The sequence below is a fragment of a genome, unplaced genomic scaffold (assembly GCF_019419815.1).
Source record: "Pyrus x bretschneideri cultivar Hongxiangsu unplaced genomic scaffold, Pyrus_bretschneideri_v1 Contig53, whole genome shotgun sequence".
In the NCBI taxonomy this organism is placed as follows: Eukaryota; Viridiplantae; Streptophyta; class Magnoliopsida; order Rosales; family Rosaceae; genus Pyrus; species Pyrus x bretschneideri.
Window position 1 is genome coordinate 1,661,911 of NW_025999791.1, and position 121,896 is coordinate 1,783,806.

Below are 121,896 nucleotides of genomic sequence, written 5' to 3' on the forward strand. Positions count from 1 at the left end.
GACAAGTAAATGCAAAATCTAAGGGGGCATGTGATGAAGAAGATGATTAAAGGCGTTACAAAGACATTCAGAGACTGAAAGATTACAAACATTGCAATTAGGACCACCACTTCTTTCTTCTTCTGCTTCTCTCTTCACTCTTCAGTCCTTTCCTTTGTATAAGAGAAGACTAAGTCAGCAGTGGAATTTAAGAAACATCGGCCCACGTCTCTATAAAGTTTGCAAACGAGGTAAACAGTTAATACAGTAGTACTACCTTCATATACATGCATACATGTATGGACACTGTTTGCTCATTAGATACAAGGGACATCATTTCATCTTACAAAATGGCATTATAATCAGAATTGTCCGTTCTCTTTACCATCGGTTAAGGTTATCTTTGTAAAAAGTGTAATGTTACACTTACCATCTATTTGTATCATCTCTCTAATAGAGGTAGGCCCACCAACACATGTAGGTCTCATCTCTATCAGAGAGATGATACAAATGGATGATAACAATAGCATTTTTGTTATAAAATAAATCAATCGATTCAGAAGTCGTTTAGTCATCCATATAAAAAAAAAATTGACGATTCACTATAAGGGTATTCCTATATAGTTACCATAACCATTTATTTGTTGACACATATGACTAAGCGAAGCAATATTCGAATTGAATGAATTTTTCTAAAACCAATCTTTTGATAATGGTAAAGAAAATGAAGATTTTTTATTGTGATGTTTGTCTGGTGAAGTAATCACACGTCACCATCGACTAAGGAATGACATGAGCCAAAAATGTCCATTCTTTCTCACGGCCATATGTTTCAAAAAATTCTCAATTACGAGAAATTTTATTCAACTTTTATCACAATTCCTTTCGGACTAGCGACCATATTTGCATATATTTAATACAAAAATTGTTTGAGGGTCAAATATAATTCATGTGAATATATATATTTAATACAATTATCATTTGATGGTTGAAATGGTAAAATGGTAATTATATTAAATACATATAAGTATTGTAGTCAAATCTTACTTATTGATAGGTTTATAATTTATAGTATAAATCATGATGCAGCCCAAAAATTAGGTTATTTGAGATGTAATAAAATTAAAATGAGGAAGTGACGTTCAATGAAGAAAAGTGATTGGAAAATCGAAAATTCCAAAGTTAGAAGATTATTAGCTACTGCCACATCTCAAAAGTTAATTTGGACTTTTCAAGTATCTCTACAATCAAAAAACAAAGAAGATTTAGTTTTGACAAATCTTTGTGTTTTCTTGGTTCATGTTTTTTTTAGGAGGGGAAGGGAGAGGAGGGGAGTGGGAATGGGTGGGCTTTCTATCAGGGGCTGATTCTTTCCAATTGCTCTGAAGAGAAGGAAGGGGTACGTTGCTTTAGCAACCACAGTCAAAGTCCTCATGTGCAGCTTGACTCGTCTAATTCCTTATGGTATAAAGTAAATTTTCTCCCTCTCAATTGTAATCTTTTCCCTTTCATCAATACAAAAATTGGTATAAAAAATGCATCAAGAAAGTGGAGTAATATTTTGAAATATTAATCGTTTTGATCGATCTCTAATTTTGGCAAGAAAAAAAACTAAATTCTTTCTTTCAGCAAAACAAATTAGTACCATCTCACAAAATTTGCTTGCCAAATGTTAGTCCAAATAATATATTAAATTTTGCTCATTCCTAGGAGTAATTTTCTCTTCATATATCATCACTCAATCCTTACCCTAATTTTAAATCATTTTCTCATTAAACTTCCCAAATACTCATACATATATACAATGACACGTGCTTAAGCTAGTTAAGAGCATTGTCAATGAGCTTTCTAAATAAGCTCTTAACCAAATTGTACGGAGAAGTTAGAAAATTTCATCTCCAATCACATGCCCTATTATGCTTTTAGAATAGCAAAACTTTGAGGAGCTCCTAAGCATAGAGGGTAAGAAAAGAGCTCCTAGCATTGATTAATACTTTTTTAATTTATATTTTAAATAAAAATTTATTTCTATTGTTTCACAATTATTATGACTCTTTAAATTATAGGGTATGATTGGAGTTAAAGTTTTATAGGAAGCTCTTAAAATAACTTTCTAGTCTTTTTAGCTAAAATTTAACTTGAAAATAGAGAGCATGATTGGAGAGGCTCTAACATTATTAGGGTTGATCACGGTTAAGATGTAAATCCAAATACTAATTAAAACTACATTCTCTCTATTCTAGAAATTTTAGCAACCACCAAACCTTATCCTATTAGGTGAGATCGGCAAATATGCTTGTCGTGGCTATAAATACCCTTGCCGTGGCTCCCAAATTTGTGGCTATAGATCAAATTTCTAGTAGTGTCTTAATACGTATAGCCAACTTTATACAAAAATCTTCATCGATCGATCACTAGCAAGTAGGTACACTACAAACCCATCCTCAAGGGGAAATAATAGACACGCTAATAGATGAGGTTCTTTAATTATCAATACAAGTAAAAACAATTAACTGTTTGCATCCATGAATGAGCTTAAAGCCATGGATATATAAATTCCCATGCATGCATGTGACTCTTTAAATTTAACCCAAGATGAGAATTCTACAGTCTCATGAGTCATGGCCGTGATGCGTCGTGGTGGTAGGGGCAAGACTAGCATTCGTGGTAAATGCCAAACAGGCTTGTAGAGCATGTGGTCGGATCGTAGCTTTCTGGTGCATGACCCCTCTCCATCTCTCTCTCCATCTCTCTCTTTTTCTTTTTTCTTTTTTAACTTTCCCACTAGGGATTATATATACCATGCATGCGACGCTAACTGAGTACCCTGCTATCTCAGCTATCGCCCTTAGCTGTAATTGAATATCATATACAGCTCCACACACTCTCATATAACCAATTCAAATAATAAACAAGTGGATTCTGACCGTTCATACATTGTACGTGAGGCCTACATTAATCGTGTGCAGGGTGAATTCTAGTTGTTTTGGAAATCCAACGTGCATTGACTGATAAATTACCCCTGTGTATGGGCAATTGACCGTAACACTATAGTGATGTCTAACACATTGCATCTATATATTTTGTCTTAATAAAAAGATATTTTAGAAATTTCCCATATTGAATCTGTTTAATCACTTTGTACATGTAAGATTGTTCTATGCACACGATAACTTTACATAAATAAATTCTTTAAATAGCTTCCAAATATGTGGTAAAACTTTTACTTTTATTTATTTATTTATAAGTAAAGAAGAATATCACTAGATTGTAATAGTAAAATATCAAATATTGCATTACTAAAACATGCCTACTGACAGCTTAAATTTGGTTAAAACCAGACTATCAGCTGACCAAACCTCAAGCAAGTCAACGATAATTTATCCAAACAAAAGTAATGTTAATCAACTGCTTAGGCAGTCAGTAATCTTTGGATCTTAAACTTTTTGAGGTCCCCACGTCGAAGGAGTAAAATTATATATACCTCTAGGTTTTAACTCTACGGACGTCTGCTCAAACGTGAAATTGTCTGTAAGGACACAACATATTATGTCAACTCGTGAGTAGCATGCTTCTGTACTTTTAATTATGCCTCAACTACTTCAAAGGTGCTCGTATCTCGCTACAACTAGGTACCTGTAAGGCCTTCCTCACAACTAAATTTGAACAAATTTTTCAGAGTTCAACACAATAAAAACAACAATAATGCAACTCAAGCTGGACCTGCGAACAGTAGATTTTCTTACATATTGTGATGAGATTATGTGATATACGTGTTGGCAGGGTCAACCATTGTAATTATTATTGTAAATAATTTTTTCTTATTAGTTGGGATTTCCTTGTAACATTAGCCACCTATATGGTTTGTAGTTTGTGTAAATATATATATTGGTTCACTGAGAGAAGAATGCACACAACAATTCAAACCCTAGAATTTTCCTACAATTTTATCTTGGTATCAGGGCAGATTTTGGCCTGTCTCTTCCCGAAAAAACCTTAACCCCCATACAGCTTCCTTGGCTGCTAGCCCTTACTCAACATTGCCGTGCAATTTGTTCTCTTTTTGCCAGCTCTACTTTGTTAGTTGCCTTCTGTTCTTGACAACGAATCCTACCCAAACCCTAAACCGAATTCTACCGTCTTAATCCGTTGCAATTAGGGGAGAGGTGCAAAAGCCCTGTGCCCTGGTTCATGTCAATGTAGTTTCAAGTGATATTCCAGTGCATGTGCCTTGTCGTTTGGATTCAAACTCTCTGACACTAATTTTTCAGTTTGGTCTTCGATGATAGAGCTCCATGCAGAGGTAGGAAAAACTCGGTTATTTGACTGGAAAGAGGCCTCAGCCAGATGGAACCAATCCCGGTTACCGAAGATGCGAATTGCGAATGCAAAGGGGTGGTTGCTGAAGACCATGGAGCCCCACCTACTCAGGCTATGTATAGGCCTACCAACTGCAAAAGATATTTGGGTTGCTGTGTCTCAGATGTTCTAAGATGGATCCGATGAGTCTGTTATTTATGAACTGCGATGCAAGGCTACTCGTACTTGACAGAATGGTCGTTCGGGTAATTTGTATTTTGCGGAGTTGAAAAGTATTTGGTAAGCACCTGAGCAGAATGATTTATGTTGCAGATGTGAAAAGCGGAGAGAAAGACCTCATGAAATATCAGATCTATGCCTTTTTTGCTGGCCTTGATAAGGCGTTCGATAGGTTATATGGTGATATCTTTTGTATGAAACCACTACCGAGTCTGAATGAATGCTCTAATATCATTCGACGCGAAGCAGACTGTCAGACTACAATGCTTGGTGCAAAAGGAATTAATTATTAGCTTTACAGAATTTGTGTTGAGAAAGTATGTTTGTATATTGCAAGATACCATCAATGGCTATTACACTCTGGTTTTATGAAGCCAAACTACATGCTCAATTACAATAATACCCTCTAACTTCGTTGATAATTACAACAACTTCTAACAAACTTATCCTTATACCAACCTTAACCAACTACATCTTTCAACTAACCACACCTTTCAACTAATCACATTTTACAACCTTAAGCTAACCACATCCTCACTAATGAATATGGTTAATACTTCCTCCTCAAGCTAAGCTGGGAGACAACAAGCTTAGATTGACATTCAAACCTTGACAAGTACTCGAAGCACCTCATGAATTTGTAGACTTTTGAGGAAGAACTCAAATGTTGAGATTGTTGTAGTGTTTAAGAAACACTGGATTGTGAAGGCCTTTGGTGAATGCATCAACCGCCTGATCTTCTATAGGAATATATTGCACAATGATGTCTCATTTTTGTACTCTCTCTCGAACAAAGTGGTAGTCTGTATCTAGGTGTTTAATCCTAAAGTGAAACACCGGATTCGAGCACAATGCTAATGCTGACAGATTATCACATTGTAAGTGAGGTGGTATTAAGATGAACTGTTTCACATCTTTAAGTAATGATTGAATCCAAAACACATCAGTTGCACTGTGAGCTAAAGCTTTATATTCAGCCTCTGTTGAACTTCTTGAGATTGTGAACTGCTTCCTTGATTGCCGGAGATTGATTAAGAACCAATATAGATCACATAACCAGTGATAGACCTCCTAGTGTTAATGTCAGCTGCCCAATCAGAGTTAGAATATGCAGTAAGAGAATTGTTATTAGCACTCCAAAATTCTCATTCTACACTCCAAACTTTCTATATTTAGAAAGAAAAATACATTTGTGAGGAGTGTAGAATGAGATTTTTGGAATGCTAATAACACTTCCCATGTAGTAATATTGAAATCAGCTGATTTTGTATATCTCAAACCACATTGAACTGTACCTTGCAAATATCACAACATACTTTTCACCAGATGCATATGTAACACAAATGGTGTTGTCATATATTGACAAACAACTACAGCATGAGATATATCTGGTCTTGCAAATGTAAGGTATTGAAGAGCCCCTACTATACTTCTGTAATGAGTTAGATCTCCAAGAGGAATGCCTTCAGATACAAGTAATTGAGAGTGAGGCTTTGATGGTGTAGAAGTAGGTTTACATGATTCCATTCCAACTTTCTTCAGTAATTCTTTTGTGTACTTGGACTGATTTACAAATATATAACCATTTCATTGATATTGAATTTGAAGCCCCAAGAAGTATGTCAACTGTCCCATATCTTTCAAATCAAAGACAGCTACAAGTTGTGAAATGACAGATTGTATTTTTGCAAGATTTGAACCAGCCAGTATTATGTCATCAACATATAACAACAAGATAATCACATCTCCATCATCAACTTTCACAAATAAATTGGTATCAGACATTGAAGTTTTGAATCCTAATGAAGGCAAAAAAAACATGTAATTTTGAATTCTAGGCCCTTGGTGCCTATTTGAGACCATATAAGGATTTGATCAACCTGCAAACATATGTTGGATGTTCTGGATCAACAAATCCTTAAGGTTGCTTCATGTATACCTTCTCTTCAAGTTCCTTATGCAAAAATGCATTTTGATGTCTAGTTGTCTTATACTTCAATTGTACTGAACAACTAACGCAAGGATTAATCTCACTATAATGTGTCTAACTACTGAATTGGATGTCTCAGAGTAGTCTAGACCTTGTTCTTGACTATAACCTTGTGCCACCAACCTTGTTTTATACATTGAAATAGTCTCATCAAGATTTCATTTGACTTTGTACACCTATTTACTCCTAATAATGGCTCTATTTTCAAGAGGTGGAATTAGCCTTCATGTTCCCTGAGCTTTCAGTGCATCAAATTCTTCATGATGGCATTTTACCATTATATTATAGTAGAAGCTACTTTAAAATGTTTAGGTTCTTCAACCTCAGTTTTATCAGCAAGGTATGAGAAACAGCCACTTATATAATCAAATTTTGATGACATAGATGAATCTTGTAACTGCAAAGATTGCAATTCTAGTAGAGCAGCTAAAAAGGATAAGTAGTTCTTTCTTTAAATAGCTTCTGTCTTTAGCCTAGTTTGAATATCATGATCAAAGCACTGAATAGTATTTTGAATGTCAGGTGAAGGAGATATTGGAAGTATTACTTGGAGCTGTGCAGGATTAAGGACAATAAGCAAAAAAGGTGTATCAGTTGATGAGGAAAGAGTATTGCATGTTGCAGACAGTGAACTATGTTCTTGACTACTAATATCTATTCACTGCACATCCAGAAGCATTAGAACTGAGAGAAACATTGAGAGACAACTCATCATGCAAATAAATTATCCCAGATTGATTTAAAGAAGAAGCTGAATCTAATTGATCATTTTGACCAGTTGCATTTCCGTGATTTGGCAACTGTGATGGAATTGGAATTGGAACCATAAATGATCTAACCTGAGATGTTGTAGATGGAGCTATAGGCTACTGAGAAATTTTTTGTCTTCAATCTTGTGCATAAGGAAATACCATCTCATCAAAAAGCACATATCTTGATATAATGCATCTCTTAGTGTTTGGATTATAGCAAATAACTTCTTTATAACCCATTGAGTATCCCAAAAATATACATCTCTCAGATCTTGGTTGTAACTTATTACTGTTATATGGTCTTGACCATGGATAAACTGCAGATCCAAATATCCTCATACACTTCAAATCTGGTTGATTGTTATACAATCATTTGTAAAGAGATTCCAATGCCAAAGATTTACATGCCATTCGATTTATCAAAAACATTGAATGCGTACATGCATGCCATTCTATTTATCAAAAACACTAAATGTGTACATGCATAATGCCAAATTCAGTAGGTAAGCCAACAACAATGAGCAAAGTTATAGCAATCTCTACAACATCTTTGTGCTTTCTCTCAACCACTCCATTTTGTTGCGGAGTGTAGGGACAAGATGTCATATGTTCAATCATTTTTGCATCAAGAAAAGTTTTAAAAGCAAGACTAATGTATTCTCATCCTCCATCAGTTTGTAAACACTTAGTAGCAGTTCCAAATTAAGTAAGAATAAAATTGTAGAATCTCACAAGCACAGCAATTGTATCAGATTTGCTGCACAATGGGAAAATTCACACATACTTTGTATATTCATCAACAAAAGTTACCTAGTATCTATGCCCTTCAATGGATTTTACATGAGATGGTCCCTATATGTCTAAATGAACCTTCTGAAATGGTAAAGAACATTTATCACTTCCAGTAGGATAAGTAATCTTGGACATCTTTCCTTTTACACAGTGAGTACAAAGACTATGATAACTATCTATCTCCAGACGTATGTTAGACTGTTTTAACATAACAGACAAAATTTCATGTGTAGGGTGACCCAATCTTTTATGGCAAAGTTTTGACTTTACTAACTGTCCTAGAAAAGCTGAATTCTGCACTATAGACTACACTCATTTTGATCATTTAACAGCTGGTATTTGAAACAGCTCCCTAGGCTTACTTTTTCCTTGATACAAAATCTCATTTGTCTTCTTGTCCTGCACAAAAAAAAAACTCACTTTCATCACATATAAACCAACTATGGTTATTAGTACATAATTGTTGTATAGACAAAAGACTCCTTGTAATGCCAGTACACAATTGTGACACATTATTAAGAATAAGTTCATGAGAATTTGTTTGAGTGTAGTGGAACCAATATTGTGGACACATATATGACGATGGTCTTAAAGTAACACCCTCTAAGGCTGCTCCAACCACTTGACTTTCAAAAGTGGTTAACAAAGATAGCCTTCATTACACTTTTTTTTTTTTGTTTTTTTTTGCAATGGAAACCGACACACGGATGAAACGTGTTTCAAAAAGCATAGCTATCCTGAGTGGTACCTTGAACGGAGGAAGTAGCTCAAGGCATAAAAGAATGCTAGAGGGGCTAGATAAGCGAAAGTAACGAAGGTTGGCACCAGTGTTGTGGTTGTAGCTTTTAGCCGAGAGTGGGAGAAAACCACGGATGCTGGTGAAGCCGAGCCGATCCTGTCCCTCATTGACCCAATGGTTCTCTCAGTTCAAAATAATCTAGATAATCCCCGAATAACCATAATTGTGTTTATAATTGTGACTCAGGTTGAATTATTGATTTTGGCGTTATTGATCACATGATGTACGACAATCTCTTTTTCGATCTATGACCCTTCATCGTAAAGGGAGCGTTGTCACTACAAATGAAGATATTATATTAGTAACAAGGGCTGATTCAATTACACATAACTCATCTTTGTCCTTGTACAATACTTTACTTATTATGGGGTTATTGAATCATCTTTTATCGGTTAGTGAAGTTACCGAAGAACTGCATTCTATTGTATTAATGTTTTAATTTTTTTGCTTGCTCTAGAATATCCAAACTCGGACGATAGTTGTGCGTGGTACTAAGAGAAATGAGTTATATTATGTGGACAATGTTGCACCTCGCAAAGTAAATCAAGTTTAAAGTGGCAATAGTGCCAAACTCAAGAAAATTTTGTACTGGCATCAGCGACTAGAGTATGCCTATTTCGGTATTTGGGAAAATCAATTCCATCATTTTTTTACTAGTGTTTCAGATTCTAATCTAGAGTGTCATGTTTGAACTTTAGCTAAGAGTCATTGAACTTATTATTTGTTTAGTTTCAATAAAAGTACTGTTTTTTTTTTTTGTGAGACCATGATTTTCCAAGGCCAGAGTAAGACTGATCTGAATACTGTTACCTCAGAAGTCTGGTCATGGACTCATCAGCTCCAGGCGAAGCTGTATCAGACGGAGCAGGGTGCCACCATCACTCTACTTCGGGGTGATAGGCGGAGTCCAAGCAACTCACTGGATGACCAAGCTTGTTCCGCCATACATACGATTTGATCCGAATATGGACACAATCAAATCCTATAAGTTTTAAAGTCCCTACAATCTAGGGATAGGCATGCACCACAAGTAATCACAACTCCAAAGGGGATGCAATATTTACTTACTAGATATCTTCTAGGATTCTCCCAGCTTAGAACAAGGATTTTATCTTGAAAATGCATCTCTCCCATGATATAAATACACCTATCTAAGGTTCATCTACGGTAACACAATCTATAAACTTGAAGTATCTTGCCTACTACTTAAGTCTAAAACCATTCACTAACTTGATTGTTGGAGAACCTTTAGCCAGCACATCCCCCCCCAACCTAAGGTTTGCTTACGGTTGTTTACTGTTTTGCAGGTTGCTCATGATTACACGGATTTGTGCTCTACTGCTGATCACAAAGGTGCGCAGATATGGTTCCCACACTTTTGAGTTAGTCCATTGAAATGTTTAGGGTTCTTCTCCTATTTCCAGTAGACAAGGAACTCGATGGTTTATTTTATTTGTGAGTGATTGCACTAGAATGACCTGGCTATATGTAATGAAACACAAGAGTGATGTTACCTTTATTGTTGAAAATTTTCATCAAATGATTTCCACCCAATTTTCTGTTCCTATCAAAGTAATTTCCTTAGACATTGGGGGTGAATATGTGAAGGCCGAACTATCTAAATTTTTTTGGAGTACATAATCTTACATGAGAATAATTGTCCTCAAACACCTCAACAAAATGGGGGTGGCATAATGGAAAAATAAGCACATCTAAACAACATTATCTCTCCTAATTAAAGCTTCCACTCCGTGGGAGTATTAGGCAGAGGTCGATACTTATGCAGTTTATTTGATGAACGGAATGCCTTCTAAGGTTCTTGAATTCTGTACTCCTTTGGCAATATTAGTAAATCATGTATCCTTGCCCTCTGGACTCAGCCTTACTCCTCACATTTTTTGGGTGTTGCGTACGTTAACCTTCACAAGAATCAACACTTCAAACTTGATCCATGTTCAATGAAATGCGTTTTTTATATGTTTACTCCAAAATGGAAAGGCTATCGGTGCTACCAACCGTCATCCCGAGACTCTATGTAACTATAGATGTTACATTTTCTGAATCAGAAATTTTCTTTTCTTCTGATGAACCCAATCATGCCTTTTAGGAGGAGATAACTTATATATGAAGACCAATTTGGTATAAGAAGAAGCAGATGTCGAAGAGCCGACTACCTAACAACCGATCAAACACTTACTTGTGTCCACTAAATAGTTGGTCGTCACTCACCTATATTTGCCGAACAGTCAGTCGAGCCTAAAGAGGAAACAATGTTGGGTTTTCAAGCATAGTATTGGTTAATTTGAATAATTAAATATGTAGCAGAAAAATAATAAATAACATATAATATGTTATCTCAATTATATATCCAGTTGGTTGTAATTGATAAGTTAACACATAAAGATGGCAAAGTAATTTACTTATATGAATCTTTGACCATGCAAGTGCCGCTTTGTAAGATCATCCTTATGCGTGCCATCATTCTCTTCATGATTGATCACGTGAAACTCTTCAAGCGTTGAGCCTCTAAGAGTATCCACACTTATAAACTAGCAATGGATGATGAAATGATTGATTTAAATGTGCTAGCAATATGTCTCATTTGGATCAATGGAATGGGTGACACACTAGGTGGTTTTGGCAGTGTATTTTATCTCATTTCTTTAAGGGACAAATCTTAGCATTAGAGACTTCTGAGAAAATAAATGGGCTTTAGTCCATGCGTCAAGTTCTATTCACTTGTCCACTTTGGGCTTGTGACTTAGATCCCTTTTAATTAAATAAAGTCCAAAACCTTTTTAATTAAAACATGTTCAGGAGGCCGAAATGATTAATCCAATAAAATTTAAAAATGATTACATCTTAAGGAAAACTAATAAAAAAGGATTTGAAAACTTTAAATGTTAACCAAAAGCCATGCAATAACTTTATTTAATGGTTAGGACAAAGCTGAATATTAAACCAATCTAATTAAAATGGCTCAAGCAATGAGTTTCCAAATATGCCCCTGACGACAAGCTTTTATCTGTTTAATATCTCTTTTCTTCTGGATCTCTCTGCTATTCTCTCTCCCCCATTTCTTCCTTGACATTTAATCATGTTTTAGTTTCTACTGGTTAATTTTCTTTATTTCTCTTTGTGATCCACCCGTGGAAACCGAAAGTGAACGGCAAGTAGTGGGAATCGAAGCACACATATGTTTTTGAACCTAAAACATATTGAACCTTTGCCACATTCATCCATCCCAAAATCAACTTCTCCAAATCCTCCAAAGAAGAGCAAGCCCGCCCAATTGTGCACACAAGCTTGGTCTTTTCCAATTGTGCACACAAGCTTGGTCTTCCTTAACCCCAAAAGACCCTTCTCCCTGAACTCTCTCTCCGACACTGCATCAAGCAAACTCTTCAAAATTTTCAAACTCTCCTCCACCTGCACCACGTGCACTCCACCACCACCAACTTTCCCTTTCAATTTCTTCCCATTACAAGACAACCCATGATGCAAATCTGTCAAACCAAAAACTTTTTTCTCTAAATTGGCACCTGGGCTCTTAGCTTTGATACCAAAAAACGTATGGATCGAATGGCCAGCTATCGCCATGGATTCGATGAACAGATTGAATGTGAAATGAATTTTCTTGATCAAATACTAGAAAGAAAGATCAAGATAAGAAGAAAGACTGAATCTTTGTGTGGAATTGAGGAATTAAGTTTTTGTCGATGAATATTGAGGATTATCGGATCAAAAACTTTGTAGATTACTTTTAAGCAAAGCATGAATATCTGGGTTTTTCATTTTTATTGTTGGGCCTCTCTGTGCTCTTGTTTTGAATTTTTATTTAAATAATTGGTATTAGTTGTGTTACTTACATGCATTGAATTTTCCCACTATTTTGAAACAAAATAACCTACACTATTTCTGAAACAAACAAAATAATTCACATTACTTCTGGAAATATAGCAAAATAACCCACAATATTTCTGAAACTGAAACAAAATAATCCACACTATTTCTGAAACTACAACAAAATTATACTATTTATGAAACTAACCAAAATAACCCACACTATTTCTGAAACTACAGCAAAATTACACTATTTATGAAATTAAATTAAAGTAGCTCACACTATTTCTAAAACCGAACCAAAATAACCTACAATATTTCTGGAAGGGAACAACATACACACTATTTTGAAACTACAACAAAATAATCAATACTATTTCTGAAACTAAACCAAAATAACCCACATTTATTTGTGGAAGAGAACAAAATAAATACTATTTCTGGAACTACAGCAAAATAACCTGCACTATTTCTCAAGCTGAACCAAAGCACCCCCACTATTTATGGAACTACATCAAAATTACACACTATCTTTGAAAACTAAACCAAAATAACACCTATTTTTAGAATTACAATAAAATAACACATAGTATTTTTGAAACAATAGCAAACGTCTATCCCACTATTTATGGAACTACATCAAAATTACACACTATCTCTAAAAACTAAACCAAAATAACACACACTATTTCTGGAATTGCAACAAAATAACACAAACTATTTTTGAAACAATAGCAAATTGTACGTCTATCTCGTGGATCGTATAAGACAATTAACTCATGCTTTAACATCGTCAACTAATTAATTGTTTTAAAAGATTGAGAAGCAGCTTGTTACACAATTAATTACATTTATATATTATGGCCGTTATATATTGGAAGTCAAATGGCATGCTTCAATGTCCTTAAATCAGGGGAAACAAAATTATCAGTAGCAGGCAATATGTGTGATTGCATGTTTTTGCATATATATCTACTAGCATTTACTAACACACTTTGTATGTATGAACACATTTTTTTAGAAAATGAGAAGGAAGGAGGGAGAAAGAGAATATGGGGGAGTGGGAGGTTTTATTTTTTTTTGGTTTTTTTTTTTTTTTTTTTTTTAATATTAGATGTATTTTAACATCACCTGTAGATGAGGGTTCAATAACAAACATTAAAATTTGGACATGTGAAATTACATTATTGCCCATCATTTTTTTTTATGTGATAGAAGACTAAGTAGTCTTTTCACCCTCTTTTGATTGATAAAGAAGGTTTCATTAATTAATAGAGACATATATGTTCATATATAAAATAAATAAATAAATATGTTTCGAAATTAATTAAATTAATCTTTATGCCTTTCGTGAGTAAGTATGTCTTTGCTTTTCATTATTATAGTGAGTTTAGTCTTTCATTGTTTACACGAAAGCAAAAAGAAATTGCAGTTTGCAATTGTTTGTTTATAAATCATTCGCTTTGTAAAGTTGCTTTAATTTTACCTTGTATCGGTAAGGTTTAATTTTACTTTATATTGGGAGCCGAAGCCCAGCAGTCCAAAAAATAATGAAAGAATCTTAATAATGGAAGTCAACTTTTGCTCATGGGTATTCAACATGATTGATGCTCTGCTATGTTAAATTTTTAGGCTGCAGACGAGTTTATTCAAAAGGAGGGAAGAAACCGAATGGTGAGTTTTCTAATAGAACACGTTCCGTTAGGGGCAAGGGCTGGAAAAAGAACTTATTTTGTTTTGGGCTTTTAGTTCAGCTCATGTGTGTTCAATGTTTGAAGGCCTGATATGAATTAGTTTTATAAGCTTTTTTCGTTAAATAATAGTATATGGTTGTTTTTGGTTAAATTAAACTTAATCCAAGTCATTTTCATTAAAGATCCCTATATCTTATCCTCATCTTAGTTAACATTGCTAGAACTACTATATGTATGCGACCTCTTAGATTCTAACCAAAGCCTGCAATGAAATAATTAATTAATTAACTCCACAAACCATGATTGACATCTAACAACAGTTTATGACAACTCGAATTAGTAGAAGCATACGTGAACTAATCATGATACTTTTTCGAATCTTAATTGTAGTTAGAATGTCATTCATTCTTCTATCATCCATATCCCATTAAAATTTATGTAATATATGAAATTATGTCAAATCACATATAGATATCTATGATCACCATGATTCATCTCAATGGAAGCATTTCTTATAAACAAAGATTGATCAATAGTTACTCTAGGCAAAGATTTTCGAGATTGATCTTCATGTGGCTTCCAAGAATATGCCCTTTTATTGAATAATTACCATAAGGCAAAGGATTTTCTATTGTGTATTCATATATCTCCATACTTATAATATGAACCCGAGTACTAGTAACAAATGACAATAATCAATGTTATTACAAATTATAGCAATGTGATAGCTAGATTATGAATCTTCTTTACATAGGACTCAAATGTGAATGATTTATGGGATGAAAAGAAAAAGTATATATTCTGTTTATTTTAAGAAGTAACGATATTTATTGTAAAACAATAACAAAGGGTTACAATCTTCAAAAAGAATCAGCAGGGGATTGGAAAATTAATTGAGCCACAAGACTGATTCAAAATTCATATGTAAAAGCCACAAAAAAGCTAGGAAAACAAACAACACTTATACCACTTAATGATGGAAGACATAAACATTATACTCCACAACAGCATCTCCACTTTTTATGTCGAACTGATGAGTGCTAGCAAGCACATAGCCACGAGCAAATCGGAAAAGCCCGCTTCCTCCTACTATCGGCATCTCCCTCACAGCTGAGAACACGGCATTGCGCCCCAACACACTGAGAGTGCTACCATTAAACTTCCCTTCAACAAAAACAAAGTTCAAAGCCATCAAAAAGCCCACCTCACTTTGTGAAGCTGAAGCATAAATACCTTGGGCTTTTCCGACTAGCTTAGAGCTCGATTCAGGGCTGATAGTCAATGGATCGTCAATCATGACCACGGTGCCAAAGCCAGTCATGGAAGTGTTTGTCGTGAGTGCCTCAGCCACTTTAATTGCCGTGGGGGTTCTGCCACCTACTATGTCATGGAAGTAGAAGTGCAGATGGCTCAGTTTCTCTCTCTTTAGACCATGTTTTGATGGAGATAAGGGTCTTGAGAAATGGTGAGTCTCTGAAGTGACAAGGGTTGAGAAGAAGAAGAAGGAAATGGTTATGAGAATGGTGTAGGTAGAACTGAGGTTTTGGAGGGTCTTGGCCATTGTAGAGAGTTGAGGATGGTATAGAGCTTTTTAAAGGAGAGAGAAGTATGAAAAGGTTTTTAGGATAAGTAGTTTTGTTTTGGGCAACCTTAATATATAGAAAACGAAATGGATTTGAATAATTGTAAAAGTTGGCATAACAAGTTGTGACAGATGAGAAAAGTACTAGGGAGCGTGTTTAATTGGGATTTGATTTTACAGAACTTTAAAAGCAATAGATTTTGATGGATTTTATAGTGTATTTTAAGTTTTTAAAAAGTTATTTTTTATCTAAGATTATAAAATCTTAATCCAAATGTAGGAGATATTGGACTATTTTGGATGTAGTTATTTTGACAAGACATATTTTATGTCGTATTGACCTAGCACGTAGGTTGAGAATAAGAATATTTTGCTCTGATCGTCAAACTATACGTGATATTATTAATTTATGGTGTTATAATATATGTTTATATTTATTAATACTATAATATAGGTTAATAAAATATCAACAATATTGTATAACACATGAAGAATAACAATGTGTCAGCATACTCGTCAAACTCAAAATTCTTCTACCAAAAGCAACCATAAGTCTTCGACGAAGGAGCCCAGTATTTGTTGTTCTTTTCAAGGCTTGGTAGGAGGAGGCTCCACTGCATTAACTTCGAATATAAAGAAACAAGCAAAAGGTGTTGAAAGAAAAACCCTATCATCCACACACTTACAAAGAATGCAGAAATTAGTGGTTGCCGTATTGTTGAGTCCATGGAGGTCAAACGGTTGCCGTATTGTTGAGTGCAAAGTTAAAGGAAGACTTGGCTGCTATCTAAAGACAACTAAAACCCACAGTCTTCTGGAAAAGAAAAGGTATAACGTAGAGTGTGGTGCAAAGACGGCCAAAAAGTGCCAAAGTCTATTGGAGTAATGCAACTTTGTGACTGAAAGAAAAAAATATAGGGGCATGGGATGGTCCCTAATGGTCCTTATTGTCTGCATTTGTAATCATCCACAAGAATCTTGACCAAAGAGAAAAGAAGAGTCTTTAACACGGTCTGCAAAAGGAGCAGTATGCTATATTGTTTCATGTAGGGGTGGTCACGGATCGATTTGATTCGTTTTGACACCTAAAAATAAACTAATTAGTACCCAATGGTTCGGTTTTGATAGATACCGCCATTAAAACCAAACCAAAATATTGTTAATCGGTTTGATTCTGTTTGGTTCGGTCATTTTAAATCCATTCAACACATAAATAAAAAAGTTCAACATTTCAAGAGTTTTAATGTTCTAAACATCCACACATCTCACGCATCCAATTCGATTGAAAGATTATAATTTTCGAAACATAAAAAGTTCATCAAGTCAAATAGAACTAAGTTTCAATTAAATAAAGGGTAGTGATACCTACACAAGCATTTTACTTCTCATACCCTCTCTCAATTTTTAACCGTCAGATCGAAATAATTGAAGAAGATCAATGACCAAAAATTAATAAAGATGTGTGAGAGGTAAAATTGGGTATGTGAATAACACTTTTCTAAATAAACATCTCATGCTAGCTTATGATTTATTAATGGCTTTTTAGCCAAAATAGTCCTTGAGATTGGCATAACTCCTCACTTTTGTCCATGAGATTTGAAATCGATAAAAGTGGGCCGTGAAAAAATAAGGATCAAAATGACAAAAGTTCTGTTAAATAAGGATCAAAATGACAAAAATACCATCAATTTAATATAAAAAAAAAAGAAAACTAATGAAAATGGTTTGAAAACTTTGAGTTTTAATGATAAGGACAAAATAAAGGGTAAAGTGAATAGTACCAGAATTGATTTTTTAGTGTTAAAATGTGGTTTTTCGTTAAAGTGAACAGTATCGGGAGCTTTTCATTAAAGTTCCCAATAAAAAATAGGCCAAAATGATTTGACAAAAAGTTGAGCATATTTTTGTAATTTTATCCTTATTTAATGGACATTTTTCATAGAAAAACCAAAATGATTGATGGTGGACAAACTCAGAGACTACTTCTATCGATTTCAAATCTTAAGGACCAAAATGAAGAGTTATGCCAATTTGGCTTTAGCTGAAAGTCTTTATTAATTAGAACCTCACATAAGCATAAAACACGTATAAATCTCTTAATTGTTAATAGTCATCACAACTTCTTATTCTTTAAAAAATAAAAATAAAAATAAATAAAAAAAAGCTATTAGAACTTATAATATGTTGAAGATTTTGATATGTGTATGCTAAGGTCTCTAGTAACCTATAATACGTTGACATGTGTAAAATAAATTAATTAATAATTAAAAGATACATGGTCAATTCGGTTTTGTTTTAGTCAGTTTCAAAAGTATCAAAACCAAAAAATAATCGGTTCGGTTCAATTTTTAAATTGTTTGACATTTGTTTTTTGTTAAAATCAAACCAAACCGACCATTATAGTTAGGATCTGTTGGTTTGGTTGGTGTACAGCGCTATCATATCTTTTGTGGTATTATTATGGTCAATTATTTACACGAGTGTTTTTTTTTTTTACTATTATTGCATGTGAGATTTGTTGAGAGTTGGCCTACGTTGAAAGTAAAATTCTATTCGTAATAATTTAAGGTTAGTGCTATCCACACATTTAATTTTACTTCTCACACATCCTTCTCAATTTTCGGTCATCGGATCCAATAAATTGAAGAAGATCAATGGCAAAAATTTAACAAAATGTATGAAAAGGAAAAACAAGTGTGTGAATAGCAATATTCTAGTTTAAATAGTAACATTCACATGTTATGTAATGGAGAGAGTTGAGAATCATCCTACAACCAGCAAACACTCGCCCATTAAGGCTAAAACATTTCTCATGTCACAAGGCGATTCACGAACTCATCATTCCTTGATTACCAAGAATAGTAGTAAGGTCTCGTGGTATTCATCTTTACTTGTAAGTGAAATGTTAGTTCAATTCTCACCAAATGCGAAATTGAATCATATTATTATGGCAAGTCCAACTCTAAATAAAATAAAGAAACAAGAATTTGATTCGTACCCTCTCGTGTAAGCCCAAGACGATCTTGTTGGGTTTGTCCTCTTACCCAATATTTATGTAAATGACTATTTTGTGTTTACACGTAAAGCTTGTTTAGGATTGCTTATAGAAAGCTGTAAGCACTTATGAACATAAATAGTTTTAGAGAAACAAATTCCAAACGATCTTTTACACTCCAATAGTTGTGTTTAAACAAGAAGATTCCCGAGAAAAATAAACTATGCATATTCATCTATATATATTGACCTCCACAAGTGTAGGGTAACGAGTCACTTAAGTATTATAAAATGAGTTAACAATCCATAGTAAGTTTAATTTTTCAAGGTTTTGTTAAGGTTAAACTCTTATATCACACGACAACCAAAAAAAACTCCTTGTACTACACACTTATGTTTTTTGGTAGATAGAATTGAACTCAAAAGGATAACCAAGTTGAACAAAAATTATGTCCAACTAAAGGGTAGAAATTGAATTCTCATTAAGAAAACTATTTGCCAATTCTCCCTCCCGACTGTCCTCATTCCAGTATGACAGGTTTAGAAGGGATAAGTTCCTTCCTATCTAATTCCCTCAACATGAAACATGATTCGCCTCTATCTTCGATATACCTTGAACGTAGTCAGTTATTCATTACGAGCTAAATGAATGAAAGAAAAAAAAAATCTAATGAAAAGTAAATAGTACCAGGAAAGGTAAAAATGTTGTTTTTCGTTAAAAGTGAACGGTTCCGGGAATGTTTCGTTAAAACTCCTCTTTTTTTTTTGTCGGCAACCAAGGATTATTTAATTCATACATAAAAGTTGTCATTTTGATTCAAGATTTCTCGATTCCAAATAAATAAACGTTCCAATGCATTAATAGGAACACATTCTTATCATTTGAATAAATCTTGGGCCAGGGTTTAGAATTAAAACCTTGTAAAATTAAAACAGGCCAAATTGTAGCCCATTAAACATGGGCCATCTTAACAATAATAAAATCCAATGTTTGTTGACACAATAAGCCCAGCCCACATCTCAACAACAAACCCTGAAAACCCTACCCGCCTCACCAGACCTACTATAAAAGCAAGATAACAGAGTCGCAGGGCTTTAGGCAACCACTCTCAGAGAAGAAACCCCAAACCCTAGAGTCACAGAACCCTCAGAAAAATGCCTGCTGGACACGGTCTCCGTTCCCGGACTCGTGATCTGTTCTCGAGGGCCTTCAGGAAGAAGGGGTACATCCCGCTCTCCACCTACCTCAAGACCTACAGGATCGGCGACCATGTCGATGTCAAGGTTAACGGCGCCGTCCACAAGGGTATGCCCCACAAGTTCTACCATGGCCGTACCGGACGCGTCTGGAACGTCACCAAGCGCGCCATCGGTGTCGAGATCAACAAGCAGGTTAATTTCCATTTTTGTTTTCGTGTGTATTCATTTGGAGTTTGGATTGTCTGCAAGGTGTTAGATGATATGCTTGTGTGGAAATGTTGGTCTGGATTTGTTGGTTTTTGTTGAAATTTCCTCACTTTAGGTCTGATTTGGACTTGATGGTATCTAAATGGAATCAGGGTATAATAGAACTGCGTTGTTGCCGGGGTTTTTGTTGTTATATGGAAATTGTAGCTTAGATTTATATGTTTCCAGGGATGTTTTAGGGCTTCGTTTAATGCTACTAAATCTACTGTTGATTTGTATTTTATGCTGTATGTAAAGTTGGGTATCACACATCAACAACAACGACAACAAAGCTTTATCCCACTAAACCTTAGTTTGGTACTGAGGTGATTCTGAAAAAAGTGGCTATCATAAAAACTGGTAGTTTTTTAATGTTTGGTAAACATTTAGTTTTAGCTTTTTTCCACATCTGTTTTACACAGAAGTTTATCAGACACTAAAATACTGTTTTTTTTTTTTTTCAAAAGCACTTTTTCAAAAATGTTTACCAAACACTCTGCCGCTTTAAATAAGATCTATTTATGTAAGTCATTGTGTGTGTTCTATAATGTTTGAAATATTTGCTCAATTAGTGATTGGTTTTAGTTACCACCTTTCATGTGTGAACTACGATATAAGCTCGTGGATTTAGGATGAATTTTTATTGAGAGTAGGTTAATAGTTCGTGTAGGTCCATACGGAGTTCTGGTTTGAGTATTGCAATGTTGATCATTGTCTTAAATTTATGGTCGTGTTCTGTATGTATTGGAGTCCTGTACTGCCATTGTCATGCTTTTTAGTGATTGTTGCATACTTTACTTTGGATTTGGTCACCAGAGATTTTAAACAGTATGCTTCTATATGATATCAGGTCGGAAACAGAATCATCAGGAAGAGGATCCATGTGCGTGTGGAGCATGTGCAGCCGTCAAGGTGCACCGAAGAATTCCGTTTGAGGAAGATAAAGAATGATCAGCTGAAGGCCGAGGCTAAGGCAAGGGGTGAGGTCATTAGCACCAAGAGGCAGCCAAAGGGACCCAAGCCTGGTTTCAGGGTGGAAGGTGCCGTCATGGAAACCGTTACTCCCATTCCTTATGATGTCGTCAATGATCTTAAAGGAGGGTACTAGGTTTAATTTCCGTTTGCTTTGGTCAACTCAAATGTTTCCGTAGTTTCGTTTTACAAATTTTTGAGCGACTTTGATGTGCCGCATTTGAGACTGCTTATGATATATGTTATGTTTCCAAGTACAATTTTGTGCGAATGTGGAAATTATCTTCAGTGTTTACCTGTATGGCTCTTAGTTGACCTCTCTAAGCTACTCAACTCGCCCAGTTAAACTCACTTTCATCCCTCAACTTTTCCAACCAAACGCATGTATATATCAGGTCAGTACCATCCCGAACGAGTACGAATGAATACGCCTTTGGTCCATACAATAGTTCGAGCGTTAACAGAGCCTTTTCTAAAGGATACCTGATAGCCTATCAAAACAATCTCCTGGGCTCTTAAAACGGATGAAACTCGTGGACGAAATAATGTGAACTTCCACAACTTTGTACTACAATCTCTTGGTAATCCTCTTTACTTGTAAAATAAAAAATCTTACATCCGATTTTCGCTAAAGGCGAATTTAAACCACCGCCTTCTTCCATAATATAGATAATATCGTTTATTCAGGAAAAAAAATAGAAAATTGTTATTGACACTCCAACAATTCGAACTTTATATAATTAGAAAGGAAAATACATTTGTGCAAAATGTAAAGTGAGATTTTTGAAGTAATAACAACAGTTCCAACAAAAAAAAAACATACGGATATTCACTTGATTTGAGTCTGTCTGACCCAAACACATTTTTTTTTCAACAGAAGTACGCGCAGACGTTGCAAAGAAGGTGAATTCGGTAAAATATGGGACAAGAAAACGGAGGGAGGGACCGGAGGGTACATGGAAGGTTCAAATGAGCGGTGAACGAGAAAATCAGAACTCGAAATTGAAAACGTCTAGTCAAGCACAAGAATACATGTCTGGTCCATCACTAAAACAATGATTTAGCGATGCAGCATTCCCCTACATTCTAAAGTTCTCACTCATCAATACTAGAACACAACACAAGAATACAGCATGAAAATATAAGAGTCTACAACGTAAGCAAAAACAAGGGCCTTACATGTTCTCACTGTCAAAAGCACAACAGGATATCTGATACCAGTCTTACGAAAGATTCGCAGCAACCTACAATATACGTGGAACAATAGGCGCATAAGATTGGCAAAAGAACATTATATGTAAGAAGACCAAGTGATCTTCCCCAGATCAACCCCATAATCGTTAAATGCAATTATTATGTCGTAAATGTTAAAAGACTGATTAAGAAACGAGCTTCTGGAACTAGGACCAGCAACTATGCACAGCCATTTATCAATCAGGCATAACAGAAAACAAAGTAAATCTTTCGGCAATCAGGACATGCCAGATAGATAGCCAAGCGGCCATTCTCAGGGCCCCAACTGGTCATAGCCTACCGGACCCCATCATAAAATGGCAGCAACAGCGCAGCAGGTGGTTATTCGCTACAACTTCAGTTGTTCACGAACCCACACAAGATTCTGATACAACATAATACAGCTACCATTTCACAGCTAGAGCCACCAACATGTGATACAAGATCTATATAAATCCAGCAGCATAGGTTATACAATTGAAAACAGGTTGGGACTAGATATAGTAGTCTAAAGTACCCTACGGGATTGAGAAATTTCCCAAGCCCAAAGGGATTGAGGTCAAGTTAATAAGGAAAGGATTACAAAATGCTCGATAAAAGGGATTAGAAATGCACCACATGAACATTAAAAAGGCATGTGAGAGGGGTTTGCAAATCCCTACTAGGAAGGAATCATTTATAAAACTCTTTTACATGCCTTCGTAATGCTCATGTGTGCCATTCTAATCCCTTTTATTACCTAATAATTTGTAATCCATCCCTTACTAACTTGGCATCAATCCCTTAGGACTTGAAAATCCCTCATCCAAACATAGCCTAAAGAAATTAACCACAAACTTGTTTACCGTGTCTCATTACTGTGACTGCAAAGTGGGGCCCAACATACAAGGTTTCAGAGTTAGTATCCACAGTTCATAATGGGTATCCGCAGCCTGGTTACTAAATCACAGGTCCAACTCATGTGCATTATCAGGCAGCAGGGAAACACCAGTTCAATTTCTACCATCACAGCAACTACAAACCCATTCAGGTTCATAAGGAACAACATGTCCGTCCAAATCACATGCAGCATCAGCTACAGGTAAAGACCCAGTTACGACCGCCACAGCAGCTAAAACCCCTTTAACCGACTATTAGGTCAAACATAGAAATCCTAATTACATAACACTTCAGAAACAAATAGCCAAGCCATATTTCTTACCAACATATATCACGTATGGAGAAAATCAGCTTAAGCTACTGGCCCTGCAACCAGCTCACTGCGAAAAACAATCATACTTTAAGACCACCATCACAACCACGACCATCCATCTACAAACTAGAAACAGCATCAACGGCTGCGAATCAACATCCTCTTATCTTGGCCTCAATCACTCTTTTCACGAACAGAACTATAAAATCCAAGAAATAGTTCATGATGAATCAGTCTTCCTATAAACAGAACTAGACAACTTAAGACCACAGACCATAGTTCACACCGAAACAAAAATGAAAGAAAATACAATACGAAAATTACAAAAGAATATCCTCTGTAAATTAAATATTACCAATCTACAAACTATAATGTCCACAAGTTGCCAGATGATCCCAGCTAAATAAAGAAATGCACAAGGTGCAGCATTTATATGTTAGAGTACTAAAGAAAACCCGTCCTACCAGAACTAGCACGTAAAAGATCCAAAAGAAACAAGCATGATGATCAAGGATCCCCGATATCAGCAGAGCTGCAAAAAGTACACAACTCAGGGTGCTTCCATGATAGTTTCCATACAACAATATCAATCCTGTAAAATACAGTCAAAAGTTACCAAACCAATACTCTTCTGCCCATGCAAGAGAAAGTAATCATTCCAGAAGCAATCAAAACTGTAGACATCAACTCACATCAAAATCTAAATTTCGGGGGGATGGGCTTCAAGAATCAGCAGGACGATGGCGTGGTGAAACACTTCGAGAGGTTGGGGATTGTCCATCAAGACTACGTCTATCAGAGCTGGCACTGCGGCTCCTGCTTAGTGGGGAAGGGCTCTTACGTGGACTAGGGCTACGCCGAGCAGGGGAGGCACTGCAGTGCAGATTAGTATACATTAAAGATAACCAAAAGGAGGAACTAGCATACAACTATAAACATAACAAAAAAGGATAATTAGCTTGAATTAAAACCTATCAATAGACCGATATGGACTCCGAGTACGACTCCGACTCCGACTCCTATATGGACTCGGACTCCGCCTTTCATCATAGCACCCCCTTCCCCTGATCCTGTAGTAATCAGGACTGGCACTACGGCTCCTGCTTCGTCGACGGTAGTCTCTGTCCCTCCCATGGTATCTGTCACGGTCATACCTATCCCAACTCCTATTGCGACTTCTCCTCCTGTAATCACGGTCTCTGTAGTCATCTCGGTACCTGGGAGATTTTAAGTAGTAAGTATCAGGCATTCACTTGAATACTATCAAAAGCTTAAGAAAGAAACTGGAGTATCTGTCAAAATCTAGGCACAATCTAGCAAATTGAGATCAGGATTCTTGAAATCATATGACAGAAAAATATCCATCAAAAAGAAAGACCAAAAGGAGGGCTAACCTTCTCCGAGGACTGCGACTTCTTGACCTGTACCTTGATTTTGGTAGAGCTTCAGAAATCCTTCCTTTATGACTGAAATAAAGGTGAAAGCAAAAAGAAAGTAAATGGAAGCCGCACAACAAACAAAAATTAGATTTTCAATGTTCAATTTCATTATCAATGCAGCTAAAATAACAAGTGTTATTAATAACACACTAAGAAAATTTGCAGACCAGAACCCTTAAGTTTTGGCTCAAAGGAATTTGAGGCGTAAAACCAAAGCCATATTTGCGGGATCCTTGCATTATTCCACAACAGAAACCCTTTGAGCCTAACAAACAAGATTTGGTTCAACAACCAGAACCCCTTCTAACCAAAACAAGGGTTTTCAGTTTAGTCTGCACTGTTGCACAATAAAAAGAGATCGATCCAGTGCATATGTAATTTATAACATAAACAAGAGTATAGGATTGAAAACAGATACTGCAATCTATGTGACAAGTATTGGTACCAAAGAAAACAATAGGGTAGCATTAGTAACAATACATTACGAATACACCAATTTAACAAAACAGTCGATGAATAAACCTGAATAAGGATTTACTGCAATTTAAGAGCCACATATGCAGTAGTTAAGAATTTTTTTTAAGAGATAGTATTACAAGCATATGGGAAGACCTACTACAAGTTCATAATTCCCTCGAGGAACAAAAAGTACCAAAAATAAACTTCAGCCTAAAGAATTCACTATAAGAAACATTAAAAACTGAAAAACTTACATCCTCTCTGCATTTGGCCCATACTTAGCAAACTGAACAGTTATCTCCCGGCCATCAACAACTCTCCCTGCATAAGTATTTAGAATTGTCAAGACACTTAATAAGCAGTGACAATTAAAAAAAGGTAGCAGAAACACAATTATTAACAGTAATAGTAATTATAAAATCAGAAAATTTAAATACCATCAAGCCTTTCAACTGCTTTCTGAGCCTCATCTGCGTATTTGTATCGAACAAAAGCAAACCCCCTTGACTCCCCAGTCCTAAACCAGAGGAGGGAAATAAACGTCCAAAATTCAGTCATCGAAAACAAAACAATATTTGTTAACCATAAACAAACAAAAAAAAAAAAAAAAATTAAGGAGGGAAGGACATAAATTCAAATGTGCAGTTCCTACAGTTAACTAGTACTCCGCTTCAAGAGAATCTATTGCTCCCCCAAACACCGTAAACAGGTGATCATAAGCGTCGAATTCCCATATCTTCTCAGCATTCATAAAAATAAGAAAAATAATGATTAAATAAGAGATTGCACAAATAACAATAATTTGAATGTTTAGGTACAACCACAAACAAAACATTCATAACTTGTCGTAATACCGATTTTCTCACATGATTTTTCTAAGTACATAGACATTGTTTTCAAACAAATCAAAGATATTCAATTTCTCAGGAACGAAACAGACCAATAAGCATTAAAAAAGATAAAAAAAAAAAGAGCATCTTTATCGAGACAAACCTCCGGTCTCTGGGGATGAAGATGTCAACAACCTTGCCATACTTATCGAAAAGCGGAAACAGATCATCAGCGCTCGTACCTGTTCATAACAATTGCAATCAATCTACAAACTACCACCTTCAAACCAGCCAAAAACAAATTAAAAACAGAGAAAGAGAGAGAGAGCGCTTACGGAAGGTGATGTTGAGGACGTGGAGAGAGTAGGTGTCGGTGATGTCCGGAGGGCCAGACCTACCGAAGTGAGACATGGTTCTTGCACTGTTAGTGAGAGAGAGATTGGGAAATTGGAAATTAGGAATTTGGAATTAGGGTTTGTGGTTGGTATAATTTGGAGGGTACCATGATCGAACCTTAGTGAAGTGTCCTTCCGAATCTGCACTAGAGTGCACAGATAAATGTAAATGAGATGAGGAGGTTTCTGGAGGCTGGACTCTGTTTTCGGGGGACGTTGGCGATTGGATGATCGAATTTGGGTATCTGGCCCTCTGGAAAGAGTACTTTGGGAAGTTTCAAATATTGCCCCCTTTTAAAGGGATCATTTTTCCCCTGAGTTAGTAAGTTGGGTAAATTATATTTTACCCCTCAGGTTTGAAGTCAATTTCAATTTCAATTTCTTACAACATCTTTAAAACATTTCAATTTTATACATTTACTTTCATTTTATTTCAATTTCATACATCCGTTAGAAAATTTGTTAAGTAAACCGTTAAGTGATAACATGGCAAATATGAGATCCACATTTGTGCGGACGAGGTTGGAGTCGAAGTGGTAGAGCTAGGTGGAAGGTGAGGTAAGGGAAGGTGGAGGTGATGACATGGTGGAGGTCGGAGGAACTGCGATTGCGGTGGGAGCTTGGATTCTTTATTTGGACTTCAAAACAAGTAACAACTTTATTTGAGCTCAAAAACATGCCACTAAACTTCTCTCCAACTAGGATTCCTCTTTCTTGTGTAATTTCTTGCCTTTCAAGCCTCAACTTTAATTTCTCCAGATTTTAGCACATGTTTAACACCTTTAAAACACCAAAAACATCTAGCCCATATGCTATCCACACATGCTATCCAATCCAAGTCCAAAACTAATCCAAGTTACTCCATTTGACTATTTATTATCATTTTTACCAACTGGACCTACAATAATACTAAAATAACTTAAATTACTATAATAAATGGAAATTAACTAAGTAAATGCAAAGAAATAAGATAACAAAGTCGCATAAATACGCTCCTATCAACTATCAGTCCATTATGACTCTGACTCAATGCTGATAGTTAACCAAGTCAAGGGAGACTATGCAGCTCATCATCATATGGTGGGACTCTACCTATCTAAGGCTAAGGCACTCCTTGAATGATTTGACAAGTAAGAGATCCATCAAATCCCTAGGAATAAGAACTGTCACGTTAACACAATAGCAAACATTTCATCTACAGTCGACTATGTGCTTCAACGAACAATCTTGTTCAAGTACCTCGTTGCCCCAAACATTCACGAGCCCGAACCAGACATAGTCGCCACAAACAACACAAGGGAAAAACTGGATGAACAAGTTCATCAACTACATCTAAGACAGAAAGCTGCTCGAAGACCGTCATTTGCCGATTATCGGCTCGTAAAACTTTCAATTCTTCTTTGTGTGCATTGGATATGGTGGTGGCCGGATCATGGTAGTCCACACTATTTCAACAACCTCCATGACCTTATTCTCGGTGTTGGCGGCTTGAGATGTAGGTGGAGTTAGTGTTGTGAGTTGGGTTTGGAGGTGATAGCTTGATTAGGGTGGTAGTGGTGACCATTAGTTGGTGAAAGCCATGCTTCCATGACCTTTTAACTAACAGGAATTTAATTTGAGCTTAACGGATATGACATTTTCAATAGGTTAGGCACTTGTTTTAAATGTTTAAAATGTTTGAGACCAATTTGAGACAACGTAAAAAAGTTGGGAGATTTTAACTTTAATATATCAAGAATCATTAGTGAAACAGAACAAAATATGCGTGACCAATTTTGAATGGTTGATTAGTAAGGTTCGCACCAGTCAATAAGGTTTTTTGTGCTTATGCTTGTCTCTTTTTTAACTAAACACTTCCATTCAAAATATTCATTACTAATGAGATAAATTAAGAATTCTCGAATAAAAAAAATTAATATGTCAATTCACAACATGATTGAATATTCAACAAAATCAGATAAACAAATAAACGATAAACTAATATCAGCCACATAAATCCATTTAATTTAAAGTGGTGAGGAAATATGTGTTCTGCTTCAATTTCTATTTCAATTTCAAGTTGGAAACTTGTAGAAACCAAATCCAAAAACCGAAGACCAAAGGGGCAAATACACCAAACAAACATAAACATGTTGTCAACTTTCCTAGTTTAAGTGTTGATTGTGTAAATTCTAGATTAGATTTGATTCTAGTTATTCTTTCCTATGTGGACTTGTATTCCTTGGGGATGAAGGATTTATTCTCTCATTTTACTATTATAAATAAAGGCACTACGTAAGGGGGATAACACATCCTCAATACACAATTGCCATACGATTCTACAAACACATCTCTCCTCTCTCTCTCTCTCTCTCTCTCTCTCTCTCTCTCTACCCTTGCCACCGGCCCTCTCTTCCTTGTTAGATAAAATAGGCTACAACACTCTCCTACCGCTGCACTTAGGAATCTGACGTTGAAGATTTTTCTGCATCAAACCAGCTCATCCATATCATCACACAATTAGGTTCTTTCAAAACAACGGTTTTTATCTCGATATTTTTGTAGCCCTGATAGCATGACCATTCACCATAATGCATGATCCAACTTTACGTTTTTCGAATTTTAGATTCTACAAACAATTGTGTATGCATTATATTCATAATTGTTGAATTATGTGAATTTGATATTTGCCATGAATTGCATCAAATATATGTACATATATTAAAAACTATTGAATTGAATATGCTTTGAATTGAATTGTACATGAATTGAAATGAAAGAAAAAAAATATAACAAAAAGGGAAACAAATCGTTGCGGCTAAGGTTCTTCGGAACCCTAACCTTGCCCAGGCATGCAACCTGCGGGCTGAGTCGCGTCGAGCCGCAGCCAAAGACATCAGCTCCTGGCCTGACCCTAAGCCGTTGGGCTTGACCCACTGACGGCACTCTGCTCTAGCCCGTTGGGATTTAGAGCTCCCTCGGCCCAATTGTTTCCTTTGGCCCGCAAACAAAGAAAAAAAAAAGAAGAAAAAGATTTTTTTTTTTTTTTTTTGGGCTCGCCTGAGGCGGCCCATGTGAAAATAAAAAAAATTAGGCCCGCCTGCTACGGCCCATTTTGTTCCCCTCTCCCCATGAGCCTACAACCCACTCGAAACACCCTAGCCTAATTTTTGGGCCTGGGCCACACGGACCAAAATTACTCATCCCACCCGTGGGCTTTAGTCCAAGTTTTTGGACCCGAGTTTAATTGCCTAATTATTTTTAGGACCAATGAGTTTTATATTTTTTCACCCACACTTTAAATTTGGCCCGAAGTCCAAATAATTAATTTAATTATAATTATAGACATGAAGTTCTATTTGCATATTTTCTTACATATTTCTATGTATATATTTACGTTTGTCTGCAGGAACGTATGAACTTGAAGTCCATAATTATTTTGAAACCTGAAGTTTCTATAAACATGCCTTGGTTGAAAACCTGAAGTTTTCATTAAATACATCACCCAAGAAAACCCAAAGTTTTTTTCATGAGAATATTAACCAATACATGTCTATTAGAACATGAATGTTCTACTCCTATGTGAATGGATTGATTATTTTTCTCCATTGCACTAATCACATCTTGTCCTTTATTTTGCGATAGGAACATGTTGAATTTGTACAAACTTGACTTCACCACTTTGGAGGTCTCTAGAAGGAAGTACCTCAAGTGGGTCCAAGATGTGAAGCTTCACCTCATTGCAAAGAATTTGCGTCCCGCCATTGAAGATGAGACGGACAACCCTGTTAGCGAAGCTAAGAAAGCCACCGCTATGATCTTCATCCGAAGACATATCCACGACGCCTTGCAAACTGAATATCTTGTTGAGGAGGATCGACGAGCACTATGGGTTGCTTTGGCTTAGACATAGACTTATTTTTTAGTTGAAATAAAACCATGGGGCTGAATTCCACAATAGTGGTCGAACCCCCCTTGTTTTTTGGTTAAATTTTGAACAATTTTCCTTTATGTTTAGATTATTTGTTGGTGATTTGTTTTTTGGATATTAAGTTTTTAATTAATTTCCATCCTTGAATACTTGAAATTATTTTGAATGGATATTTGTTTTTAGAACTTTTATGCTTGTGACCGATTCAAATTAATTTTTTATTCTAGGTATGACTAGTGGGGAAGTTAGTTGTCTAGCAGATAGTGTAACCACGCACACCGTTTTGCTTGAACGTATCTATTTCACTAACTTCGTACCCAAAAATGCACATCTGACAACCCTCTCAGGCCCATCCAACCTGATCGAAGGATACAGTAAGACACGTATAATGCTGTCCAATGGTACAATCTTGACTATTGATGAGGTTCTTTGTTCTCCACGTTCCTGAATAACGTTGTTGAGCTTTAAGGACATTAGAGATAACAATTACCACACTAAAACCCATGTAGAAAATGGAGTTGAATTTATGTGCATAACTTCCTACGAATATGGCAAAAAACGTATTCTAGAGAAGATGAAGCGTATCCCGAGTGGTCTATATACTACGACCATACGCCCATAGAATGCCACTATGTGGTCAGCCCTACCTCTAGGATTGTGCACAAAATTACACTTTGGCATGATCATTTGGGACATCCTGGATGAATAACGATGCGCCGTATCCTCAACTCATCACACGAGCATCCACTAACGCGAAGTTTAGGTTTGATTCAAGGAATCGCATGTCAAACATGTTATATAGGAAAGCTTATTACTAAGCATTCTTATGACAAGATTCGTTCGAATCCTCCCATTTTTCTACAATGGATTCAATGGGACATTTGTGGATTAATTCACCCCCCATGCGAACCATTTAGATATTTTATGACTTTGGTTGACGCTTCCACATGTTGGTCACACGTGTGCTTGTTGTCCATAAGGAACGCTGCATTCTCCAAAATGTTGGCTCAGATTATCAAGCTCAGGGCTCACCACCCTGATTGTCTGATCAAATCTATTCGATTGGATAGTGCTGGAGAATTCACATCTAAAACTTTTGATGACTATTGCATGTCAGTTGGGGTTAAAGTTGAACATCTAGTACCCCCATGTTCACACCTAGAAGGCCTGGCAGAGGCATTCATTAAGTGCTTACAAATGATTGCTCGATCGTTGGTCATACGTACCAAGCTCCTGATCATTACTTAGGGTCATGCAATATTACACACAGCTATGTTGATCTGCCTGAGGCCAGTTGCGACCCAACCATATAACGTCATTCAATTAGTTACCGGATACGAACACAACATATCGCATCTGCACGTTTTTTGTTGTGTGGTCTATGTGCCGATTTCGCCGCCTTTACATACAAAAATAGGGCTTCAACTAAGAATGGGAATCTATGTCGGATGTGATTCTCCTTCGATTATTCGTTACTTAGAACCTTTGATAAACGATATGTTTATCGCTCGTTTGCGAATTATCTTTCTATGAGATAGTCTTCCCATCGTTAGGGGGAGATAAAGACATCAACATTCCTGAATAACGATGAAAATTATCGTGGACGACTCCCACTTTGTCTCATTTAGATCCCCGCACCGATCAGTCTGAAACTGAAGTGCAACACATATTAGATCTTTAGAGCATAGCTCAAAGCATGTCAGATGCTTTCACTGATTTAGCGTGCGTGACAAGATCACATATTCCAACTGCGAATGTGCCTACAAAGATGGATGTACCAAATGTACGAATGACTTCTCTCCTGGAGGCTCGGGACCCCAATCTTGGTGATCCACGTACATTAGTAGCTAGCCAGTCATCTGCCCCTACACAAAAGCATGGCAGACTTTTTGGTTCAAAGGATTCATACCCCCGAAAGAAGAAACCCACGACACAGGCTTCTAAAAAGCCTACCGTGAATCCAACTGTCGCTTGCTTAAAATGATCCAACTCATGAAGAAACTCTATATTGCAAAAACGTCCTTAAAGAGACAAATCCTCCTCCCAAGAATCGTGAGATTTCAGTCTATCATGCTAGCTTAGTTAATGTGTGGTTTAGAAATGAGATGATCATTAACGATGCCTTAGCATGTGCAGTAGCTACTGAGATCATGTTGAGCGATGACATTGAATCTCGTTTCATTGATGAATGTCGACGTATAACTGATTGGTCAAACTGGAAATAAGAAATCCAAGTCGAACTCGATTTGCTTGCGAAACGGAAGGTGTGTAGACCTGTAGCTCTTACTCCTTCACATATGAAACCCGTTGGCTACAAATGGGTTTTCATTTGGAAACGTAATGAGAAGAATGAAATTGTGCGTTACAAAGCTCGTCTTGTTGCATAAGGCTTCTCATAACGCCTCTACTATGATGAAACTTGTTCACTCGTTATGGATGTGATTACTTTTCGCTACCTTATCAGTTTGGTAGTTTCCGAAAAACTAAGTATGCAGCTGATGGACGTAGTAACTGCGTATCTCTATGGGGATCTTGATACGAAAATCTATATGAAAGTTCCTGAAGGACTTACATTGATTGGATCAAATATTTCCAAACCTTGGAACACGTTCTTAATTTGACTAAGGCATTCACTTTACGGTTTGAAGTAATTCGGAAGAATGTGGTATAACCGTCTTATTGAGTATTTGACTAGTCAGGGATATGTGAACAACGAACTATGCCCTTGTGTGTTCATTAAGAAGTCACATTCCAGTTTTGCGATAGTTGCAGTATATATTGATGATATGAACCTTATTGGAACTCCTGAAGAGCTTGTGAGAACTGCAGCACACCTGAAGTCGGAATTTGAGATGAAAGATCTAGGTAAAACTCAATATTGTCTTGGTCTCGAGATGGAGCACCGTTCGGATGAAATCTTAGTACATCAAACAAATTACACCCAGAAGGTGTTGTGCCGCTTTAATGAGGGTAAAGTGAAGCCTTCGAGTACTCATATGGTCGTTCAATTGCTAGATGCAAAACGAGATCCTTTCCGTTCGAATGAGGATGATGAAGAGATTTTGGAGCTTAAAGTTCCTTATCTAAGTGCAATAGATGCTTTATTGTACTTAGCTCAATGCACTAAACCCGACATCTTATTCGATGTTAATCTTTTGGCAAGATACAGTAATGCACAAACACAAAGACACTAGACTAGTGTGAAAGACATCTTCCATTACCTTAAGAGTACTACGAATTTGGGCTTGTTCTATCCCTAACGGATCCTTAAGTGATGCTGCACCCTTTACTTCTCGAGTCGATTCTCGTTTTGTTGGTTATGTTGACGCATGATACTTATCTGATCCGCAGAGGGCGCATTCTCAAACGGGTTATGTCTTTACCATTAAAGGCACCACAATCTCTTGGAGGTCAACTAAATAGACCTTAGTTGCCATTTCATATAACCATGCTGAAATTCTCGCCTTACATGAAGCAACTCAGGAATGCTTTTGGTTAAGAGCCGTTGTGGGCCATATTCGAAGCTCCTGCAATCTCTACCCTCTTGTAAATGTCCTTACGATGATATTTGAAGACAATGCAGCATGCATCGAACTGCTCAAGAAGGGTTACATCAAAGGAGACAACATTAAGCACATTGCGTCGAAGTTCTTCTTTTCACATCAACAACAAAAGCATCAGAAGATTAAGTCATGCAATTTTGTTCATAAGACAATCTAGCCGACCTCTTCACAAAATCACTACCGAAGACGACGTTTCAGAAGCTTGTTCAAGGAATTGGTATGCATAAACTTTCTGAGTTGTAACATTGGTATTTCTCTTTGGAATTGTATCAAACTCAGGGGGAGTATCTTGAATAATACTCGCTTGATCTTAATGTACTCTTTTTCCCTACAATTATGAGCATTTTTCCCACTGGGTTTTTGCTACCTAACTAGGTTTTAACGAGGCACCCATCTTGGGTTGGTCATATGCCTGATGGCGTCTCGTAGACGTTTCTTTTGACTTTTGCATTTCTCACGCATTTTTCCTTAGACTATGGATTTCGTCCCTACTCGGGTTTTTGCCATAGCCTTAGGGTTTTTTAGTGAGACTTACTTCTTTATGCAAGTCCCTACCTTATTGAGAATAAGCGTTGTTCCTTAGAATCAGTGCCGACGAGTCAACTTCCTCAACTTCTGCATGATGCTGAATCTACCTTGAGTATTTACACACTCAAGGGGAAGTGCTGTGAGCTTTCCTAGTTTAAGTGTGATTGTGTAAATCCTATATTTGATTTGATTCTAGTTATTTTTTCCTATATGGACTTGTATTTCTTAGGATGAAGAATTTCTTCTCTACTTTTACTACTATAAATAAAGACACCACGTAGGAGGATAACACATCCTCAATACACAATTCCCCTACGATTCTACAAACATATCTCTCCTCTCTTTACCCTTGCCACCGGCCCTCTGTTCCTTATCAGATAAAATAGGCTACAACAAAACACACACACTCAAAAAATGAATAATTAAAAAAATTAAAAATAAATAAATAAACAAAAACAAAAACTAGAGAGAGAGAAACCAAAGCCAAAGCCGAAGTCGTAGAGAGAGACGCGTATGGTATTAAAGAACAGAGCCAGAGCCACCTCTCCTCTCTCTCTCTCTCTCAATTCAGGAAATGGAGTTGGAGCCAAACAAGATTACTTTCACTTCCTCTTTAAAACCCTAATTATCGATCCCCTCCCTTTCTCTCTTTCTTTCTCAAGAAGCCCAACGATCTCTGTCCACAATCTTCGATCCCTCTCCGCCAATCGATCCACTTCAATCACTTCTCAAACGCAGAGGAAGAAGAAGAACCGTTCTTTCCCTCTTCGCCCTCACCGGAACCCCACAATTTCCCAATCCAAACCTCTCGATCTGCGGCGCTCGATTTCGGCGACTGATTTTTTCTTTTAGGGTTTTTGGGTTCTCGGGTCCGTCAAGGCTGGCGGGGATTCGGGTCAAGTAAATGGCGGATCCGCCTGGTATCCGCCGCCGTCGTTCGTGTGTATTCTCTCGATTGGGTAGGATAGAATTACGTTGCTGTCAAGATTTTTCTGCTGCCTAGAGTGAGAAGCGAAAACAAAGCATGCTGAGCGTGCTACGCGTGCACCTCCCTTCGGACATTCCCATTGTAGGCTGCGAGCTCACGCCATACGTGCTCCTGCGCCGGCCGGACAACGCTGTCACGACAGACGATGTGCCAGAGTCGGCCCCTCTTGATGGCCACTTCTTGAGGTACAAGTGGTAAGTGACAATTTCCCCAATCAATTTCAGTTTGTTTTTGTCATTTCTTATTTGCTTAATTTGGTTTTCGGGTTCTTTTCAGTTTCTGGTATTGTGGGGGCTTTGAGCTTTGTTTGGGCTTCTGGGTTGGTTTGTTGGTATTGTTGTTACATGGGTTTTCTCAAAGATTGTAGCTTTATTTTCGTTTATAAGGAAAAGGTTATAGGTGTGTTGAATTTTAGTGTAATGTGTTCGTGTAATGTATCTTTTGGTGTGTTTGTTTTAATTTCATAACATCTTTGGTCAGTTTGTGTATTTGTAGTTCTACATTCACCACTGTTTAATTCTGTTCTTAAATTTGAATTCTGTGTAGTTTTTTGTCAACTGGTGCAGTGTTACTATACTAATTTCCTTGAATTACGTAATAGAATTAGAAAAATTTAATGTTCTCAATAACATCATTTTCTTAAAATGAAAGGTGAATTATTTGTCCCTGACTCAAAGCTCAATTGAAACATTGCAACCAGGCCAAATTGGGTTACGAGCTAGACTTTACAAGTCTAGAATAGTTTGTTATAGCAATAATTAATAGGAGAGTGATGAATGCTGCAACAAATGTAGCATTGCTAAATGTCAAATTATTGAGACCGGTTTGGAAATCCAGGTTGCATTACTACCTTTTTTGTTGCTAATACTCGTGTTCGGAGCACATATCCGCCCAATGGTATGTAATATAAAAGTATTTAAACCTTTTATTCTGCTTCTGAGCTTGGGGTGAAAACTAGTTGCTAGGTTGGGGCTTATAGCTCCACTTATAGATATCCTGCACCGGTATAACGCTTGCCTTGCACCTAAGACCAGAATTTGAATTTTCCCGTTCTTTTATTGTCAAAAAAAGAAAGAGAGAAAACCTGGCTACGGAATTTTGTCTGACTTTTAGTTATCTATCCGTATTTCCTTCTGGGTTTTTTTTTTCAATAATAGCCAGTTTTTGTAGGTCCCATTTGAGAACTAACCTTTTAAACAAATTAAAAACTAACCTGTTTTGGGCTGAGTCACAATCAAGATCAAGTTAAGATGTGGGCTGAGATTGGGGTTTATATGTTCAAGATCTCAATCCACATCTTGACTCATATATTGATCACCATTTTGGTGTTCAAGTCCAAAGCACATTAATCTTCTGAGTTTGTTGAAAAAGGGATAGTTTTCCAGTGGGCCAATGTGATAGGTTATTTTACGAAGGAATCCTTGTTTTGTTTTCCATTTGACCTAAATTCTTATTCAAGGGTTGTGCTGTTTTGTGTTATAGTTGTGTCACGTGTCAAGGGACAAACTAACTTTTTTTTTTTTCAGTCATTGTGTGGATAAATAATGTTACCTACTTCTTTAAGCTTTGTGTTATGCACTTAATGATGAGATTCTATCATTCAATGACAAAATATTGATTGCTTAATTAATTTACATGATGGTGGTTGATTGGATCAGCATCTTATTTTTGGTACGGTTTTCAATTGACATGCAATTAATGAATTGAGGTCCGTCATTAAGTGACAATATTAGGTATTATTTACACCTGATAAGCTGATAGTGCATGTATTTACAAGATCTTTCTGTGACGCCCTTTCTTTCTTATACTAAAATTGATGATAATTAGTATTTGTTCTCGGATTTCACATACCTATGTCACTTGAGTGCATGTTTGTGTGTTTTATTTTTTTGGTTGGTGGTGGTTGGGTTGGGGTGGGTTTTTTTTTTTGGGGGGGGGGGTTGGGGGGGGGGGGGGTGGGGGGAAGAGTGCTTTTTAGTGCAGCGAATTAGAGGATGCTTAATCAATTGACAAATTTTTTTTCCTTCTTAAGTACTTAATTGACCTCTTCCATCTGTGGAGTGAGGGAAGTTAGGGGACTAGTGAATTCAGCACGCTGATTGATGTTGAAGCTTCAAGATGGACTGAATATTTTATTGTATATAATGCCGGCTTCTGTGATTTATGTTCGCCCATTCTTGATCTTGATTGCAGGTATCGTATACAAAGTGATAAAAAAGTTGCTATCTGTAGTGTACATCCATCCGAGCAAGCCACATTGCAGTGTCTAGGTTGTGTTAAGGCCAAAATACCTGTTTCAAAAAGTTACCATTGTTCACCTAAGTGCTTCTCGGATGCATGGCAGCATCACCGTGTTTTGCATGACCGTGCTGCTAGTGCTGTAAATGAAAATGGAAATGAGGAAGAAGAGGTGTTTGGACGCTTCAATAGCTCTGGATCTGGAGTACTTAACACTAGCTTATCTGGTTCCGTGTCAAGCACGAGTTTGACGAATGGTTCAGCACCTTTATATCCTGCAGCTGTTACACAAAGGAGTGGTGGTGAAACATGGTTTGAAGTGGGCCGCTCTAAAACATATACACCAACAGCTGATGATATTGGGCATGTTCTAAAGTTTGAGTGTGTTGTGGTTGATGCTGAATCAAAAGCACCTGTGGGACATGTCAATACCATATTAACTTCCCGTGTCATTCCAGCACCCTCTCCAAGTCCACGCCGTCTGGTTCCTGTCAATGGAGTTGACGTGATGGGGCATTTAGATTCAGATGGCCGTATTTCATCTTCTGGAACTTTTACTGTGCTTTCATACAACATTTTGTCTGATGTGTATGCCACCAGTGAATCATACAGTTACTGCCCTTCATGGGCACTTTCTTGGCCATACCGCAGACAAAATTTGCTGCGGGAAATTGTTGGTTATCGCGCAGATATTGTTTGTCTCCAGGAGGTACACATTCACACTTTATTAGTTCTCTCACGATGATATTGATAATTAGAGCATTACGAGAATGTCTTGGTATGCTCAAGCCAAATTTTTTATTGAATTCATGAAGATCAGGTTATAATTAAGGTTTGAAATACTGGCAAATGACACTTAAGAAAGTGGCGACAATTTTAAAGAACAATGACAAATGTTGCTTTAATTTCTAGCCATATTTGAAGGTATACCTGTCAACTAAATATTTGGAAGCATTGAATGCTACATGTCATAAAGAACTTATTCATTTCAGTGTAAGTTATGAAATAACTATGCATTTTGTGTTAATTGAACTGATCATTGTCCCTTTCAGGTTCAAAGTGATCATTTCGAGGAATTTTTTGCCCCTGAGCTGGACAAACATGGTTATCAAGCACTATACAAGAGAAAAACAAATGAGGTCTCTTAGCTCATCCTTTATACATATTATGGCTTGAATGAACTTCATTTGCATTATGCTCATGGTTTTTTAAATTCTTCTGGCCTTTATTTTACTTTCTCTGGCTTCAGGTTTACAATGGAAACACACAAACAATTGATGGTTGCGCAACATTTTTCCGTAGAGACAGATTTTCACATGTCAAAAAATATGAGGTTAGGAAAGTGCGATATATAACAGTGGATATGTATTTATGTTTTATTTGGTTCTTAGTGTGAAGCAATTTGTGTTTATGCAGGTTGAGTTTAATAAGGCTGCTCAGTCTTTGACTGATGCCATGATTCCAAGTAATCAGAAGAAAAGTGCTTTAAATCGATTAGTTAAGGTGGGCTTGTTATTTATGGATTATTTTGGGTTGAACCTGATCTTTTTGAATTGGTCTTAATCTAAGAAGCTCATACCTGGATCTCAATATGTCTGTAGGATAATGTTGCGCTCATAGTGGTTCTGGAAGCAAAATTCAGCAATCAGGGAGCTGATAATCCTGGGAAACGGCAACTTCTTTGTGTGGTATGACATATTTTTTATACTTTTAATATTTGAATGGTCTTGTATGTTGAATTTGTTTGTACTCTTTGGGATTTGTTATCTTTTCAACTGCCCCAATATCAATGCACGGGCATCTTTCGAGGCATGTTGTAACACGTTTTCTGATGGAATGGAGTACAGGCAAATACACATGTAAATGTCCACCAAGACCTGAAGGATGTCAAACTCTGGCAGGTAACTTGTATTTTTTGTTCTTCCATATACATTAGTGTATTGGTTCAATCATTTTTAAGATGGCATTCAATTGTTTGTTTTCTTGTGTTTCTGACCAGGTTCATACTCTCTTAAAAGGACTAGAAAAAATAGCTGCCAGTGCAGATATCCCGATGCTGGTGTGTGGGGATTTTAATTCAGTTCCTGGAAGGTCTGTTGATTGTTACTGATGATCTTTAGTTGGATTCTAGAATTTATTACTGGTACATTGTTTGCTTAAGCCACTGCTGAACTTTGTTGCAGCGCTCCTCATACACTTCTGGCTATGGGAAAGGTAGATCCATCGCATCCAGATTTACAAGTAGATCCTCTTAATATACTGCGCCCTCTCAGCAAGCTGATACATCAGCTGCCACTGGTAATACGTGCTTTCTGTTGTATTGGCTTCTTGATCATCTTTTTGTTATTATTGTTGGGAGTGTGGAATATGCATATTTTTGGGTTATACGGCTTGTGTTGATCTGAATTACTAATCCAACTCACAGGTTAGTGCATATTCATCATTCGCAAGATTGGGGGTTGGTCTTGGGATGGAGCAGCAGAGAAGGAGAATGGATCCCACCACAAATGAGCCATTATTTACAAATTGCACTAGAGATTTCATTGGTACCCTAGATTACATATTCTACACTGGTAAGTTTATGGATTATAAGTTTGTTTGATATGTTCATTTTGATGCCTCACTTTGTTAGAACATTATTCATAAAAGGTAACGTGTGGTTGCAGCGGACTCCTTAACGGTGGAGTCCTTGTTGGAGCTCTTGGATGAGGAAAGCTTAAGGAAAGACACAGCTCTTCCTTCTCCAGAGTGGTCATCAGATCACATTGCACTTTTAGCCGAGTTTCGCTGCAAGCCTAGAATTAGACGTTGACACATTCAGGTAGTTATTCGAGTCTTTGTTGTTTTATATGCCTGTATGTATATGGTCTTGTTTGAAATTCTTGTTTGTTGGGCTTCATTTGTTTTTGTTTCTATCTTTTCTGTTTTCATGTATGAGTCGTTTTCTCAGAGATCAATTTAGGAAGATTTTTGGCATTTAAAAAGGAGGAGGGGGAGAGATCAGATACATTAATGAAGTACAGCCAATGTAATTATGTATAGCGGTATTACTAATTAAATTTGATGGGGTGACATCTGCTTAGTTGATTCAGGGCTAAAAGTAACACTTTCTACTTCAAAGAAACCTCTCAATTTGAATTATCAAACATTGTCATTTTTTGTGTTGGTATGAAAGAATGATTGCATAAATGTGCGCCCACTTATGTGGTTTTTGTGCTGATTGTAACCTTGATGCGTGTAGGAGAGAGCTCCAGAGACATCCATGAAAAAGGCTGAGAGAAGCTGTTGGATGAAGTTAAGTTATTGTAAGAATGGTAGATCATGCCCCACAGTTCTTTCCAGGTATCTCCTTGCGGGATCCTTGCTATGATCTGCTTTGTATTATGCCACCGTTGTCTTTATAGAAAAGCTATTATGATCCCTGCTCAATTGCCGATCTTGTTTTTGCCTATAGAATTTTCTAGATGCTCACTGGTTCGGTATATCTGGTCTTAATCCTGTAACTCTAATCCCTCAGAAGGCAAGTGGTTAGTAGGCCGGCAATTGTTTGCTCCTTTTCTCTTTTATACCTTGGGGTTCTCCTGTGCTCCTTAGGATCCGGTCACAGGCGCCCTCTCCCCTTTTTCTTCCATTTTAATTTTTGGTAAGGAAACACAAAGGATAAGGAATAAGATTTTGAATTTTTTTTGTTTTTCTTTCGGGTTCTCTAAAGTAGCTCGTCTTGTTTGCAACTGGACTGCATTTGGTTTTCCATTTCAGCACTAGTTTGAGATGAGTTATGCAAAACAGAGGCAGTTATTATAGTCTGAAATTCGATTATCCACCTGAATGCTGGATGCGAACTGTTAAGATCAATCCTTACTGGATAAGAATATGTGCATACTTTACACAAATTGATTGAACCGAGATGCCTGTGCCTGTGTGGTTTATTCGTGTATTTTTTATTTTGTTTTTTTATCGCTTTTGGAATCGGAGGGGAATATGAACCTTAATCTGGACTCGTGTTTTGTTTCTGAAAGAATGGGCACGTTTGCTGGCGCCCGGTTATGGGCTCAAAAGTTGATAGGTCAGGCATATGATGATATTTAGACACGCAAAATTGACACATTCTCTAGTGTAGGTGGGTTTTTCGTGTAAAGGACTTGAATTTTGTTTCTAAAAGAATGGGCACGTTTGCTGACCTGGTTATGGGCTTGAAAGTTGATTGATCAGGCATATGATATTTAGACACGTAAAATTGACATTCTCTAGCGTAGGCAGAATGGGCACGTTGGCTGGCCCAGTTATGGGCTCAAAAGGTGATCGAGGCATACGATATTTATACACGTAAAATTGACACATTCTTTAGTGTAGGCGGGTTTTTCGTGTAAAGGACTTGAATTTTGTTTCTAAAAGAATGGGCACGTTTGCTAGCCCGGTTATGGGCTCAAAAGTTGATAGATCAAGCATGTGATATTTAGACACGCAAAATTGACACATTCTCTAGTGTAGACGGGTTTTTCGTGTAGTTGTCGGGACCACCTTCATCAGAGAGCCAATGTGTTACTATTGTCTAGATGGTATCCCATTGCCAATTCGGTTGCTTGCATTGTGTTATTTCATTGCAAATGGTATCCCATGGGGCCAAAAGAACCTTTTCGAGTAGACTTTCTTTGCAACCAATGCACCGTCGTAATTGTTGCTCACAATTGAGGAAAGACAACACAGACGAGAGAAAGAGGATATGATCTAGGCATGGAACTGTAATCAATGCCGTGCCGGCGATAAGCAGAAGCTCCGGCCAATAACGTATACAGCCGCCGGCCTCTTTTAATTTACCGGATCAAACACTCGTCCAACTTTGATTCATCAAATTCGAATGTCCAATCAGAACGATGCTGCTCGGAAAATCCTAGGTATAAACATAACACAATCACAGTTCATTTGGTTTGTGTTACCCAGACAAACAATATGAACATGAATTATAATGTGATACACATTGCACCATTCCAACTAAAGCTCAATTAGCGCGACGCAGACCCGTAACATTCTAAGGTCAAGATTCACCGAAGATCAGAGTATAGTCAAGCTGCATGAAATACCGAAAGTCTGCACTAACTCTTCCACGGTTCCACCCTCGCATGTCTGTCGATTGACTATCAATGCAATTTTGAAGAGTAATCCTGAAAAACATACAAACTGGCAATCATAAGTCCAAAGGGTTTAAAGATATTCAATTGAAAAGAAACTAATGCAATAGATATTGCAGTGAACACAAATATTTTCCACTAAAACTTGAACTGGCAGGGACTTTCGCGAAACATTGGTGAAGCTCGTTCCTAATTTGCCTCAAACTTACAATCTAGGAGAGAATCATTAGCATATACAGACTGGAAGATGAAAGGGTGAAAGGATGAAAGAAGAAGGGCAGTTATTAGAGCCGCGCCTCCCCCCCCCCCCCCCCCTCCCCTCCCCTTTCCCAAACTGTGAAAGCTTCATGTTAAGCATTTTCACCAGAATGACTACGTCAGGAAGATATATCTGCCTCAGTAACAAATTATAAAACAGACTCAACGGATAACAAAATGTTGGTACATGTAACCATCTAATCGTCTGTCCTTATGTGTGTGTGGCCTTGACAATAAACCCCTGCCAAACAGTGGGAAATACTCGAGCTTTAATAGCTCGATTATCATTCCTTCCTTTTTAAAGTTCATATAAGTATACAAATGCATGAAGTAAACCATAGCAACACTTCAGTAAGTTGTTTGCTCATATGGAGTTCAAGAATCAGACTTCCTTTTCAATGGACAGATTGTGATTTCTTATCTGTTAAAAGTTGAGGTTTGTCCGCTCATAAGGGGTACAGCTCAGAGATAGTATACGTTAATGGAAGAATACAGAACCTGTTCATCTGCAAGTTTCCAGAGCATTAGCTGTGCACTTTGAAGCACCGCAACTTTGGAAACAATTGAAGCAATTCATCACGGCTCCGTTTCTACAAGAGAGTATTGATACAGTAGAAAAATTGGTCAAATATTTAGTAACTAAAAATTGTACCAAATATTAACTAGATCATTACCTTAATTCCAATACATCCATTAACATCAAGAGTCGTAAGTGTGTTTGAGCAGGTCAGTGAAAGGGACTCCAAGCATTTATCAGTCACCCCAACTATCCCAAATAAGCTGCATTGTTTCATTCATAAGTCAGTAAGATCACTGAAATGCATGCAGGTTTCATTCAACAGCATGGGAACTCCATAGGTTTACTTAAACAAAAAAGTATCAAACAATGTTTCTTTTTCTGTTTCTGTGCATGTACTCTTTTGCCATGGTATCAAAATAAACCGTGACATTTCCTAACTTCAGCTCAATCCAATGTCTTCTTTCTCTCTAAATGGGTTTTAAATAAAGAAATAAAGAAGAAAAACAACAATAGTGACTGCTCTTGCAGACCGGCCGAAAGATTTCAACCCTTGTGATTCCATCCCAGCTGTCAAAGACGTTCCATATATTGTAACAGGATAAGTGACCAGAGTTTGAAATTTCTCAAGCCAAGAATGCACAGGCCAGCATCAAGAAAGTTCTTCAAAAAAATTCTTATCAAGACTTACCTGAGAAATTCAAGCGACGTACAACCCTGCGCAACAGCTATGACCCCCAAATCAGTGACCCGTACACACCTATTAGAAAGTGAAGATTGGTTTTGTAAGTGTAGTTAACGTGTCTCCTTTGCTTCATATGCATGTTTAAGAATTCAAATGCTTCAGTTACCAAATTACCATGTCAAATTGAGAGACAAAAGGCTCTTGCATCTAGCTATACAAGACACCCCTTCATCCGATAGATTCTGAGATGTGATTTCCATAATTATTTACCACGAGTTTAGTATAGTGTTTAGTAAAGTGTTCCAAAAGAGTTACGTCAGCAAAACTAAGTCTAGTTAATGTTACCTGAGCACCGCATAAATCCAAGAATTGAAGATGGGAAAGAAGTGATATTTTCTTGTAAGCTTCATCAGTGAAGCTGAGCAAACAAAATACAGCCAATAAAAATACAGGAAGAAGAACATAGCTCAACTTCATATATAAAGATGTTATCAAATACCTTGACAGGGCATACAAATTTAGACTATGGAGACAACGACAACCGTGCAATATCTGCTGCAAGCCAGAATCTGTTAACTTGACACACCTGTGCATAAAAAGTTATAATATGTAAGTGTGGAAGGGAGCTAATGGCTTTTTCATAGGAGAATCAGTTTCACCCCAGCTTTGTGTAGAAGGTAAAGTGTATTTTAAAGGAAGGATTCAGGATGTCGGGTTATAACTATACATTTCCACTTTAACCAACTCCACTAGCATCACCATGTCATGTCAACTACCAATTTTCAGATAGGTCATAACCTGGAAACCACACAATTGAAAAATCATTGGTGTGATTCCCTGTTGTGAGTGTGACACATAAGCAGATAAAATATTTTAGTTTCTCACAAATGAACTTTTCTCCAGATGATATAATGATTCTCAGTGTTTCCTACCTGGTCAGGTTCAACAACTGTAATTCTGGATAATTCTCAGCAACTAATTGCAAGCTTTTGTCTGAAAGATTCTGCAGTTTCCACATCAAAGTAAACAATTGAAATAAATCCTTCACCAAAAAAAAAAAAAATATATATATATATATAAACTTAAAGGTTGACTAGCCAATATAACATATAATAGTAACCTACGCTATCTACGTAAATAAGGGATGCATATGAAGCATACCATAACGGACCTACTTCAGGACACTAAAACCCAATCTTTTGCAGAAGATTGAATAGAAACTATACGGACTCTGCATATATGTTTCAAAGTGTATAGTTTGCAATTCACAAAGAAGTAAGCACTGAAATAGGATGGGACCCAATGACAAGTACCTTACAGCCACTTAAATTCAGATCAACTATATGCTTGCAGTTTTTCACCAGGTGCGTTATACCTATATCTGTTGCCCTGAAATTCAATTCAAGTTCCGAAATTCATTGAAGGAAAAAAACATTTCAACTGGAAAAGAGATTTGAAAGACAAATAAACTTAAACTTTAAATACCTCACATTCCAATAGATTGAAAACTCCTTCAGATTGGGGCAAGAACTGGTTATAGCTTCAATTCCCTTATCAGAGATCTTCTGGCAGCCATTAAGATTCAAAACCTCCAGGTTTTGAAGAGAATCACGACACTGTGGAAATGCGTAATTTTCTTTTACATAATCAAAGGTATGCAAAAGCATCTATCTTGAACAATATTGAATACTTCATCAAGTACTCATAGTTCTTTGATACCAGAATTATAATAATTATGTTTAGCTAGCTCGTCCAGATTCCATATTTTGAGGGGAAAAGTGAGAATAATAACAGGTGATCTACTGTGTAAGGGATAGAGGTTGTCAAAAGCTAGGTCTGATAAAGTAATTGGTTTTGTCTCCATTCACAATATCATGTAACACCAACATGTCCTGTGCTGTAAGATCCCACAACTCATGAAGCCACAAATAACTTAAAATATAAGGACATAAGCTTAGTTGATTCTGCAAGTGGAAAATTTAAAATCATGAGGGTTAGCCCAAACTTAATCACAAGCATGATTAGTCCTAACCCTGTCATGCTTCTCAATGTTCTCATACTTTACAAATACTAACAGTACATATGTAAATTGTTTTATAGTATGCTTTCTATGTAGCAAGAATGTTCAAAAGAGTGCAAGTGCCCTACATTACTCATTAAACCTATTATAATGCCGTGATGCTGGAAAATAACACCTTCTCTGGTGTTTGTATTAGTTAATATTTTAATGCAAAATGGAGCAATGAAAAAATTGTTACAATTATTAACCTTCTAATATTCACTAGCCTTATTATTATAATTACAATGTCCTTTCCTCTTACACCAGAAAATCGATATCTTCCTAGTTCTTTGAAATATGAATTTTGCCGCAAGCTCTTACTAGAATGAATGTTACCTTGCTCTTTACAAGTTCAAGATGCTTGTCTTCAATGTCTTGTGAAAATTCAAGGTTTATCTGCTTCACATGCCGATACCTCGCCTTGACACATTGCATCAGGAAACCATATCAATATAACAATGAATACAATCATCCACTTGAAGCATTTTGTAATACTACAACAAGCAAACTCTACATACCAATCATTTCAAAAATACCATTTATTGCATCATTGAAGAACAATTTTTTATTGAACTTCCAAATTTAACGGGCAAACCAATCATCATTTTCCCCTTCTTAAAACTTGAATTAGGCACAAAATAGCCGCTATTTTGCGCCACATTCGAAGTTATGATCACCTAAACAACATTATTTCGGTATTTTTCACTAACAATTACCACTACATCATCGAATGCCGGTATCAAACAAATTAGTTTCAATCAAATTTGCTATATCCAAGTTCTAACCAATGAAAGAGCATCCACCAGGCGATTCCCAGCATTATTCATCTCTCGAAGTTCCAGAAGCTGAAACAAGAACCAAAACCCGGTTACCCATGTCACAGAAACACATACAACACACATCGCTCAAAAACCCATCTGAAATTTTGAACTTTTAAGCAGAAAAACAAAGTATTAAAGCGAGAAAAAGGGACAAAACAATACCAGCCAAAGGGAAGGGTAGGAGATGAGAGTTGCGTTGAGCCATGGGTTGACTAGCAAGAGAGAGATGAGGTCCCTCTGAGGCAGCCTTGTGCTAACTATTTTCAGAACCTTGGGAATGGTTTCTCTGCTCCAAGCCACCTCCTCACCACCTGCTTCTTCTGCTTGCTTCTCTTCCATTTTTTTTTTAATTTTTTTTTTTATCAGCAGTGTGATTCGGGTTTTGCGTTCGGTGCTTTTTCTGCCTGCCAAAAATGTGTTAACAGAGAGGAAATTTTTGCAGCCATGCCTGCTTCCCATCGGTGTTGGGCTATTGGAAGGGCCCCACTTGGAGAATTTTGTCCACATGGCAATTTAGTATTGGACCGGAACGCCACCTGAATATGATGTTTGCAAATTGGAAGGGCCCCACTTTGACAGATTAGTATTGGATCCGGACGCCACGTACGTTCAACTTATTCATCCGAACATGCCTCAATTTCATAGTTTTACGGCCTAGCCCAAGTAGTAATAAGTAACAACGAATAGGCGAGGTATAACAATATTCTAAAAGATTTGAGACCTACAAACTATAAGTGGAGAAGAATATTGTGTTAATTTTTTTTTCTTAATATACTTCAAAAGTAAGCTTCAACATAGTACATAAATTTTAGGGTAAATTGTACAAAACTACCTCAATTATTGGATCAATCACAGTTTCATACATTATCTTTAAAACATTTCAATATCATACATCATCTTACGAATTTGTTACAATATTATAAATCCGTTAGGTTTTCTGTCAATCTCTCTGTTAAATGCTGACGTGACTTGAGACGGGGTTCACTTCCAATTCCAACTAGATTAATTAACTAAATATTAAAAAAAAATTAAAAATCAAATCATTTAAATATTTTATAAAACAAATATGGGACCTTCCCCTTATCCCCCTCACACTTCTTCCCTGCTCTTGTCTTCCCCCAACCCAAAACCAGAACCACCCCACCACAGCCCTCACTTGCCAATCATCCAGCTTGAACTCGTATCTTGCCTCCAATCCCAAATGATTCTCGCCATGATCCCTGCCTCCTAGACCCCAACCCCAATCATCCCTGCCTCCTCTCCCAAACCCCAAACCCAAACCCAGAAAAACCTGATCGAACCTGCTCTCATTCAACCCCAGAACCCAAGCACAGTTGCCTCCCGTCCCTTGAGCCAAAACCCACAAACCCTTGAGCAAAGCCCAAAGCTTTCTCCAAAATGGGTGAATTCAAAATTTAGGACTGGGACCATGGGGGACAACAGTGGTGGTGGAGACTGAGGTCGTGGGAGACGATGGTGGTGGTGTTGTGGACATTGTTATGGGGATGATTAGTGCTAAGAATTTGAAATTTAGGGTTAGGGTTTGGATGGAATTGGGGTATTTTGTTTGAAATTGGTTACATGGATTAATTTGGTGAGGGTGATGGGTGTGTAGGAGGAGAGGGAGGGGGAGCACCGCCACGGGAGGGAGGTGGAGATGGAGGAAGAGAGGCTGGCTGTGGGGTTCTGGTTTTGGTGGTGAAGGAAGGTTGGGGGGTACACAGGTGGATGGGGAAGAAGGGGTGTTGGGTTTGTAGGGGTGGGTTCCCCATTTTAAAAAAAATTATTAAATGATTTTATTTTTTTAGTTTTTAATATTTAATTAATTTTTTAATAGGAAGTGAGCCCCGCCTCAAGCTACGTTAGCATTTAACGGAGGAATTGACAGACAAACTGACGGAATGTATGACATTGAAATGTTTTAAAGATGGGTTATGAAACTGTGATTGGCCCAATAATCAAAGTAATTTTGTAGAATTTATCCTAAGTTTTAATATAACAGACGGGAAAATTGAGGACTCTTAAAAGCATTAAGCATCATTTCAAAGGACATTGGTCAATACGACAATAATGTATTTTTCCTTGGTTGGTAAACGAGAACGTTTCAACCACCTGATTATGGATTTGAGGGTCATCCATTACGAAAAGAGTTCTCTGAGTGAATATATGGAAGTAAGCTATCATCCAAAGAAATGTGGGTTTCCCAACCTATTGAGATTGCTCAAGAATTTCGTTATTTCGATTTTGCTATTCCTTGGGAACAATGTAGCGATGTTACAAGGAAGCCTTGACCAAGTAGGCAAGATGAAGTCTCTTCGTCTCCTACTCTCTATTGCTGAGGAATCAGAAGGTCTCTGTTACCGTTAGATGTTCTAAACGCCTTCTTGAATAGGGACTTACAGCAAGAAGTTTACTTTAGCTTCTGCTACCTCCATCTATACTCTAGCTGGCTCTATATCAATAGAATAATATTATTCTTCATTTATAAATAAGAGATCTTAAATTCGACTATCATATGTCATAGATTTGCATGATACTCAAGGATGAAATTTTGAACTGAAGGGCATTAGTGGAGACAACAAGAATGCTAAACGATAATAATAAAATGAAACTACAAAAATTAGGATGATCAAGTTAGTTTTGTTCCTAACAGACACATCTCAGATAATATTATGATTGTTCAAGAGATTGTCCATAAATTTAAACGACCTAAAGGAAAAAGGGTTTTTTTAGCTTGGAAAGTGGATTTTGTCTAAAGCATATGACAGGTTGAATTGGTATTTTCATTGAGCAGACTTTGACTAAACTCCTACTCTCATTTTCTCTGTTCAAGCTTATAAGGCATTGTGTTGTAAACTTTATGTGGTTATATAATTAAAACACAAACGAAGGAGTTAGTTGACTTGATCATGAAGCGATAGCCATTGGAGATCAAACGGAGAAGATGAGGGTTGCAGGAACACCAAAATCTTCTACAAAGCACCTAGCCGAATACAACTACTTTATGGGAAGCATTTGTTGTGTTTCTAGGGTTTGCAGGGACCTTAGTATTTATACTGGCTAAGGTATTAAGGTTCCGTCCATAAAGGAATCTCATATCCCACCTTTTTAGCCTATCAGTTAGGTAATCACTTAAAATCAAGGATTCCATCAATCTTACTTGTATTACAAGACACCTAATATAAGATTGATATCTTTAGGAAATCAAATCTCAATATCTACATTAATCTTCAATATTACATTCCTATTATATGTTGTAGACCATTTAAAGTTGATTTACATCGAAATAAATCCAACATGTGTAGCCTCTACAAGCATTCAAGTGTGTCTTAATGGTGAATTGTCAGACAGTTTTAAACATGGCTGGGAGAATCATCCTTATTCAAGCTGTGTTTATCTTCTGTCTATTTATGCTATGTAGACTGCATTGCTTCCTAGTCAGTTCTGTCATAAACTTGAAATATTAAATCGTGATTTTCTGTGGGGAAACTCTAGCTCCGTTAAAAAGGTCCATTGGCTTCCTCTTTGGAAGCTGCACATACCACCAAAGTTAAAGGTCTTTGCTTGGTTGGTCACTCAAGATAAAATTCTAATCAATCAACAAAGATTAAAGAGGAAGATGGCATTAGATACTAGTTGTCCCATATGTGATGGTTTTGTTGAAAATTTGTTTCACCTTTTGAGGGAGTGCTCTAGCTAGAACTGTTTGAAATGCATTGAAGGTTCCTAGTAATATTCTTTCTACTTTTAATTTAGACTTGGAGGGATGGGTTGTTGCTAATATACACTATAAAACACTCAGTCATGAGGGTCGGTCTTTTTTGGTTTGCATCTTGGCATATTTGGAAGTGGAGAAATTATATATATTGTCCTCCCTATCAACTTCTCTTTCATCTTGTGAAGGCTATTTTGAAGTATGCTTGGGAGTGGACTGATGCTAATAAGGTCAGTCAATCTAAGCCCTGCAGAATTATTGAAAAGTTGACTTGGATTTCTCCAAATGAGGGATGGATGAAATTGAATATTGATGGGGCTTGCTAAGGGCAAAACGGTGTTATGAGTTCTAAAGGAGTACTTAGAGATCATCATGGCTCTTGGATTGCGAGTGTTTAAGCTAATATGGGAGTAGGAGAAGTCATTGAAGCTGAGCTACGGGGTCTCCTTTTGGATTTGAAATGGCTTTGGACAAGGGTGCTAGGAGGGTACTTTTAGAATCTGACTATGCTATTACAGTTTTATTCTTTAAATGTATCGTGCACGATCTGCATTCCTTGGCTGCTTTGTTATATGGGTGTCATCACTTGATTTCTCAATTTGATCAATGTGATTTAAACCATATTTATAGAGAGAGGAACATTGTGGCTGATGGTTTGGCAAATTGGATTTGTTTTTTTAACTTGAGCTGTATTATGTTGGATGATCATTCTCGTTAAATTGTTGGTTTAAAGCTAGATGATATTTTCGAGATTGCCAAAACTTGAATTATTTGTGCATTCCCCTTGGGCTGATGTCTTTCTTTGTTCAGCAGTTCTGCTTGAATTTTGAGCCCCTTTGTATCTGAGAAGAAAATGAAAACGTAGCAAGAAAAATGTACAAACGAATGTGAAAATCCAAATAAACTACGGGGACCGTTGCCTACTGTTGCAATTCATGATGTACTCGGCACTGCAATGCTTCATCGCTCAGAGTCACCATTGGCCCCCAAAACCCCCAAATAGAACCCAGAGGAAATGAAAGCCTTCCTCTTTTCTCTCCTAAAACCCCAAACCCCGTCCTCCTCACCCACCAACCTCCTCCTCCTCCACTGCCACCGCCACCATCAACGGCGGAGCATAACCAAAGTCCGCCTCAAATGGGTCAAAAACCGAAGCATCGACCACATAATCGAGACTGAGACCGACCTCAAAGCCGCCTGCCTCCTCAAGGACGCAATCAAGCGCTCCCCCACCGGATTCCTCACCGCCAAGTCGTTCGCCGATTGGCAGAAGCTCCTCGGCCTCACCGTCCCCGTCCTGCGCTTCCTCCGCAGGTACCCAACTCTTTTCCAAGAATTCCCACACGCCCGTTACGCCAATTTGCCTTGTTTGAAGTTAACAGACACTGCAGTTTTTGTTGGATTCATAAGAACAAAGTATTCAAAAAACCCATCAGAGTGACAATGTGGAGAGGTTCTGTAGAGTGCTTATGATGACAAAGTCTAAGACTTTACCTCTCCAGTCATTGTATACTTTGAAATGGGATCATGGGATCTGGGTTTTGCCTGATGGTTTTGAGAAAGTGTTGGTTCCGAAATACCCTGATTGTTTTCGGATTGTTAAGGCCTCAAATAGGGTCGGATTTTTGAAGGCCATAAAATGGCCTAAAGAGTATGCTGTTTCGGAATTGCAGAGGAGTAGAGAGGGTGGTGATTTAGGGGATGAGTATAGGCAGATCAAGAGGGGGCAGACGGTGTTGGCATTTCCGATGAATTTTCTGAGGGGTTATGGTGGGCAGAAGAAGGTGAGGGCATGGATGGAGGAGTTTCAGAAGTTACCATATATTTCACCATATGAGGATTCTAGGCTTATTGATCCTAAGAGTGATCTTATGGAGAAAAGGGTGGTTGGGGTTTTGCACGAGTTCTTAAGCTTGACTCTTCATAAGAAGACTCAGAGGAACTATTTGAGAAGCTTGAGGGAGGAATTGAATCTTCCTCATAAGTTTACGAGAATCATCACAACGTATCCCGGGATTTTCTACCTCTTGTTGAAGTGTAAAACCACCACTGTTTCTCTCAGGGAAGGGTACCATAGAGGGAAGTTAGTGAACCCGCATCTGCTCACACGTTTGAGAGAGAAGTTTGATCACGTCATGAGAACAGGGCTTCTTTAACAGGGTAAAGGTGTGAACTTGCTATCCCAGGATGAGATTTTGCTTAACAGTGTGGAGAGTAAAAGTGGGCAGGAAGCACCTGAAGAGGAAGAGGTTGGAACAGGTGATGAAGATGAGGATGAAGTTTTAGATTCAGGTTCGGAAGGGTCTTGAGGAAGATTGATGTTTGTATCAAAAGTTAACAGTTTGCTTACATTCCATATCAATTGCACTCACTTCCAAGTAAGAAACTTGACCAGAAAGATTGATTTCATAGATTTTTCTTCGTCAACAGATTTTTTCTGTCTTATCGCTGTACTAAAAGCGTTTCATTCTCCGGATTGCTGCTTGAGATGTTTGAATTTTCTGCACAAATATGGTAATGATTATTAAGTTTAGGTCAACCTTGTGACGAATTGCGACTGTAATATTTGAAACATTGCAAATTAGCTTTCTGATGGTTTTTTACCTTAAACAAAGTGGAATTATCAAAGAATCCAAGTTTTGTTCAAAATGCTCTCTGTTTGTTTACAGTTTTCTTTATTCAGATCTCAATTTCCCATTTGTTTTGTAATGTAACTTTCAAGAAAAAAACCTACAGCGAATCTTAAACTAGAATGAAATGAACGGTTTTACCTGTATGAAAATATTGCTTCTCTTTTTTGTTTACACGAGAAAAACCGTAACATGTGAACTAGACTAAATGATATTTTCTTTCTAGCGCAATGGCGTTCTAGGATTCATATAGCCGACCCCACTTAACAGGAAAAGGCTTTGTTGTTGTTGTATTCTTCAAGTGGTGCAGCGTTTCAAGTTTAATACGAAGATGATGTCCCAACGATGTAAGAAGACGACATCTCTTCAAGGTACCTGATTGAATATTTATGTCAGACCATGAAATAATAGTATGGAGTTGTAAAGTTATATACCCACAGAAAAACACTATGATTTCAATAAAGGCTCCGAGGGTGGGTGATGTAACGAATCTCGGTCGCGGTTTTGAACCGAGAAGGTTTTCGAGCAAAGTTTTGTGGATGGCAATTATTAGTTTGATTCCTTTGCATTGCAATGTTCCTTATTCCACTAACGTGACATCATTTCACCATACATTAAGGATAATCGAAATCATACATTCTCTCTGTCATCAGAATCCTATGTAAAAATTCTTTCGATTGAATACCGTTTCGTTGTACAACAAATCGAAAGTTATAATAACAAGTAACATCTTTTATAAGTAATTTTTAAATGATGATAAAAAGAACGAGCAATTTTGGTTATAATGTTTGTACGGTAAAATGATGTCAAAATCCGGACGGACGGCAAAACTCTCTATGGTGCTTTCCACCAAACGAAGTTACCTAAAGTCCTCTCCTCAAATATCAACACTTAAGTTCCCACATCAGAAAAAATTAAGAACCACAAAATCAACAACAAAGGAAAAGAAAACGAAATGTGTAATCCATTAATTTTCAAGAGAAACAATATATATACTTGGTCAAAAACGAAAAAACTAGGAACAACATCCAGTATTTAACGGAAGCACTAATCCCAGGCACTGGTCATACCACCATTACCCGGACCATAACCCCCAGAGCCGCCACCATAGCCACCAGAATTGCCATATCCACCACCACTGTTTCCTCCACCGTAAAAATCTGAACCCCTACTGAAAGAGCCGTCCCTTCTAAAATCACGGCCACCAAACCGACCTCCCCCAGATCGCCGGTTTCTGCCTCCTCCGCCATGAGAAGTCCTTGATGCATAACGAGTAAGCCAAGCAGGTACTTCCTGATTTGCTTCTTGCATTAGATCAGCGAGTGGTTTTGCCAATGAGAGATTGTTCTCGTTAAAGAAAGCAGTTGCCAGTCCTGATTTGCCGGCTCGCCCTGTCCGACCTATCCGGTGAACATAATCATCAACGTCATTTGGAAGATCAAAATTTACCACATGAGCTACATGGGGGATATCAAGACCACGCGCTGCCACATCTGTTGCCACTAATATTGGTGTATTTCCACTCTTGAATGATCTCAATGCATGTTCTCTTTCCTGCATACAAGCACATCGTATCATAACAATATCAGGATTCAGATTAATGCTAAACTTGCATGGCCGTCATGAAATACCAACGGGTAAAAAAAGGATGACAATTTCAACCAAGTGAAGCTTTCTATTAAGAATCGTTATTTCATAATAATGACGTTACTTCCAGTTTGCCCTTGGGGTTAGCTTAAGTGGCGGAGGGTGGATAGGATTCGTCTAGTATTTGGGTCCCTCTAATATAAACAAAGAAAATCCTTCCAGTTCTACCCAAGCTGGAAATTTTACATATTAACCAGACACGTGAAGTCTCAAAGGTTCAAAGATGGTTTAAAACATGACTAAAAAGAAAATGGATGGTTCAGAAACACTAAAACTTGCTGCAGGTAAAGTAGAAGCATAAATCGCTCAGTTATAGCAGCTAAATAGCTCCACAAAGTTCCTTTTAGAGAGAGAGAGAGAGAGAGAGAGGGTTTAACTTCTTTATTCGCAACGAATTTTGTCACTAACAAAAAAAATATGACACAACATTAGGAAAAATATCACTTCTCATAGACTATAAGATCAATTTTCCAAAGAGTTTTACCTGTTGTGTTCTGTCACCATGAATAGTAGTTGCCGGAAACCCATTCATGCACAACCAGTGTTCCAATGCATCAGCTCCCTTCTTTGTCTCCACAAAAACTAACGTCAGAGATTGCTGCAAATTCAATAACAAACGACTATTAATACAATGCAGGACACTGATATACCGATTCTTCAAAAAAAAATCAACAGAACTTTAACAAAGAGTCTTCCTTTCCATGTTACCTTGCCATGAGCTCCATTTTCCCTCTGTGCATGAAGGAGGTCCATGAGATGACTTCGTTTATCAGACTCATGAACAAATTCAACTCTTTGAACAATTAAATCAGTACTTGAACCAACCCTTCCAACAGCCAAAAATATATAATTTGAAAGAAAATCTGATGCCAGTCGCTGCATTCCAACAAAAATTTGCAAAAGCTATCAGATACTTTCAGTTTGGAATTCCACTATATAGAATGTTCATATTGCATTACTATGACTACATACAAGTCAATAAGTAAAGAAAAATCCAATAGGAAACCCAGCAAACGATTAAAACAAACCTGTATCTCCTTTGGAAACGTAGCACTAAACAGCATGGTCTGTCTCAAACCCGGCGGAGGCATGTCCATCTGTTCCACTATTTTCCTAATTTGAGGCTCAAAACCCATGTCCAGCATCCTATCTGCCTCATCAAGAGCCAAATATCTGATCATCTGCAATGACACTCTTGCCCTCTCAAGCAGATCTACCAATCGTCCCGGAGTTGCCACAAGAATATCAACTCCTCTCTCAAGCTCTCTCAACTGACACAATATAAGAAAACAAAAGAGTGGGAGGTGAATCATCAAAACAAAAACAAAAACAAAGTGAAAGAGGCAGCACAAATAGGCACCAATAATAAATTGTTTGTGGTGACAATATTTTCCACAATAGGATTGAGTATCAACATTTTGTGCTTTTAAGAAGAGATCAATGAAGAGTGATTTAAGCAAGTGGTATTGACATTAGTTGAAGAGGAAAATTGCTTTATTAACTTCAGTCAAAAAGGGGAATTGCTTTAATTGACCGATGCTAGAAAATAAAATGATCATTGATCTATGCCTATATATGAAATTACTTATTGACCTAAAAAATTTCCTATAAGTTTAATACTTTGAATGGGATAGAGACCAAATTGAATACAAGTCATCCAAAAACATATCCTACGGTAAAAACCTATAACCACGGCCTCAAAATTATGATCATTGATTTGTTTGCAGACTCACTATTTCCCTCTCTGTTAAACATATTAACCTAACACCAACCCATCGTATATAACTTGAGCCTTCATTCCATAATAAGGAAATATCGTTACTTAAATAAATTCTCTGAAAAATGAAAAAATAAATAATAAAAAGTGGAGACGAAGAAGAAGAAGAAGAACGAATGATCTAGCATATAAACCAGAACTAAATAAATTCTGTAATGTAATAAACATTTTCTGGTTTGAAAAAGATGTATATCTCTCTGTATCATCATCACTAAAAGAAGAAAAAAGTGGTATAACCTCTTTGTCGAGTAATTGCGAAGATGAAACAGATACATACATACATACATACATATATGGGTTAGGATCAAGGGACAAACATTTTTACAGTTCTTTTGAATCATTATATTTCATAACATCTAATGATCCTAATTATGAGTGACGGGGAAGCTTTTTAATCATCTAATGACATGGACGCTGATGTGGCATTATATAACTAATGAAGGAAAAAAAGATTGAAAAGAATAAGAAACTGAAATAAGGAGAAAATCATTGCTGCTGCAAATCCTAATTCATCGCAGCTGCAAACTATAACCTATTGCCGCTGCTTCTTCATCTTCTTAATTTAGACATAATAAAGGACATGACGACCAAGTATGTTCAAATGATGTAAAAACCAAGATGGCAATCAACTGGTGGTATATTCACGTTGGGAAAAAAAACATTAGATTGGACTGAACGAAGTTAAAAATAAATAATCTTTAGCTCATTAGGGTGCGATAATCATCCGTCGATCTAGGCGGTCAACTAAATGAATGTATTACACCCTATTTCTAGCATATATGTACTTGATTGATTATGTCTAGTGATACATCTCTATAAAAGATGCAAGATGAAGCGGCTTGATGATGATGTCCTGTGATACTTCTATATAAAAGAGATGCGAGATGAAGCAGCATCAATGGAGGTGCAGGACAGGGATAACTTATTAATTTACGTTTGGATTCTTTTCTTAATTAACTTTCCACGTCAGTTTCCATGTCATTAGATGATTAAAATGCTTCCACATAACTCTTAATTAGAACCCTTGGATGTTATGTAATCTAATTGCTCAAAGGAGTGTAAAAATATTTGTCAAAATGTTTGTCCCTAAACCTAACACTATATATGTACATATGTAATTAGACATGGATCCAAAGTATCAGTAAGCCACAATCAAAGTCAAGTTATACAAACCTGTTGATTTATTGGTGCACCTCCATAAGCAACTACCACCTTGACACCGGTTTGATAAGCAAACTTTCTAGTTTCTTCATGTATCTGCAAGCCAATCAAAACAGAAACATTAAGCTTTTGCCTATAAACCACTACACGTTATGTGACTGACAAAGCACAATCTAACCTGGCAAGAGAGTTCTCTGGTAGGGGAGAGAATAAGAGCAAGAGGATACACAGTACGTGCTCCACGAGGTCTCTGAGCATACTGCCCTAGCATGATTCCACTAATAATTGGAAAGCAGAAAGCAGCTGTCTTCCCTGAACCCGTCTGAGCACAAGCCATCAAATCCCTACCTCCCAGAGAAATAGGTATTGCATGACGCTGAACAGGAGTTGGCTTCACATACCTGCACCTTCGAATATTTAAATTCAATGCCTCCCCTAAGTCTATCTCTGCAAAAGTATTCACAGGTGGTGGCACATTATCCCCACTAGTTTCCACAGGGATATCCTCATAAGCATCAAAGTTAATGCCTGTGTTTTCTTGATCACTAAATGTCGGTTCTGAGATGTCTTCATCGCCAAAAGGGTTTACTTCCCGCCCCCTCCCACGGTCCCACCCCCCACTTCTATTGTTCCAACCACCACCACCTCGACCACCACTGGAAACATATCCCGGACGCCCAACATCATGCCTAGAACTGCCAGCACCCCAGGCAGGACCAGGTGCAGGCCCATTGTAACCTACGCGGTCATTGGCTGGTAATGGGGCAGGATGTGAAGGAGCCGGGGCATCAGAAGCCGGCGGCCTATTACGAAGATGTGGCGGGACATAACTTGATCGTGCAGGGCGAGATGAGCTGTTATTTGCAGATGAACCAATAGTCGGATTCTCTCCTTGAGAATTTGCGACAGAATCCGCCCATGAAGTTGTCATAATTGTAAAAACGTGACCCCTCCTTTTCCAATAAATTTAATTCGTAACCTAATGCACCAAACACACACAAAAAATCAGACTCTAAATAAAAATTTGTCCAATGAATTATCTCTAAATATCTTGCAGATCAAAACCCTGATCATTCTTACCACTATACCGTTCGAAAGGGGATTCGTCTACGAAACATATCATTAAAAACTGGTTAACATGAAAATTTCAGTTACAATTTACATTACACTAACAGTAAACTCTATTAATTTTGTTTAAAATAACGCGATTAATTAAACACATAAAAAAATACAAAATTTGGATTTAGCGCAATAAACATCACGCGGAAAACTTCAGCACAAATCTGAGCAAAAATATCAAAGTAAAATCAAGCAAAATAAATTCAAAATTCAAAAAAATAAACAATGTCATACACGAAAAATCGGAAGAAAGAATAGACATCAAAATTCGAAACGAAAACTACAGCATGCATTCGAAGAGCAGATTAACACATGCAAAAACGCTTAATAATTACAGAGACTGAGAGAACTTAGAACCTCGATAAGCAGTGAAAGCAGCAGAATCGGATCGGGAACCAGAAAAAGTTGAGAAACCCTAGCTTTTCTGAGCGCAGGAATGGCAGGATCGGAAGGTAGGCGAAGATATCGCTCTGGCTTTTCGCTTTCTTCGTCGATGAGAAATCCTCTTCTTTCTCCTGAGATATTTTCTTCTCCTATTCAAATGGGATCAAAACTCTTTCTCCTCCTTTTCGTTTTCCTTTTTCTACGCAGCCGAAACGTGTAACGAGGAAATTATTTTTTATTTTTGAAATTTGAAAAAAAAAACAAAAAAAAATCTTTAAATGCATTGGCGTCCGTACAATCCGGGGGCGAAAGGTGGCAGCCGTCGTATAAATAACCCCGCGGTGAAGCGTGAAATTGTGAGGGTTACAAAATCTGTATGCTTTGATTTTGAGGTCCCTATTATTTCTCTAAAATCGTTCTACGATATAGGGACTCAATTTCGTGTAATTAATAATCACTTGCGATTTGGTAGTATTTCTCTTTAATTGTAACTGACAAGTCTTACGTTCGATTAAATTTGAACCACTTTAATATTATCGATTGTGAAATTTAGCTCATCCCCACTTCATGGTAGGTAATATTGTTTTTTTCTTCTTTTTTTTTTAATTTCCATGTAATTGATAAATTGATTGTAATCTTTTTTTTTTTTTTTTTTATGCAAGTGTAATCTCTTGTTACACAGATAGTAATTATGTTGTACTTATTCATCACGCTTTAGATGTCAACAATACTTGGCTAATTAAATATGAGTAGGAACTCTTACTCAAAACTCTTAGTATTAAACACAAAGTTTTATACTTATGATCAGAACAGTTCATACTTTGAATCACACTGTAAAGATCATCTTTGCAAAAAATAAATTAAAACTAACGTCGTTTAGGCAATCTATTGTAGCAAATACATAGACCGTTCGTAATGCTTTTACCAATACCATTCATTTGTTTTTAAACAGTTTAATGACTAAATGACCTTAATTTTAATTGATTTTTTGCAAAGGTGATCTTTATAGGGTGATTTATAATATGAACGATTATGATTATAAACATAAAATTTCATAAATTGACAACGAACAATTTTGATGAATTTTAAATAGAAGCTCATACTCATCTTTATGTAACCAAGTATTATTCTTTAGGTGTCGGTTAGTACGGTTTGATTCTAATGTCTAAGTGGATATTTCAACAGGGTGGGTCAGTTTGTTATGAAAATTGGGAAGCTTAATAATAATTGGTGTTTGTATGTATATCTAATATGCATCTTTCAACCTATTCAAACACTATATATTGAGTTGAAATTGTGTGTTTCAATCAATCCAAACTCGACAACTTGGGTTGAAAATTGTGTCCCCATTAATATTAATATACTTTCATTAAGCAAAGCAATCATTATTAGTTTACATAAAATAAAGTTAATTAGAAAGAAAAATCTCTTTAGGGAATTGGATGATTTCCTTGGGAATTGGATCCCCTGTACCTAAGGAGAGGATCCTCCTGATCAAAGATCTTGGACCGTTAGATGAATTATTATAACTTTAAAGGGATTCCTGTTTGTAGCTGTTAAATGAAAATCTAACGGTCCAAGATCTTTGGTCAAGAGAATCATCTCCTTAAGCTCAAGAAAAGATCCAATTCTCTTTAGAGCAGTTCCAGCCCACGCCGAATGGACCGGCACCAAGTGAAAAAAATAGCCTAGCACCCAGTCCACACCCTCCAGGCCGTGAAACAGCGTGGCACCCAGCCCAAGCCAGGCAGCAGCCCAGCCCATTTCGGACAAACCCAAAAGCCGGTCCATTTCCCTGGCGCGTGCATAACACGCGCTCCTAGGCGCGAGTAGCCGACAGTGCTGCAGCGCGCGGGCCCCGCGTGTCAGCGCAAGTGGGTTCGATCCGGTGAGAGCCACGTGGCCATGCTCAGAGTCGTTGGATTTCCAACGGCTAGTTTTTGTAGGCCGTTGGATTTCCAACGGTAAAAAAAATTTAATTTTGACTTTTAAAATGGACCGTCCGATCACAGATCAACGGTCCAAGTTTTTTTCACCAAAAATTTTAAAAAAAAAAAAAAAAAGGCCCAACGGTCAGAATTTTGACCGTTGGCCACGTGGCAGCTTATTGGCTGTTGGATTTGATTATTTTTCAAATCCAACGGTCCAGATTAATTACAACATTAAAATTTATTAAAAAATAATTAAAAATTGTGATTTTTTTTTTAAAAAATACAGAAAAATTTTAAAAAATTAATTTTTTTTTCTATAAATACCTAACCTTCATCTTCCACCTTACACCACAAAATAGTACGTTCGGATAATGACACATGGCGTGACGAGATTGGTTAAAAATCCTATCCGAAATTAAAACTATATTTTTTTTATTTATTATTTTATAAAAAAATTATTTAATATTTTAAATGGACTGGGTGCCAGCGCATTTTGTAGGGGTGGAGATCGTTTGTGCTAGCGCATTTTTAGACTGGGTGCCAGCACATTTTTTTTGGGGTGGAGATGCTTTGGCCTATTACTGTTCATTGGGTCTATTACTGTTCAATTAAGTAGATAAATGGTGACACACCCCAACCCAGAAAGTCCACTTGGACCCTGAATCGAGCTGTGCTGGCCGACACCTGGAAGGTGACGAAGCCATAAAATGTGATAGTGCATAAAAAGTGATTAAATTTGAAACTAAAAGTGTCTAAATACCAGAGTGCGCTACGAGTGGGAGCGAACCCATTTCACGCGCGATGTCAGAGCATAAGTAAGGTACAGTAATGTGAGTAAGAATCATACCCTCAAAAATATCCATCAATACTAAGATTCGCCACAGATTTTTGTCGATACAAACTCAGCAGCTAAAACCTGGAGTCCACGCTATACTACTCTAGCACGCGCATCGAGGCGTCCTGAATGATCGGTCCCTGCCACGAAGTCCAAAAGTGGACGGAAGATGGTCAATTTTGCCCACGAAGCCGGCGGGTGCCTAAAACTTCCCGACGTCGATTCGTCGTCTACGGTGGTCCAACGGGGTCAAGGTTGGTTGGGTTTTGCTCCTGGGATGATGGGCTACAAAGCCCAAGTGGTGGCATCGGCCATCGCTTTGCCGATTTGCCGGAAAATGGAGAAGGGTGGCCGGAGCACCATTGATTTTCGTCAACTTTCGTGGCCTCAAACCTCCACATCCCGTGGTCAATCAAGGTGGTTCTTGGGTGGGTTTTGTAGAGGGGAATGAGAGCTTCAAAATGGTGGTGGTGGCATCGAAAAACTCCACCGGAGTTGGCCGGAATCGGCCTTGGAATATGGCCTCGCGGTGGTGCGGGTATGGGTGCACGGGAAGCCTTTTTCCCTTTTTTTTTTTTTTTTCTTTTCTTCCCTCTTTCTGATTGGGCTTCCATTAATTTAAATAAACACTCACCTTGAATAACCAATTTCGAACGTCCGTAACTATACCGTTATAATTCGGACTCGCAAACGGTTTTCGCCTATACGTTCGTACCAATGAGTACTACGAGGATATGCTAAAAGAATAAGTCCCACATCTCTCAAGTCAATGGTCAACAGAAGTCAAAGTCCGTGCCTCTAGGGCAATTTCGTAAACTCACGCTTTTAAAATAAATTAAAAATGTAAAATTTGGAACGGGTTGTCACAATCTACCCACCTTAAGAAAATTTCGTCCTCGAAATTTAAAATCATTAGTCCAATGTAGAATACTCAAAATTAAAGAGATATACCTGTAAATACATACACAAGGAAGACATCAAGTTATAGCGACTACATAAAAGAGGATGACATTCCGTCATTATCGGAGTGTTATGACTCTTCTTTCATGCCTCCAAACCTATTTTCCTTCTCTTTTACATAAACGTGTTCAAAGCGTAACGCACTTCGAAATTTAGCATGTAGTATTTTTGGGTCAAGCCCAAGCAACCATTAACAAATCAAATAAGTAAATACAAATATTAACGTAAAATAATCTACTTGTTTACTTGCTTAACAACCCAACGAATAAGTTATTAATATTATGGTCTGTACACCACAAAACCGACAATTCACTGATGTCTTGATAAGCAAGTAACAATTCCCGAGGGTGCAATATTACCATCTTGCCCCTCAATGGGAAATATACATACCAACCTCGATCGTACTCATTCACTACCTTATGAGGCAACATCGTCAATAACATAAATTTTCTACATCACCATCTCAATTAAATATTCGTTCGCAATAATCTGCTGTAAATCACAAGCTGCACATACAATATTTGTATTATATTTTGAAGGATACCATACTCTTAAACAGGAATGTAACCGTAGTTACCCATAATTCTAACAAAAGTATGCGTGCATTAAATATGCGCTGTGCGTAAAATCTCCATACATCAACCCCAATGATACCATAGCTAACTCGAAATTGTAACCGTGTTTACAAGTAACTAGAATGAAGATAAGGATATACTGTAGCCATGTTACTGGTGGGACAAACAAGATGCAACTCGTCCACAAAGGTCTGAGTAACTCATTTCAAACTAATCAATCTAGGGTTAGAAATGTGATACTTAACAACTTCTAATACTCAAAACCTTCATAACGACTTTCAAAGGCTTGGAAGTGAAACATATAACACGATGAAATATAAATACACCAAGATGATAATCTTGTCAGGTTTCTGTTTGCTGAATTTGTATAGAAGTCTACAAGTAGTTTTCTCAAAAAGTCATCGTCCTCTGGATGCAATTAGAAAATTGTAGTTGCCCAAGGAAGTTTGAACTCTATATCCTCAACATCCTCACAACATTAATCAAAAGCAGGGTACATCTAGAGTGAGGATTCATTTAGAACACATCAACGGGAGCCTCGATTTTATCTCTTTCCTACTTCCACATTTGATCACGTCACAAAGATAATTTCTAGATCACATCCCCCGAAGAGGTTGACTACATTCCACTTCTATCTTAGTGGTCTTCACAAGTGTCTAGTTGTTGAAATTTCAACACCCATTTTTTTTTTTTTTTTTTTTACGAAACAATTATTGCCAATACTTCAATTTTTAGAGCAAGAAAAATATTGTTTTCTACTTAAGTAAACCACCACCAATTGGAACATCATATAAGCGTATCATTGGTTTAGCATCACGATTAATGAATTTCACATTCTTCACATATACAACATCTCTCGAACTGAACATATAAAAAGATACTTTCTAACTCCATTCATACAAAATGATTAAAATCATTTGAACCATTTCTTGGTAGATTAAAGGTAAATCTATATCGATACTCATACTTCCCAATCAAATAGAAAAGGACATGCTGGAAGTGTGTGAGAGTAGGTACACCATAGTGCACTCATAGATGCCAATTTAATTCTACTATTGCTTCCGACAAAACTTAGCTTGTTCCAAAAAGTAAATGTAATAAAAAGTTCGAAGATCAATGAAGATTTGGACACACTTCTACATAAAAGTCCCAATCAATAATCCAATAAAATTAGAAATTGTTAATTCTAGGTCATAAGTATGATGGTTCATCTTTAACGGTTCTACCACCGAGAAACATAAGCGTTAACCTACTAAGAAAGTCTGAATCCGAATTAACTTGTCACATCAATCGACAATCACTATGCATCATCAAAATCTCCACCGAGAAGTGTCATCTAGCCTTGAAATAAGGTGATGACTGTTGACTTTAGGTCAATGAATAAGATGGTTCGTTTCAAACGGTTCTAATCGTGAAAATAAAAGCAATACTCCGTCATGTTGCCATACCGACTTAACAATGTGGTGGTATCCGCGGTAAGATTTTTGAGATATGACGCCAAAAGTATACGTCCTCGAAATTTACAGTACTACTAACCAACTCTACGACACGAACAAAAAGGTCTTCACAGTTTCCTCGACACTCATAACAATCTAACAGTGAGCTACCATCCCGCATTTCGATTCTAATGTCTACCTATGGAAGTGATCGAGAGGTGGTTAGTCAAAGGGTTTTCGTTTACCTATATAAGTGATAGGGTAAAAACAACAATCATGAGTTTACCGTTCTATTACAAAGCTTATTTCTAAGCTTCCACGATCCTAAGGCTCAAGCGAAGTAGTTCATTGATCCTAGGAGGATTTAATGATTGCTTTTCGGATTTCTACAACTCCCAGGATATGACAACTTACATTCGCAAGCCTATTCTCACCCATTTAATAAGTATAACTACGAAAGCAAAAATTTGGAATAGCGTTGATTGAAAAATCTCAATGCTAGAAAAAGACCTTGCCTAAGATCTACTTTCAAAAAGACTTCATCGACAGTCGATCTTCCTCCTAAAGATCCAACATGAACCCAAGTATGCTTGAAGATATTAGTGCTAATAGGGACCGAACAATAATTATCCCTCAGATGATCTTCCGCGAAATGTTACTAAGAAATTAAGACTAACTAAGATTTCCATTCTTTAAAGAATCAATACTAACAGCGGTAGGAAAATGATAGAATTATTTGGTAATATCTCTGGCGATACATAATTATCAAAACATTTACTTAGGCCATCAACTTGCCTCACTTTTATACCTTTCCTCCACGAGGAAAATCTTCGTTTCAATTCTAAGGACAACCGCCAAAATGATTTTATAAAATGTCGTCAAGACCACAAAATTGTCCAAAACTGAAGAAAAGTTAACATATTTTTCCATATTCGACGAGGCGATAAAGTTCGAACGTCAAACACAAAAACCAAGAGTGCTCACATCACGCGTGTGATGAACACAATACTGCCCAACTAGGCTCTGATACCAAACTGACACACCCCAACCCAGAAAGTCCACTTGGACCCTGAATCGAGCTGTGCTGGCCGACACCTGGAAGGTGACGAAGCCATAAAATGTGATAGTGCATAAAAAGTGATTAAATTTGAAACTAAAAGTGTCTAAATACCAGAGTGCGCTACGAGTGGGAGCGAACCCATTTCACGCGCGATGTCAGAGCATAAGTAAGGTACAGTAATGTGAGTAAGAATCATACCCTCAAAAATATCCATCAATACTAAGATTCGCCACAGATTTTTGTCGATACAAACTCAGCAGCTAAAACCTGGAGTCCACGCTATACTACTCTAGCACGCGCATCGAGGCGTCCTGAATGATCGGTCCCTGCCACGAAGTCCAAAAGTGGACGGAAGATGGTCAATTTTGCCCACGAAGCCGGCGGGTGCCTAAAACTTCCCGACGTCGATTCGTCGTCTACGGTGGTCCAACGGGGTCAAGGTTGGTTGGGTTTTGCTCCTGGGATGATGGGCTACAAAGCCCAAGTGGTGGCATCGGCCATCGCTTTGCCGATTTGCCGGAAAATGGAGAAGGGTGGCCGGAGCACCATTGATTTTCGTCAACTTTCGTGGCCTCAAACCTCCACATCCCGTGGTCAATCAAGGTGGTTCTTGGGTGGGTTTTGTAGAGGGGAATGAGAGCTTCAAAATGGTGGTGGTGGCATCGAAAAACTCCACCGGAGTTGGCCGGAATCGGCCTTGGAATATGGCCTCGCGGTGGTGCGGGTATGGGTGCACGGGAAGCCTTTTTCCCTTTTTTTTTTTTTTTCTTTTCTTCCCTCTTTCTGATTGGGCTTCCATTAATTTAAATAAACACTCACCTTGAATAACCAATTTCGAACGTCCGTAACTATACCGTTATAATTCGGACTCGCAAACGGTTTTCGCCTATACGTTCGTACCAATGAGTACTACGAGGATATGCTAAAAGAATAAGTCCCACATCTCTCAAGTCAATGGTCAACAGAAGTCAAAGTCCGTGCCTCTAGGGCAATTTCGTAAACTCACGCTTTTAAAATAAATTAAAAATGTAAAATTTGGAACGGGTTGTCACAAATGGGCTGGGTGCTGGCGCAAAGTCTTTAGGGGTGGAGTTGCTCTTATTAGGGTTTAGTCCACTGGAACTTTGCACTCCTGCCCATGAAAAATATATTAAATTGTAATAAAAAAAATTAATTTAGGGATGTGATATCTACACACTTCTTTTTTACTTCTCACATACTTTTTTAATTTTCAACCGTCAAATCAAATGAATTTGAAACGATCAAAAAAATGTGTAGATAGCATACCCTTATTTAAACATATTAGTTGTGCTGATAGCATGGGTTTGGGCAGGGCCTCTCTCAATTCCAAGAGCAAGCCCACAGGAACAAAAGCGAATGGCATGAAGTATAAAAATGGAAACTGAAGTGGGACAATTACGTAATTCAACAAATACGTGGCAGTGGATGGTGTGTAATCAGAGCCTTCAAACCCACTCGCTCCCTCCTCACGCGCTCTCTCGTTCGATTTTTGTCTCCGTCCTCTCCACCTCTGCTTTAAGCACGATCAGAGAGTGAGGACCGGAACCAATATCTTAATCTGGGATTAGGGTTATCCCTAATCCGAATACCTGTAAAATCCCCAATTCGATTTTTTAATTCGAAGCCGAGAGAAGATGGGCATGAATTCGGTATCGACGGACACGAACAGCGATCTCAACAAGCAGATCGAGCAACTCATGCAATGCAAGCCACTCTCAGAGCAACAGGTTTTGCTACATTCTTCGTTTTCTTGAGTTGGTTTTTGGTGGGTGATTGAGTGGTGTTTGATTGAGAAACTTGGGGATTAGGGTTGTTTTGGGGTCTGTTTGGTTGCCTGGAAAATTTGGGAACGAAAATGGGGTCATGGAGTTTCTTGGTATGTTGTTGGATTTGTGGGAATTGCAATTTCTAGGTGAAATTTTGGTGTGTATTTTCTTAAGGGAAAAAAAAAAGTTCTTTACTCTTCTTGGTTTTCTTAGCCACCAAATGGGGAATTTTTCATTTTCTTTTATGTGTGTTTGTAGTGATGTAATTCAGGTTCTGTTTATTGTGATTTTAAATCAAATGCCTTACTTTGTCTCAATTTTTTGTGCCTTTCATTTGTTTGCCAATTTTGGGGACAACTCATGAACTCTGTTAGTAGTGATACAAAAGTTTCTGAATCATTTCGTCATGATTTGGAGCGAGATGCCCGGTATTTTGAGTTTTAATGGAAAGAGGGGTAAAGATTGTTAGGCAATACAATTTGATGATTTTGTGCACGGGGAAACTCTGGAATTGTCACAATTGGTACACTTGCGGAGAATGGTAGATTGGCCATTTCCGGAATGACATGAAATTAGTTAGATTGGCATAAAATAAGGGGGTACTTATAGTCTCATAACTCTATTTCAGTCGAAGAATGTATTTTGGCTAGGGGACCTTTGAGTTGATTACGTGAAGAACCAAATTGTCTTATAACAAGCTTCTCATTTGTTTTAAAAATGGATGGGATTCCTATAAATATTTTAGCGATTGACTATAGATACGGAAGTTGTAATTTTCAAAATGAAATATCTTATACACATACAAAACTATGTGAAATGGACTAAAGTATAATCTGGGACTTTTACCTCAGTTTTAAACTTGGCTATATGCCAGAATGGTTTATTTATACACCTTTTAAGTTATCTTCCCCTTTTTTTTTAAATTATCTTGTCTTTTAGTATCAGAACTGTCCCTCGTCAACATCCACTTCCTACTCTTTTCTTTCTGAAGTTTTTGTAATGAGTGTGCAAATAAAGTTCTCAAATTGCTCTCTTCTCCATTTTCTCTTGTAATAAAGTTAGGGTAGTGCTATCCACACACCCATTTTTACTTCTCATACACCCCTCTCAATTTTCAGCCGTTGGATCAAATGAATTGAAGAATATCATTGGCCAAAAGTTAACAAGGGTGTGTGAAGAGCACTATCCTAAAATTAAACAAAGTATCTGTACATGATCATTTCTTCATTGCTTCATTGTAGGTGAGAATGTTATGCGAGAAAGCAAAGGAAATTTTAATGGGAGAAAGCAATGTTCAGGTGAAGATTTTGCTTTCTTTAGTCTCTTATCATATTTGGATTACATTACATATTTCATTGTTTTTGCATTTTGTATGGGGAAAAAGCTTTTATTTTTGTCCTTCATTTGAACTGGTAACTCTGGTGTAGATCTTTCAAATTATATTGGTAGACACTTATATTATTTATTTGCATGTACTTACAGCCTGTGAAAAGCCCAGTGACAATTTGTGGCGATATTCATGGGCAGTTTCACGACCTTGCAGAGCTTTTTCGAATTGGAGGGAAGGTATCAGCTTTGACTATGACCTTTTTGTATTTAACTCTTCTATTTCAGTTGATGGAATAAAATATCTAAATAAACTAATTGAGATCTGCAAATGAAGATTGAAGTCTTGCTGAGGTATTGTAGAGTAAATTGCCTAATGGGAACTGCATCTAATTAACATCAGTTGGATATTATTGACTTTGTCAACACCAGTTAAATACTGACTTTGTCAATGATGCTGCTTGTTATATTAATATAACTTTTTCCCCTGGACCCAAACTGTCATTTTGTGGTATCCAAATTTTTTCGGTTACTTGTTCTGCTTACCCAGTTCTTTTTCCTCCCTTTTTTTCTTTTGATGTTCTATTAACAGTATTTCATCGAGTCATGTCTTTTTGCTGTAGTTTGGTTTGTTTTCATCTTGCATTGTATTGTTTAGAAAAATATAATAATAATAATAATAATGGGAAGAAAACTCATATGCCTTGTCAATGGATTTCACAATGATTAATTTTAGGGAAGTGATTTTCACACACCCTTTTTAGCTTCTCACACCCGTCTTTATTTATGGCCATCGGATTGAATAATTCAAACGGAATCAATAGCCAGGATTAAACATGAGTGTGTAAGAGGCTAAGAGGGGTGTGGGATACTCACTTCCCAGGATTATTTTTCTATTTTTGTTGATTTTATTGCCAAAAATCTTATTAAGGGTTGTTATCAATTTCTTTGACAGTGTCCTGATACCAATTACTTGTTTATGGGAGATTATGTGGACCGTGGCTATTACTCTGTTGAAACCGTGACGGTATGTAACTATCAATCTTTTGGATTTTCTTATGGTCATGAAAAAGCATCATGTGTGATTTCCCCAGAGTTTAGCTCCATCAAGTACTGCCGTAGAGTTGTTTTTCAGTTCGCATACTAGCATATGCTCTGACAAGTACAAGCACCAGTACTAAAGAGATATACATGTGGCCTTTTTTACACTTTGGTTCGTATTACTTTGATGTTTAGTTTGTGAAAAACTTGGCACATTTTTCGTTTTGCATAATTTTATTTAGTGTGTGCCTGGGTTAACCAGGGTAAGTTGTTTGGCTCTCTAACTCTTGGGTTTTAAATTCTACTTCTTATGTGCACTGGCTAAAATTCCTGGCATAAAATTAAAAATACCACAGAAATGATTCTTATATGTGGGTGTATATACGCTCATGTGAATGCTTTACATTTGATTAAAAGTCACTATCTGTCATTTTGTCAGTCAATCCATTTTCCTTGAAACTTTGAGTGACAATCTATGAAATTCAGGCTAGCATTTGGGGTGATATATCATATAAGTTTGACGGTCACGATTTGGAAAGACAGTTCCTTTAGGGGCCAAAACCAAATTGTTTTAAATGGCAATGTTTGGTACTTTGACTGGCTTCGGATGAAACTGGGTCTTTCCCCCTTTAAAATGCATGGCATCTAAAATTTGTTTAAGCAATTTTATATTGTTTTCATGCTTTCAGATTTATTGCTGATAACGGCTTTTTTATTTATCTAGCTCTTAGTGGCTCTGAAAGTGCGTTATCCTCAGCGAATCACTATTCTCAGAGGAAACCATGAAAGTCGTCAGGTATTTTACCTTTTGCCAATTTATGTTGTTTGATTTTGCTTTCAGCAAATGTCATAAAGCTTATGTTTTGTATCTTTTGTTACAAAGAATAATGAGCGTGTTGGAAAAAAGAGGACATTCTGTTCAATCTTCAAATTTCTCTCTTTTTGGTTGATTGCTGGTTCCATGCAAAATTGTAATGGACCCTGCATTTATGAATTTCAAATTCTGGTGGAACATTGATCTGGAAGCATTATGGTGGTTTATAACTTCTTACTTGTTTCATTTTTTTCCGCAGATTACTCAGGTTTATGGATTTTATGATGAATGTCTCCGAAAGTGAGTGTCCTGCACACTAATGAAGTATTTTGAAAAATTTACTTACCTTGAATGTGTATGACTGTATTGGTTTTCATGTTGGAAGCATAAACACATCCATAATGGGCAAATGATTGGTATCAATTGATGAAGGGGAATTAAATTAGTTAATCCAAATAAAAAAAAGGATTGAAACTTAGGAACTATTGGAGTCGTTATTGCCATTGGACGGTTAGATTCAAACAAACTGAGTAGGAAGATGTGTTTGATTTGGATGTAAACTCCTTGTGATTCTGAATACTTCTTCTGCCTGAGATTGGAGAAAGTAGAATCAGACTTGAACTGAGGTCAATTGCAGGCAGTACCATTTCATGGTTACAATAGAAGGCATATTAGTACCACTCCAATCAAGGTTTACGAAGCCTTTCATTCTCCTGGGTAGCATAAGCTTCATGTATGACAAACAAACCAACTGTTGTGCGAGCTCACAAATTATGCAAGATCTTCTCGAAGATTATTGACAAGTTATCAGACATGTCATTGAGATGTTATTTAGCCATAATATTGCTTGAAACACTCTGTCAGGAACTGCTTCTCCTTAAAACATTTGGTTTGTTTCTTATCATCATCTGAACAAGATGTGAAGTCTTGAGTTCTTATAATTACAGGATACTGCAGTTTTTGAAGCTTCTATTAGATTATGCTGAATCATTCCTACTGTAGTCTGTTTGTGTATGTGGCATGGTTCAACACCTGATGCAATAGAGCATGAGGTTATCACTCTCTTTCTCTTAAGGCCTCATGTTTGTTCGTCATTTGGGTACTGGTTTGGCATTTCTATCTAATATTGTGATTTAAAGACGTACCTTTTGAGTTGTTTTAGTTTTAGTACTTTGGCCTTTTAGATTAAATTGTACTTTTTTATAGTGGTTTCTTACACTCTTATGCATGTAGAACAATCTGCTTCTAGCTCCTCTGGCAAATCAATGACAGTGCATTGTCTGATAATCTAATTACAGGTATGGAAATGCCAATGTTTGGAAGATCTTCACTGACCTTTTTGACTACTTTCCACTGACAGCATTGGTGAGTAAAAGTTTCCACCAGGTTGACCCGTGTGATACTATTTTGGATACAGATGGAAATAATTTTCTATGGGTTACTTTTGTGGTTTTCTGTAGCTTAAATTCACCTTGCTCATTACCTCACTTTAGCTGTAACGTGATCAGTGAACAACTCTTCACGATGTTTTTCTGTGTGAAGAGAGGAATAACAATGGTTCAAATTCAAAACACTGCAAGTTTTAGCATTCTTGATAAAAGATAAAAGTGAGAAGAGATCTACGTTTTCAAATTATTTCTTTTGATAATTTGAGCTGATTTCCTTTGTTTCCTGCTTCTTTCAACTCACTTTAATCGTTGATGGGGCTGAAGTACTCCCGTTGATTACCTATTATGATACTCATATGTGCTGATCTCTCCTTTTTAGGTTGAGTCAGAAATATTTTGCCTGCATGGTGGATTGTCCCCTTCAATTGAAAACCTTGATAACATAAGGAATTTTGACCGTGTTCAAGAGGTTCCGCATGAAGGGCCGATGTGTGATCTGTTATGGTCTGACCCAGATGACCGATGTGGTTGGGGTATTTCACCTCGTGGTGCAGGATATACTTTTGGCCAGGTAACTTCAAATATGTTGTTGGACTCTTATTTTTTGAAAATATTACAATGACTTGTGTCTTATATATACTATATACGATGTTTGCATTGTGTCTATGTAGTACTTACCGGTCCAATACTCTTTTTTTTGCAGGATATATCTGAACAATTTAATCATACAAACAATTTAAAGTTGATTGCAAGAGCTCATCAGTTGGTTATGGATGGATTCAACTGGGCACATGTAATTTTCTTATCTGTAAAATTGGGATTTTTTATCGTCTACTTTGGCACGCAGCGGATAAGGTCTATTGATCTAACATTGTTTTGTTTTGACAGGAACAAAAGGTGGTTACTATATTTAGTGCACCCAATTATTGCTATCGCTGTGGGAACATGGCTTCTGTTTTAGAAGTCGATGACTGCAGGGGCCATACCTTCATTCAGGTGCTCATTCTCTCTCTCTCTCTCTCTCTCTCTCTCTCTCTTACGCGCACACACACACGCTCATAAGTAATAAGAGTTGAGGCATAGTTTGATAGGCTTTGTGAGCGCTTCAAATATATGCTTTATGCTTTCGCAGTTTGAGCCAGCTCCAAGGAGAGGAGAGCCGGATGTTACCCGTAGAACACCCGATTACTTTCTGTGAAGCAACTGCATTGGTGTCATTTATTTTGTGGTTCGTCCACTCTTCCACACTTGGGGTAGCACATTGTTTTTGCACAAGATGACTATCGGGTCTGCAACCCAAGTCTTCCTGTCGGGTTATAGGATTCCAAGACCGATGTAAAATACACAGGTAAGGTGCCTGCTGATTTGTCTTACATTAGAACGTTGCTGGATCTCCCATCGAATAGTTTGCCTAGCTGTTGACGCACCGTAATTATTGTATCATATCCAGCAGAAGATGTGGATATTCTTATTGGTTTTGTATTTCTTTTTCGTCCTCGTACGTTTTGCTCACCCTCCCCATGGGGATCATGGAACTTTATTATTAGTGGATGTTTTTGCTCTTTTATTCGATTCCTCAATGTATCGCAATGCGATGGGATGGTTCTGTAATGCTCACCCACTTGAACAAGAACGCGGGATCTTGTCTTGAGAAAAGCCAAGTGCTTGTATATGCATATTCTGAACTTCGAACTTTGAAGGATACCAAGTGTGTCGAACTAAGAGCTTTGAGTTTTGGGATCACTGCATGGCTGTATGGCATTGCGAGGAAGGCATCAACACCGACTACTTTGCTATCGTCTGAAGATAGCCAACCCCACAAGGGGATCGTAGTTTGTTTGGTCACCCGAGGTTTTAGGTTTGATACTCTCCTCGCCCACTATTGCTGTCAACACCGTAAGAAACTTTTAGTTCGAGTAGTTAAGAGTATTTGTCCTTGCATGCACACGTCTCGAAGCTTGATTCCCCTCTCCCAACGATCGCCTGTAATAACAAAAACAAGATACCCGGAAGTGGGTGGAGGAATTATCCTAACAGTAATACAAACAAATTCATGTAACTGCAGAAGGGTTTCCCCGGAAATAGCAAAATCGATTTGGTTCATTACTGCAAACATAATCTTTTTACAAACTGGACAGGTAGCAAAATTTGTACGTGCATATTCTAATAATATGAATAATGAAGCACTACAATCGTAGATGAGAGAAAAGGGAAGGAACAAGATCAACGACGGACCATGCCAGCCCTGCATATTGAAGGAATCTTATACCAGTATCAACGTCAAACGATTCTTGGCCGGAGAAAAAGAACAGTTTTTGGACATAACCTGATTGCTTCAAGCCATCTGATTTTTTGCCATCATCTGATCCCCTTAGCGACGCGATGTAAGTGGTTGATCTTATTGGGATGCCCAAGGTGTTGGCTAGCACTGGAAGAATCCATTTAGCAAGAGCTTTGCTGCAGAACTTCACGATAAGTATGGTTGGTATTCCCACAAGCATTCTTCCCATAAAGCCAGGGACGGTTAATTGTGATGTAAATACACGTGGAACGGCTTCATGGTGGAACTGATGGTACGTCTGCTGGACCCCAGACACCTGGATAACATTGTTGTTTTTGGTGCAACTTATGAGGAACGGAAAATAAACTTGGACAGAAAAATTTTCATGAATATAAGATTGGAGATTAACTAGTATTAACAGGATAATATAAAGTTTGCCTGATTTAAGATAAAGCTTGTGTAATAGTAAATGAATATGCAAATTTAGCAACGTCTGATGTTAAGGGATCATTGATTACTTACAATTCCTAATGCAACGCCATTGAAGGCTGTGTGGTACTCAAAACTTGGAGTCGGAAACTCAGGAGTTGGATAAGCAAAAAGCAGTATCAAGCTTAGGCCAGCCCAAAAGGATGTTACTGCAATACAAACAATGTGCATTAAGAATACATAGAGACTTGTCAAGTTGTAATTTCCATAAATGATTTCTCATTGCATTCCAAGAGTGTTGAGGTACAACCCCGTTCTACTTATCGCAAAATATGTCCAAAAAGGTTCATATTTCTGCATTCTTCTTTAATCTGAACCTGATTCACAATACTCGTTTGATAGTACAACTTCGGTGCATCACAAAAAGAGGCCCCATTTCTAAAGGGCGGTTCTCCTGCATTAGATGGAAGATTTTGTCCCATCCTTGCTTTAACATGATACTGAAAGCATTTCTAGAAACCTTTTATCCATGTCGGATGCATCAGACCGAGTTCCATGCTTATTTCAATCCTAAGAGAGCGTGCAATGGTCATATCTGTATATATCCTGTATGCATACCACCTTTGGGCTCACACCTGACTGTTGCAAACTTCTTGCATTGTTAAGTTCTTTAAAAGCTTAGGTTTGTGCTCTAGGTTGTTTCGACCACAATATATGAGTTAAATGACTTGTAGTGTGCTTACCATTTTGTCCCGAGACTACAAAACTGTCAACGTATTTGTAAACACTGAGCCAGAACCAAAGAATCACCAGTCCAATAGCAAGCCCACTTATGATATCAATAGGACTGTGCATGCCGAGAAAAATTCTTCCTATCAATAAAACACAAGTTAGGTTCGAGATTAAACAATAAATATAAAGAAGCTGTCAAACAACTCATAGAAAATGATAAACTCACCTAAACCAATGAAACCCACAAGCAAGCAAACAAGAGCGAATCCAGCAATTTTAACATGGGCATCTTCATTCTGAGTATAGGATAGGATGTAATGCAAAAGGAATCTGGAAACACCTAACCGAAGAGCAAACGGTTAGTACATACACGACAGTAATTGCCTCAACTTGAGAAATCAAGAGTTTGGCAAAATAAGCGTGAACCATGTATCCCGGTTCATTCAGAATATATGTTCAAAATCAAGACCTTCATGAGCAAGCAGCACGCAGTTTATAATCTTGAACTAAAATTAAAACAATTTATCATTAGCTCTGCCTCAAAGTTTATGCTTGAAAAACAAGCTGCACGGACAAGAAGAAAAGTAGTTACCCGGATAAGCACACCGTGTTTAGAGTGTGAGAAGATGGCAATCCATATTCCAAAGCATTATCTTCCTCATCTTTCGTAGCGGTTATTCTTCTAACAGGTGGGCAACAAGGTCTAGGAGCTGATACCACATCCTATAAACACAAAAAGACGAAAAATATGTAACTTGAAACCCGAAATCACTTAACCAATTATAAAAACTAAACAGTAAGGAAGAAGTGGTTACTTTTATGCAGTTCCCCATATAATCACAGAAAGCCATCAACAGAGTCATTTGTCTTGCCAATTTGCCATGACCGCTCTAAAAACCGTCAACGAAAAGCAACAATGACAAGAAATTCCCAGAATTTCGGTTAATACAACAAACATACAGCTAAAAAATGACATAAAAACAATCACAGGAACTAAAATTCACCATTGAAGTGAGAACAAAAAGCTTACCCAGAAAAGCAAAGGAAGAAAAGCAGTGTAAAACGGCACAGAAACAACACAGGACAAGGCAGAGAAGAAAGAATCCAAGGATCTATGCTGGTAGTTCTGCAAAAACCCAACAAAAACCCAAATTCAAAAAATTCAAAAAGTCAAATAAAAATTGAAATTTCATGGAATTGAACAAAAATGATCATCTGAGTCGGGTTGGATTTGACGGTGTGGAACCTGGATCTGGAGGATGAGAGGAGTGCCGGCGGTGACATGGTGGGCCACCCATGGTTGCAGGAAAGATCGAAGCTTTCGAGTCACATCGAGATATGAAACTACTATCACCCATGACACAATCCCGCAGAGTGTTGCCCCTTGCCACACTGCTATGCTCTCCATTCCCTTCTTCTCTCTCCTCTCTCTCTCTCTCCGTGTTTCTGTCTCAGAGAGAAGAACAAGGAGGAGGCTATGAGAGACGCAGAAAACAAAGAAAACCGAACCTTTCTTTTTTGTTCAAATCAAAGATAACAAAAATGGAAAATCAAAGATAACAAAAATGGAAAATCAAATACTAGGACTTGGACTTGTTGGCAAAATAATTTTTTAATATATATGGATATTAAAAAACTCTCCCGAATTTATTTTCTGAGATTACCGGCTCTGTTTTGATGCACCGTTTAATTAGAGAACGTCAAAAATATATTTTATGTGGTCACTTATTACTATAATTTAATACTATATCTCTTTACTCAGAGATCTTAGATTCGACTCTCGTCAAAAATGAATTCGCATTACATTATTGTTGACTCATTATGAAGCTTAGCCTACTCTCTTATCCCTTAATGTGAATCATATCCTTTGTTGAAAAACACGTCCCATTTGATTCGATGCAACATAAAAAAGATTAGTTTGATGTCAATATATGGTCGCGATGTTCAATATTAAAACAATAAATAATAAATAACGTTTAATAGTATGAAGTCTTATTTGTCTGCCTGGTTTGTTCGTTGGACAGTTGTCGTTAGATTTTGACTGCCGGAGAAATGTCTGCCGCTCAGGAAATTACGTACCACTTTCCAAAACCAAATATTGCAAGATCAATAAAGAAAGGGTATTTATTACAAATGGACCTTTAGATTGACTTAAGTTATCAAAAAGGTCCCTCAGTTTCACAATCAATCAGTGTTGTTATTGACATTATGTGTTACACAATTATCGATAAAATCCGTTAAATTTTCTATTAATTTGTTGATGTGGCATATTGAAGTCCGCACAACCAATTATTTGACGCTACATTGATTGATTTTGAAAGTGAGAGATCATTTTGTTGACTTAAGTCAATCTTAAGGACTATTTGTAATAAAAATACGTTATTCACAAATCGTGAAATATGTACTTTCCCACGAAAGGGTGCAAGTATTATCCATTAAAAATGGTGTGAAAATGTTGTTGGTTTGCCATTGATTCCAAAACCTAAAACTATTAGTGTGGAGTCTTATGTTCTGAACAATATTCCTCGTAACTCATGAGCTAGAGGGCCCAAAAACTGGAATTATAACTTATTTTGGAAGATTGCAGTAGCAATAATTCAATCATTCCGATCAATAATCATTTGGTCTCCGCTCATTGCAGGAAGGTTGTGAATTAAAATATCATATTGATGATCGTCTGCGTGTATAAATTCAAATACATTACATTGTAAAAATTATATTGATGATTGTCTGCGTGTATAAATTCAAAATCTTAAATATTTAACACAACATTAATATGTGCGTATAAATCCAAGATCTTAAAAATTTTACACAGCATCAATAGTATATATAACCTCTATAATATAATATCGCTCGCAGTGAGACGGTCAGGCCAAAAATTATGATTGAATATTTATATTTCTTTCTTGTATCATAGAAGTTTAATGAAAAATGGAAAATAATATTTGGCTTATTACAAATTAGTTGCATGACTTGAGATAATTTAATTAGGGCCACAGGGGTGGGAAGCATTTTGTTTCAACTACAAACCTCCTCTGCCCTTCAAGACATGCCTCTTAAGTCCAGGAATATGAACATTTGTAATATAGTCCTTCCAATCTATGCTTCCAACATCAAACCCAAACTTCCTCTTTTCTTTTTCTGACGTCCTCTCCATCAGTCTCCCAATGTTGCTGTTGTCAAACCTGCACCAATCAATGAATTCAAATTCACATGTTTTTCGTTTATTCGGGCGATATTTTAATCTAACCTAAATTACGATGGAAATGTCAGAGTATACTGCTCTAGCCAACTTGAATAAATCCAGGTCTATTTGATCTTAAATTTAAATGAAAGACGTGTAGAAGTGGGTTGGGCCGCTTGGAACGTGCCCCTCTTGCACCCGAGTTTGATCCCCGCTTCATAAATAAGAGTAGTTTCGACTATTGCTTATTTCAAAATATTTAAATGGAGAGCCACAATGATATGTTCCACAGTGCAATGCAATACCATACCTTCCACCATAGAAAGTATATGGCTCATAAATGCCAGCCAAGTACTTTGCTTGCTCAACTGATTTTCTGCAGATCATTTCCAGCTTCTGAGACAGCTTCCCGTTTGACGAAGACAACGCTGTCAACCCGCTTCGCCAGAGGGCGTCTCTCCAAATGTGGGCAGAGAAATCCTCCATTGAGCTGAAGAGCTTCATCGATGGAACTTGGATTGGCCTGCCCTTCACGTCCATGCACGGCGAGGAATTGTAATGCTCATAGAGCAGTTCACTCAGTTCTTGGAAATCTAAAGGGTTTGCAACTGATGAAGTTATCTGGTAGATGTTGATTTCTTGTTTCTGAGCCATTCCATGATTTGCAATTGCCGCCAATATTGCGTTGGCAACCATGTCTGCTGGAACCTGCTAGCAGTCATGCCAACAATGCAGCTACAATTCAGTGAATAAACACGCGATACACTCATATACATATACACGTGTATATATAGGTGCTGCATACTTTTCTGCTACATATTTTTCCATGTCAATGTCATAAAGCCAACATAACGATGCCGAACAGCCAAATGGAAGAAATAAAAGCAAGTAATTACCACATCGAGTACTCCGTTTGGATCAACTAGAAAACCTGTGAGCTGCCCTTTTCCGTAGTGCAAAACAATCGGATCCATCATCCTGCGAAAATTGGGACAGTAGAGGATTATTTCAAAGCTGATGTAAATCTGAAAAATTTAGATGAAATTTCTGTTTCAAGTAAAATACACACTTAAGATGTACCTATTTCCTTCCATCCAACCAGGAAATGGCTCTTTGCAAGTGCTTTCGATGACACTAAGGCCGGATTATGACTACCGGTGTTTCACCTCTCATGTTATTAATCATCATTTCTCCCATAGCCTTGGTGAACACATACGTATCTTGCCATCCGTACTTTCGTGCCCTGATAAGATGATTGTTTCGTCGTGTTAAAACAATAATCAATGTGATTCAGATCCTAGTTTTGTCATGGTAAAAAGGTGAAGCCATTACCTTTCTAAACCCAACTCTTTCATCTTTTGAGCAACCTCATTGTTTTCATAAGCTCCCTTGGAATTTAAAGTCAAATTTATTTCATTTTCGACATCAAGGGGATAAAATCCTGGTGGGGTTTCAGATTTGTGTTTTTCGCCTGCTATGCTTTCGCCAATACAAAATGGCTTCTCCATAATTCTCCCTTGCCTTTGTCCATTAACAGAAGCTGAAAATGAGAGGACAAAAGCATCAGTTTTTAAGTAAAATTAGAGTTGGAAAAAGCAGTTTCGTAGAAGCATATCACAGCTTTCTGTTACTTACCGGTTGAAACTTGCAGGAAAAGCTTAAGTTTCTTGCACTTCTTTCCGAAGGCCATAAGGTGACAAGGTCCTTTTGTGTTTATATCTACAGCTACATCATATCTGCAAAGCTGAATGGTATGGAAATCCATCATAATCAGAAAGAAAAAAATTCGGAGAAATTCATATACATGTAGTGAAGAGTGAGAAACTTCCGGAGGTAAAAAGCCGTCTAATCTTTCATGAAACGTTGTGTTGGCTGCAGAATTTACAATTACATCAACTTCTTTCGAAATCAAACCGGCTACATCATCTTCTATGCCAAGATCTGATTCACATACATTTCCAACCACAGGAACCAGCTTGCTCAACATGAAGGATTGATAAGATTTTCCGTAAGTTTGTCTTAGGCACTTGAACAGCTCTGCATTTATGATCTGCGCAACGACAACAGCACACACATCAGAATTGAAGGTAAGAGGCAGGAAATAGAAGAAATATGAATAGATTAGAGAACATATACTTCAGTTTTTAATCTCTCCATTGCAGCTTCCTTGTTTTTTGCCTTGATCAAGAGAAATATCTTCCCCACATCCGGCGCTGTCCTCAATATCTTCTCGATAAGAACTGGATGTTCTTAAGAAAAAGAACAGAAACTTATGCAACACATCAAAAGGGTCTTTACTATATTCATGCAGTTTTCGTCGAAATTACTTGTTGATCAAAAGAATGATCAAAGACACATTTTCGGTTTGTCTAGTAACTATTTTTACCTTTTGCTAGAAACCCGGTTGCACCAGTTATGATAAACCCCTTTCCTCTAAAAAATTTTACAATTCCAATGCCGTCATGCATGTCAACCAAAGAGGTGGATGGAGTTGATGATGATCCGCCAAAAGGCATCAAATCCTTCACCGCGATGTTACTCTCTTTCGAGCTCTTCTGGTCATTCGGAGTTAAGACCAGGCTTCCGGCATCCATCACGGCTGCGTAAGAAAACCCGCCAGTCTTTACAACATTGCCACTACTTGACCCCTGACACAAAACCACACTCCTTTTTCTCTTCAACAAGCACCAATTCCTCTTATGATCATCACACACTCTCAAGACTTTATCCGGCGCAACTGCTGACGGCGGTGAGAAAGAGTTGAGGAACACAGCTCCCATCACTGCCAAGAAAACTGAAAAAAAGAAAGAAAAACACAAATTAATCAAATGAAAGAGGAAAAAAAAAAAAAGATAACAAACAAAAGTTGTTGCAGTAAAAAATGCATGGTTGGGTTGAAACCCTAGCTAAACACTTCCTATCCCAAAAGAGAAAAAGAAGCAAGTAAACTACCTAAGGTTTTTATGAGGTAAAAAGATTGGTAGTTTGGATTTGGTTTTTGTACACTTGATATTCTAGAGAGAGAAAGGAAGGGTGGAGGTAGGAGTGAGATGGGAGTTAGGTCATTTTGTTAGGGAGGATTTTGGCACAAGAGGGAGGACTCTTTTTATGCCACCCTTTCACACATTTTTTTGCCAACGGCAAAGTTGGCGGGAACTCTCTTGGCATCTCCCCCATTATGTTTTTTATTAGTGGTTCTTAGGTGGGGTGGGGTTTTTATGACCATTTATGATTTTAACCCCCAAAATAATCTAGGGTCAAAAAGGGTGTGGATGGAACAATGAAAAGTAGGCCAGCCATCTATTGTGTGCGATTGTTCTCTAATTATGAGTATATCAGTTGATAATTACCTATTAGAGAGACATAGTTAGTGTTTTTATTGCCAAACAACCACTTGGATTGACAATCGAACTTTAAATTTTGTTCTTAAGTTAATCATCTCTGAATTTTGGTGAACAAAGCCTATAAATCTCAATCAACATTATATATTATTTATCTGAAAAGAATAGCATACAAAGCAAAATAAAGACTAAATTTTACCAAGACTAAATGATCGTCGTGCTCAATCGGCGTTGCATGTCAATTTTTCTTTTCCATAATACAATATGTAACTAGTTAGCCATGAAATCCAACAACAAAAAAAAAAGCATGATTTATTTATAAGTCGAGAATGTGCTATATTGTTACCTCAAGCGTTTGTAGTCCAACGGTTAGGATAATTGCCTTCCAAGCAATAGACCCGGGTTCGACTCCCGGCAAACGCAACTTTTACACTATTTATTTTTCACATTACTTTTCTTTACTCCTCATCCCCTTAGGCCTCGTTTGGCACACCATATAAAGCACCGGATAGTACTAATTATACGGAGTACAGTGTTTGGTGTCCGTTCGTATTAAATAGCCATCGGATTAAATAATCCGACCCACCTATTTTATCCAGTGAATACCCGCTTTCTTATACTCTCCAAAACCACGGGACAATTTAGTTGGGGCTCTCTCCCTCCCTCTGTTCTTCTTCTTCGTTTCCCCTCTCTCTATTCTTCTTCACAGCCGCTGTCTTTGCTTACAAAAACCAACCACACTCCCTCCATTTTCCCAATCAAAACTCCCCAAAATTCCAAGTAGCTTCCAAGAAACCAAAGAATCCCGCAAATCCTAAAACCCAATTCCTTCGCCAGCCACCATGAACCACCACCACCAGCAAGTTCCATCCAACCACCCAGAACAAGACTTTTCTCTCCCTGCATCTTCTTCTAGCTACCGCAGGATCTCCCTCCCTCTTCTCCGCCGCTGCATCTTTCTCCGTCGTTGCATCTCTCTCTACTTCCTCCACCGCAGACTCTTCGGTTCTCTTCCTGCATCTTCTTCTGTCTACTGTAGGAGTTCCCTCCCTCTTCTCCACCGCTGCATCTCTCTCTGTTTCCTCCACCGCAGACTCTTCGGCGATCCGTCTCGGATCTCAACAAACAAAGAAACAAAGATTTGTCAATTTTTTTTTCTTCCCCTTTCTTATCCGTTCAATACCAAACACAGTATAAATAATACGGTTATTAGTCCGATACTGCACCAAACACCCAATTAATTTAGTCAGTACTATCTGGTGGCTATTTATCCTATCCGACAGAAATAATCAGTACAATCCGAGCTGCCAAACGAGGCCTTAGTGTAGAGAATATCATCTATTCAAAAAAAAAAAAAAAATCTCGCATATCCAAAATAATCCTTACGCAGCCAACATGAATATTGTTTAAAATCTTGCATATCCAAAATAATCCTTACGCAGCCAATATGAATATTGTTTGTTTGTTTTCTCCTTTTAGGAGAATTCTCATTGTAGGATTTATTCATTTTGAGCGACTAATTCAGTAATAACAACTCATGTTAACAACAAAAGTTTTAGTGGAGTTTTCATTTGCTAAACTCAGGTTGTTCAAAAACCACTTTCTCGTTTCCCTTTTTGTTTGTTTGTTTTTTCTTTTTAGGAGAATTCTTGTTTTTTATTAGTGGTTCTTTGGGTGAGGTGGGGTTTTTATGACCATTTGTGATTTTAACCCCCAAAATAATCTAGGGTCAAAAAGGGTGTGGATGGAACAATGAGAAGTAGGTCAGCCGTCTATTGTGTGCGATTGTTCTCTAATTATGAGTATGTCAGTTGATAATTACCTATTAGAGAGACATAGTTAGTGTTTTTATTGCCAAACAACCACTTGGATTACAATCGATTTTAAAATTTGTTCTTAAGTTAATCATCTCTGAATTTTGGTGAACAAAGCCTATAAATCTCATTCAACATTATATATTATTTATCTAAAAAGAATGGCATACAAAGCAAAATAAAGACTAAATTTTACCAAGACTAAATGATCGTCGTGCTCAATCGGCGTTGCATGTCAATTTTTCTTTTCCATAATACAATATGTAACTAGTTAGCCATGAAATCCAACAACAAAAAAAAAGAAAAGCATGATTTATTTATAACTCGAGAATGTGCTGGATTGTTACCTCAAGCGTTTGTAGTCCAACGGTTAGGATAATTGCCTTCCAAGCAATAGACCCGGGTTCGACTCCCGGCAAACGCAACTTTTACGCTATTTATTTTTCGCGTTACTTTTCTGTACTCCCCATCCCCTTAGTATAGAGAATATCGTCAAAAACCACTTTCTCGTTTCCCTTTTTGTTTGTTTGTTTTTTCTTTTTAGGAGAATTCTTGTTATAGGATTTATCCCAATACCTTACTAGACAACCTGCGCAAGAGTGTCACAATTTCTTTGAGAAGGTAGAGGCCAAGGATATTAAGCGACTGATTCGGCATAACAACTCATGTGAAGAACAAGAGTTTTAGTGGAGTTTTGATTGCTAAACTCAAGTTGCTCAAAATCCACTTTCGAATATGAAGCGCACAAAAACACACATAAATTTTTAAATACTTCTCTAACCACATGCAACGTGCAAGAACACTCGGTACATAGGCGCTTTCAAGCATGTCAATGTTGGATTTAGGCATCTAAAATAAAAGCCTTGTATGAAACAGATTTATCGTCAAGTGGCGTTGTGATCAATAATTCAATGTCATGTGTTGAGAAACTTATACATGTCATGTGTTATTAGAACATAATGTTACGATGACGGTAAATCCATTACATGTAAGTCCTAAAATAGAGTGCTGAATTATTAATTATCATGTTGTCATTGCATCCCAAACTTATTAGACCATTAAATTTTCAGGGCATCTAACATGGGGGGTTATAAAAAGGTTGGCCCAAAAATATGGCTTTGAAACCAAAAACTAAATATGAAACCAATCAACAAACTATCTTGAAGCGAATTTTATGGCAGATGCAAGAAACACCATTAATCACCGGACAGACACCGAAGGCAACTGCACTGAAAACCAAACCCCTGGGACAGTATACTCTGCCGGGCACCATGATCCATGCTTGCATCGATGTAGCAGATCCGGAGCTCTTCACCTGAAAACGGAAAACACCCAATAACGTACTTTTTACTGACCCTATGTAGTATTTTGCATAAACACGTCTTTACCATATCTACCTAGCCCCAAACTCATATATGGTACGCTAATAGACTATACCTCTCGTGTAGCTCAATCAATTTCCAATGTTATATGGTTATCACAAAATAAGTGTTTTTGAAGCAACAGCTTCGATACATTACTTTCCATTGGCTTGACTCTTAGCATTACATGCATATGCTGTTAACATTAAGATTGTGGGATGGGGAGAGGTATTTTATTAATGAGTGTCTGCCAGACGCAAACGCTATTCACCAAAAGATGGGGACCCTAAATTAATAGCCAACGTTGATAACATTAAGAATTTAAGATGGCGGAACAGGTATTGCATATGATGAAGATAATGAATGTGGGGATGTAAAGACTACTTATGAAGAGACTGGTGCCCTTGGACCTATAGAAAGAAGAAAGAACTTGGTTTGTGGAGAATAGAATTGTTTTTACTTTATTTCATTGAGAACGGCTACAACTTACAACTATACAGTATATACAAAATGCAGAAAGTCCATGAAATGATAGATCACTTAAACCAAGGCCCACAGTCACCCTTCGAGATCAGCCATCATCCTCCACTCCAAGGTATTCTAGGATTGTCGTACAGTAATTTAATCATTCACTGTAGTGTTCGATAGTAAACAACCAGCTGCAACATGTATATATGGTTGTAACCACTTAATGCAACAAGAAGTGAAAACAACCTTCCTTTCCAAAAACGAAGCAAACAGGAGTCCTATAGTTGGTTGGGCTAAATGTCGAATATAGTTTTATGTACTATTCAGCCTGTCCGGTCCACCTAAAAAAAAATTTGGCTACAAAAATAAGTTTAGGTCACCTTAATGAAGACTACACATACCCAAATGAGAAACCACTTCTCCAGGCATATGACAGCCTGAAGGGTCCACGTGAGGGGAAATCTTGAGCACACATGCCACATTGGTTGGCTAAGCATCCATGGCACTCTTGGAAGCTAAGATTTGGGAATTTAAGGATTTTTTTTTTCTTTCTGTTTCTTTCCTTGCAATATTTATTTCTTATTTGTGACTATCTTCATTATGCTTAAGAATTTGGTTTTCTATTAATGCAAGTAGTTCTTTAGCATTATCAAAAGAGAAACTATTGCACAATACACATACCTGCATCCACATTGCGTAGGGCCTTCAATCTTGCATCTGTGTTCTCTATCCATATAATGTGGGCATTTGGATCTGAAGGTAAAAAATAAATAACAGCTGATTCAAATTTCTCAAAGCAGACATGAGGTGGATGATAGAGCCGTACAGGTGTCTACGGGAACATATGCACAATTATCAGCTTCTCCTACCGTGCGAACTACTTTATTCAATGTCTTATATCATGTAAAATTAAATTTCATTTAACATCTTGACTAAATTAGATTAACATCTGGAAGATACTAACTGGACCTAGAACTTTCATTGCTTTTGTGATAACCCCATGTGCTAAGCCTAAGCTGAATATGCCCAAAACACTTATGGTTTAGTTCTTAATTTCCATATTCCCTCTCCCGAGAAAAGTTGCAATTTCAAATAATTAAAATAACGGAGGGAGAAAAGTTTTACCAAAATAGTGCAGAAGCAGAAGACAAGAAGAGCTTACCACAATCATGATTATAGAACGATGGAAGGATATAAACAGCATTCCCGACAGCAGCTTCAGCATCTATAGATGCTGCTGCGGATGACAGGAGATCATCATACAGTCCCCCAACCAACTCAATTCGAAATGCATTAATGCGAATGCGTGCCAGTATGCCAATATACCATTGCTTAGTTAAAACTTCTAATGTCAAAGAAAAGTATTCTCCCAAATGCTGATGCCAAGTACACATGATCTGAAAACTAAGATGGAAAGCAATATTAATTTTCAGTCAGTTGAAGGATACATGACATCTGTTCATCCGTGATATTTGAGTTTCTGAAGATACTCCTTAGCAAGCCAAACCCCGCTTCCATCTGAAAATTGTCACCTTGATGCATAAATAAATCAGTAATTTATTCTGGTAATGCCTACTACAAAGTTGTAGCAAGAAAGAGAAAAGGCAGGGAACTTTGATGATCAAAAGAAATACAAACTGTCAAGTTTTCAAGCTTTTCAACCACCCGAAGAAGGAACCAGAATAAGCTATGCATCCCTAATTTTTAATATATTTGATACTCTTCTTAAGACAAAGAACCCAAGAAAATTACGACATAAGGGCTATAATTGTTCTGAAAGCATGACAAACACGCCAGGTACAAGTAAGTGAATTTTGCTCACTAGGGAAGCAGGAATAGAATTCAAAGCTCCTTCTACTTAGTGGAACGTATATAAAGAAAATAAAGTCATGATACCATTTCAACGTTCAAACTCTAGCGTCATCAACATAGAATAAAGCCAATGTACTAACCTCTGAAATCATCTCTGCGGATAAGCTAGCAGGTTGGAGTATGTCAAGAAGATTGGCAGGTGCAGCTCCCGACATGACCATACAAGCCAACCGCTTTACAAGAAGTGGGTATTTCAAACCATGGGACCTTTAGTAAGAGACAATTACAAGTAACCAAATTAATACGTATATCACCATCAAAGCTAGAAGCATTTCTGACTTGTCAGACCAGGTATAAAAACCAAGCATAACTAAATATGTAAAACAAATTTGTGCAAAATTTTTATTTCCCTTTCATGTGAAATACTTAAAACAAAAATAGTTTTGACGCTCATCAACTAAAAAAGTATTTGTATTAGCAGTTGCTGTTCTTGTTTTTGTTAAGCCCTGTTAATGGGGCAAAAATGTCGACTTAAGAACCAATGACACCGGAAAGAGGCAAGGAAACTCTCTAATGACTTCCGTTAGATCACAAACCGCTTTAAGATGAAATCTTGATGGTGTTCCTACAATACATACATGATAAAGAAATAGTAGAAACAACAAAATTCTGCAAATACAGTGTGTAGCATGAGTAACTTCTGTACTATAAACTATATTGTTCCATTGTCTGCAAAACAAGCATACCTGCAATAGTCATCATAAACTGACCAATCTGCTCTCATCTCAACATCATAAAAACCCTAAAAAAGAACAATAATGCAACCCAAATTAAGCAATTTCTTTAAGAGATAAAAGCTCGAACACTTGGTGCGCATAACCCAAAATTCGAACTGCCCACCTTAGCTTTCTTTTTGCAATCGTCGCTGCAAAACGAAACACGTTGGGGTTGGGAGGTGTCCGTGTTTCTGAGCTTTCTGAGACAAAAATAACAGACCCGGTGGACGGTGGAGAGGGAAGGGTGAGACAGGACGGGCTTGGCTGTGTGTATGAGCTCGCCGTTCTCGATTTTCCGGGTAGCGAAGACGCCGCGCCCGGATGACTCTGTGAGCGCGACTTGAATCGGAGGCGGTCCGGGTCGACCTGGATTCTCATTCCCGGCTGTGGTGCCGGAGGAGAAGGAGGACGTGGCGGAGAGGAAAGGCTTGCATTGGGAATTCAATGTTTTGAGGCGCGAAGCCCAACGGCTATAACGGACCAGTCCCATTTTTCACGCACTCGCAAACTTTCAAAGCTTTTGTGCTATATCCACCCGCACAAAAGCTTTTTCGGTTAATTACATATACATCAAACGGTGATTTTCTGCATATACATTAAACGGTGATTTGCATATTCGTAGTAATAGTCAAGTAGTGTTCATTAAATAAACCAATTGCTTCCTACATCTAAACATCTACTCGTATACTCAAGGTCTTAAGTTCAGTTCTTCTTAAGCAACAACGGACTAGAATTCTAATCTCTGGAGTTAGAGAGTAAAATTATCGAAACTTTTTTTTTATTTCAACAAAAACTACACTTTTAGCATCACAAAAAATAATTAATAGACGCCGACAGCTTCCAAGTGAGTTTGTTGAGTGTCAATGGATGCTAACGTCAAAGTTGCCGACACATGCTGTCGAGATTTGTGGAGCAAGCATTTTATTGAATCGCCGAAAGAAATAGACCATCTACTACTTTCTATAGTAAAAAAAAAAAAAATTAAAAACAAAATAGGCATCAAACAAACTCTTAAATAATTCTTGAAAAAAAAACAAAGATGTACATAAGCATGTATGAAAATAACTGTATCTACACTTTGTATATGAAGAGACAAAAATATTCAACTGTTCACACAAGGCATGGATCAAAACATATAATGAAATCCTTTTGTTATCAACTAATCTTGATCAAGATCATCACCATCATTTCATCATCAATCTAACGGTGATCTCCAATCAAAATCTTTCTTAGGGTAATCTTTCTGTACTTCTTTAGGAGGAATGAAGCAATCCATGGACAAGCCGGGGACGTTGAATGCAACATCATCAATGGCCCATGTTTCTTCCAACCGCGTGATCGCAGACCCCGTCTTTAGATTGTCCCCAAACCGTGTGATGATCACGCTCGTTTGACCGGCGTGCGCGATCATCACACCCTCCACGGTCCGGTAATCCTCGATTTTCGTCGACATTGTGGTCTCCCAGTAGGTAGGGTAGGCGCCAGGTGAGTGGATCCTGGTTAAGTATGAGTCCTCTAAGTACACCAGCAGTCCATTTCTTTGGCTGAAGTAGCCAAATATTACATGTTTGATCATCTCTGCTGTGCTGTCGCTTCGTTCAGCCAGATCCGATTGATCGGCTGACAATTTCAACACGAAGCAATCAACGCCTGTGATTTGCTTTTCTCCCATGTACTGTGCTGGGGCAAACACAGCTGATATAGCCATTGGATCTAATCCCTACTAACCAAAAAAGAAAAACATTTCATCACTGATATAACGTCTTATATTATACGTAGTCTGTTTACTTGTGGTAATCTTTTGACGAGCACAAAGATCATTGGATATGTTTAACCGAGGTTAAATAAGACATTCAATAACTTTGTGTTCGTCATAAATTGAAATGAATGCAGGTGAGCTCGCACACATATCATAAAAGAGATAATACATGGCCGGTTACTATGTTAAACAAAAAACAACCATTGCATTCGTTGACTATGAACGCATTCAGTGGTTTTGGTGTTTGTCATGAATCTCAATGAATGCAAGTAAAAGAAAGAAAAATTCGTCACATGCATGTGAAGCCCACATATTATACGTGTGTAAATATAAATAAGGGCAAAATATTGTTTACTACCCTGAAATTTTATGGTTTTCAACATTTAATACATCAAAATCTCAATGAATACAAGTAGAGAACGAAAAATTCCTCACATGCATGGGAAGCCCACATATTATACGTGTGTAAACATAAATAAGGGCAAAAAACTGTTTCCTACCATGAATTTTCATAATTTTCAACATTTAGTATATCAAGTTTTTTTAATCCCAGAGTCATACCTAAAGTGTTAATTTTGGAACAGTCTCATACATCCGTTAGTCAAACTATTAAGTCTGTCGTTAACTGATGACGTGACGCTTATGTAGACAATAACTGGACAACAAGTGTCATTAAGGATCACGTGGATTTTTTTTTCTTTTTTCAGAAGGGGTTAAAAATAAAAAGAACAAACCATCTTCTCCCTCCCTCATCCCCGCACCTTCTCCCTCCCTCATCCCCCGCACCCTCTCCCTCCCTTCTCTCTTCTGGTTCATCCCCTCGCACACTCTCCATCCCTCATCCCCGCACCCTCTCCCTCCCTCATCCCCCGCACCCTCTCCCTCCCTTCTCTCTTCTGCAACCCGAATCTTTGGGTTTCAAGTTCGAGTACGAAACCGAGACGTTGATGACCTGACTCGACCCGTCTTACTCGATCCACAAGTTCACCAGATCGCCGCTCTTGAGATCGATGTCGACGGCATCCAGATCCAACCCGATGTGCTTTTCTTTTGTAGCGCGCCATTTTCTTAGAGTTGTACCCGATCTGGTTAGGTTTGATTTGTTTGGTGGGATTCGATCAAGTTGGGTTTTATTTTACTTTTTCTTGAATTATTTTTTGGTTTTTTGGATTTTTTTTTTTTTGTTTCGTTGGGTGGGATAAATTTGTTGGTGAATTTTTGTTCTTGGTGGTGTGCAAAAAATGATTAAACTCTAGCTTGAAGAGAATTGAAAGATGGAAACTTGGTGAGATCGAGAACAGCGACATGGTGGGTTAGTGCAGATGAGAGAATGGAGGGATAAGGGAGGAAGGATGAGAGAAGGGAGGGTGGTGCAGGTTGCAATAGAGAGAAGGGAGGGAGAGGGTGCGGGGACGAGGGAGGGAGAATACGGTTTTTTTTTTTTTTTTAAATCACTTCTGAAAAAAGAAAAAAAAAATCCGCGTGTACTCTTAATGACATATATCGCTCAATCATTGTCCACATAAGCACCATATCATTAGTTAACAGCAGACTTAACAGTTTGATTAATGGATATATGAAACTGTCCCACAATTAACACTTTAGGTATGATTCTAGAACAAAAAAGAAACTTGATGTACTAAATGTTAAAAACCATGAAACTTCGTAATAGTAAACAGAATTTAACCTTATAAATAAATTATTAAAAGAACAAAATATATAGAAAAGAGAGAAGCTGGAAAGATATGAGAGAGAGAGAGAGAGAGAGAGAAAAAGTGAAATTTTTTATTTTTTTAAAATTAGATTATTGTCAATGATTTTATTTTACCAAATTCTCTTTTCATTCTCTTTTTATTGATAAAGAAGATTAAAAAAAAAAAAAAAGCCTAGAGCAACCCACACAACCATTTTTATTTTTTACACATCATTTCCATTTTCTACTGTTGAATTGGATGAATTGAAGAATATCAATAGTAAAAAAAATTAACAAGAATGTGTGAGAAATAAAGATGAGTATATAAATAGCATTTTCCTTTACTAATAGGTAATTTAGATATGCAACTCCACCAAAAACATACTATGAAACAATAAATAGAAAAAATAAGTAGATTAATAATACCTACTCTAATACGATGCATATTGTACAATTGCTGACTTGGTAATGCTAGGAAGACCCTTTATTTAAATCATATTTTGTAAACAATATAACGTGGTTGTTGATAATTAGATTATTAAGTGTTAATTCACATACTTATTTTTTATTAATAACATATCACATAGTTTACAGATTTAATTTAAAAAATTAATTTATCTAACATTATTTTTCCTGAAAAGCACATTTCGGATTATTGGTATCGTGGGTCTGAGACCATTCTGTTTTCTTTGGGGTCGTTGCAGATCTTTCCTTATAATTTTCCCTACAAATCTGTTAGGTACGTAGAAGAAGACGCAAACGTAAAGGGAACTCGTCAATGCTACCAATTATGGTGTTTGAGGAATCTTCTAAGTACAAGATGAGTGCTTTGCTGGTGTCTGTTATTTTCTTCTGCTTTTCATGTGCTTTTCTATTTTCATGTGGTTTTCTGTTTTGAATACGCTTGAATAGTAAAATACACATATTGTTAAACTGTATAGTTAAATTACACATTATGAGGTGTCTTAGATTCGATTCTCGCTAAAGACGAATTTAAACTACATTATTACACATTATGACAAAAGTTGATGTCAATGGTCTAGATTCACAATCTTTCAAGAGTACATTGCTCTACTACGTACTAGCCAACTCTAGCTTCACTACAAAAAATTTGACAAAATAATGTTTTTAGGAGCTTATTTCTTTAGGAGCTGTTATATGCACTTCAAAAGAGTCGTTTTGCTTCACCCTTTTGTATGTATCTTTTACATTAGGGAAGAGGACATCTGGAGCGCAGGATGACTTTGTAGAGTGTTATAAACAATTTCATTTTCTTTTCTCGTACACTTCAACTGTAGATGCACTTAATATTTTCTTGACAGATGTATGTTATCAGACTAATGTGTGTATTGTGAAATTGTGATTTGAAACTACATTCTAATTATAATTGATTGGATCAATAGTTCAAATTCATAGTCTAACCCTCTCTGAAATTGGCTTGCTCTTGCTAAATGTCTAGCAACTTATTCCTATAATTTTGGTGAGGCCTCTCTCAATTAAAGTGTGACAAATGCAGATGGCAGTTCTGGTACAAAAAGTTCATTATTTTCATACTACCCTACCTAACGCTTACCTAACAAGCAACACTATATTTATTGGAAAGGGATCCTCTCCGGATCCTTTACGGCAAATCCACCAATCTGACCTCTTAAAATTTGATCCAACAGTTAAAAACATAGGGTCTAAGTTATAATAATTTTAACTGTTGAATCAAGTTTCAAAGGTCCGGATTGATGCATTTGGTGGAAAAGATCCGGAGAGGAACCTTTCCATATTTATTTGCCCCTGGTCCCCTCAGACACATTTTCCCAGTGCAACTTTCTTTGGGACCAAACCACGACATTTAGATGAATTTATTCTAACTCAAAAAATATTTAGCTAAGTAGGACTTGCCTGAAGAGCTCGCCGGAGTGGACGAACACCACCTTTGGCAGCGTGGGCGCCTAGCCAGGGCGTGTGGCGCCAAGCGACAATGCCGTCGCTACCAGCTGCCACCTTGTGACCACCTAGAACTAGCTCAATGAGCCACTTATTAGGAACCATCTGCCACATCACAAAGCATCCTTTTTCCGAAACTGTGGTGGCTCCGGCAGCTGAGCTGCCACTGGGGCCGGGATCATTCACCATTGCCATGATCACTTTCCCGGTTGCGAATATGTTCTTCACTTTGCCTTCTAGCTTGCGACAACCAGTGGCAGCTGTGAAGTGTTGTATGATGTATTCTGCAGTAGAAGACACCTGCTTAAGAAAATCATTAAAAAATAAGTAAATAATGAGAGGATAATAAAAACTTCATGAATTTGTTTATTGTTTAAGATTTTTTTTTTTTTTAAGTACATGTTAATTATTTTTAAAAATTAAATTTCATACAGTCATTCAGTACTACGATCTAGTGGTAATTTTCTGCATTTGTAAGTGAGAGATCTTAGATTTGAATGTTGACTAGCGAATTCGATACTAAATTGGGTTGTCATTGTGTGACTTAGCCGAATTTCCTCCTTTTTTTAATGTAAAATATATCGTTGTATTAGAAAAATATTAAATTTCAACCAAAATTAAAGGTGCTTCCTTTTTTCATGGTGGGAATAAGTGTGGGAAGCAACTTGCCAAAAAAGCTGAGCAAAAACACAAACCAAAAGAAGACCCATAACACCACCACTTTGCTCTCTCTTTAGCCCATAGCCAGTCGTTATTTTCTCACATGCATGGGAACCCACTCTCCCTCAACCAAAGTAAACCCAATAAAACTTTTAAACCAAAAAAAAAAAAAAAAATCATGTTAAAAGAAAAACACAACTGGTTTGTAACTTAAGTGATTATGAACCGTTCTACTTATGATTGATTATGCATTTGATTACATCCTGTTAAATATCAGTTATATTAATCATATCGATGACCGCTTTCGCACTTATATGTGGAACCCATTTGTATTAGAGAAGTGATCAATTATGTTTAATCAACAATGTAAATAAGTTAATCCGACTTTTAACTTATTTGGTTAAGAACGATTATTTTAACACCTTAAGTTACGTACTTGATTTCTCCTTCTCCAGTATCGTTTGTATTAAAAAATACTAAACAAGAAAAACTAGATACTCTGTTATGCATACCGAGGTACCAAATGATCCAAACACATTATGTACTCATGATCAAATCATGATAACTAATTACAAAAAATGAAGGGATGAGTACCTCATTGAGGGGTAGTTTGGGGAGAGCAGAGACAGGGAAGAGAGGGCAACCCAGAACGCTGAGAAGCACTTTGAAGTCGGACCTCTTGTGGAAGAGCACGAGGGGAGAAAGGTGGGTCTTGATCCAGTTCCGCCACGGCTGAGTGCTCCGCAGAATGCCTTTGCTCGACCGGTTCGCGGCCCCTTCTCCGTTGATGATTGGCTCTTCCGACAACGGTGCGAGCCGGCCCATCTGTGTGTTATGAACCTCTGAGCTTCCCCTGTTTTTGGTTTGCTCTGCTTTTGGAGAGAAGCAAAAGTAAGCTTATGTTTGGTTGAAGCAGAGCATAATGAAATGAGGGATAGAAGTAAATAGAAACAAGTGCTTATAAAAAGAGAGGGCAGTTTTGTATTTGCATTTTCCACTCGCCCTTTTTGGTGCGTGCTACTCAATCTACTTCAAACACAGTTGGTATTGTTAGGCTCGTTTGGTGCGTGGGATAATTTATCATTTTATTTAATTTATGTTTAATCTACAAAAGTAAACAGCGATATGACTTAGTAGTATTCTTTGTTTTCTTATAAATGAGAAATTTCAAGTTCAACTCTTAAAAATAACATTTTAATATAAAATTATTGCTTGCTCCCAAGCCTCGACTTCCTTGTGACCCTGGACCAAAGGCCTGGCACTCGAGACTCAATCTAGGGACTCACGAGTCGGAGACTTGAATGGTATCACGAAGCCTTGAACTTGGCCTGAAAAATCTAATAACCGAGAGTGCAGAACCTAACGCTGGATATTCAACTTCCAGAGTTGCGGATGCTAAAGAGACGAAGACACCAAAACCTAAGACACAAACTAGAGACTTCGGCATTGAAACGCAAACCCAAGACCCTAACGCCCAAGACTCGATAGCATATCTATCCAAGAACCAAGCTAATTTATCCAAGATGCACAATGCAAAGATGACATTATCTTAACAAATGAGTCACATGCAAGTCACGTGACTCAATTTGACGAAACTTTATCTTAAAAGTTTATTTTAAAAGAAATGATAGTTGAGGAATAAGACTATAGTTTACTCGTAATTTAAAAGGATTATAATTCTATATGTTTTGATCCAACCCATGTCTGATTGTCCAACACAAGTGAGATTTTGGTAACTCCCCAACATTTTCCTAATCCTAAATTAGTGAAAAATATGCGTTTGCAGGAAAAAGCTAAGAAGAATGAGTTGGAAGTAAATGACAATTTTATCTAAAGAGGGCCACCAGCCACGAGCTACGATACCTTTATTACGTACTGTTAGTACTCGAATCCTTTTAAGTGGAACCATGATGTTACCCTCTGTAATCACTTTTATCTTTTAGCTTACTTTAAAAGCACTTTCAATGATGCTGCCAACTTATTGAGATTAGCAGCTTTTTGCCATTCACTTGCAAGCCTAGGCACATGCACTTAACAGTACTAATATGCATACTTTAATTGGATTGACATTATAAACTTCATTAAAGAATGTGTAAGGATTATATCGTCGCGTGACAGTCTTTTAATTCTTTCAGATTGACAGTACCCAACATAAGACACTAGCAGGTACAGACGCCGCAACCAATATGCAGTAAACTTAATCCTCACTATTTAGTATTTACACGCTACAATATTGGGATAATAAAAATGTGGTGCGGTTGGCAAGCGAGTTACAAATATTTTGCATCCATTTTGTATATGGTCTTTTTGTGACATCTATCATTGATTGATACGTGTTAATAAATTTAATCCTCCTTAATTTTGTTGTTATAAACTTAACACATGTCAATCAATAATAGAAACCACACACAAAGTAGCTTCAGAAAATTGAAACTCATTGCTGGTGAGGGGGCCTTATTTATAGGGGTGTGCTATCCACACATCCCATTTTACTTCTCACACACCCCTTGATAATTTATAGGGGTGTGCTATCCACACATCCCATTTTACTTCTCACACACCCCTTGATAATTTATGTCCGTTGATTTTGTTCAATTCATCCAATCCAACGGTCGAAAATTAAAAAGGTGTGTGAGAAGTAAAATGGGGTGCGTGTATATCACACCCTTATTTATATAGGTGTTAGATTAGGTTTTCAACCTATCATGGAAAAAAACCTAAACCTAACCATCCTAACATAAGGTCATCTCCAACCGAGCTGGTCAAAGGGCTATAGGTCAAAACATAGCCCGTTTTGATACAAAATCCATCTCCAATGGAAGACTTGGTCAAAAAAATTTAGGACCCACCAAGCCAAAATATAGCCAAATGGCAAGAGGGCTGGGTAAACATAGCTAGCCAGCTTGCCTTGAAAGTTAGGCTCAGTTGTACTGCTAGCTCACATCATGTAGCCTTTTTTATTAAGACGACATTAAAAAAAAATTAAAAATTCTAATTTTTTTTTCCTATAAATACCTAAATCATTTCTACACTATTTTTGACATCCTTTTTCACCCTTTTATATTATCTTACCTTATTTTAATGTCTAAGTTGTTAACATGTAGTAAAATTAACATATTTAATAACATGAAACTTAAAACAACATTTAGCGACAAGTGGCCCTCAAAATATATCCGGAAACCTTATTTTAATATAGTAATTTAATTCAATTAACAGATGAAATTAAAGAACAAACTTAAAATAAGAAATTATTTAAGGAAATGGAAAATAGCCCCTTTCAGTTGGAGATTGTATATAGATACAGTCTGACATTGTTTATTAAAAAATAATTTCTTATAGGGCTATAATCTAGACGAGGGCTAAACGTAACCCCTTCAGTTCAAGATGGCCTAAGTTGATTCAATTCCAGTCCAAACAATTGAAGAATCCATAAGCACAATACGATACACAACCATTTTGATAACGGTCGACGTGCTATTATCTTTCATATCGATGCATCATGATTTTACCTATGAGCAAGCACATAGCATTCACATGTGCTACTGAGTCGAACTTAAAAAAGTGACGGAATAAGATTGCGATCGATTTGATAATGATCGAGTGATATTACTTCTTCAGTCTGACCCACTCTTTCCCCTTATATTATAATGTTGGTGGAGGCTTCAAAAATATAACATATGATGGAGCATTTGCATGCCCTGTGCGCGTGAGACTTTCTTTTCACTACCAAAATACATTTCTCCTGCGGAGGAGGAGCTTCCAAGGGAGGCAATAAAATTCGAAGGTAACGTGTCGAAATCATGGCCTATTTGCAATTATGGCATATCTGATGGTTTGGTGCAAATTGGGAAACTCCTGTCCCCTCCGACCCTTTACTCCTTCTTGGTGCTTCTGGTAATCCGTAATTGTGTCAGCGAGTTTTTCCTGAGCTATGAATGTATGGGGTAGATTCTCTGCCCTCTTACTTTTCGTGTTCTTATGTTTTGTGTGGTCACGGTTAAGCCATGTTAATATTTTATATTATTTTTTTATAGAAATAATAAGACAAAAAGGAATAGTAATATAAAATGTTGACGTGGCTTAACCGTGACCATACAAACAGAAGAGCACACGGGGGCACAAGAAGTTGGAGGGCAGAGAATCTGCCTCCATGAATGTATAGGACAATACTTGACTACTCAAATATGAGTAAGAATTCTTACTCAAAATTTTTCAAAATTGTTCATTGCCAATTTATAGAACTTCGTGTTTATAATCAGAACCGTTCATATTATAAATCACCTTATAAAAATCGCCTCTGCAAAAACAATTAAAACTAAGGTCGTTTAGTCAACAAACTGTTTAAAAACAAATGAATGGAATTGATAAAAGCATTACGAACCGTCTATGTATTTGCTACAATAGATTGACTAAACAACCTTAGTTTTAATTTATTTTTTGCAAAGATGATCTTTACAGTATGATTCATAGTATGAACGGTTCTGATCATATGCACAAAACTCTGTGATTAAAACACTAAGAGTTTTGAGTAAAAATTTCTACTCATCTTTGAGTAGCCAAGAATTGGTCGAATGTATATATCTAGATTGAAATTATTCCATAAAGTGTACACGTGTTTAAGTGGGGATTAAAGTCGTCAAGACAAGAGTTAGTGTCAGCTAATTCTTGGTTTAGTGGTATATTCAGTTTTTTTTCTCTTTGACATTGTATATTGCAATTGAGAGTGAATGTACATGTCATCATCACGGCTCGATTTCTATATAAATTGTTTTATTTAAACTTACGCATCTTGAAACTCAATTCGAGTCTTGCTCTTGTAACTCAAATTACGTCACTTAACCTCCTGAAACCCGAATCGTTAAAAGATGCGTCAAAACTCTCCATCGCTCTGTTTTTTAATGCCTTTGACTTGAAAATGATGGAGAGATTAGCCAGGTCGCTCAATCAACGCACAACGCGACTTTAAAGCCATATTATATGTTGCTGGGCTTTTATGGTCGGCCCAGACCACACTTGTAATTCATGTGGGCTCATAAGATGGGCTGCTGTATGGATCACAACGAGAAATTACGGGCTTCATTGTCGTTTCTTATGTTGTCGTAAAGTGAATAATATCAGGATTGACTTTTTAGTGTGAAAATGTGATTTTTCATTAAAGTGAACAGTACCAAAAGCTTTTTGTTAAAGCCCCCTATTTTCTAAAGTGGATCAATGTCATCTGCATTTTCTTACATTGCACATCAATGTCATCTCTGACGTTAATTCCGTCTAATTTTCCTTTTTACCATATTTTTAAACTAATTTAATTTACGAGAAAAAAAAAGATGTGATATAAGAGAGCGAGGATCCTGCCCTCACCAACTGGTCTAATTTAAATAATGATATAAGTGGGTGTTTTATTAGATCAAGTTACGCATGTCTCACCTTCATGATTAAGGATTCAGAATACTCCCATGTGGATTCATGTACATGATGATGATGGTATATGCCATAAGTGTTGTCTTGTGATCAGAATGTGTGGTTTCAATGCTACGTAGCACTCGATGCTATAAATTTTTAGCGCTAAACTTGGTTTTCACAGCTCTTAAATTTTATATGCCATGTATTATTAAAGAAAACTTGAAGATTCGTGGATAACAAAATTTGTGTTCAAATTTGTCACGCAAACATATAAAATCGAGTATAAAAAACTATGGGATGTGAATCTATGTCTGGGCCGCCCACATGTTCGGCTAACAATTTAATTACATATTAATTACAATTAATTGACACCTTCCTCAGTTAACCCCTTGATTATTTAGCCTTCCCTTCCAACCAAGTAACACACAATTTCAATTGTAATTACTCAAACAGAAATACACTAACCTCAAATTATCTATATCTTTTTTTCTTTTCTTTTTTTTTTGACAAACAATAGAATAATCTACACTAAAATTACACTAAAACTACAGAAGGAGATTTGAATATTGGACCTTGGGTGCAAGTGTGAATGTTTTTAACTAACTGAGCTACAAACCACTTTCAAATATTTTTATATTCTATACTAGAAAGTCCTACAATGTTTTTATATTTTATACTAGAAAATCCTACAATTTATTAATTTAAACTAGTCAAAGGCAATTGGCCATTTACCACAGTGGTGGAAATATGTTGAGCTCTTACATGATGGGGTGAGTTCAAACCCCATCGGTGACTAGTTTAAGAAAAGAGATTCAAACTTAAGTACATGAAAAATACACACCAATAACACAGAAACCTCTCTCTCTCTTCCCAATGACCATAACAACCTTAACCAACAACTTCAACTGCCATATCTCACAGAAACATAACACTCAGAATCACAACTACCCCTGGTGGTTTTCACCAGAAGTAGGAATTTACCGCAGTGAACACCTTGAAATTACCCTCCCCACAGACCCTTTTCTGGATGTTGTCTCCCCCATTTTTCACACCAGCACAATGGGGTTTCGCTTTCACCTGCCCTCATTGATTCCTCACATGGGCCCTCGCTTTTGTTGACAATATCCAAAGGTTGTTAGAGTTGTTACCAAAATTAGTTAATTAAATAGCTTAGGCTGCAAGTTAGTCATGATGGCTATATAAACTATATTCTCATAGTTGTAAAGATTAATTCATTATCAATGTAATCAATTACTTTCTCTCTCTCTTTTATTCTCTTTCTGCATTTCTGTGCTTCTCTACACTACTGTTAATATGGTATCAGAGCCACCAAGGCTCACGCTATGGATCTTGGTGGTGGATTCCTCTTCTATCTTTCTTCATTACTTTCTTTCGTTTCCGCGTATTTCCTTATTCGTAATACAAGAGCTCTTTCGTCCTTTCTTTCTATGTAAACTTCTCTGAGATTTCGCATTGGTTTTCTTTGATTTCATCTGGGTTTCACTGCAATTTTTGCTTCCCATCCAACTCCACCACCGGGGTCTTCCGCTTCAGCCACGGCTCGATGCTCTTGTACTGGTTGTAGAAATTCGTCATATCCACCACCAGGTCCTTGATCACAAACATGTGCGGCAACGGCGGGATCATCGAGGCGCTTGCCTCCGACGGCGCTATCTTCGTCAAGCAGGCCAGCCCGTTGCAGCCATCGATGTTCATGGCACAGGAGCCGCAGATCCCTTCCTGGCAAGATCGCCGGAGGGTAAGAGTGAACCTTCGACGCCGCAGATCCCTTCCGGCTTCTTCGGGTTGTCTGGGTTCCACCGGTAAATTGAGAAGGTCTTGATGTCCGTTTTGTCTCGGGCCTTGAGGTCCACCTGCTGGGCCTGGACCTCCGACGCCATAGCCCGGATGCAGACGTAACGAAACGACACCGCCGCCATCGATCCCGACGAAATGACATGGAAAGGTGTAGTCTCCGACGACGTATTGTGATAGTGGTGGAAGCTTTACGTCCAACTCCGCCATCTTTGCCGCCAACAACAGGCACACCACCGAAAGCAACCTCTTTGCAGATTTTGGCTCTTCTTTCTTGAGAACCCATTTGATGGATTCAGATCGAGCTTCCACAACCCAGCTGGGAATGATCACATTTTCGTCTTTCTTAAACCCAAATTCCATCTCTCTGTTGATTTCGTATCAACCCCGTCGCCATTTTTGCGTCTCCGGGCTTCAACAACTGCGAACATAGAGGGAGAGAAAAGGATAAGGAAGTGTCTGCAAGTGATTCGGAGTAAGGACAGTGTGTTCTGGGTTTCAAGGTTCAAGTTCTCAGGTTTTGTCTTAGATTACTAATTTTCTTTCCAGCATATCAACTGTTTGTGATAACGTCTCAGTGAGAATTTTCTTGGGAATTTCGGAAGTGTCAAGGCCGATAGCCGTATACTTCAGATTTGTTCAGATTTGTGCACTCGAAAAAGGCCGATTGCCAAGAGTGTGTTGAATGCATTTTGTTTCCTCCATAAGGCCGATAGCCGGAGTGAAAAGTTATGTCTCAGATATTGTGTGTTATTCCTTAAAGGCCGATAGCCGGAGTAACGTTCTTGAAAAAAAAATTTGTTTGTTGTTATTGTGTGCAACTCCATTAAGGCCGATTGCCGGAGTGCAGTTCTTGTTCCCTTTCTTCATTGAAGGCCGATTGCCGAAGAAGGTTGTGTTTCTTGATTTCTGTGATTGTAAGAAGTTGATTGCTGGATGGTCTGCTTCAATCTCAAACTGGGCAATCCCAGTTGAGATTGAGGGGGGATGTTGACAATATCCAAAGGTTGTTAGAGTTGTTACCAAAATTAGTTAATTAAATAGCTTAGGCTGCAAGTTAGTCATGATGGCTATATAAACTGTATTCTCATAGTTGTAAAGATTAATTCAGTATCAATGTAATCAATTACTTTCTCTCTCTCTTTTATTCTCTTTCTGCATTTCTGTGCTTCTCTACACTACTGTTAATAGCTTTCTTACTCCCGGCTCTACTCTTTTGTCAAAGCATTTGCATGTGGCCTCCCAAAAATGGTTGGGGGTTTCACAAGGTGACGTTGTTCTGATCCTTTTGCCGAATTCCATTTACTATCCCATTGTTTTCTTGGGAGTTTTGCATGCTGGTGCAATCGTCACGACGATGAATCCTCTCAGCAGTGTCGTGGACATCAAGAAACAGGTTGGTGATTTGAAAGCGTGTCGTGCTTTTACTGGACTTGAATATGTTGGTAAGCTATATGCATTGGATGTTATTGTGCCGGAAAATGCAGTTTCGGATTCGAAGAATGATGTTTTTTTTTTTTTTGTGGTTTTTTATAAGCTTGTTTATGGTAATGTTGATTTGGCTCGAGGCCGGTGATTAGGAGCAAGACACCACGAGGTGTTACGATCACACGCAGGAATTTCATAGCTGCAGTGGAGCTTTTCGTGCAGTTTGAGGCTTTGCAATGAGGGTTCGAGTTTGAGCAATGTGTATTTGGATGTTCTTCCATTGTTTCATATTTACGGGTTGTCCCTTTTCGTGATGGGGTTGTTGTCTTTAGGATCAAGAATTGTTGTGATGAAGAAATTTGATGTCAATGAGGTGGTGAACGCAATTGATGAGTACAAAGTTACACACTTTCCGGTCGTTCCATCAATTTTAACAGCATTGACAGTAAAAGTTAAGGATGGTTTGCCAAACAAAGCCTCAAGAGTTTGAAGCAGGTTTGTTCAGGTTTCTTCCTCATGCGGATTTGATTCAGGGTTATGGAATGACTGAGACCACTGCAGCAGGAACTCGCGGTTTCAACACCGAAAGCCTTAAAAAACCTTCTTCAATAGGGCTTTTAGCTCCATACACGCAGGCCAAAGTGGTGGATTGGAAAACAGGATCCTCCCTGCCTCCAACAAGTAGCGGTGAGCTGTGGCTACGCGGGCCTGCCATGAATGCATACTTAAACAATGTCGAGGCAACAATGTCGACAACTGATGAAGAGGGTTGGCTGCAAAAAGGGGGCGTTGTGTGCTTTGATGAAGACGGATACTTAAACCTACAAGACCGGCTTAAAGACGCGATCAAATACAAGGGGTTTCAGATTGCACCGGCAGATTTAGAAAGTGCTGATTAACAATTCTGAGATACTTGATGTTGCAGTGGCAGGGGTGGCGGATGAAGAAAGTGGGGAGATATAGACCAATGGAATTTGTCGTGAGGAAGCACGGAAGTCGAATTTCAGAGGAGAATGTGATGGATTTTGTGGCTGCACAGGTTGCTCCATACAAGAAGGTAAGGAAGATGGTTTTTACAGATTCAATTCCAAAGTCCGCAGCTGGGAAGATCCTAAGAAGGGAGCTTAGGAATTGCTTGACTTCTAGACTGTAGATTTATTCTTACTCTAGTTTTTGTCATTAAAGTTGAAAATATTTGTAGATGGTTATCGGCTTTTTTATAAATTTTTAAATGTAAGCGATTTTGAGGGAACATGAGAATCAGACTCGGGACCTCAAGTGCAGGAGATTTATGTTCCTAACAAACTAATCTACAAGCCCTTTACTATGGTTTTAAGAATATGGGTTTATGTGTTGGTGATTCCAAAGTTTTTCGTATCTTAATATTATGATAATCATTTACCTTGATTTATCAATTATCCAAATCAGAAATGTGAAAAAAGAATGGATCTAAATTAGGACATATTAAAACCAATGGATTTATGTTTTTAATTAGTGATTAAATTCCTTTTCATATTAGGAGATGTGAGTTAGGTCTAAATTTGAAATTTTTTTTCTTTTTTTCTTTTTAGATAGGTGATCAACTGGTGGTCCCGTCACGGCAGTCTAATTTTTCGCGGGCTGGGAAGGCTCATAGAGGCATTCTAATCTCACTAGAACTAAGAATTGCACTCAAGACATACAGTATGACATATGAGCCTGAAATTCGTCTCTAACTACTAAGCATGCCATGGTAGTTGTAAATTTACAAATATAAAAACCGATGTGACAATTTACAAATGTCAATGGGTGTTGTTAAAACATTCAACTCTAAACCAATGTGAGTAATATGTAAATAAGTAAAGAAATGTGAAAAGAGAAAAAAAAAATATGTGCGTTATTTGTTTTGGTGCGGCTGAAACGACGTGTGAAATTTGACGTTTGCCGAAAGCTTTAACATTTCCATGGAGATGGGCTTTTCTTGTAGTTTTATCCCACGTGAGAGATACCAGATTCCACCATGCTCACATATAGCCCCTGACATACAGATTTATTCGAGTACAAGCAAACTTAAGACGCTACACAATATATACTGTATATTTAGGCATAAATACACGTCGAGTTAAATTATCTATCATATTAAAACACTTAGATTCTTCGTATAGTTAAGCTGTCTTTTTTTACAAATAATTTTCAAAAAATAGACTAATTGATTCTATTAATAAAATATACAAAACTAATCGTACGGATAATTACGTTGTTATTTTCACAAGGTATTTTATTAAAGTATACAAAACTGATTTTATATGTAGTTGAACTGCTTCTGCAAAGATTGTCGGTGACAGGTTATGTTGATTGATGATAGGTGTGTAATTTTGTTGAAGTTGTGTAGGTTGAGGTTTGTTAACTAGTGGATCAGTTAAGAGCACGAGATGAAATTTTCTTTTTGAAGTTGGTTTCTTTGTTTTTTGGATGGATTTAGTGTGTTGTGTTTTTTTTGTCTTTTCATGCAAGGATTGAAAAGTACTGAAATTCTAAGTAACATAAATTTTGTTTTTGTCTCTCCTTACATATGACAAGTTCTGCAATCCCTATATGCAAGGTAGGAGTTATTTCATAAACAATTTAACTTAAACCACTAACAATTCACTAGGTAACGCCTAGTACATATAACTCAAAACGAATTTTTTTTTTTTTTTCAAGCTCATTTCTAATTACCAAGGAATTTGATAGGTGCCATTTTTAAGTGAAAATTTAGATTAAGATAAAAAAAATTTAATGTATGTGAAACACAAGTCAATATAACACATACTATTTAGAAATGGTCTTAATCATTTCCATCACTTGATGTATTTGAAACACAGGCTTATTCTGGAATTTAAACTTATATTTATTGTCTACTGGTTTTTGAAATAATGATTATGTGATGTATTAGTGAATCAGTTTTTGGAGCTATCATCAGGACCTTGGGTCGACACCTGATGGAAACTACATTTTGGTTTTTTAAACCCCCACCTAAAATAAAGTTACCATATATAACTACCCTTTTGCCAACATACTAATTTCTTTTAAACCAATTTTTTTTTTTTTTTTTGTTAGTTCGTATAAAACATGGTATATACATTCGAGAGGAAGATACAATATTATTAAAAGAAAAATCTCATTATAATAGTTTGAGCTAGTTATAACGTTATTATCAATGTTGCGTAAGATGCCAACACAGGTTCTATTTATTATGACTTATCTCAATACTAATTTTTTTCATACAAATTTTAGAGCTCCACTACTCTTGTTTAATTAACATTTTCTATAATATTACTAAAAAAATTTCTAATTTTTTTCATTAGCTTAAAGGCCCCTCTTGATTTGGATTTTTGGCTCTGCCACTGCCTCGTACTCAAAGTTTGAATTTATGCATATTATCTACAAAATGATTATTTTGTCGACAAAAATCTTTTTTTTTTTTTTTACACATATATCGTCTACATTAAGAGGTAGAAAAGTAGGTTAAACCTCACTATAAGTTAGCCATAATATTCTAATTCGCTTCCTCGTTCTTTATTTATAAGACATCTTATTTACAAAAGAATGAAAATACAATTTTGATCCGTAATCTTTACGTGTGTTATCAATATGTCTACTTGGGATTCGTTGATACATGGACATAAACTTTTCTCTATTCCTTCCTTTCAAGGAAAAGGTTGGAGTGGATTGAGTAGATACCACTGATGGCGGTCGGATTATCTTATAAAGATATCAAAATATCCTCTCAAAAGTGTTCCTTATCCAAATTGGGGACACATCGAAAATGCAAACCCGCTAACCAAGTTGTGTAGTCATGAAATATATTCTTCTCAGGCAGTCCCTACTCCCTCAGTCATATCATCCATATCCATGGATTTGGATCTCATCCGAATCTAGGGATTCTCACATTCTAACTATTTATTCTACATTGTGTTGTCATAAATTTTAGGAATTTATGTATTTAAAATTAAATACAAATAGTATCTAACAAAAACTGACCGCATGATATACGATGAATGGCCATGATGTGAGGATCTTAGGATTCCCACAAAGAAAATCCAGAGAGATCCTCATCCCAGATCTACTTCCACTTCCAATTACCAATTGAGCTTAGCGTTGAATGAGGATCCTGGGGATCTTCAAATCGTGTCCGTTCATCGTACATCGTATAATTAAAAATCATTTTAAATACTTTTATTTTAAATTAAATATGAATAGTATTTGACGAAAACTAGCAGCACGATATATGATAAACCTACACGATTTGAAGATTCTCAGAATCCTCACAAAGAGGATCCGAAGATGATCCTCCTGGCCTAGCATCCAATCAAACGAGACCAGGTGGCACCATGTGGCAAAACAGAATAACATGTCATTCGCTGGCACATCCACATCAGCAAGGCCTACAACTGAAATGTCAGATTACTGGACCTTCATTTGGGAAAGGTACCCTCTTCATATCTCTTCCACCAAATACTACCAATCAACAAATCCGAGCCCTTGAAATTTGACCCAATGACTAAAGTTATCATAACTTTTAAAGGGGTCCTCTGTTTTTAGTCGTTGAATCAAATGTCAAAGGTCCAGATTTATTGATTGGTAGGCTTTAGTAGAAGAGATCTAGAAATGATCCCTTTCCCTTCGTTTGAAAACCAATGACACACACAGTTTGTACTTAGTCAATGCAATGGGGCCTTTCTACCTTTTTTTTTTCCTTCAATTGCTTTTTATGAATGATGGACATTGAAATATAGAGTAACTTACAGAAAGAAACAAATTTGGTGAAAATATATAATAATATTGTTGTTGAAACTAATTTTGAACAGTTTTAAAGAGAATTCGAATTTGGCACTTAACGGACTTTAGTAATTTTTTATTATAAATAATAGCATTAATGTGTTAAATTATTAATTGTTAAGAAAGTAAGAAATTGGTGAAATCAAATGCTCATTAGTTTGCATGCATTATTGCTTTCCATCAATACGATAAAACATCATACGCTTTAACATACTTTAGTTTAGTAGTATATTTATTTGTAACTTGTAAGTATACGGTTTTAAATTTAACACATAAGTAACAAGTTCAGTTCTAAATTATTAGTTTGGAAAAGAATAGAAAAAAGGAGATAATATTAGCGAGAGCAACACTTGATCATAGCACAAAAATCTTTTATTCAATAGGTTATTCATAGAAATCAAAGGTATTTGTATCTATTTAAATATAATTTTGAATATATTTAAAAGTTCTAATTAAAGCTGGCATTTTTGAAATTAAAAGTTAGGCTAAATTTGATAAATTCTGGTTTATAATATCAAATCAACCATTCATTTATCCCCCGCCTCAATCACGTCTCGTTTCAATAAAACAATAAAATATGTAAAAAAATAAACAAATGACGGGCTATTGATCAAAATAATATAATAGTGATAAATCCATTTTACATAAGTTGATGAGTGAGGCTTCTCGCCTGATCCTCTTTGTGAGGATTTTGGGAATTCTTAAATCACAATCATTCATCATGCATCGTACGGTCATAAATCATTATAAAGTTTTTTATTTAAAATTGAATATAAATAGTAACCGGTGAAAACTAGCCGTACGATGTACGGTTAACGGATGTTATTGGAAAATCTTCACAAAAAGGATCGGACAAGGATGCTCTCTCTAAGTTGATCTCTATCACCAAAAGCAATGGATTCTATGAATTAATAATCCCAACCAAAGTCTCAAATTTATCCATATATCCAGCCTCCCACGTCGGATTTCTTCTAGAACATTTTGCTCCGAAACCCGACAATATGGGACCCAGGGACACGAACGCTTGCCGTGATTTCTACACGTAGTCAACCCTTACCCTTATTGGCAGGAAGGGACATCTCTTTTTTTTTTTCCACCAGTCATAACCTCGTCCCAACGTGCCTCATCCTAAATTTATTTTAGGATATGATATCCATACATTCCATTTTATTTTTCATACATTTTTTTAATTTTTGGTCGTCGAATCGGATGAATTGAAGAAGATAAACAGACAGAAATTATCAAAAAGTGTATAAGAAGTAAAATGAAGTGTGTGGATAACACACCCCTTTATTTTTTGCCATTTTTGTTGAGCAAATTAATTAAACTGCCATCTAAACCCTACAGTTCCCAACTCAAATCCATCGACCGCTTTGGTTATTTAACGATGATTTATTTAAATACTAATTCGCAATTATATGTGCTATGTATGTGCCCATTAAAAATTTTGAAAATAGAACTTACAAATAATGAAAATATAAAATGCTAAAGTTTTTTGGTGATGGCGTAAAGGCGTTCAAACGAATAAGAAGAAAGAGAAACCTACTTTATAGAGAGTAAAAGATAGAGGAAAGTGCGGGAGGAGGGAATTGGGAAGGAAAGAAAATTAGGAGGAGGAAGGAATTGGGAAGGAAAAGAAAATTAAAAGGAGGAGAGAATCCTGCTCTAAAATTAACCAACAAAGATATATATTATTTTGGGAACTGTTATTAGCACTCCAAAATCTCATTATACACTCCTTACAAATGTATTTTTCTTTCTAATTATAGAAAGTTTGGAGTGCAAAATGAGATTTGTGGAGTGTTTATAACAATTCCCATTATTTTTTACAAACAAAAATATATATTAACAGACGTGAATTGGATCAAGCTTGATAATTTACAAATGTCAACGGGGGTGTTGTTAAACTCTAAACCAACGTGAGTAAAATGGAAATAAATAAGGGAAAACTAATAAAAATGACTTGAAAGCTTTAAGTTTTAACGATAAGGACAAAATAAGGGTAAAGTGAATAGTACCATAATTGACTTTTTAATGAAAAATGTGATTTTTCGTTAAAATAAATAGTACCGAAAACTTTTCGTTAAAGTTCTCAATAAATAAAGAAATGTGAAAAGAAGAAAAAAAAATGCGTTATTTGTTTTGGGTCATTAAAAAACGAATGTGAAATTTGAAGTTTGCCGAAAGCTTTAACATTTCCGTTTGTTTTTCTTGTAGTTTTGAAGGCGTGTGAGAGATACCAGATGGTTGCTGTCGTCTCATGGAGGGAGGGAGGTAGGCCCAGTGGGGGCACATGCCCCCTCTCATCCCTTTTGTTTTTTTTTCCATTACAAATTATTCAATTAATCATTCTCTTTTTCTTTGCGTTGCAGATTATTCAATTAATCATATTAAAATAGTGAAAATCTTCTTTTAATTTTTAAATGCCCATCCATCTTATATATTTTTCTCACGCACTAATGTCTAAACCTTGTTGAGTTGCATACATTTGGTTAATTAGTACGAATGAGCATTAGATTGTCAACAATTAAAGACAAAATTAGACAATAGAGTAATAAAATTAGGCATTTTATAATTAATTTTTTCAGCATTTGTAAAAGAACTAGCTTTATTTGTCCAAAAAAGGAGCTCAAATTTTTTAAGGTGCCCATGTTCGCATAGAGCCCTTACATAAAGATTTCGTCAACTACAAGGAAACTTAAGATGCTAAACTATATATCTATATTGTATTATATTTAAAGGGGAATGTAGCTTAAAGGAGAAGTCATATCTTCGTTAATAATTCCTAATTTGTAAACTTTAATTAAGTTTCCTAAATCTTAATCCAAATAATAATAAGGGATGTTATTAAAATTGATGTGAACTGGATAAAAAAAAATTTAGATTCATAATAAATTATGGGAATTGTTATTAGTACTCCAAAAATGTGACATCCCACATCGCCCAGGGAAGCGATCTTTAAATGTATATTCCCATCCCTACCTAGCACGAGGCCTTTTGGGAGCTCACTGGCTTCGGGTTCCACGGGAACTCCGAAGTTAAGCGAGAAGAGGGCTAGAGCACTCCCAGGATGGGTGACCCTCTGTGAAGTTGCTCGTGAGTTCCCAAAAACAAAACCGTGAGGGAATGGTAAGCCCAAAGCGGACAATATCGTGCTACGGTAGTGGAAGCGGGCCTGGGAAGTGATCCGCCCCGGGTCGGGATGTGACATTTGGTATCAGAGCCTAACCCTGGCCGCGTGTGTGCCGACGAGGACGTCGGGCCCCTAAGGGGGGTGGATTGTGACATCCCACATCGCCCAGGGAAGCGATCTTTAAATGTATATTCCCATCCCTACCTAGCACGAGGCCTTTTGGGAGCTCACTGGCTTCGGGTTCCACGGGAACTCCGAAGTTAAGCGAGAAGAGGGCTAGAGCACTCCCAGGATGGGTGACCCTCTGGGAAGTTGCTTGTGAGTTCCCAAAAACAAAACCGTGAGGGAATAGTAAGCCCAAAGCGGACAATATCGTGCTACGGTAGTGGAAGCGGGCCCGGGAAGTGATTCGCCCCGGGCCGGGATGTGACAAAAAATCTCATTTTACACTTCAAACTTTCTATATTAGGAAAGAAAAATACACTTGTGAGGAGTGTAGAATGAGATTTTTGGAGTGCTAATAACACTTCCCTAAATTATAGTCATTGATATGATTATTAGAATGTGATTTATAATTTTTTTATGTGATTGATTTTTAATAATTGATATGTATAGAAATTAGAAGTACGGAACGATATAACACGTGAAAATTATCTTTGATTAGTTTGGACAATGCTATAGTTCAAAACATTAATTTTTATGGTTCCAATCTGATTTCAAAGAGTTCGACTCCAATATTGGCACCCAACTCCACTATGAGTGGAGTAGTAGTAGGCTAAGCCTATTTATGGGATAGCCACAATAATTTGGTTCGAATTTGGCTTCTCGTTCTTTGACGAGAATCGAATGTAGGACCTCTTATTATTTACAAATGAAGAAGAATATTACTAAAACGTAGTACTAAGTGGCAATCTGATTATCTTATTAGTATTCCATTAATTATTTTGCAAGCCTCTCTACGTATTTGAATTGCGACACTTGGAATAGGCCTAGCAAATGAGTTGTGTTTGTGTCATACCCGTTATGTTTGCGGGTTGTGCTGCGTCACACTAGTTATTTTAACGGGTTCTTAACAGGTGACCCAATAACGACATGATTTGTTAGTGGGTTGTGTCATTTCGTGTGAGGTTAACGGGTCATGCAATAAATTGTCATGCCTAACATCTAGATCTAGCAAACAATATCTTATCAGGTTCTTAACGAGTGACTCGATAACTACCTTGTAGAATTATCAGAGAGACAGAACCTTGGCCCACTTCCAACAACACCAATAATGTCCCCAACTTGGTAATTACCACATGTACAATCCATCGGGTGTGGTGTTTTATCACAAAAGGCCTCGGTGTTAGTTAGAGTGAGGTAATTATATTTAAATTGTTTTTCTCCTTTCCCTCTAGCCGATGTGGGATTCAACATGCTTGACGGGTTCTTAACGAGTTACTCAATAATGACCGAACTCGTTAATACATTGATTTAAAACCTCTAATTTTTGTTTTGTTTCGTGTCGAATTAAGAGGTAATGTAAAAAATTGACAGGCCTAACTTGGAAGATGGAATTCCAACCGCTAACCACGAGTTCCAACTGCTAACCGCATGTATGTACATGAAATTACTCTTCTAAGTCAGTCCCTACCCCCACATTTATCCAATGACCAATTGAGCTTATGGTCCAATCCATCGAGACCATGTGGCAAAACTAATTTACGTGTCAATTGTTGGCGCATCCACCTCAGCAAGGCCATCAGCTTAAATGTTTTAAAACCAATAGGATCCTCTCCGGATTCTTTTGATGAGGATTTTGGGAATTCGTGAATCGTGTCTATTTATCGTGCAGTATGTAGTCAGTTTTTATCAAGTACTGTTAATGTTTAATTTTATATAAAAATATTTAAAATAATTTCAAATCACATAATATATAATGAGCAGATACGATTCACGAATTCTCAAAATCCTCACAAAAAGGATCCGGATTCATTTTAAAATATTCACATTGACAGGTTACTGGACCTTTATTTGAAAACCAATGACGCACAGTTTGTACTTGTAAATCCAATTGGGGGGGGGGGGGGGGCCTTTCTACCTTTTATTTTTCAATTACTTCTCATAAACGTTAGAAATTGAATCATTATCCAAAAATAAATAAACAATATTTGGCAAAAATATATAATAATTTTCTACTTTAAATTAATTTTGAACAGCATTTAAGAGAATTCAAATTCGGCACTAAACAGACTTTTTTTATTTTTTTATTTTTTTTTTCACAAATGATACTGTTAGTATGTTAAATTTTAATTATTAAGAAGAGTGAACTGGCAGAGATTTTATTTGCACTAAATGCATACACCAATGAAGTAAAATGTCATTGTCTAAACATACTTTAATTTAGTAGTATATTTCTTCACTTGAAACTTGTAAGTAAACGATTTTAAATTTAACTCGTAAATAATAAATTTGATTCTAAATTACTATCTATAAGCCCATTTTGTATACAACCATATGCTAAGAAAAATTTTGACACAAATTTAACATTTCCGTTGGTTTTTCTTGTAGTTTTGAAGCGTGTGAGAGATACCAGATGGTTGCTGTCGTCTCATGGAGGGAGGGAGGTAGGCCCAGTGGGGGCACATGCCCCCTCTCATCCCTTTTGTTTTTTTTCCATTACGAATTATTCAATTAATCATTCTCATTTTTTTTGCTTTGCAGATTATTCAATTAATCATATTAAAATAGTGAAAATCTTCTTTTAATTTTTAAATGTCCATCCGTCTTATATATTTTTCTCACGCACTAATGTCTAAACCTTGTTGAGTTGCATGCATTTGGTTAATTAGTACGAATGAGCATTAGATTGTCAACAATTAAAGACAAAATTAGACAATAGAGTAATAAAATTAGGCATTTTATAATTAATTTTTTCAGCATTTGTAAAAAAACTAGCTTTATTTGTCCAAAAAAGGAGCTCAAATTTTTTAAGGTGCCCCCTCTTAGTTAAATTTTTGGCTTCGTCCCTGTGTCGTTTTCGCTAATAATTCCACCATGTTCACATAGAGCCCTTACATAAAGATTTCTTCGACTACAAGGAGACTTAAGATGCTAACATAATTGATTTTTTAGTGTAAAAATGTGATTTTTTGTTAAAGTGAATAGTACTGGGAGCTTTTGGTTAAAGTTCTTAATAAATAAAGAAATGTGAAAAGAGGAAGAAGAAAAAAAAAAGGTGCGTTATTTGTTGGGTCATTAAAAAACGACATGTGAAATTTGAAGTTTGCCGAAAGCTTTAACATTTCCTTTGGATTTTCTTGTAGTTTTGAAGGCGTGTGAGAGATACCAGATGGTTGCTGTCGTCTTCGCCAATAATTCCACCATGTTCGCATAGAGCCCTTACATAAAGATTTCTTCGACTACAAGGAAATTTAAGATGCTAAACTATAAATCTATATTGTATTATATTTAAAGGGGAATGTAGCTTAAAGGAGAAGTCATATCTTCGTTAATAATTCCTAATTTGTAAACTTTAATTAAGTTCTCTAAATCTTAGTCCAAATAATAATAAGGGATGTTATTAAAATTGATGTGAACTGGATAAAAAAATTTAGATTCATAATAAATTATGGGAATTGTTATTAGTACTCCAAAAATCTCATTCTACACTTCAAACTTTCTATATTAGGAAAGAAAAATACACTTGTGAGGAGTGTAAAATGAGATTTTTAGAGTGCTAATAACACTTCCCTAAATTATAGTCATTGATATGATTATTAAAATGTGATTTATAATTTTTTTATGTGATTGATTTTTAATAATTGATATGTGTAGAAATTAGAAGTACGGAATGATATAACACGTAAAAATTATCTTTGATTAGTTTGGACAATGCTATAGTTCAAAACTTTAATTTTTATGGTTCCAATCTGATTTCAAAGAGTTCGACTCCAATATTGGCACCCAACTCCACTATGAGTGGAGTAGTAGTAGGCTAAGCCTATTTATGGGATAGCCACAATAATTTGGTTCGAATTTGGCTTCTCGTTCTTTGACGAGAATCGAATGTAGGACCTCTTATTTACAAATGAAGAGGAATATTACTAAAACGTAGTACTAAGTGGCAATCTGATTATCTTATTAGTATTCCATTAATTATTTTGCAAGCCTCTCTACGTATTTGAATTGCGACACTTGGAATAGGCCTAGCAAATGAGTTGTGTTTGTGTTATACCCGTTATGTTTGCGGGTTGTGCCGCGTCACACTAGTTATTTTAACGGGTTCTTAACAGGTGACCCAATAACGAGATGATTTGTTAGTGGGTTGTGTCATTTCGTGTGAGGTTGACGGGTCATGCAATAAATTGTCATGCCTAACATCTAGATCTAGCCAACAATATCTTATCAGGTTCTTAACGGGTGACTCGATAACTACCTTGTAGAATTATCAGAGAGACGGAACCTTGGCCCACTTCCAACAACACCAATAATGTCCCCAACTTGGTAATTACCACATGTACAATCCATCGGGTGTGGTGTTTTATCACAAAAGGTCTCAGTGTTAATTAGAGTGGAGTAATTATATTTAAATTGTTTTTCTCCTTTCCCTCTAGCCGATGTGGGATTCAACATGCTTGACGGGTTCTTAACGAGTTACTCAATAATGACCGAACTCGTTAATACATTGATTTAAAACCTCTAATTTTTGTATTGTTTCGTGTCGAATTAAGAGGTAATGTAAAAAATTGACGGGCCTAACTTGGAAGATGGAATTCCAACCGCTAACCACGAGTTCCAACTGCTAACCGCATGTATGTACATGAAATTACTCTTCTAAGTCAGTCCCTACCCCCACATTTATCCAATGACCAATTGAGCTTATGGTCCAATCCATCGAGACCATGTGGCAAGATTTACGTGTCAATTGTTGGCGCATCCACCTCAGCAAGGCCATCAACTTAAATGTTTTAAAACCAATAGGATCCTCTCCGGATTCTTTTGGTGAGGATTCTGGGAATTTGTAAATTGTGCAGCATGTGGTCAGTTTTTATCAAGTACTGTTTATGTTTAATTTTATATAAAAATATTTAAAATAATTTCAAACCACATAATATATAATGACCAGATACGATTCACGAATTCTCAAAATCCTCACAAAAAAGATCCGGATTTATTTTAAAATATTCACATTGACAGGTTACTGGACCTTTATTTGAAAACCAATGACGCACAGTTTGTACTTGTAAATCCAATGGGGGGGGGGGGCCTTTCTACCTTTTATTTTTCAATTACTTCTCATAAACGTTGGAAATTGAATCGTTATCCAAAAATAAATAAACAATATTTGGCAAAAATATATAATAATTTTCTACTTTAAATTAATTTTGAACAGCATTTAAGAGAATTCAAATTCGGCACTAAACAGACTTTACTTTTTTTTTTTTTTTTTTCACAAATGATACTGTTAGTATGTTAAATTTTAATTATTAAGAAGAGTGAACTGGCAGAGATTTTATTTGCACTAAGATGCATACACTAATGAAGGAAAATGTCATCGTCTAAACATACTTTAATTTAGTAGTATATTTCTTCACTTGAAACTTGTAAGTAAACGATTTTAAATTTAACTCGTAAATAATAAATTTGATTCTAAATTACTATCTATAAGCCCATTTTGTATACAACCATATGCTAGGAAAAATTTTGACACAAATTTAATATCTTACCGTTAATATGGTAATTTGGCAAAAAGTTTGATAAATATTCCCAACCCAAGTCTCAAATTTATCCATACATCGATCCTTCCACGTCGGAATTTCTTCTAGAACATTTGGTTTTCTTTTGCGGTGCAAAACACGACAATGTGGGACCCAGGGACACGAACCCTTGCCCTTCTTTCCACACGTAGTCAACGCTTATCCTTAGTGGCATGACATCCCTCTCTTTTAAAACAACCAGTCCTAACCTCTTCTCAACGTACCTCATCCTCAATTATTTTACCATTTTTAATTTAACTGCCAGCAAAACCTTACATTTCCCAACTCAAATTCATCGACCCATTTGGTTTTATCTTAATTATTATGGTTTATTTAATTAAGAACTAGCATTTACTTACATACTTTATGTGTATAAACATATTTTTTTAGAAAATGAGAAGGAGAGAGGGAGAGAGACAACGTGGAGGGGTGGGAGATTTTTGTTTTTGGTTTTTTTTATTTTTTATTTTATTTTTTATATTAAAAGTATTTTAACGTCACCTATAGGTGAGGTTTCAATAAAAAACCAATAAAATTTAAACCTGTGAAATTACATTATTACCCATCATTTTTTTTTGTGTGATAGAAGACTAATTTATCTTTTTACCATCTTTTGGTTGACAAAAAATGTTTCAATAATTAGTAGAGATAATGCTTATAGACTAAGTCAAATCTCAACTTGTGCGCCTTACGTATATTGTTTCACACATCACATGCGTAAGTTCATTATTCTGTGAATTTTTTTTATTAAATATGTATTAGAATGACAAAAATGCTCTTGGTATAATATAATTAGTCAAAATGATCTGACAAAAGTAGGGAGTGTTTATGTCATTTTGTTCTTATTTAATAAATGTTTTTCGCGAAATGACCTAAATGATTAATGATGGACAAACTCAAAACCATTTGTATTGATTTCAACTTAGGGACCAAAGTAATGAGTTATGCCAATCTCATAAACTATTTTGATAAAAAAAATATTTTCTTAATTAAGATTGCAATTTTTGTTCTTAATATTCAAATTTGGGTTTGACTAAGAAATTTAAATCATACGGTACCAGATTAAGTTTTTTTTCTTCCACTAAAAGAAAAAAAAAATTTTGCGTTGTCATTTTAAATTTGACATTTCCAATACTGTAGTTCGATTTGGTTTGTAATTATATTCCAATCGTAAATTGTTATGTTTAATGTAAATTTTGTCCAATTAATGAATGAAAATTAAAGTGAAATTATGCCAAAATAATGTGAAAACACTTTTGTCTTTTCACAAATTGTGGGTAAAATTGAAAGTCGATTATTTTCAATAAAAAAACTACGTTTTAATCACGACAAGTGGCTCGGTGAAAAAATGTAGACAACATGTCTTTATAGAAAATAACGAAAGATCTTGAATTCAATACTTTGTAAACTGTGAATCTGCTTGATCTACCACGGGTATTATGCAATTTCCGACTAGCCTTCTCCAAGTCCAAAAGGAATGAATAAAGGTCTACCATGGGTATTGTTCAATACTTTGTAAATTGCAACTGATTTCCCAAAATTTTGTTACTTATGAGAAATCAGCTAAAAATCATTTATTCTGGTTGTAAACTGTAACTAATTGCGGGACAAACAATTGATAAACTTTTAATCCACAACTAACGCGACAAAGTTTAAGTTTTTTCGATAAAAGCCAACATTTGATTACACATAAGCAAAGCACAAATCGCATTTTATTAAAACTAGTAAACTAGAGTCCTTTTTCCTTTCACAATTACGTGTTACATCACTTGATATTAAAACGTCTTTTACTTCTAATCTTCTTCAATTTATCCAGTAAAAAATTAAAATAGTGTGTGATAAGTAAATAAGGATGTGTTGATATAACACCCTTTTACTAATTAGTTCCCCTACCTTCCAGTAAGCAAATTTTGTTTTTTTTTTTAACACACGATATTATCTATACCAAGGGATAGAGGAGTTAGCTAAGCTTCATACCAAGGGGTAAACTGTAAAACCCTAGAAATATCGTAATTTCCAAACTATGTGCGGCGCGTGGCAGCCGTTGATTACAACCGCCAGGACCAGCCTCCATTTATGAGTGTGGTGTTTGCTTATAAATACCCAATTCCAACTGAATCCCCACGCACACCACTATCCAGTTTCTTCTACATAATTACTTCTTTCATTCCAATTTTATCCCCAATTAAGATATAAATTTCCAAATTGCCATATGCAAATGGCCGAGTTACGAACCGAGTTAATACCCGGTCTGCCGGAGGAACTCGGCTACGAGTGTCTCACCCGTCTACACTACTCCACTCACCGAGTCGCCTCCCGAGTCTGCCGCCGCTGGCAGGACCTTCTCCAAAACCGGGAATTTTACAATCACCGGAAGCAATCAGGGTGGACCCACAAGGCGGCTTGTTTGGTTCAGGCGCTTCCGGTTCCGACAGGATCGGACGAGGCCAAACCGGCAAAACCGCCCCGTTACGGGGTCTCGATTTTTGACTCCGTGAGTGGGAATTGGGACCGGATCCACCCGGTTCCGAAGTACCCGCACGGGCTTCCGATGTTCTGTCAGGTGACGAGCTCGGAGGGGAAGCTGGTGGTGATGGGCGGGTGGGACCCGGCGAATTACCAGCCGGTTCGAGACGTGTTCGTGTACGAGTTCACGACTCAGCGGTGGGCTCGGGGGAAGGACATGCCGGAGACCCGGTCGTTTTTCGCCGCCGGGGAGCACGACGGGCGGGTGTACATCGCCGGCGGCCACGACGAGAACAAGAACGCGATGAAGTCGGCGAGGGTGTACGACGTGAGGGAGAACGAGTGGAGCGAGTTGCCTGAGATGAGTCAGGGGCGAGACGAGTGCGAAGGGTTCCTATCCGGGTCGGAGTTTTGGGTCGTAAGCGGGTACGCGACGGACATGCAAGGGAGGTTTGTGGGGAGCGCGGAGGTCTATGAAACAGGGCCGGGTCGGTGGAGGCTGGAGGAGGACGCGTGGCGTGCGGGTCAGTGCCCGAGGTCGTGCGTCGGGGTTGGGAAAGACGGAAAGTTATTCTGTTGGGGCGACTGCGACCCGAGAGTTCGGGTCGGGCCTTGCGCGCTCGGGTTGGGGAAATGGACCTTCCTAGCGGGGTCGGGTTACCAGGGCGCGTGGCAGGAGGAATTTTTGGTCGAAGGGCAAAATGGTAAATTGATGAAAATGGAAACGCCTGCGGGTTTCTGTGGTTTCGTGCAGTCCGGGTGCTACGTGGAAATTTGAAATTATTTTTAAAAATTTTCAAATTCTGGAAAAGAAGTGAGGTTTCAATTTTGTTTTCTTTTTTGAAGAAAATATGAGAGTGTTTGAGTAAAGTTGTAAGCAGCTTTTGCTTTTTGTTGGATTGAATAGTGCAAAAATATCATAGGTTTGACTACTGTATAATCTTCTGTTTAATTTTAATAAATAATATTATGAAATCTTAATAGCACTAAAATTTTGCTTACATATTTACATTTTTTATTTTATAGATGTCAACAATTAAAATACTAAACTTTTGGTGGGCTTGGGATATGAACAGAAATAAAATGGACCCAAAGTGTGTTTGTCGGATTGTATTGATTTTAATTAAGACCACAAATGCGCTCGGCTAATATATGAAATCTCACTCTTTTCGGTTATCTAACCTCAATACAGGAGGTTCCCACCATTTTATATAGGCCATCAACTAACCCCAGCCTTGGGTGTTCCCAACTGTCATTTATATGGAGTCGCATACTAATATTTTTTCACCTATCAACAAAACGTTCGACGATGAAGTGAGATATGGTCAGTCAAGATGGGGCATTCTATCATAGTGACGCGAGCAGAGCGGGACCCAAGCACTTTTCGAGCATCTTTACGTCACATCTTAGGTCTCTGCCACTGACTATGGTCCGTCATGTGGCCTGATTGACATATAGGTAGACCTGTTCCTGAACACTTGTGCTATAAAGTTGTTAGTCTGCTCACGCCTCTGGCAGTCAAGAAGTTGTTTGCATGTCCTGGTCGAACTTAACTTATAAGCATTTGGCTATAGCGCTTGAGGATATCCTATTTTAAGCCCTTTAGGCCTTGGACTTCTTGATCTCTATACTTTTCACAGCTTCTTTCCCCGTTTG

The 121,896-nt window shown here is 37.1% G+C and overlaps 13 protein-coding genes, 2 non-coding genes and 3 pseudogenes across 29 annotated transcripts; 8 read left to right on the top strand and 10 right to left on the bottom strand.

The window, feature by feature from the left end:
* Positions 1-15,168: 15,168 nt before the first annotated feature.
* On the bottom strand, positions 15,169-16,117 carry LOC103957181 (dirigent protein 22). The gene has a single exon (XM_009369292.3). It carries the CDS (start codon positions 15,947-15,949, stop codon positions 15,359-15,361), a length of 591 nt encoding a protein of 196 aa, XP_009367567.2. The 5' UTR covers positions 15,950-16,117; the 3' UTR covers positions 15,169-15,358.
* A 3,974-nt stretch (positions 16,118-20,091) lies between these two features.
* Positions 20,092-21,677, top strand: LOC125470801 (60S ribosomal protein L21-1). The gene is made up of 2 exons (XM_048570439.1): positions 20,092-20,356; positions 21,261-21,677. Exons 1-2 carry the CDS (start codon positions 20,120-20,122, stop codon positions 21,516-21,518), a joined length of 495 nt encoding a protein of 164 aa, XP_048426396.1. The 5' UTR covers positions 20,092-20,119; the 3' UTR covers positions 21,519-21,677.
* A 677-nt stretch (positions 21,678-22,354) lies between these two features.
* Positions 22,355-27,197, bottom strand: LOC125470870 (serine/arginine-rich splicing factor SC35-like). Of its 15 annotated transcripts, XR_007253245.1 has the most exons (11): positions 26,871-27,197; positions 26,699-26,777; positions 26,143-26,222; positions 25,960-26,026; positions 25,202-25,273; positions 24,779-25,024; positions 24,500-24,680; positions 24,272-24,399; positions 23,461-24,006; positions 22,562-22,626; positions 22,355-22,468 (listed from the first exon to the last, which is right to left on the bottom strand). XR_007253245.1 is itself a non-coding variant. In XM_048570606.1 (8 exons), exons 1-7 carry the CDS (start codon positions 26,944-26,946, stop codon positions 24,530-24,532), a joined length of 771 nt encoding a protein of 256 aa, XP_048426563.1. In that variant the 5' UTR covers positions 26,947-27,197; the 3' UTR covers positions 24,087-24,399; positions 24,500-24,529. The 15 variants fall into 15 exon arrangements, 1 of the variants encoding a protein (XP_048426563.1); XR_007253248.1 differs by having other exon boundaries at positions 22,355-23,690; positions 23,817-23,874; XR_007253247.1 differs by having other exon boundaries at positions 22,355-23,735; positions 23,817-23,874.
* An 8,428-nt stretch (positions 27,198-35,625) lies between these two features.
* On the top strand, positions 35,626-41,848 carry LOC125470812 (carbon catabolite repressor protein 4 homolog 1-like). The gene is made up of 12 exons (XM_048570464.1): positions 35,626-36,113; positions 38,113-38,866; positions 39,210-39,296; positions 39,407-39,490; positions 39,574-39,660; positions 39,759-39,845; positions 40,005-40,058; positions 40,157-40,248; positions 40,341-40,455; positions 40,583-40,730; positions 40,824-40,978; positions 41,399-41,848. Exons 1-11 carry the CDS (start codon positions 35,956-35,958, stop codon positions 40,967-40,969), a joined length of 1,812 nt encoding a protein of 603 aa, XP_048426421.1. The 5' UTR covers positions 35,626-35,955; the 3' UTR covers positions 40,970-40,978; positions 41,399-41,848.
* A 1,050-nt stretch (positions 41,849-42,898) lies between these two features.
* LOC125470813 (F-box protein At3g58530-like) lies at positions 42,899-48,061 on the bottom strand. The gene is made up of 13 exons (XM_048570465.1): positions 47,789-48,061; positions 47,591-47,650; positions 47,142-47,225; positions 46,232-46,362; positions 46,060-46,135; positions 45,679-45,749; positions 45,246-45,332; positions 45,092-45,164; positions 44,921-44,988; positions 44,753-44,821; positions 44,219-44,324; positions 44,043-44,134; positions 42,899-43,319 (listed from the first exon to the last, which is right to left on the bottom strand). Exons 1-12 carry the CDS (start codon positions 47,963-47,965, stop codon positions 44,069-44,071), a joined length of 1,068 nt encoding a protein of 355 aa, XP_048426422.1. The 5' UTR covers positions 47,966-48,061; the 3' UTR covers positions 42,899-43,319; positions 44,043-44,068.
* Positions 48,062-52,136: 4,075 nt separating this feature from the next.
* LOC125470816 lies at positions 52,137-54,501 on the top strand (annotated as a pseudogene).
* Positions 54,502-54,913: 412 nt separating this feature from the next.
* Positions 54,914-60,217, bottom strand: LOC125470856 (DEAD-box ATP-dependent RNA helicase 37-like). Its single transcript, XM_048570546.1, has 7 exons — positions 60,033-60,217; positions 58,735-59,535; positions 58,569-58,652; positions 56,647-56,889; positions 56,327-56,494; positions 56,103-56,216; positions 54,914-55,525 (listed from the first exon to the last, which is right to left on the bottom strand). The coding sequence occupies exons 2-7, from the start codon at positions 59,485-59,487 to the stop codon at positions 55,019-55,021; spliced, it is 1,869 nt and encodes a 622-aa protein (XP_048426503.1). The 5' UTR covers positions 59,488-59,535; positions 60,033-60,217; the 3' UTR covers positions 54,914-55,018.
* An 8,230-nt stretch (positions 60,218-68,447) lies between these two features.
* On the top strand, positions 68,448-74,779 carry LOC125470819 (serine/threonine-protein phosphatase PP2A-4 catalytic subunit-like). The gene is made up of 11 exons (XM_048570476.1): positions 68,448-68,604; positions 69,885-69,941; positions 70,126-70,209; positions 70,925-70,996; positions 71,735-71,806; positions 72,084-72,124; positions 73,123-73,189; positions 73,592-73,783; positions 73,916-74,005; positions 74,101-74,208; positions 74,345-74,779. The coding sequence occupies exons 1-11, from the start codon at positions 68,512-68,514 to the stop codon at positions 74,408-74,410; spliced, it is 942 nt and encodes a 313-aa protein (XP_048426433.1). The 5' UTR covers positions 68,448-68,511; the 3' UTR covers positions 74,411-74,779.
* Positions 74,780-75,294: 515 nt separating this feature from the next.
* LOC125470818 (lipid phosphate phosphatase delta-like) lies at positions 75,295-78,209 on the bottom strand. The gene is made up of 8 exons (XM_048570475.1): positions 77,901-78,209; positions 77,685-77,780; positions 77,470-77,544; positions 77,247-77,377; positions 76,881-76,984; positions 76,666-76,794; positions 76,016-76,131; positions 75,295-75,809 (listed from the first exon to the last, which is right to left on the bottom strand). Exons 1-8 carry the CDS (start codon positions 78,060-78,062, stop codon positions 75,399-75,401), a joined length of 1,224 nt encoding a protein of 407 aa, XP_048426432.1. The 5' UTR covers positions 78,063-78,209; the 3' UTR covers positions 75,295-75,398.
* A 1,467-nt stretch (positions 78,210-79,676) lies between these two features.
* Positions 79,677-82,196, bottom strand: LOC125470832 (fatty acyl-CoA reductase 2, chloroplastic-like). The gene is given in 10 exon segments (XM_048570498.1): positions 79,677-79,839; positions 80,149-80,546; positions 80,735-80,816; positions 80,919-80,974; positions 80,976-81,081; positions 81,171-81,378; positions 81,474-81,582; positions 81,730-81,888; positions 81,975-82,078; positions 82,193-82,196. Coding segments are annotated over 10 exon segments (1,389 nt in total).
* On the bottom strand, positions 82,189-83,001 carry LOC125470799 (fatty acyl-CoA reductase 2, chloroplastic-like). Its single transcript, XM_048570432.1, has one exon. The coding sequence runs from the start codon at positions 82,616-82,618 to the stop codon at positions 82,208-82,210; it is 411 nt and encodes a 136-aa protein (XP_048426389.1). The 5' UTR covers positions 82,619-83,001; the 3' UTR covers positions 82,189-82,207.
* A 529-nt stretch (positions 83,002-83,530) lies between these two features.
* On the top strand, positions 83,531-83,602 carry TRNAG-UCC. The gene has a single exon. It is a non-coding gene; the product is annotated as a tRNA-Gly (tRNA).
* A 1,743-nt stretch (positions 83,603-85,345) lies between these two features.
* On the top strand, positions 85,346-85,417 carry TRNAG-UCC. Its single transcript has one exon. It is a non-coding gene; the product is annotated as a tRNA-Gly (tRNA).
* A 495-nt stretch (positions 85,418-85,912) lies between these two features.
* On the bottom strand, positions 85,913-90,046 carry LOC125470859 (histone-lysine N-methyltransferase ATXR4). Its single transcript, XM_048570556.1, has 7 exons — positions 89,535-90,046; positions 89,381-89,436; positions 88,775-88,901; positions 88,271-88,340; positions 87,985-88,164; positions 87,504-87,575; positions 85,913-86,308 (listed from the first exon to the last, which is right to left on the bottom strand). Exons 1-7 carry the CDS (start codon positions 89,898-89,900, stop codon positions 86,190-86,192), a joined length of 990 nt encoding a protein of 329 aa, XP_048426513.1. The 5' UTR covers positions 89,901-90,046; the 3' UTR covers positions 85,913-86,189.
* Positions 90,047-90,405: 359 nt separating this feature from the next.
* LOC125470858 lies at positions 90,406-96,400 on the bottom strand. The gene is made up of 3 exons (XM_048570555.1): positions 96,055-96,400; positions 94,756-95,100; positions 90,406-91,130 (listed from the first exon to the last, which is right to left on the bottom strand). Exons 1-3 carry the CDS (start codon positions 96,283-96,285, stop codon positions 90,606-90,608), a joined length of 1,101 nt encoding a protein of 366 aa, XP_048426512.1. The 5' UTR covers positions 96,286-96,400; the 3' UTR covers positions 90,406-90,605.
* A 5,730-nt stretch (positions 96,401-102,130) lies between these two features.
* LOC125470833 lies at positions 102,131-103,038 on the bottom strand (annotated as a pseudogene).
* Positions 103,039-103,406: 368 nt separating this feature from the next.
* On the top strand, positions 103,407-105,473 carry LOC125470834 (annotated as a pseudogene).
* A 14,473-nt stretch (positions 105,474-119,946) lies between these two features.
* LOC103928536 (F-box/kelch-repeat protein At2g44130-like) lies at positions 119,947-121,215 on the top strand. Its single transcript, XM_048570604.1, has one exon. It carries the CDS (start codon positions 119,987-119,989, stop codon positions 121,016-121,018), a length of 1,032 nt encoding a protein of 343 aa, XP_048426561.1. The 5' UTR covers positions 119,947-119,986; the 3' UTR covers positions 121,019-121,215.
* Positions 121,216-121,896: the final 681 nt, after the last annotated feature.

What these genes read in the sequence shown, in the direction of transcription:
- LOC125470856 (XM_048570546.1), bottom strand. Translation starts at nt 59,487, where the DNA reads ATGACAACTTCATGGGCGGATTCTGTCGCAAATTCTCAAGGAGAGAAT. An exon ending in CGTTTCCAAAGGAGATACAG is followed by an intron (nt 56,495 to 56,646) that starts GTTTGTTTTAAT and finishes GTTGGAATGCAG; the next exon opens with CGACTGGCATCAGATTTTCT. An exon ending in ATGGTGACAGAACACAACAG is followed by an intron (nt 55,526 to 56,102) that starts GTAAAACTCTTT and finishes GCTTGTATGCAG; the next exon opens with GAAAGAGAACATGCATTGAG.
- LOC103928536 (XM_048570604.1), top strand. Translation starts at nt 119,987, where the DNA reads ATGCAAATGGCCGAGTTACGAACCGAGTTAATACCCGGTCTGCCGGAG.
- LOC125470818 (XM_048570475.1), bottom strand. Translation starts at nt 78,062, where the DNA reads ATGGAGAGCATAGCAGTGTGGCAAGGGGCAACACTCTGCGGGATTGTG. An exon ending in TTCTTCCTTTGCTTTTCTGG is followed by an intron (nt 77,545 to 77,684) that starts GTAAGCTTTTTG and finishes GACGGTTTTTAG; the next exon opens with AGCGGTCATGGCAAATTGGC. An exon ending in ATGGCGTTGCATTAGGAATT is followed by an intron (nt 75,810 to 76,015) that starts GTAAGTAATCAA and finishes AATGTTATCCAG; the next exon opens with GTGTCTGGGGTCCAGCAGAC.
- LOC125470859 (XM_048570556.1), bottom strand. Translation starts at nt 89,900, where the DNA reads ATGGGACTGGTCCGTTATAGCCGTTGGGCTTCGCGCCTCAAAACATTG. An exon ending in GTTCTATAATCATGATTGTG is followed by an intron (nt 87,576 to 87,984) that starts GTAAGCTCTTCT and finishes TTTTACCTTCAG; the next exon opens with ATCCAAATGCCCACATTATA. An exon ending in CCTACGCAATGTGGATGCAG is followed by an intron (nt 86,309 to 87,503) that starts GTATGTGTATTG and finishes TTCCGTTTTCAG; the next exon opens with GTGAAGAGCTCCGGATCTGC.
- LOC125470813 (XM_048570465.1), bottom strand. Translation starts at nt 47,965, where the DNA reads ATGGAAGAGAAGCAAGCAGAAGAAGCAGGTGGTGAGGAGGTGGCTTGG. An exon ending in TGGATTTATGCGGTGCTCAG is followed by an intron (nt 44,989 to 45,091) that starts GTAACATTAACT and finishes ATCACATCTCAG; the next exon opens with AATCTATCGGATGAAGGGGT. An exon ending in ACGTCGCTTGAATTTCTCAG is followed by an intron (nt 44,325 to 44,752) that starts GTAAGTCTTGAT and finishes GAAACAATGCAG; the next exon opens with CTTATTTGGGATAGTTGGGG.
- LOC125470858 (XM_048570555.1), bottom strand. Translation starts at nt 96,285, where the DNA reads ATGGGCCGGCTCGCACCGTTGTCGGAAGAGCCAATCATCAACGGAGAA. An exon ending in CCAAACTACCCCTCAATGAG is followed by an intron (nt 95,101 to 96,054) that starts GTACTCATCCCT and finishes TTTCTTAAGCAG; the next exon opens with GTGTCTTCTACTGCAGAATA. An exon ending in CACTCCGGCGAGCTCTTCAG is followed by an intron (nt 91,131 to 94,755) that starts GCAAGTCCTACT and finishes TTTGGTTAGTAG; the next exon opens with GGATTAGATCCAATGGCTAT.
- LOC103957181 (XM_009369292.3), bottom strand. Translation starts at nt 15,949, where the DNA reads ATGGCCAAGACCCTCCAAAACCTCAGTTCTACCTACACCATTCTCATA.
- LOC125470870 (XM_048570606.1), bottom strand. Translation starts at nt 26,946, where the DNA reads ATGTCTCACTTCGGTAGGTCTGGCCCTCCGGACATCACCGACACCTAC. An exon ending in GGGCCAAATGCAGAGAGGAT is followed by an intron (nt 25,274 to 25,959) that starts GTAAGTTTTTCA and finishes CCTTTATTTCAG; the next exon opens with TCATAAAGGAAGGATTTCTG. An exon ending in CCATATCGGTCTATTGATAG is followed by an intron (nt 24,681 to 24,778) that starts GTTTTAATTCAA and finishes TCTGCACTGCAG; the next exon opens with TGCCTCCCCTGCTCGGCGTA.
- LOC125470819 (XM_048570476.1), top strand. Translation starts at nt 68,512, where the DNA reads ATGGGCATGAATTCGGTATCGACGGACACGAACAGCGATCTCAACAAG. An exon ending in ACTCTGTTGAAACCGTGACG is followed by an intron (nt 70,997 to 71,734) that starts GTATGTAACTAT and finishes TTATTTATCTAG; the next exon opens with CTCTTAGTGGCTCTGAAAGT. An exon ending in ACTTTCCACTGACAGCATTG is followed by an intron (nt 73,190 to 73,591) that starts GTGAGTAAAAGT and finishes TCTCCTTTTTAG; the next exon opens with GTTGAGTCAGAAATATTTTG.
- LOC125470801 (XM_048570439.1), top strand. Translation starts at nt 20,120, where the DNA reads ATGCCTGCTGGACACGGTCTCCGTTCCCGGACTCGTGATCTGTTCTCG. An exon ending in GTGTCGAGATCAACAAGCAG is followed by an intron (nt 20,357 to 21,260) that starts GTTAATTTCCAT and finishes ATATGATATCAG; the next exon opens with GTCGGAAACAGAATCATCAG.
- LOC125470812 (XM_048570464.1), top strand. Translation starts at nt 35,956, where the DNA reads ATGCTGAGCGTGCTACGCGTGCACCTCCCTTCGGACATTCCCATTGTA. An exon ending in CTTTAAATCGATTAGTTAAG is followed by an intron (nt 39,661 to 39,758) that starts GTGGGCTTGTTA and finishes ATATGTCTGTAG; the next exon opens with GATAATGTTGCGCTCATAGT. An exon ending in AGATTACATATTCTACACTG is followed by an intron (nt 40,731 to 40,823) that starts GTAAGTTTATGG and finishes GTGTGGTTGCAG; the next exon opens with CGGACTCCTTAACGGTGGAG.
- LOC125470799 (XM_048570432.1), bottom strand. Translation starts at nt 82,618, where the DNA reads ATGGGAGCTGTGTTCCTCAACTCTTTCTCACCGCCGTCAGCAGTTGCG.